The sequence below is a fragment of the Trachurus trachurus genome (genome assembly GCF_905171665.1).
Source record: "Trachurus trachurus genome assembly, chromosome: 8".
NCBI lineage: Eukaryota > Metazoa > Chordata > Actinopteri > Carangiformes > Carangidae > Trachurus > Trachurus trachurus.
In genome coordinates, this window is record NC_139905.1 from 26,041,837 (window position 1) to 26,186,015 (window position 144,179).

A 144,179-nucleotide genomic window follows, 5' to 3' on the forward strand; every position below is an offset into this window, starting at 1 on the left:
TGCTCTGTTCAAGCTTTGCATTAAAATGTTTGGTTTTTTTTTCCATCTGTCTTCACGTCTTTATGGCTTGAAATGCTCAAACAAACTGGCCTCAACAGGAGTACATGTGTCTCTACCATGTGTGCTACTTACGCCAGGAGTGCTGGAGCAAATTGTCAAACTGGACACCCCTCACGTTCACATTCAACTTTTATAAACTGAAGTGTTCAGTTTTTCAGCATTCATAAAAAAAATGTATGTTCAACAGTGAAGAAATGTATGCACAACACTGGTTCGTGGATTATTTACAGTTAGCATTTCTGTTAGGGATTGGCATTTCATTAATTGGCCATCATGAAAATCAATGGTCAATTATTAGTTCATTATCAATTTTTAATATTGAATAATACCTATAGCAGAAAAGAAAGAAATGAAGATAATTTTCTTAATGAAATTGCTATTCCATGGATAAATTATAGTCCAACAACAATTCCCTTATAGGCAGTTAAAGTTTTAGCTGTTGCATTAAACAGAACAAAAAGCAGCACCTCTAATGGCAGCAGAACCAGAGGCTCTGAGTTTAACTAGCTGAGCCTGGTCAGATACACACATCAAGTCTTTATAATCAACTATTGGTCATAGATTAATCCTTCCTGCCTAACCACAATTTCAGATATGTGCTAGGGGCCAGACCTGTCAATAAAGTCTTCAAATAATCCTTAAATGGACAAAGCTAATGAAGTGAAGTAACAATTGGGGCAATTTGCTGTTGTCTGACAAAGCCAATAAGAAGTGGTAACTGAGTAGGAAGCAGGACAGTCATTTATAGCAGAGGAGGAAAATGCAGTCATCCAGTTTTGGGGAAAGAAGACATGTGTACCATGAAAACAGTGTTGCTTGATTGAATCAACTGTTACCTGGATTAGAATGTATAATTTGTAAAAGTACACATGTCATTAAAGGTAATGTCTTAAGTTCTAATAATGGTGTTTCTTTCCAGTGAACCTCCCAAAGCCCGGCATCTCTATGAATCCTGTTGGTGTGGTTACCTGGGGTCAGGATGTTGGCATCACCTGTTCCATCTCAACCCAGCATTTAGGTGGAACATTCACTCTGCAGCAGACATCAAGGTCATTCAGAGAGACTCAAACATCAAGCTCCAACTCTGCCACCTTCAACATCCGTCAAGTGAACTTTGACAGAGAAGGATGGTACCATTGTCAGTATCAGACAAGGGTTTCAAGTCGAGACCTCATCTCTCCTCAAAGTGACTCTGTCAGACTCTCAGTCACTGGTAAAAAAAAATACAGTTTCTAATTTCTGTCCCAAGTTACTGAATTTAAATATATGTATGTATCTAATTTTGGATACATTATAAACTGTATAAACCACTTTCATATTGTGGGGATTTTTTTTCAGTGAACCTCCCAAAGCCCAGCATCTCTATGAATCCTGCTGGTGTGGTTACCTGGGGTCAGGATGTTGGCATCACCTGTTCCATCTCAACCCAGCTTTTAGGTGGAACATTCACTCTGCAGCAGACATCAGGATCATTCAAAAAAAACTCAAACATCAAGCTCCAACTCTGCCACCTTCAACATCCATCAAGTGAACTTTGACAGAGAAGGATCTTACCAGTGTCAGTATCAGACAAGGGTTTCAAGTCGAGACTTCATCTCTCCTCAGAGTGACTCTGTCAGACTCTCTGGTAAAGAAACAAATACTGTTTCAGATCCCTGTTTTGTTCACTTGTAGAAATGATCGATTGAAACTACACAAAATGACAAGAACCTTTAATGTATCTAATCTCAGAGACACTATACACTGCTGTAATTTTGTTTTTTCAGTGAAGCTCTCAAAGCCCAGCATCTCCATGAATCCCGTTGGTGTGGTTACCTGGGGTCAGGATGTTGCCATCACCTGTTCCATCTCAACCCAGCATTTAGGTGGAACATTCACTCTGCAGCAGACACCAGGATCATTCAGAGAGAATCAAACATCAAGTTCCAACCCTGCCATCTTCAACATCCGTCAAGTGAACTTTGACAGAGAAGGATCGTACCAGTGTCAGTATCAGACAAGTGTTTCAAGTCGACACCTCACTTCTCTAAGTGACTCTGTCAGACTCTCGGTTGCTGGTAAGACAAGTAGATACATATTCCAAACTTTTCATTGAATGATCAATACTAGAAAGCATACAGAGAGTGAATAATTTTGCTATGACCTTTGGTTCATGTTGTTTTCTCTTTGGTGGATATTCCCCTATAATTCTTTCTTTGACTTGTTTTGCAGCTGTGTCTCCTCTTTTCAGAGTATCACAGACTCATATATGTGTGGTTTCCATCCCAACTTTAACATTATGTTGTTACCGTTGTTACCAGTGCCCCTGCAGCAGCCCAACATCTCCCTGACATCTCCTGATGGAGGGCTGGTCTGGAGTCCTGAAGCTGCACAGGTCACAAAGGGTTACAGCTTCATCATCACCTGCTCTATTTCCTCCCACTATCCTGGTGGTGTTTTCTCTCTCATCTTCTCTGGTTCCAACACCACTGTCACCAAGCCTGCAGTCAACCACTCAGCCTCCTTTGAGTTCCCTGCAGCTGAGTATGAACACCAGGGCAACTACAGCTGTGTGTATGAAGTCACACTGTCCTCAAGGACATTCAGATCTACAGAGACAACAACAATAAGTGTTGTTAATAAATGTAAGGGGCCAGAATTTCAACACTTCAAGCTTCTTCTTCTTCTTTTTTATCAGTTAAGTTTTTTTTTTAGAATCTGGAGCAAGAGAGCTATAAAGAAAGTAAAATGTAGAGTTGAAGTCAAACTTATTTTCAGTGTAAACTTCACCTGTGTTACGTAAGTTCACAACTTATTTTTAGGAACATGAATGTTTAACTGAATTTGGGAATTTGTAATGGCCAGTTAATGCTTTCCTCACCATTTTTCTTCAAACATACAGTAATGGACATTATGACCAAACAATTCACATTTCACAGTAAGATGTTTTTGACTTCCGGTGTAGCGACTAATGGAGTAGGACGTGCCTCTCTGAGCTCCTGCAGCAACTTTCGCAAATTCTATCTTAGGCACACTTTTGTATCTTTTTCCCGTCTTTTTTCGGTGTGTGTTTCCCCCACCACCATAATCTCAACTCAACGCCGACTTCTTTTCGATCAAAATGCCTCCAAAAGCCAAACCAGCTACACAACCACCGCGGCCTACCCCGCCCGCTGCAACCCCGCCTCGAAGTGGCTCCCCCTCCTGCTCAAACGCAGCCGCGGGCGGCGGCAGCACCCCCCCTCGCCCCGACTTTAAGGCCGAGCTGCTCTCGTCACTCCGCGTTGAGATGGCGGCTATTTTCAAAACCGAGCTTCAAGCGGCCTTGACCGAGAATTTGTCAAACATCAAGACTGAGCTACGGGCAGTGAAGTCGGAGTTATCTGACAGTATTACAAACATCCAGTCTGAGGTGTGCGCTCTGAAGGGCACCGTTGGAGAAATGGAAACATCGCTTTCCTCCTGCACTGACGACATCACTACCTTACAAGCTAAAGTGGAGCATCTGTCAACAGAGCTGACAAGATTGGACAATAAATGCGAGGATTTGGAGGCGAGATCTCGGCGCAATAATATACGGTTGGTGGGAATACCTGAGGATTTTTCCACCTCTTCTACTGCTATGGCTATTTCCTCTCTGCTCAAGGAGGCACTGAAGCTCGAGAAGGAGCCTCTCGTTGACCGCGCTCATCGCACTCTCCAGCCAAAGCCGAAACCTGGTGAGCGCCCCCGCCCCATAGTCGCTCGTCTACACTATCATGTGGACTGTGTAGACATACTGCGCCGAGCCAGGGCTCAGCAACGGATCAAGATTGGAGACATGAGCTTCTCTATCTTCCCCGACCACACTCCGAGGACGGCTCGTGCCCGAGCCGCCTTTAATGATGTCCGGCGCCAGCTCCGTGACATACCGGGGATACGTTTTGGGCTGCTCTACCCGGCGCGCCTCCGGGTTACACACAACGGCGCAGAGAAGGAGTTTAAATCACCAGAAGAAGCCAGTGCATTCATCAGGTCGCTGGACGCGTAAGGGAAATAAGATAACGTACACAACACTGATGTAGTGACTCTTCACAATTAATATTGACAGTAACTATTTTTTCAATTCATATGGACGTGTTTCACGTCTTCACGGGCTGTGTCCCGTTTTCTTTTTTTTTCCCCCTTTCTTTTCTCACTCGTCAGTGGTTTTCAGTTTAACTTGGACTTGATTAGTGCCTTGTTTACCAAATGTTGCTAGGTTTGCAGGAGCTCAAACCGAAGCCTGACTGTTACTATTAGTCTTAAAGCCGTAAGCATTTGTTTTAGGGATCCAACTCCTTGTGGAGTTAGCACTGGGTTCTCCATCGTTTGGGGATGGGGTCATGGTAAGTGCTACGGGGTGGGTGGGGGGGTGGGGGGTGGGGGCTGTGTTCTACAAGTGTTTTTGTGTCTTTTTTTTTTTCTTCCTTCCTCTCTTTTTTTCTCTCTCTTTATTCCTCTTTTGTTACCTTTGGGGGTCCACATTCAGTTTATTTCTATGTCTAAGAACTTAAAAAATGGCCTCAAATCCTAGTACTTCTGCTATCCCACATATTGGGTCTTCTGTGAGATTTTTGAGCTGGAATATTAAAGGCATGGGGAGTCCAATTAAGAGATCTAGGATACTTGCACATTTGAAGCGTCTTAAAGCTGATCTAGTGTTTCTACAGGAAACCCACATGCGCACCAAAGACCAGGTCAGACTTAAATGTCCTTGGGTTTCTGAGGTATTTCACTCAAATTTCAATTCTAAAGCCAGGGGGGTTGCTATTTTAATTGGTAAGTCAATTCAGTTCTCAGCTTCTAAGGTTATATCAGACAAAAATGGCAGATACTTAATTGTTTCAGGTACATTATTCCATGTTCCCATTTTATTAGTTAACATATATGCCCCCAATTTTGATGACCCGCATTTTATGAATAAGCTTTTTGAATGTCTTCCCTCATTGAATAACAATCTCCTTATAATTGGTGGGGACATGAATTGTGTAATCAATCCCAATTTAGATCGCTCTAACCCGCGAACTCTGACCCCATCATTAATGTCGAGGTCTCTTTCTGATTTCATGTCCAAAAATGGTTGCATTGATCCTTGGAGATTTTACAACCCTAACACCAAGGAATATTCCTTCTTTTCAAAGATGCATCAGTCTTTCTCTCGGATTGATTATTATTTTATTGATTCTAAACTAATTCCCAATGTACTTACTGTTAATTACCACCCTATTGTTATTTCTGACCATGCCCCTCTTTCTTTAGACATTCAGTTTTCATCACAACCCCGGTACCCAACACCTTGGAGGTTCAATACATTACTTCTTTCAGATGATAAGTTTAATAAATTCATTGCAGCTAAAATTGATGATTTTATCGCTATAAATAAAAATGACACGGACCCAGTCTCATGCTCACTGCTCTGGGAATCGTTAAAAGCATACCTACGGGGACAAATAATCTCGTACTCTGCCCATTTGAACAAGTCCCGTAAAGCCAAATTGCAAGAACTCTCTATTAATATCACTAAATTAGACCAACAACTTGCTACCTGCCCCTCTCCCAGTTTACTTAAACAACGTGTTGAGCTGCAGACTGAATTTGATTTTATCACCACTAATGATGCAGAGCGGCTTCTCTTACGATCACGTGCCACATATTATGAACATGGTGATAAGGCAAGCCGGCTTCTAGCTCATCAGCTACGTCGCCAGGCAGCCTCACGTATGATTCCCCAGGTAAAAGATTCTTCAGGCATATTGCATAGAGATCCCACCACCATTAATTCTGTTTTTCACTCATTCTATTCCTCTTTATATAAGTCTGAATCTCCACCCGACACTACTGAAATGAACTCATTCCTAGATAACCTCAATTTCCCTGTGATAAACCCAGATTCTGCTAAAGAACTTGACTCGCCGTTAACGGTAGAAGAAATTATTCTTGCTATGAGAAACATGCAAAATAACAAAGCTCCTGGCCCGGACGGATTCCCAGTTGAGTTTTTTAAAAAATTTCAGGATAAACTGTCCCCATTACTGCATGCTGTATATAAGGAATCGCTACAACATGGTACTCTCCCTCCTACTTTAAGACAAGCCTCCATAAGTCTCCTCTTAAAAAAAGATAAGGATCCGGTTCTCTGCAGCTCCTACAGACCTCTCTCTTTAATAAATGTGGATGCTAAAATCCTTGCGAAAGCTTTGGCCTATCGCCTAGAAAATATTGTACCAACTATTGTTTCACCTGAGCAGACTGGATTTGTTAAGGGGCGGCAGCTGTTCTTTAATGTCCGTACTCTCCTAAATATTATCTACTCTAAAACTAACACAGTAACACCTGAAGTAGTGATCTCGGTTGACGCTGAAAAAGCATTCGACAGGGTTGAATGGGACTATTTATTCACTGTACTAAAGAAATTTGGGCTGGGAAATGTGTTCATTTCGTGGATACGTCTCCTCTATACATCTCCACAAGCTAGCATCTCCACCAATAACATTCAATCCGGTTTTTTCACTCTAGCCCGTGGCACCAGGCAGGGGTGTCCTCTATCTCCCCTACTGTTTGCACTAGCTATAGAGCCCTTGTCAATCTTTCTGAGGTCCTCTTCTATTTTTACTGGAATTTCACGATTGGGCACAGAATTTAAGTTGTCTCTTTATGCTGATGATTTATTGCTGTATGTTTCGGATCCTGTTCTTTCCATCCCAACAATTTTATCTACTTTTCAGAGATTTGGATCATTTTCAGGCTACAAAGTAAATATCTCTAAAACTGAATGCTACCCTGTCAATGCTTCAGCATCACAGCTCAAACAGTCTGATATTCCTTTTAAATTTAGCTTGTCTGGCTTTAAGTATCTAGGGATCAATGTAACCAGAACGCTAAACTCTCTTTTTTCTGCTAATTTCCTGCCTTTAATGTCTAAAATTAAATCTGACCTCCAAAGATGGGGAAGCTTACCTCTCTCATTAATCGGAAGAATTAATGCAGTCAAAATGAACATTTTGCCCAAATTTCTATTTTTGTTTCACTGTCTCCCACTTTTCCTCCCAAAGCAGTTCTTTAAAACAATTGATCAAACTATTTCTCACTTCCTATGGTGTGGAAAGGCACCCAGGATCCGCAAATCCACACTTCAGAGATGTAAATTCAATGGTGGATTGTCACTTCCAAATTTTCAATTGTATTATTGGGCAGCACATATCCACAAGATTTCATTTTGGTTCAAATCAGTGGATCTGCCATGGTGTGATCTAGAGGCGCAGTCATGTGTTTCATCCTCCCTAACTGCTTTACTTACCTCTTCTATTCCATCCAACCCCTCTGGCTTTACAAATAACCAAGTGGTTCGCTCCACACTTAAAATTTGGTATCAATTCAGAAGGCACTTCAAATTTAAGTCAGCATCTACCTTCGCTCCTTTATTGAGAAATCATTTATTTAAACCTGCATTTACAGATTCATCCTTTTTTGCATGGCATAATAAGGGCCTGAAATGTTTTAAAGATCTTTACAAGGATGGTATTTTTCGCAGCTTTTCAGATCTCTCAGGAGAATTTAATCTCCCACCCTCTCATCTCTTTCGTTACTTTCAAGTTAGACACTGTGCTAATGCTTTATTTCCAGTTTTTCCCTCTTTACCACCAAGTCTACAGTGGGAGGAGCTTCTAACCCACGATCCACTTCAGAAGTCACTCATCTCTAAAGTTTATAATGAAATTCTGTCTTTTGATTGCTCACCAGTTACCAAAGTCAAGACTAATTGGGAACAAGAACTGGGTCTACATCTGGGAGATGACTGGTGGGACACTGCTCTTAAGAAAATTTACACTAGCTCAGCCTGCGCTCGTCTCACACTTATACAGTTTAAAGTATTGTTTAGAGTCCATTATTCCAAAACTCGACTGTCACAAATCTATCCCAGTACCACCGACAATTGCGACAAATGCCATGCTTCATCTTGCAACTTAACTCATATGTTTTACTCTTGTTCGTCACTTTCTCGTTTCTGGCAGAATTATTTTGATACCATGTCAAAAATATTTTCAATGACCATAAAAGTCTCTCCCCATGTCGCCATATTCGGGCTCCCAGAAGACCACAACCGGTTTACCTCTAACCAATTAGATATTTTAGCCTTTACTTCCTTACTGGCAAGACGCCAGCTTCTTCTTCACTGGAAGTCAACTAAAGCTCCATCTAGCACTCAGTGGCTCAATGACACCATGTCTTTTCTAAAGCTGGAGAAGATCAGATATTCAGTGAAAGGTAACTCTGATAAATTTTATAACAAGTGGCTTCCCTTTTTAACATTCTTTCGCTCTCTTCAGGCTATGCCTCCTGATTGATGGACCCCAACCTCCTTTCTTTCTCTTTCTTCTTATCTTTATCATTATTATTATTTATTTGTTTATTTTATTTTATATATTTTATTTATTTATTTATTTATTTTTTCTCTCCTGTATTTTGGCTTCCCTTGTATTTTTGTTTACACCCTGTAGCTTAAACACTTATTCACTCATCACATACAAGAATCCTCAGTTATTTATTTATTATTATTATTATTTTTATTTTTTTTTATTTGTACATTGTTTGTTTGTCGCCCGGTCATGTTCCTGTTGGGCCACAAATACAAAATAAGAAAACCTCCTAGGAGGCAGAATGTATGTCTTGCTCTTCATTCTTCATGATGCACAGTATTTCTACTGTATCAATATGTTTACATTTTCAATTGTGATGCAGATGTGTTGTGATACTCAATGTAATTATAACATTGGTTTCTGTTTGAATTGTGCCTTACCTCCTAATAAAAATATTAACCAAAAAAAAAAGATGTTTTTCTCTATGTTCAGTTGCAAGCTGATTTTTTAATTTAGTTTTGGAGTAGTGGTTTCACTCTTGCCGAGCTGCCTTATACTGTAGGTTTTGTCAAGATACAACTTGTGGGGTCTAGACGTTTGTAGAGGTTTGTCTTGACTCCTCCCAGAAATATCACTACCCATATTTTAACAAGGCTCCAAAGGCTGTTTGCTAGAGTTAGATTTTCATACCGGACAATGATACAGAACATTAAAACTGATGGGACCTTACTGTACCTGTTCAGAAGCATCTTAACATGGTTAAAGCCGTGTCCTCATTTTTATACCTAAATCCATTCCTGCATATCACACCATAAGGGACATACTCTGAACAACAAACAGTAACCATAAGTGTTTTTTCTTCCAGTCAATCTGTCACTGCTGGTCTCGTCAGTAGCTGGGAGCCTTGTGCTGCTGCTGCTGCTGGTCTTGGTGGTGATCTGTCTGGTCCACAAGAGAAGAAAACAGTCTGAACCTGGAGTCACCACCCTGAACGAATGTCTGTACTCACCTTGACACACTGCACATTACATGAAACTGTTGCTATTTGTTAAATCTAGTTTATCTATTTTCAAGACAAATGTTTTTTTTGTGTGTTTTTCTTTTCATCTACCCATCATATTCTTTTTTTTTATTTGGAAGGATTATCTGGTAAGATTTTGGGTGCTAAAGGTCAAAGGTCAAACTAACCTCACAAAACACATTTTTCACCCTGGTAAAAATGACATAACAGTTACTTTTTGAGGGAGTTTCTTCAAATTTGTTAACAATCCATCAACAATCAATTGATTAGATAATTGTTCTCCAAAGGTAAGGCCATGACTTCACAAAACACTATTGAATGTGATCTCTCAAGACCGCTTTGAGGGAATTTAATTATATCTGACTCAAACTTTTATTTAGATAATTTCTAAATTGTGTTCTTGTGAAGCTCAAAGTTGCATCCTTTCATGTCCTGAGGTGAACTAGTTGGTGTGGACCGTGTGGACCGTCCCAATATAGAAAAAGTGTTGTCTGCAGCCTTTTGTTAATCATTGGGTGGCTCTGTGCCTGTAGTGTTTTAATTGATGAGAAAATCATTTTGGCTGCTGTAAAAACATGAGGCTGTATTTTTAGTTATATAGTTGATTCTCATAATGATGACACATTGTATTTTTGTACTTGTGTTCCAGTGGCTGCCAGACATGTCGACTCTGGAAATGATGAGGAGGAGCAGGAACAGCACTACATTTAGTTTGATTGGTGTTTTTTCAGTTCATTTTTAAATCTTTCTGTACTGCTAACAGACTTAAGGGTTCTGAGTAAACGATTCGACAAGATGGTTCCAACGTACAGAAAATATTCTTTTCCCACATTACCCCATACTCTTGGGGGCACAAAATCTGTCAAACTGCCTCTAGTAGAGTGCGTATGGACCTCAGTAACCCAATTAAAATAATTAATGAAGTAGTTGGGAACATGTTAAAGAACGATACTGTGGACGTTACACAGCTGTAACAGAGAGACTCGATCTTGTACTTATAACCACCCAGTCCTATCAAAATGGTCCCACTAGTCTAAGTGGGTTCTCGAGGAGATATTCAGGATGATTCTTATTGTCTTATTTTGTGAAGTTTGAAGTCGATGTTTTAGGTTCATTGTAAGGCCATGGTACCATGAGCCACAGGCATAATCAAAATATGGCTGGATTAAAGTGCCTGCCAGAGTCAACATGGTTTATTTATTTATTTATTAGTTTATTTCACAGGGACAGTGCACCACTAATCAATAGAGTTAAAAGAAAAACTGTAAGTGGGCCAGAGTTAGCCAACAAGGCTAGTTTTCATCCGTTGTCCCTGGCCAGATGTTAAAGGCAACCTAAAAGCCCAAAAAAAAGGGGCATATCAGAAATCTTGATATCAACAACATGCCTACCTTGATCAGAATGTCTACACTATAATGTACGCAGATGACGTAGTGATCCTCAGGGAGGCAAAAACTATCCCTGAAGGCTCAGCTTCCCTCACATTACTGCATCCTGTCTCTTGCTCAACACCAAGAAAACCTCATGCATTATGTTCAGAAAACGCCATATGCAAATAACTAATTCTAATGTGTTTGTAAATGGTGTGGAACTTGACATAGTTAACAATTTTAAATACCTTGGTGTCACTCTTGATTCCTGCCTAACATTCAAGAAGCATGTCAGCATCCTCTCCAATACCACCAAATTTCACCTGCAGAATTTTAAGCAAATCAGAAACAACCTGACGGATACAGCAGCCCGAATGTTTCTATTTTCAATAATCCTCTCTCGAATCGAATACTGCCTCACAAGTTGGTCCTTCACAGGTATAACTACCCTCAAGTCAGCCGAGTCACTTTACAATAAAGCCCTAAAAGTATTTGACAAAAAGCCAACAAGACACCACATCTGCAACGTTCTGCACAAACACAAACTTCTGAGTTTCAATAACATAGTTGATTTTAAACAAGCCTGACTGGTACACAAAACCCTACACGATCTGGCCCCCCACCCTTGAAAGAATTTATAAAATGCACCGATTGCCAACCCTCTGCTAAGGTTACAAGAGAAGTAGTTAGAGGAGACTATGCTATCCCCTACAGAGGCACCTTTGGTCAGGCTGCTCAATCCGTCATGGGTGGTAGGCTATGGAATAGCCTGCCGCTCACAGTCAGAGAGTGCACTACTCACATCATTTTCAAAAAGCACTTAAAAAACTGGTTGTTATCAACCCAGACCTGCACTCACTATTAAAAATATAAGCTTTATTATTATTATTATTATTATTATTATTATTATTATTATTATTATTATTATTATTATTATTATTATTATTATTGTTATTATTATTATTATTATTATTATAGCTAACCTAGACACAATAGCAATATGAGTAATATGTCATCACTTTAATGTTTATACTCACTACAATTATCACCTGTATTATGGTATAGCTTCTAGCCATATATAGCAGTGCAAATGATTAATTAATATTTTTAGCCCTATTATTGTAACATAGCTTCTATTAGAATTGACTTCCAGAATCATTCTAAGCACTTTAGTGATTGTAAACATTTTATCTCGTACTCGAGACACGGTTGCACTTTTACATTATTGTAGTACTATTGTATTGTTATTTTAAGAATTGAACTGTAAACTGAATGCTGCTATTTTATGGATTTTATAACATGTTTTTATTGTAATATGAATTGTATTGTACTCCAGGGAACATCTGTAAATGGGACAACAGATGGAAATAATAAAATTGAATTGAATACTCTGGCCAAAAAACTGACTCTTTGATTCACTTTCTCCTTTCACACTTTTTCCTTTCACATTCTGAGCCTGATCTAACACACAACCCAAATAACTCACTGAATATTTGGCATCCTCCAAAACCAAGGAAATGCTGATTGACTTCCGCAGGAAAAGAACAGACTCTGCCCCTGTCCACATCAGAGGAGATGTAGTGGAGCGGGTCAGTGACTTTAAGTTCCTCGGAACACACATTTCCTGTGACCTCACCTGGTCCACCAACACCTCTGCTCTGGTGAAGAAAGGACAACAGCGCCTGTACTTTTTAAGAACAATGTGGAAAGCCAATCTGCCTCAGAAACTGCTCCAGACATTCTACACCTGTGCCATACAAAGCATCATTACATACAACATCATAGTGTGGTTCAACAGTTGTACTGCAGCTGACAGAAAAGCCCTGGACAGAGTCAGGAAGTCAGCCCAGAAAATTACACACACACAACTGCCGTCACTCTCTGACATACACCACACCAGATGCCAACAACGAGCACAAAACATAATCCAGGACAGTTTCCACCCAGGCCACTCCCTGTTCACACTGCTGCCCTCCGGGAGGCGTTACAGACCAACACGGTCCCACACATCCAGACTGACCAACAGCTTCTACCCCAGCGCCATCAGGCAACTGAACTCTTGCACATAGACTGCCACATGCTCCCACACTGACACTGACAACACTGACTGCACTTTAAAAATTGACTGCTGCACTTTAGAAACTGTGCAATATTGAATTTTATTGTCCTATTGTTGTTGATTGTGTGTATGTCTTTTGTATATTTATTGATGTTTTTAACCACATGGAGGTTTGCATTTAAATTTCGTTTATACCTTGGTATGAATGACAATAAAGGAATTCAATTCAATTCAATTCAATTCAATTCAATTCAATTCAATTCAATTCAATTCAATTTCAGTGTCTCCAAATGAGACCTTCAAAGTAGATGTTTTTTTTTTTTTTTATCTTGATTCAGTTTTCACTAGGTGAAGTGATAACCTATTGTCAGACATCCACTTGCTAACATTCATGAGTTCAGCACTAAGTATGCTGTCGACTATGTTTTTATGTTCTGCATATAGAAACAGTTCACAAGAGCATACAGACTTCAGGTTGTTTAGGATTTAGGATTTACAAAAGCCTGACTGAAACTCATAAAGTAAATTATGTAAATCTATAGGTACTTGTCAATCTGCTCACAGATGATCTTTTCAATTACCTTAGACAAACTACTCAAAATAGAGACAGGTCTATAATTTTCATGGTTGAGTTTGCTCCCTTTTTATATAGTGGGATCACTAGACCTATTTACAATGTGAGTGATGCATGGTGTTATAGACTCAGCGGCATCTCTTACGAATTTTGGAGGGAGATTGTCCAATCCTGTGGCTTTTGAAATATCAAGTCTCTGGAGCTTCTCAAGAACAAGTTCTTCTGAAACCTTTTGGAAGGCGAAGGAATTTGCCTGGACACCTAGTTTGTAATAATAATCATGGACATGGTCTTTACCATATTGACCAGTCTGGCTAGGCAGTTTTTCCACCAATTTTCTGGCAACAGAAACAAAATGGTTATTAAAACAATCTGCCACTAGCTCCTTCTCCGAAGTAATATTATTTCCGAGATTGAGGGTTATATTAGTGTTTTTTTGTTCCACTCCAATGCTCGCTTGAGCATGCATACAGTACAGTGCTTTTTGATTCTATGTTTCTGTTTTCTTGTCCGTTTACTGCTCTGGACTTGTTACTTTTGTATCAGTTCTTTCTGCTTACTGAGGTGAGATTCCTTTATAAACCTCTCTGTTTTCTTGTTGTTGTTGTTGTTGTTGTTGTTGTTTTTTATATCACACAATCTTGTATGTTGTTTACTTGTTTATATTATTGTGTAAATTAATTTTAAAAAATTGCTCATTGGGCATTTCCTCAAAGATAGGACCCATTGCACTGGACATAACATGCCACCACATTTTCAGAGATTTTATGTTTCTATATTTTGCTACAAAGGAGCAATTATTTATTAATAATTATATTTATAATTAATTAATTATCTCATGCAACTTCCAGTTCCACACTGACAGGGGTCAGCATCTCATCATTTCCCTCCATCCAGTATTGTTTTTCCTAATGTTCTTAAATTTATTACGGTCCAAGCCCTGAGTTCAAGTCCATGGCACCAAAGGTGCAAGGGATCTGTTGTTTTTGCTGACACATTGTCCTTGATTTTAAAGGCCTTACAATACTTTTAAAAAGCTGGCTCCATGGCAACCCCAAACATAGGACCATATTGGCATAAAAGCCCTTGGACCCTTTAGTGACACCATAAATAATTTAATCTATATCATAAAATACTGAGCAACTGCCAATCTCCCAAATGTCTAATACGCCATTAAGGTCACAGGCCAGTGGATACTCACACTCTAATAGTCAAATAGCATCAGTCAGCAAGAGCGTGTCAAAAAATAAAATTTGGGGCATGTGGTTAGGGTGGGTTACACACTAATACCCTAGACTTGGTGCAATTGTGTGATCCTTACGATGCAAGTACGGTCGGTGGCAAGGAAAGAGGAAGTTAAAACACTCTGTATGTCAGGCAAGCATGTTCAATATTTAGCACTGTCCCCTATATATTCTGCTGCATTAGAACTTCCTTAAACTACGACTCAAGTCCTTTCTGCTGATTCTTAATGCAAAACAGCCATATGAACTGTCTTATCAGTCCTGTAAATTAGCCCTAGACATTGCCTGGCAGTGCTGTGGCTGTGCTATGTACAACTAAAGATTTTGTTAGAGAATGGAAATGTTACGTTGAGAACATAGAACTGCTTGGCATTGCATGTGATTATGAGTGGCTTACAGTCATAACACTGTTGTGGTGATTAGGTTAATGGGATCATTTGTATTTCAGTGCCTCTGTGGTTGGACAAACAATGAGTGTATTTTTGGTCAGGTAAATGATAGAAGATGTACACAACACATGCTTGTTGCAAACATGTTTCTAAATTAGACTACTTAAAGCAGAAGTGAGTGATCCGGTCGTTTTCGCTAATGCTGCGTTCCAGGCAGGCTTTTGAAATCGTAAATTACAGCTTCAAGTCACAACTTACGACTTTGTAGCGTTCCACGCAACCCACTCGTGTTTTTCCGACCTGTTTTACCGGTGAAAGTCACTATAACGGCCACTCGTAACTTCCGACCAGTGAACTCGTACCAGATCGAACTGGTACCACTTCACGGTCGGAAAAATACGAGTTTCCTTGAACGCACCATAACAGTCCTCGTCGCTACGTCACCACATTCACGGCGTTCCTTGGCTGCACACACAGCCCTGCATGCCGTTCTCTCTCCTCATTGGATAAAAACTGTAGGATACGATAAATGTTTTCTCTTCGGCTCAGAGCAGAGCAGAGGGACTGAGAGACCCGTGTTTCAGTCCAAACACTCTATGTAAGTGATTGCTGTCGGAAGATATAACTATTTAAGACTTATATTAACACAAATATATCACTCACTTCTGCTTTAACATTATCTGTCAGCATTATCAACTTTTCTCATGTTCAATATGGCGTATTGAACATGGATCAGTTCTGAGACCAACTGTATTTTGTTCATAAATACTTGCCCTTATAAACATAATTTATAGAATTAATGTTTCCTGTCCAGTCATTTCTATGCTGACAATTCACAGTTGTACCTGCTAGTCTAATCCACTGACACCAACATGTTGAGCTGTCTGAACGCCTGTCTGTGGGAGGTTAAAAGATGGATGTCAAACTTATTTTTAAATCAACCCAAACAAAATTGATATCCTGTTTATTGGGTCCCAGCCCATGATAAAACAAATTCTGCTGTCTGCTGGTTCCCTGTCAATCCAGATCAAGCCTGTTTCAAATAATCTTGGTGTCTTTTAATTTTCTAAATGATTTTTAAGTTTAAACACCACAACACTTCTACAATAATGTACAATCATCAACATGAAACTTTTACAATAATACCATCCCTTTAGCTTTGTAAAAAAAAAAAAAAAACGTAGAGAGAGAATGTTAAAATGTAAAGTCAGATGTCTGCATAAGAGTAAAACCCAAGGCTATACTGTATGTCCTGTGGTTTTAAACAAAACGTGTCGGAGTGAAAAACATAGAGCTCTAGGTGTGAAATGCTAGCCCACAAATTCCTCTTCATTTGCTTTCTGCTGTATACTTACAGTAAAAGTAAAAAGGTTCATGTCACTGCCACCACACAGCTGTGCAGCCTCTCTGTGTTAACACCCTCCAGAGCCCAGGCGAGCCTCTGGGTCACCTGTGCTGACCAAAATGTTGAAACATCTACCTGGACTGGTTTTTGGTGAGTAATTGATTGTGTTAGATAATCTCTATGTTTCACTTTTTATGTATTGATCCGTTCATAAGGACAGACAGCACAGATTCAATTTTGCACTTTTTTTTATGTAAAGGGATACAGACAGTTACAAGTTGAGTAATTCAGTGTAATGTATTTTTTTTTCATGTATGTCCATGGACTTGCAGGAATGGACAGGAACTGAAGTTCATCACTTCATATGATACAGATGTGCCATGTTAAAAAAGAGTACTACTTTATAAAACATTTTAGAATCTGCAGTGTATTTTCACTGGAGTGGAAGAAAGCATGACTATTTAACTAGAAAGAGAAACATGAAATAATAGTTGAACATTTCATAGAGAGAAGGAAATCAAATTCTTGAAGTAATTTTTATAAATGTTGGGTACTACCAGGGAAATCCTACTGGGCTTACGTACATACAGCTGGCTAGTGGACCAGCAAAACATTTTGATACTGTTTTACATGAAACTACATTTTAATGATATTTCCAAAACAAATAAAGTTAGTGTTAATATATTTGTGACTATAAGTTAATATAAGTCATATTATTATTTGTGTCAGTATTGTTATTTAAAGCAGAAGTGAGTGATATATTTGTGTTAATAAGTCTTAAATAGTTATATCTTCCGACAGCAATCACTTACATAGAGTGTTTGGACTGAAACACGGGTCTGTCAGTCACTCTGCTCTGCTCTGAGCCGAAGAGAAAACATTTATCGTATCCTACAGTTTTTATCCAATGAGGAGAGAGAACAGCATGCAGGGCTGTGTGTGCAGCCAAGGAACGCCGTGAATGTGGTGACGTAGCGACAAGGACTGTTATGGTGCGTTCAAGGAAACTCGTATTTTTCCGACCGTGAAGTGGTACCAGTTCGATCTGGTACGAGTTCACCGGTCGGAAGTTACGAGTGGCCGTTATAGTGACTTTCACCGGTAAAACAGGTCGGAAAAACACGAGTGGGTTGCCTGGAACGCTACAAAGTCGTAAGTTGTGACTTGAAGCTGTAATTTACGATTTCAAAAGCCTGCCTGGAACGCAGCATTAGCGAAAACGACCGGACCACTCACTTCTGCTTTAATTGCCTCTCTGGGAAATTGAATTTTGTTGTTAAGAAACACTTACTTTAAGGATGTCTTTAGCTATGATCAAATTATTCAGAAGAACTGTTGCTGTTCTGAAAATACATAAAACAGGAACTACATGTAGCTTACTGTACTTCAAAAAAATTCTGAATGTGTGATGTGCTTTTTGCCCACAGTCTCTTTACTCTTGAACTCATCTTCACCTGCTGCAGGTCAGTTCATTCTCCTGTGTGATATGTACAATTAAATATGGTACATTGTGTCTTACATTCATTACTTTGAATTTAAGTGTTTCATTCAGCAGTTAGTCAGAGCCTCCATGCGGCACAAATTTAATGATGAACATGAAATGGGAATAAAAGCTTAATCTTGTGAACTACTGTATGTCTCATGTACCTCAGGCTCTCAGGTCAGACTGGCTGGATCTGGATCGACTCAGTGCTCTGGAAGAGTTGAAATCTATCACAGCAACACCTGGGGGACAGTCTGTGATGACAACTGGGACTCAAATGATGCCATGGTGGTGTGCAGACAGCTCAACTGTGGTACAGCACAGCGTGCCCCTCTGGAAGCCCACTTTGGTCAAGGAACTGGGACCATCTGGCTTGATGATGTGGCCTGTTCAGGAAGTGAAAGGTCTCTAAGTGAGTGTCGGCACAACGGATTTGGTTCACACAACTGTGGACATGGTGAGGACGCTGGTGTCGTCTGTTCAGGTGAGGAGAAACTCAGTCTGAACTTATTCAGCTCCTTTTCAGCCATGCTCTGTTCAAGGGCTGCATTCAAATGTTTGTTTGTTTTTTTCCATCTGTCTTCACAGCTTTATTCATAAATGGCTTGAAATGCTCAAACAAACTGGCCTCAATAGGACTACATGTGTCTCTACCATCTGTGCTACTTACACCAGGATAATTGTCAAACTGAACATCCCTCACGTTCACATTCAACTTTTATAAACTGAAGTGTTCAGTTTTTCAGCATTCATAAAAAATGTATGTTCAACAGTGAAGAAATGTATACACAACACTGGTTTGTGGCTTATTTACACTTAACATTTCTGTTAGGGACACTGACACTGACATTGACATTTCCTTAATTGGCCATCATGAAAATCAATGGTCATATTATTATTTCATTATTAATTTTTAACCTATAGCAGAAAATAAAAAAATGAAGATAATTTTTTAATGAAATTTCAAGGATGAATTATAGTCCAACATCAATTCCCTCAAAGGCAGTTAAAAATTAGCTGTTGTAGTATCAAACAGAACAAAAAGCAGCACCTCTATGGCAGCAGAACCAGAGGCTCTGAGTTTCACTAGCTGAGCCTGGTCAGATACACACATTAAATCTTTATAATCAACTATTGATCATAGATGAATCCTGCCTAACCACAATTTCAAATATGTAACTGGGGGCCAGACCTGTCAATACAGTTTTCAAATAATCCTTAAATGGACGAAGCTAATGAAGTGAAGTAATGATTGGGGCAATTTGCTGTTGTCTGACAAAGTCACAAGTAACTGCTGTATTCTGAGAGAGTAGGATAATCATTTAAATGCAGTCATCCAGTTTTGGGAAAATAAGACATGTGTACCATGAAAACAGTGTTGAGCGATTGAATCAACCTTTCAAAAAAGAAAAAATCTAGAGGATGTGATGCCATTGACTCACAAACAAGCGAAATTTACTGTTACCTGGTTTAGAATTGATCATTTGTAAAAGTATTATGACATTAAAGGTAATGTCTTCAGTTCTAATAATGGTGTTTCTTTCCAGCGGACCTCCCAAAGCCCAGCATCTCCATGAATCGTGTTGGTGTGGTCACCTGGGGTCAGGATATTGGCATCACCTGTTCCATCTCAACTCAGCATTTAGGTGGAACATTCACTCTGCAGCAGACATCAGGATCATTCAGAAAGACTCTAATGTCAAGCTCCAACTCTGTCACCTTCAACATTCATCAAGTGAACTTTGACAGAGAAGGATCTTACCATTGTCAGTATCAGACAAGGGTTTCAAGTCGAGACTTCAGCTCTCCTCAAAGTGACTCTGTCAGACTCTCTGTAACTGGTAAAAATAAAATACAGTTTCTAATTTCTGTCCCAAGTTAATTAATTAAAATATACAGATGTATCTCATTTTGGATACATGATAAACTGTATAAACCGCTTTTGTATTGTGGGGATTTTTTTCAGTGAAGCTCCCAAAGCCCAGCATCTCTATGAATCCTGTTGGTGTGGTTACCTGGGGTCAGGATGTTGCCATCACCTGTTCCATCTCAACTCAGCATTTAGGTGGAACATTCACTCTGCAGCAGACATCAGGATCATTCAGAGAGTCTCAAAAATCAAGCTCCAACTCTGCCACCTTCAACATCCGTCAAGTGAACTTTAATAATGAGGGATCGTACCAGTGTCAGTATCAGACAAGGGTTTCAAATCGAGATTTCAGCTCTCCTCAGAGTGACTCTGTCAGACTCTCTGGTAAAGAAACAAATACTGTTTCAGATCCCTGTTTTCATCACTTGTAGAAATGATCAATTGAAACTACACAAAATGATAAGAAACTTTAATGTATCTCATCTCAGAGACACTATACACTGCTATAATTTTGTTTTTTCAGTGAAGCTTCCAAAGCCCAGCATCTCCACAAAGCCTGTTGGTGTGGTCACCTGGGGTCAGGATGTTGGCATCACCTGTTCCATCTCAACTCAGCTTTTAGGTGGAACATTCACTCTGCAGCAGACATCAGGATCATTCAGAAAGACTCAAACATCAAGCTCCAACTCTGCCACCTTCAACATCCGTCAAGTGAACTTTGACAGAGAAGGATCTTACCAGTGTCAGTATCAGACAAGTGTTTCAAGTCGACACCTCACTTCTCTAAGTGACTCTGTCACACTCTCAGTTGCTGGTAAGACAAGTAAATACATATTCCAACTTTTCATTGAATGATCAATACTAGAAAGCATACAGAGAGTGAATAATTTGACCTTTGGTTCATGGTGTTTACTCTTTGGTGGATAGTCCCCTATAATTCTTTCTTGACTTGTTTTGCAGCTGTGTCTCCTCTTTTCAGAGTACAGACTCATATATGTGTGTTTTCCATCCCTAACTTTAACATTATGTTGTTACCTTTGTTACCAGTGCCCCTGCAGCAGCCCAACATCTCCCTGACATCTCCTGATGGAGGGCTGGTCTGGAGTCCTGAAGCTGCACAGGTCACAAAGGGTTACAGCTTCATCATCACCTGCTTCATTTCCTCCCACTATCCTGGTGGTGTTTTCTCTCTCATCTTCTCTGGTTCCAACACCACTGTCACCAAGCCTGCAGCCAACCACTCAGCCTCCTTTGAGTTCCCTGCAGCTGAGTATGAACACCAGGGCAACTACAGCTGTGTGTATGAAGTCACATTGTCCTCAAGGACATTCAGATCTACAGAGACAACAACAATAAGTGTTGTTATTAAATGTAAGTGGCCAGAAATTAAACACTTCAAGCTTTTTTCTTTTCTTTTCTTTTTTTACCAGTTAAGTTGGGGTTTTTTTAGAATCTGGAGAGCTATAAAGGAAGTAAAATGTAGAGTTGAAGTCAAACTTATTTTCAGAGTAAACTTCACCTGTGTTAAGTTCACAACTTCTTCTTAGGAACATGAATTTGGGAATTTGTAATGGCCACTCCAATACTTTGACTTAATTGGGATTAATCCATTTAGCAGTTAATGCTTTCCTCACCATTTTTCTTCAAACATACAGTACTATGGACATTATGACCAAACAATTAACATTTCACAGTAAGATGTTTTTCTCTATGTTCAGTTGCAAGCTGAGTTTTTTTATTTGGTTTTGGAGTAGTCGTTTCACTCTTGCCGAGCTGCCTTATACTGTAGGTTTTGTCAAGATACAACTTGTGGGGTCTAGACCTTTGTAGAGGTTTGTCTTTACTCCTCCCAGAAATATCACTAACCACATGTTACTGTAACAAGGCTCCAAAGTCAGATTTTCATACCGGGCAATGATGCAGAACATTAAAACTGATTCAATGAACTTACTGTACCTGTTCAGAAGCATCTTAACATGGGTAAAGCCGTGTCCTCATTTTTATACCTAAATCCATTCCTGCATATCACACCATATGAAAAGGTTATTGGTTCTATACATTCAATAAGGGAAATATGCTCTGAACAACAAACAGTAACCATAAGTGTTTTTTCTTCCAGTCAATCTGTCACTGCTGGTCTCGTCAGTAACTGGGAGCCTTGTGCTGCTGCTGCTGCTGCTGCTGGTCTTGGTGGTGATCTGTCTGGTCCACAAGAGAAGAAAACACTCTGAACCTGGAGTCACCACCCTGAACGAATGTCTGTACTCACCCTGACACACTGCACATTACATGAAACTGTTGCTATTTGTTAAATCTATTTTCAAGACAAATCTATTTTTTTTGTCCACCCATTACATTCTTTTTTTATTTGAAAGGATTATCTGGTAAGATTTTGGGTGCTAAAGGTCAAAGGTCAAACTAACTTCACAAAACACAGTTTTCTCCCTGGTGAAAATGACATAGGCTACAGTATATCAGTTACTTTTTTAATGAGTTTCTTCAAATTTGATAAAAAGATTTTCACTGGATGTTAACAATCCATCAACAATGAATTGATTAGATTATTGTTCTCCAAAGGTAAGGCCATGACTTCACAAAACCCTATTAAATGTGATCTCTCAAGACCGCTTTGAGGGAATTTAATTATATCTGACTCAAACTTTTATTTAGATAATTTCTAAGTGTTCTTGTGAAGCTCAAAGTTGCATTCTTTCAGGTCCTGAGGTGAACTACTAGTCGGTGTGAACCATTGTCCCAATATAGAAAAAGGGTTGTGTCTGCAGCCTTTTGTTAATCTATGGGTGGCTCTTTGCCTGTAGTGTTTTAATATATGATGATAAAATCATTTTGGCTGCTTGGTTGAGGTGTAATTACATGAGGCTGTATTTTTAGTTAGATTGTTGATTCTCATAATGATGACACATTGTATTTTTGTGCTTGTGTTCCAGTGGCTGCCAGGCATGTCGACTCTGGCAATGATGAGGAGGAGGAGGAGCAGTACTACATGAACTTTGAACCAGGGGAGTGCGAGAAGAGAGATGAGCAGCAAACAAGTGAGATGGAAGTACAGGACAGTGATCAAGATAATGATGAAGACAAAGAGGAGAGTGAAGAAGATGGTGACTATGAGAACACAGAAGGCCTTTGTCATGTTGGAGACCAGGCAACCTATTCTTTAGCAGAGTCTGACAGAGGGGAGGACATGTACGACAATGATGATTACTCCTGTGTCCCCTGTGCTGAAGATGATCTGGACATTTATGGAGATCTAGAAGAAGAAGAAGATATTTATGCAAATATTTAGTTTTTTCTGCTGAACATTTTCACTGACCCACTCCAAAGATTTGAATCATTTTCTTTTATTACAAATAGTCAACAATACACAAAACATACTTTTGAATATCAAATCTGGAAAATGCAACAACAACAACAACAAAAAGGTTACAGCATGTGTAACAAATCAGAGCTTGGACAAATACAACAAATTTTGGGTGGTAGGCAAACAGTTCCAGAAAGAGCTAAGAAAGTGAACAGCATTCAACCCTTAGAAAATCATTTGAATTCATGTCATCTGCCACATATTTAAGAATTTCCTGTTGGTATATATTTGGCAGCAAACTTTATCTTCAGTGAATTTTTCTTTGTGTGCTACTTCCTGAAGCCGAACACCATGACTGCAAAAAATAGATATGATTTCTAAATATCATAAGCATGCTGTCTGTCTGCTTCTCTCTTCCTTTTATTTACTGTAACCTGGTAAATATTTAGTCTGCTATAGGTAATTTAATTAATGTACTTAATACTCTCACTGTGTAAAATATGATATCTATCACTCTATGTATTCTATGTGAGTTATTGGAGGTTAGGGTTAGGCTCCCCTCTGTGAAGGTATGCCAATGCTGTTCCTCTTTTTTATTGTATTTTAGCCTTTGTGAAACATTTAAGATATAGATAGATAGATAGATAGATAGATAGATAGATAGATAGATAGATAGATAGATAGATAGATAGATAGATAGATAGATAGATAATAGTGGCCGTTATAGTGACTTTCACAGGTAAAACAGGTCGGAAAAACACGAGTGGGTTGCCTGGAACGCTACAAAGTCGTAAGTCGTGACTTGAAGCTGTAATTTACGGTTTCAAAAGCCTGCCTGGAACGCAGCATTAGCCAAAACGACCGGATCGCTTACTTCTGCTTTAACTTTTGGTGAATTTAGGAGAAATCTAGCAACAAAAGAGACAAAATGAAGTAAAATAACCACCTTAATGTGGATGTTCTACCATTTCTTTTGACTTTTCTGAGAGAATACATGTTAAGGAAGAAAAATAGCCCAAAATCACAAAATTGATCAGTGCATGAAAAAACAGTGTTTTTGCCTGTAGTGTCTCCCCTTTGAGTTTTGGGTACGACCTGCATTTTGCTGTTTATGGACCACATTAATGGTGTCACCCATGTCAGCTGTTGCACACAATTGCTTCTTTACCAGAGTAGCTGTGTAAATAGCCCAAAGCCTCATGATGGTTTGGCCCCTTTGGCTAATATATGTGTGTATGTGATTTGTTGTATGTGAACAGTATGTTGAATGATGATACTGATGGAGGCTACAAGCCGACAGCTGTTAATCTGACAATAAAGCTGTTGTTTTATACGACAAGTGTTGACCGTCTTTTTTGTCAAGTTGCTACATACTGTAGAAGTGCAGGAAATAAAATGGTAACAAGTTTAATTTTGGAAGGGCCTGGAAATGAAGTAGCCTACACTGAAAGAATAGCCTATATTATGAGTTACCTGTTTTGCTTTTTCAAACACTCATTGCCGTCCCCTTACAAGGCATTTAATCTGGTGAAAAAGACAGAAAACCAAGGGTAGGTAAATGCAAAGTCCAAGGCCGCATGATAACTATGAATTCTAAATAATTGGAATAATAACTACGTAACTCAGTGGTTCCCAACCCATTTTTGGCTTGTGATTTTGACATCAAGATGCATCAGCGCAGATATTTTTATATGCCGCATTTTATTTGAACTGGATTTATATTCAGGAAAGTGAAAGAATAGCCCACTGTGCATTTTTGCCTCTCCCGGCATGCACTGTTTCATTATTAGCTACCTATTATGTTTTATGTTGTAATCTTTTAAATTGTGCAAAATAAAAATAAAAAAAATAAAAACTAATAAAAAAAGGGTGCACAGGTGAACAGGAACAGGAGGGAATGATTGGGGACACAGGAGACTGATGGGGTGGACAGTAGGGGAGCCCTAGTATCACGAGTCATCCATTTCTCATTACATTTGTACATTTGCTGTGAGGTGGGTTTAGGTGCAGATTGTCCTTTGACCACTAGATGTCCCCCGCCCGCCTCATCATGACAGCTGCTGGTCCAACCGTAGCCAGGGATTCTGTTGTTGTCTGTAACACACAGACACACACACAGGCAGAAGCACACCGAGCGTATTGGCCACGCCCCTCTCGTGAATAATTCATCAGCCACCGTCGCCCGGAGGAGACTCGTGCCACCAGAGCTCTTCAGACGTCAGCTCGTGCTCACCGGGGGGAAGGAAAATAATGGCCATAACACCATCATCTCGTCTATTGATAAAGAGATACTAATATCCCGTAATGAATGGGGAATTGGGAAGAGTGGGAATCCGCCGCACCCTCACTGACTCCGCTGGTTTCTACCGGGGATTTACGAAGGAGGACTCACCGAGGGTTTGATATTAACCCGACCGTAACCGACCTATTATCTGCCGGTCTGACATTCTGCTCATCGCCGGTGATTTGAAGGAAAACAGGTAGGATAATGTATGTCCCGTGTGTTAATGTGTGTGTGTCGGTGTGTCTGTATGTGTGTGTGCGTGCGCGTGCGTGTGTGTGAATGTAAGTGAGGGAAGTGGAGATAGATATTGTAGTAAGATGGCTGGTGTGTGTGTGTATGCGTGGTGTGTAGGTGTGTGTGCGCGCACTGTGCACGCACGCTCCCCTCTCCTGCCAGCACAGCCATAATATCAAAGAAATTAATAACACACATGTATTAATATTAATGATGTTAATCTTTTCAAATGATGATTTCAGATTATTGCTTCATAATTGTCAATGGATGGTAATGGTTTTGATCTGATAATGATTTAAGATGCTGAATTCCCTCTTTCTGAATTGCTGCAGAAATATTTCAATGATGGTATAAAACAACACTTTATAATCACCCCTATTACAGAAACACATTTACATTTCATCTTGATGATATTACATTCTATATTGTATAATACCAACAATGGCTGACATAGCTTTTGATCATGGGTTATATATTATATACTTATATAGCCTACTTAAATAGTAGCACAGGTTCTGGGCTGGAATAGATTAACCTAGTGTGTGTGTGTGTGTGTGTGTGTGTGTGTGTGTGTGTGTGTGTGTGTGTGTGTGTGTGTGTGTGTGTATGAAAATGATAGTATGTTTCCTTACATCTCTCGCCTTCTCATCCCTCCCACATTTTGTGCACATTTGAAATTCCTGTTTGTTGTAGTGGATGTCTGTTTGTGCCAACTGGTGATTAACAGTTGCTTTGGCAAGAAACAGAAATCCTTTGTGGGGACATGACAGAATTACCTCTCACAACATTTTCTCATCTATCTATCTATCTATCTATCTATCTATCTATCTATCTATCTATCTATCTATCTATCTATCTATCTATCTATCTATCTATCTATCTATCTATCTATCTATCTATCATACACTGGATCCATGAAAATTCCGACAATCTTACCAAAGGTCAGTCGTCCTCTATCAGCCAAACTGCTAAACTATCAGCTCTTGTCCTCATGTCTAATTATCATTGTTTGGCATACAAAGACTACGGTTGATGTTGTGGGTCCGCTGGCCGAGGAGTTGGATGATTAGGGAGCGTCGGAGGAGGTCTGCTGAGGGTGGGAGGTAAATAAGACACACAGCTTAGAGATTTTCTGCTCATAGTGAACATCTTAAAAATGTCTCTTTCACTTGGAGGTTGTATAAAGCAGAAAGAGACAAAGGGGTTCAGAACCCTTGCAGGTCACATTTTCCTGCCAATGTTGAAGACTCTCAAAGAAAAATATTATATCAATACAACGTGAAAGCAAAAACAATACTCTTAATAATATCAAAACGCTTAGCCTTAATCAGATCTTCTATGTGAAATTGCACTCATATGTTACCATACGAGTTAGACAAAAGGACTGACCAAAAAAGTGTCACGTTGCCTCCCTCTTTATCTCTTTCGTTCATAACTGATTACAGTAGTCAGATGACAAATACATTCAATGGGCTGTTCGCGCTTAACTCACAATGCAAGATCTACTTACAACAAGCCGCTTCATTCCAAACAGATGGTCAGTGTGGTCGATATATTATGCAGATTTTTGGCAAGGCAAATCAAATTTAATAGTAAATTAATTCTACAAACAATGACAAGTTCCTACCTTAACAGGAAAATGTGGCTTTATTTGACATTTCCAAAGGCTTTTGAGCTATCAGTGATCGTTCTGATCATCCCTGATAACCGATGTAATTGTCAATTGGCACAACCCCAATATGACAATCTGACGTCTCGGCTGGGCAATGACCCAAGGATGTTCCGGTCACGTGGTATGTCCTTGAAGCCACAGTAACTGATATATTTTGATATTCCAGTTATTTCCTAAAGTAAAAATACTGATGATATGTTCTACTGCTCAACACAATGTGGGAAAGGGTAGGACTGTTGGTATCTGAGTATTCAAGGGACTGTGCTCCACTAGGGGCTACAGCCAGAGTTTGTGTGTGTGTGTGTGGGGGGGAGGGGGGCGGGGCAGAACTTGTGATGGCTAAAGCAACCCAAGGTGTTGGAGTCTACAGGAAGAACTGATGAAGTGAGGAAGACTAATATCTTTGGCCTTTCCCTTCAGTCCAGAGTGTGGGCCTTCAGCCTTTCTGCATGGTTCTCCACCACCTCTACCTAAGGTCTTGGTGGTGTTCCTCCTGACCTTTCTGGTATTGTGGGTGAAGTTGACCACAGCAAGGAGTTGGACCAAGTTTAATGTTATCCAGTTTGATACCAGTGGATTGTTGGGGTAGATAGAAGATTGTGCAGGGGCAGATGGTCTTGGGGGTGGGGCAACAATGGCCAGAGCCCAGATGGCATGACCTGCAACCAGTGAATGGCGATTGGGTCCAGAGTGAGGAGGCCACGCCTCCAGAACCCTGTCTATCCATCACAAACAACAGCAGTCGTGCCTGCAACGTAGATTCCAGGAAGTGCTCTTACTTCCTTAACTTCCTTAATTCCTTGTCCATTTGCGCTAGTTGTGAATTTCTATGGAAGGACCCTTGTCTGTTCTCCTGAAGTGAAGTCCAGCTCTTGATGGGAACCCTTTTACTTTGGATGTCCTATCTGTTTGGGCACTGGGAAGTAAGACACCGGTTTGGCCACTGACTTGTTCAGATATAGTCCTCTGAATATTATCAGGCTTTGCCAGTGGAAACTGCTGGACTGCTGGAATAGAGAAAGTACTCCACTGGGGTATTTTCAACTTACGGGTCAAGAAGCCACCTCTGACCATACACACAGCCAGAGGCCAAGACTCAGTTACTCTGCCTGCTTCCACCTCCTGTATGGTCTGTCTGTCCCGTGGCCAACCAGGCCTGTTTCCTTGTCTTCCTCTCCCTCTTCCTATTTTGCCAAAGTAAGGCATCTGAAAATACTTTAAGATTAGTTCTAAAAGCATGTTTGATATTTGGATAAAGCTGAAAAGAATCACAAATCACTGCAATAACATGCATGGACAAGTCCACTGTGTGTTCACCACACACATAAACACAAATGTAGTTTCCTGTGACCAAGGGAGCATGAAAATCCCTGTACATACAGTAGCTTTTCTTTTAATGTCTTAAAGATCTTTTGGCTTCCTACAAAACACTATGATAACTGCAAGACTTAGCACAATGAAACACAGGAACATGTTGGAGGAAGCAGTGCAGGAATTGCCTTGTTACTTTAATACAGTATATTAAGTAGACATGTAAATATCCACAAACAAGTAAGCATTAATTTTTTATAGATACAAATTTATTAAATTTACACTGTGGTGTCACAAAAACTATCATGAAAACACCTGAAAACATGTTACACCTGATGTTGCCACCTCAGGACAAACTGTTGCAGTGGTTTCTTTCGTTTTTCCCGAAACCTCTGGGTGTGTTTGTGCAGAACCAGAGCATCTAACTATAAAGTTGGGTCTTTGTCACATTTGTCTCCTCTCTTTGGCTTCTCTTCCTAGACAGTGGTGGTGCAGTTGGGTGTAATCTCATGTTAATCTTCTTAACCCTGTAGTTCATAGTCTGGGTTTAACACTACTCTGATTAAAAGCCCCCCAACCATGTCAGTCATTAGTTTAATAAGATCACTCCCACAGCATTACTGCTGCTAATTAAAAATGAGACAAACCTTTGCAGTGATATTGCTAAATATTTTTTCAGATCCTTTTTTTGTTTGTTTGTTTTTCAGGATTCAGTCTTTACATTCAAATCCTAAAATGAATCTATTTATAAATACATTTTTCAAGATTTACCTTCATCTTGGGTGAAAATAAGTGTTAGGATTATATCACAATGTAGTCTGATAACCTACAGAACATAATCCTGCAGGCCTAGTGCACAGTGCCTGTATGTGAGTGCAGTTACTCATCTAGACTTCCTGTGGGAAGAACCTGTCTTGGAAATGGGCAGTGTATGATTTAATGCGCCAGTATCATTTTCCATATAGCAAGGATGAGTGAGTGTGAACCACCTGACTGGTGTCCTTGATGATCTTTGGAGCTTTCTATATTACAGTGGCTGATGTACCTATAGTATATAGTGCCCATAGTACTGTGCGTGCCAATGGTTTTGTGTCCTTTAGCTATTTGCAGTCCTGAGCAGTTGCCATTGCAGATAAAGATTGTAAACAGATAAAAAAGACACAAGAAACCATCAGATGCAGCGTCAAATCAGTGCACTGGACTTTGCAGTGACAGATGCAAATAGAGGAAACAGGAAGCTAATGAATCGACTGGAAATCCATAACCAGTGTTTTATAAAGCTAATTTATTTATTTAAAAGTACATTGTGTAGGAATTACTCCCATCTAGCGTTGCGGTTGTATATTGCAAGCAACTCAATCATATTTTTCATGCTGCATTCACGTGAAATTGGGCAGACAGCAGACGGATGACAGCTGCTGCATGTTACGGCATAAACAAGCCTCTATGTAAACAAGTGGTGCGTCAACACGAGGCAAAGCAATACACGTGACAATGTGTTGTCATGGCGATGTCGTATTGTTTACCTGACCCACGTTTTTCCTGCTTTCTCTCGACTTCTGTGACTAAAATGACATCTGGTTTTAAATTTAAATTGCATTGCATCACATTCTATGGTGATGTTGTGGCTACAGTTGATGACAAAATATCACAAAGAGCACCTTTTTATCCAACACAGTCAACCATAGCATCTATAGTACACTACTCTTATATTACGGCATCACAACAGAAAAATCTATCTATAGAAAAATCTATCTAAAAATCTACAAAATGACCCAACAGTCAACACACAAGCAGCTGAAGTAGCTAAAATGAAACTGAACATTAATAAGATATTGTCTCAGACGCTTTGCATCGTCACCTCCACCAAGGGTCTGATATTTTCATCAGTGGCTGTTTGTTGGTTTAGTTTGTCAGCAGGATTATGCAAAAAAAAAAAAAAAAAAAATACTGAACTGATTTGCATCAACCTCTGTGTGAGGGTGTGGGAGTGGGGGAGAGGGAGAAACCCATCAAATGTTGGTTGTGGGTCATTCAAGTTCAAAGAAAGCATCCAGGAAAAATTGTATCACTATCCTTTGAGAGAGCAGGACATGTTTTCCTCAACTTCCAGGGAATTCATGTCGGATCCCTATGTGGAAAAAAAGAAAAAGAAAGAAAATCTGGTGGTGTATTTTAGATTGATGAGTTCTGATGATCCAGAAAATAACTTGAAATCAGGTCATTGAGTTGTATTGTGGAGAGTTTTTGAGAGTCCTATCAGTTGTTGCCAACAGCAGCATCTAGGAATGCTTACATCAGTATTTAATTCAACAAGCAGCTAATCCAATGACACAATATCAGTTGCAACATAGCAATGAGACAATTCCTACGTGTGCAGAGCGTGTGAACAGTACATTGCTGACGCCCCACACCACTTCCTTTTCCCTTTTATCTCTCCATTAGAAGAGCTAGACAGATGTGTAGGATTAGTTGGCCTTGGAGGAGATCAGTGCTCTTCTTAGTGTCACTCGTGCATTACATTGGACATGTGTTTGTGTTTTTCACATTCCATCACCTTGACTAATTACAAGTTTTAGTAGAACAACTGGACAATGCAGAAGCAGCAGAATTAAGGTCAGTAGTTGTCTTTCATTATTGGATCATTTTGTTGAAAGAGTTGCATTGTGTCTGTTTGATCAAAAAGCATTTGAAATTAGCCCAGAAAACCCATCTTAATAACATTACACTGCTAACAATTTTCTCCCTGTCGTCCTCTGACAACAGATTCAGATGTACTGTACGACCATGACTTGTGTTTTTCTTTGACCTTTTCATGGAATCTAGGGCAGCTCCTGACCAAAGAGCCTTTTCTAGTGGACTAGTAGTTGTTAGTTCAAGCCATTAGTCAACTATCGGTTGCACATTTATCATATTGAGTTAATTAGCTGAATTCATTGGGAAGATACCAGAAAAAGCCTTGAGGTCAGGCCTGAGAGAGAAAATAGGCAACACTGAGTGACATTAAAGAACAATTTAAACATGAATAATGAACCCTTAACATATAAAGTGTAAATTTAATTGTAATTGTATAAATAATGAAGTGATCCACCTGTTAACAACAGAAAGCAGTGATGATTAGTGTCTGAAACCAGCAAGGAGAAGGCTTCTTAATGATAGATAGTGTTAGCTTGTCACCTTGTCCAGATACTGTGATCCCACACTTTGGATTTCCTGCTGAACAAACCAGTTTATAATTAACATAACAGACTATCCTGTGTTTTTTTTTAATGAGATTCACTATTTGTATCAGGAGTTATTGCTGCTGTTCACTACTACGTCTTTTGTTTATAATTTCATTACCTTATTTGCTCTTTTAGTTGAACCCAAAACGCTGTTACTTTATTATCCAATAACCACGTGGACCAGCTGTGTGAAGACGTCTGTCAGTGACTGACCGAGTGTTGCCGGTCTCTGTGGAGTTTGAGTTTCTTTTCTTTTTCCCCTTGCAACCAACCGACCAGGCAAAACTCAGTTGACTGAGCTTCTTTTCATCGATTAACATTTGGAGGACAAGGTGCAAAACATGCGCATGAGCTTGATGAAGCATAAATTCATTTAGGCTACTGCCGCTCAATACCATCACATCCTGTGAGTGTGCCCTTCTCTGTTGAAGGCCACCACAACCACATATCAGTTCATGTGGTGGTCCAGACTCAGGCTATCACTTTTTTAAAGGGATAGTTCAACATTTTGGCAAATTGGCCCATTGCCATAATCCCTATAGTTTTAGCAGTAGGTTTGTTACCTTTAATTGTCGGTGCAAGCTATTTTTAGAACGGCGGAGCAGAGCCACGAGCTGCTCAGAACTACACTACGGAGGTCAATGGAATTTCTTGGTTTCCCTCATTAAACTCATCAAATACACAATCCAACAACTCTAAAACGCTCTTGTGGACAAGTCGAGTTGTTTTCCAGGTAAATGCAGAGACTGCTTTGTGAAAAACGGTCCCCGACGGGAACACACATCAGCGGTTTTGCATGAATTTACCTCTAAAACAACTCTGTCTCGTAATGTTCCGTTATTATCTCATAGCGTGGTGAATGTGCAGGTCACAACTTGTCCACCAGAGCGTTTTGGAGTTGTTGGATTGTGTATTTGATGAGTTCGATGAGGGAAACCAAGAAATCCCATGAGCCTCCGTAGTATAGCTCTGAGCAGCCTGCGGCTCTCCTCCGCCGTTCTAAAAATAGCTTGCACCGACAATTAAAAGTAATGAACCCACTGCTAAAACTATAGGGATTATGGCACTGCACTAACAGTGACTAGAGAAGCTCTAATGGGACCATTTGGTTTACAAAATCCGTAAATCCCCGATAATTTTCATCAAAGCGAAATCCCAACTTTCAAATGAATCATGTTGCTGACATGCTTCCTTGTAGTTGAGTCCTCAAATCACAGACGCTTCCTCTCATGTCACTGAGAGCCACTAGTGTGAAGACGGCTCATTAAGCTTTAAATCACTTCAAAGAGTGTGCGAGTGAAAATCGTTTACAGCATGAAGAAAGGGTAAAAGGTGAGCATATCAGTTAGCCCTTTGTTTGTTTGTTTATCTACAGGAAGCTCTTTCTTGAGGCCACACACACGTGCACACACACACTCACTTCTCTTCCTGTATGTGGGCAAACTGGGGGAGTCCTGAGCGATTGCAGGAAGTCGGGACTGGCTTCTCTGGGGAAGAGAGATAAGAGTCTAGTGGAGTGTGCACGTGTGAGTGTGAGTGTTTGTGTGGGTAGAGTTGAAGGCAACACCATCTGTACTCCACTATGGCTAATAACAAAATACACATACACACACAGCCAAGCGGACCAGTCTGGTACTCTGGGTTCAGTGTGTGTAGGTGTGTTTAAAAAAAAAAAAAATTCTGTGAGTGATACTGATGATGTCCTCTGCTCACAGGAAGCTGTGACTGTTTGTGTGGTTAAAATGGGAAATCCCTCTGAGGTGTTGGAGAAAAGCGGGAAAAATCAGTCAGTGTGGATCATCTGAGAGCCGTCATGGGAAACTACTGTACTAAACACACAGACAAATAGTAGAGTTTACCCAGCAACAGGTAGAGCAGGTATGATTATTTGAATTGAATTTGCATCAGCAAAGTTTAAACTGTGAACTCTGAGCAGAGCTGCAGGAACCAGTAATTTGCATTTAAGTAGCATTGTCGCCTCACAAGGAAATGTGAGGTAGTTTCAATCCCCTCCACACTGCTCTTCATGCTGTGGTTCCCTCCATAGACCAACAAGACTAAGACATGCACTGCAACCCTGATAGTGAACATGCTGTACCCTTGCGGCACCCATGTCTAAACCAAATTAAGTATTTTCCGTAGGTGAGCATCACCTATTACGGAAGTAGGGGTGGGAGAAAAAATCGATTCACATAAATATCGCAATATCTTTTTTGACGATTTTTAAATCGTCTAACCAACAAATTAATTCACATTACTAACTATTACCTTTACCTACTTTCTTTGAAGAGGTGATTGAAAACATTAAAACTAACTTTTGCATGTAATCTTTATTAAGATTAAAATTATTAATTAATGAGCTATATATTAATATATATATATATATATATATATATATATATATATATATATATATATATATATATATATATATATATATATATATATATATATAATATAGTAATATAATATATTCAAATGAGTGTTTAGATAATTATGTATGTAATGACAATTGCAACCTAATTACATATGTCAGCTGCTTTCACTACAATGTGTGGCAGTAGGTCGTCCATCTGTGCGTGTGCATGTGTGACCTGGCTTTAGACTTCTGTATAATGTGAACGCAGTGTATAGGGTTTAATCCTTTTAACTTGTCGTCACACATACATAAACAAGGATTACAAATATAGGACTAATACAGAGTAGTAGGCTATAGGACCATGTCAGTGTTCACTCTTCCTGAGCTGATTTGTATGAAATTAACAAGTCTAGGTCAACACGGAACTCCTAGAGTAGATGTAATACATGGACAGATGACTCAAGTGTATGTTATAGTTGTATTTTATGTGCAATAAGGAGAAAGTAAAGGAGCCCTGTATTAATGTGAGGGTTGAGCTTGTGGAGTCAACAGGTTGCTGTGCAGAGCAGCGACTGGCAGCTTGGTTCCAGCAGCAGGCTGAGCACTTCATGTAGGATTACATCAAGTTATTGTTCTGTATCTGTCATGTTGCTCTCAGATTTGGACAAAAGCTTTTCTGTGTTTGTGTGTCTAAGACAAAAAGTTAGAGGAGGTCAGATGGAGCAGTAACTGACAACAGATGGCATGTGTGTGTGTGTGTGTGTGTGTGTGTGTGTGTGTGTGTGTGTGTGTGTGTGTGTGTGTGTGTGTGTTGGTGCGGGGGGGTTCTATCTTTGTGAGGACCAGTCTGAGTTATGGACCTAAGGCTGGACAGTTTGACTGTTCCTTACAAAGTCATTTGTGATGGTTCATGCATCATGTCAACGAGCAGCCTTACGCAGATAGAAGTACAAGAAGAAAGGGAGAGAGGCATGTAAAACACCACACTTACCTCTGTTCCTCTCTTTCACACATATGGGCCGACACACACATGAATGAGCTTCTCACCATGTCAGCGCTGACTCACAGTTACTGGCGACAGACCGCTGTGAGTAACTCACTAGATTCCTCATTTCCCACATCTCTCCTCAAATTTTTGTCTACTGTTGGTTTTTTCTCTTCATAAAATGATGCAAGGGAGCAAAAGTTCATTTTCCATTTGCTGCACTTTTGACAGTACAGTTACAGTATTGCTGTTACAATGGCTTTTACTATTGACATCTATGATACATGAATTCAAATGTATTTTTGGAATTTATTTCAGAATACACAACCATTAAACTGTACATCAGACCTGGTGTTGGTGCTGAGCAAAGGTCTGATTCTCACTCACTAACTTCTGTTTACTACTTAGATACTAGATTTCCTGTGGGACGGGTGCATTTAGATGAGGAGATCATAAAAGTCCTGAGCAATGAAAGAAAAATAAATATTAGCCAAATAAAATGTATATGAACCAGTTTCAACAGCAATACTGCCATTATGTAATTAAACTAACTCTTTTATACCAACATGGACATCACAGTTACGGGACATGAGTAGAAGCTGTGTTTTAATCCACACCATGCCTTAATGCTACTTTTATGCATTATCCTTTTTTAAACCAGTGATAACTTTGAGTTTGCCAAAACAGTTTAACCATTAACTTAGTACTAGTGAACTGTATGAATTCACGTTTTAAAGGGTCAGATACAGAATAGCACGTTTTACTGTGTAAGTTATGGTAAACAAATCGTAAAAGCAACAGTCTTCTTCTTTGGAGTTCACTGTATTTTGATTTGTAATTTATTGTAGTTTGGAAAAGAATATCACAATACATTAAATGACTCAATATTTATGACAGTCAGTAACTGAAATGACTCAGATGAGAGTCATTTTACTTTATACAGTAATTTGTACATTTTATAGTATCAGAAATCTGCTGTTAGCCTGGCCTGACATCCTGTCTGATGCAGGTGTAATGTAACTATGTACTATACTGTGTATACTTTTTCTCTTCCCAAATACATTTCAGTGCACTTTTGTACAGATTGTAACAAGACTGCAAACATAGAAACTAAATTAAAGGTATAATGTGTAGGAATTCCCCCCATCTAGCGGTGCAGTTGCATATCTGAACGTATTCTTGATGTTGCATTCACGTGAAATTGGGCAGACGTCAGACAGACAACAGACGCTGCATGTAACAGGATAAACAAGCGTCTATGTAAACAAGTGGTCCGCCAGCACGAGGCAAAACAATACAGGCGTGACAATATGTTGTCATGGTGATGTCGTATTGTGCTGTCTTTCTCTCGTAGAGTAAAATGACATCCGGTTGGTTTGCCGACGGCGTCATTCTGGTTCCTGACTGCACCTGAATGCAACATCAGTGCCTCCGTCCTTCCTCACACTACACAGTGGTGACAGTTTTAACAGGCGCTACCTGGAAAACTTTCTCCCCGTGCCGACAGCTCCGCTGAGTTTCTGTGGTTACCTACAGTCACGCTGCCACTGAACGTAAATGCAACATGGCAGCCTCGGTTCGGTGCGTCGCCCACTTATGTATTTGTAACGACTTGTAACAACTCAACTTTCATTTGTATGCGGGTGTGATTCGAATTCAGTGAAATATGTATGAAAGCAATATTTGATTTTTGCTAATAAAAAGCCAAATAAGTTACATACTGGGGCTTTAATGTTCTAAAATCACCACTGTTGTGTCCTAAAATGACAAGGATCTTACTTCAAGCAAAAAACATTCAGTTTGTCTGTGAAGATGCTGCACATTTCCATCCACGTGATCTGAACCTTTGAAGCCAAAAGTAAACATAGTTCAGTTCACACAGTCTGCTGAGCTGACATGGTGATGAGACAAGTGTGAAAACGACTGAAAACCTGAAACCTATTATCTGTGTCTGTCTGAGCCAGATTTTCTCAGCCTCTGTCGAATTTACATAAAAACACAACATTTGTCTTTTCTGGACACACGCAGTTGATCATTTTATACATGTGCTGCAAGTTGAGTCAAGAGTGTGTGTGTGTGTGTGTGTGTGTGTGTGTGTGTGTGTGTGTGTGTGTGTGTGTGTGTGTGTGTGTGTGTGTGTGTGTGTGTGTGTGTGTGTGTGTGTGTGTGTGTGTGTGTGTGTGTGTGTGTGCACTGTTGTACCTATCAAAGAGGGGACATCGGCGTCGTTACACATTCACCAACAGGGGACCAAGCAGCCAACAGGGGACTTTTTTTAGGTCCCCTCTTGGACATGCTTTAAATCAACTAAAAATCATGTGAAAAACCTTCTGGTTAATTTTTTTAACTTTAGCCAAGAGGGGACCTGAGTGTGTGTGTGTGTAAAATACCATATTCAGCAGTGCCCCGGCAGGCTGGAGCAGGGTTTTTAACGACTCATTCACACACGTCGTTTCTTACACTCCTCCATAGTGTGAACGACTTGCAGCCCCGGCAGCCTTTCAGACTGTAGAGAGGCTATCAAACAGGCTCCTTAGTGAACAAACCAGTACCTTGAAACATAATTTGTTATTCTTTGTAACAAAATATAAAGGTTCTGTTTTCATGGATGTCTTAAGTTTAAACTCAACACTGTATTAGGTATAATAGACATTTTAAAATATTGAAAAAATTGATCACCCATAACAACATTTTAAATAAAATGGTAATTTAGATCATTTCTGTTGAATTCTGATTAAACATTAAAAATAATTGACCTTGCTATTGTTGCTTGTCCAGTTTTTTTAAGCACAGGGTTTCAATTTTACAATATACATGTGTTCTCAATCTGTATAGGAATTATTAGTTGACTTACATTGCAGAAAAAGGTCCACACTTGGTTTATATGGAATGACAGGGGTCCACTGTTGGTTGGTGCATAATGACACACGACCCCACTTAGTTAGCATGGAGTGACATACACACTCCATCATGTGAGTGTGAAGTGATAGTTTTTAAGAGAAAACTTTCATCAAAACTTAACACAAAAATGTATAATGAGTAGCACCAATAATGTTGTAATTATTTTTAAAATGTAGGATGTACTACTGCAACACACATTTCTACAGTCTATTAATTTTTTAAGAGAGGGTTTTAGGATTTAGGGTAATCTTAATGTACTTGCATCATAAATCTGTATTCATAAGGATGTATTTTATTTACTGTTTTCTATTACAGAAAACTCAATGGCAACCTATGATGATATATTATGTAGAAGTAAACCATCAAAGAGTAACTGATATTAAAGTATTGGCACGGCAATTTGTTATCTTTGGGGAAAATACAGAGGGTTTGGGAGATCATCAGTTTGTCAGAGATACAAGGGATAATTCATTGAGAGGATTAATCTCACAAAGTCCCTATGTTAAACTATTGCCAGACGCATTTCTACAGTCTATTAATTTTTCACTGTACTGGTGTTTTATACTGCATTATTGTCATGGGGAAACACAGTTTGACATGGCCTGATGGCTCAGAGCCACAAAAAGTTACTTTTTGGCCACGTACATCTCATATAGATAAAGCCCTGTTGGGGGCACCTATTGTCAGACTTTTACTTTTTAAATGCATGTGATTTCAATTAATTTTAATGTATTTGCGTCATAAATCTGTATAGGAATTATTTGTTGATTTACGTTTTAGAAAAAGGTCCACACTTGGTTTATATAGAATGACAGGGGTCCACTGTTGGTTGGTGCATAATGATACAAGTGCCCACTTAGTTAGCATTGAGTGAAATACACACTCCATCATGTATGAATAAGAAAGAAATAAGCAAAAGTGATCATCCGTAAGATACATTTTTCATCAAAACTTAACACAAACATTTCTAATAAAGTAGCACCAATAATGTTTTCATTATTTTTAAATGTAGGGTGTACTACTGCAACACACATATCTACAGTCTATTATTTTTTCCCCTACAAGAGTTTTATACTCCTTGACTGCATTGTTGTTATAGGAAAAATATTTGAATTAAAACTCAGGGTTTTAGGTCATTTTAATGTACTTGCATCATGAATCTGTATTTATGAGGATGTATTTTATTTACTGTTTTACATTACAGAAAAAGGTCCACACTTGGTTTATATGGAATGACAGGGGTCCACTGTTGGTTGGTGCGGAGTGACATACACACTCCAGCAAAGCAGAAAGGAGAGAAATTGCTGAGTTTTAAGATACATTTTAAATCTAAATTTAATACAAACATTTGTAACTATTAATACACACAAACACATGCAAACACACATATTTCAACTTAAGTAGCACTGGTAAAGTTGTAATTATAGTTTTGTTTTTAAACATGGGGTTAGGGTTAGTTACTGTGAAAACTCAATGGCAACCTTCCATGATACTTAAGGGAATATTTCAGTTATTGACATTTATGGCTCAACAATAAAACATGTATGGGAAAATAAAAGAGGAGCTGGGGGGTCATCAGTTTGTCTGAGATACAAGGGATAATTCTTCTAGAGGATGGATTAACCTCAAAAGCTCAAAACTTTCATCAAAACTTAAAACGGTAATGTCGTGTTTTTTTATGTGGGGTGTACTGTGAAAACTCAATGGCAACCTACGATGATATATTATGTACAAGTAAACCATCAAAGAGGTACTGATATACAACAATTTGATATGGGAAAATACAGAGGGAATGGGGGATCATCAGTTTGTCAGAGATACAAGGGATAATTCATTGAGAGGATCCCTATGTTAAACTATTGCCACACACATTCACACAGTCAAAATGTTTCAGTTCTAGATTGGACTATTGCAATGCACTTTATGTTGGCGTCTCCCAGTCTTCGCTCAGTCGCCTCCAACTTGTCCAAAACGCTGCTGCCCGTCTTTTAACTAACACTAATAGACGTGAGCACATTACTCCTGTTTTTAACTCCCTTCACTGGCTCCCTGTCCCTTACAGAATTGATTTTAAACTTTTAATGTTTGTTTTTAAAGCACTTAACGGCCTGGCCCCACTGTATTTATCTGAGCTACTTTATTAGAAATGTTTGTGTTAAGTTTTGATGAAAAATTTCTCTTAAGGATGATCACTTTTGCTTATTTCTTTCTTATTCATACATGATGGAGTGTGCATTTCACTCCACTTACTTACATTCAAAACAGACTGACTGAAACATGGGTACATGCAATATATAGAGTCACAGAGCATTTTTATGAGCTACCATTCTCTGCCAGAAATGTTGTCTGGGAACAACATCTTACTTAACATGGCACAAGAAATTAGGATTCATCAGATTGCCAAATATACAAGGGATAAGGCATTGTGTGGATGGAATAACCCCAAATAGCTCAATGTTGAACTGCTGCAACACAAATAAAAAAAGTTGACAGTGGTGTGGACCGTGTCTGAGGAATATAGTTCTTGCTGTGTCCTAATTGTCCTTTACAAGGCTTTGTAAGGCTTTGCATGTGTTTTTATATTTATGCGTTCCTTTATTTCCCTTGATTTTCTAAATACCTTTTAATGAGTAGTTTAACAGGGTTTTTTGGGGGGTTATTCCGTCCACACACTAACATATTCCCTGTATCCATGACAATCTGATGAATCCGAATTTCTTATTCCATGTTAATTGTTGTTCTCAGACAGCATTACTACTAGCAGACAATGGTGGCTCGTATAAAGGCCCTGTCACCGAATATTATAACAGGTAATTACACACCTTCACAAAACTCATCAAAGAACTGACAATTCTTTAGACAAAATGGAATATTGCTGGTACACCCACTCTTTACAGTTGCCACAGAAGTTGAATCACCAAAGGCCATAGGTGCGTAGGTAGCACATGGCCAACCTAAGACCTGGGAATACCTGTGTCTCAGTCGGTCTGATTTGGATATAAGATGTTGGCTGAAAGAAGGTAGAAACTCTGAAGCCCAACCTGAAAATACCTAACGACCATCGTCAGCTACGACAAACCATCCCCCACACTGCCCACACTCAAGGACTGACACAGGTAATCTGGCACTCACTCCGCTCTCACTCCATTCACTCACTTCTCAGATCCCAGTTCAACAACTCCACCTTAAAGTTAGGACCTGTGAAATACATGAGTGCTGGTGACTTAACTACTTCAATGTCGAGGAATGTTTTGTGCCCACATCATAGACTGAAACCCCATTAAAAATGTTCAACTCTACTTAGAAAACTGTGTGTAAATGTAATGAAGTCACATTGCTTACTACAACATGCACAAGGTTATACCTAGATAATAAGGAATATACACACTTGTGTTTAGCTGGGTACTGAAACGAAAGAAAATCATTAGGAAACAACCAAATTAGATAACAAATGAATTACTTAAAAATATAAATAAATTAGATAACGTTTTACCATCTTCTGAACACAATTAATTGAATTTGTTTATAATCCACTTCAGATGCTATGAATAAGGTAATATGGGATTGTTGAATGTACAATCCACACATCCTGAAAGCAACCAGACCCATTTCTGCTGAGCACCAGTGTGAACTGAATACAGCTTTTATTGTGTACTTCCCACTTAATATAAACTCTCTGACCCTGTGCCAATCCTGTACCTTTTGACAACTTTAAATTAGGTTTCAATTCATACACCAATTTCATCTATAGATGTGTATGACTATGTGATACAGTGTGTAATATACAGAAGGAAAAAGAACACAAATTTAGTTTTAGTTTTAACTTTTGTTGTGGACCAAAAATATGCAGACAGGTATACATGAACTCCAGTAGAGCTAATAGTTTGGTAAGTAAAAATGTGTGTTGCAGTAGTTCAACAGTGGGTATTTTGGAGTTATTCCATCCACTATAGCTGATTTATCCCCTGTATCTCTGGAAATCTGATAAATCCTAATTTCAGAAACATTTCTACTGGCACACCATGGTTGACCATATAAAGGCTGACAAAATATTATACTGATCACAAGGCATCACACACCTTTACAAAACTCATCAAAGACTTGACAGGGTGGATTATTGCTGGGACACCCACTCTTTACAGTTGCTACAGAAGTCCATAGGTGTGTAGCACATGGCCAACCTAGGACTGGGGAATTCCACTGTCTGTTAGTCTGATTTGGATATAAGATCTTGGCTGAGGGATGCTAGTCTTTTCCAGGTTGCCCTTCAGAGTTGCTAACGACCATCGTCAGCTACAAGAAACCATCCCCCACACTGCCGACAGTCAAGGACTGACACAAGTTGTCAGGCACAGATTTAAAGCCCTCACTCACTTCTCAGCCAGTTCCACATTTAGAGTGGAGAGTGGAGGTAGAGTTAAGCCTACCACACACATAAAGATAATCGGGCTGATTTTGCCCCCATCTTCCCCCTTCCGACCAAAGACAAAAATCGGCCGATTATCCTAAGGTTTTAAGATTATTTTATGAGACTCTCTTGTAGTGTGTGGTGTGTTAAGAGTCAAAATTCTCACAACAATCGCCTCAGAAAACGTTCGGCGCTGAATTGATAATCGTAAATATTAAACATGTTCAATATTTACAAATCAAAAGTCATCTTGCATGTGGAAAGCTGGTGTTGTGCTGAGAAGTGCCAAGCTCTGCATGCTGCTCGCAGCAAGCCACTTCTCGACACAACACCGGTAATCCCACAGAGAGCCACGGTGCAGCCCTGGCATTACATGAGGTTCACACAGACATTCACGCATACACGGGAGATTTCCTGATAGCCGATAGCAAAGACGGTAGCGATCATAGCCAGCAACAGCCAGCAATAGAGCAGCCATGTTTAAATGATCATGTGACCGCCGCTCACAGCCGCTTTACTGCTCGGCCTCCGAAGCCACAGACACACACAGATGGTATCGTTGTAAAGGCTGAAGTGTCCCGCTTTCATTTAAAAAAATTACATCGCTCTCATTGTCCATTCCGGAAATAGACCCGAAAGAGTAGCTACAACAATACTGATCTCTTTTACCCCTTTCCCACTGGCCAAAAAACCCGTTTAAACCCGCTAACAATCGGCTTTTGGTGGCAGTGGGAAAGGCGCACCGAGCAGCGTCGACCCGCGTCGACGCGGGTCAAACGACTCGGCAAGCGATGCGGGTTAAAATCGCCTTTAATCGGCTCGGCTCCGAACAGCTTGCAGTGGGAACGCCAGACCCGCGTCAACCCGCTAATTTACGTGATGACACTGAACGTTACGTGACGCTACGTCATCGCGCCGGTCGCGTCTCATATCACGTACCAAAACAAAGCTCTGCTCCGCTCTGCTCTCATCCGAGACTGGGATCAAAACATCAGAGAACACTGACCAAAAACGATAGAAAAAACGAAAAGAAAAGAAGCGACAGTCTGTTTAACTGACGTGTTGTGCCGCGGACGTCCGTCATCCGGCCGCAGCAGACTCTCTGTCCTCCGCGGTCCTGGTGCTCAGGTCAGCCAGCCAGAGAGTCTGCCTCGGCGGACGGACACTCCGTGGCGGGCGGCTGTGGCATGACTGTGTGTGTCTCTTGCACCGCGGATGAGAGCGGGGCGACTGGTTTATGCTCTGTCTGATCCCTCAGCGGGGGGTCAGACTCGGCTCATTTTGGTCAATGGGAAAGGGGCCAAATGCCGATTGTTAGCGGGTCGACCCGCGTTTAAAAAACCCGCGTCAACCCGCTAATTTTAGTGGGAAAACGGCTTTTCTGAGTTTTCTGACCGGAGGGTCACGACTCTGAAAAATCTTAATGTGTGTGGTGTGTTGTGTTTGGAATATCACAGCACACCACACACAATACGATCAAAACTGTTCAATCACAGATTTTTTATCTTCACGTGTGGGGTCTTTCACAGATAAAAAATTGGTTGAAATTTAGAGAATCTTTATGTGTGTACCAGGATTTAGGATCTGTGAAATACATGAGTGTTGATGACTTCACTACTTCAATGTAGAGGAATGCTTTTGTGTCCACATCATGGACTGAAGTCTATGGGTGGGAATTGAGAACCGGTTCCTCTTCAGAACTGGTTCCCACGTGATCATTTCCTTGGGATTGTGTGCGTGCCTGCTTAATGATTCCGCTTATCGATTTTGCTTTTTTTCCTTTGCAAATGTGCATGTTTCTAACCCAAACAACACATGCCGTGTTCAGGTCAGAACGAAGGCAAACACGGCGTCGAGACAGAAGCGCTCTAAAGTGTCGGGGTAAATGTGATGTGACAAAAAATATTCAGATTTATAAAACACTGCAAGTAAAGTGCCTACAAGGCACATACATAATGTAGATAGTAAGGAATATACACACTTGTTGTTGTGTTTAGCTGGGTACTAAAACATCAAAAAATCATTAGGAAGCAACCCAAATGTGTAACAAATTAATCACTGAATCAGATTGCCATTCTACTATTTGTTTTCAAAATAAATTTGATTAGAATTAGATTTATTGTGTACCTCCCACTTAACTCATTGAGTGCCATTGACGTACATACTGTATACGTCAAACGCAGTTTTCTGCGGCTGGTAAATGGGGACGCTGTCGCCCACACTGTGAGTAATTTTGGGGTTTCTGGGATGTGTAGAACGAATGAGACTGTAGATCAGAGCAAGAAGTGAAATAGAAGGAGAAGACGAGTGCGATCGCTACACAGAGATAAAAAAAAAGTTGGAAAAAGTTTCTATTTCTAGAGAAAAACGACGGGCAGAGCCTGGAACAAGTGTAACGTGGAGCTGTGATGAAACATTTCTCTTACGGATGATCACTTTTGCTTATTTCTTTCTTATTCATACATGATGTGTATGTCACTCCATGCTAACTAAGTGGGCACTTAGTGGGTATCATTATGCACCAACCAAGAGTGGACCCCTGTCATTCCATATAAACCAAGTGTGGACCTTTTTTTTCTGCAATGTAAAACAATAAGTAAAATATTAATATAGATTTAGAATGCAAGTAGGCTACATTAAAATTGATTGAAACCATGTGCTATTAAAAAGTAGAAGAGTGACAATAGGTGGCCACCACAGAGCTTCATCTATATGGGACATTAGGTGACTACAGAATAACACTTTGTGGCTCTGGGCCATCAGACCATGTTGAATCCTGAGTTTAGTTATTTAAAGTAGTTTTCCCATGACAACAATGCAGTCAAGGAGTATGAAACTTCATTAAGTCAAAAACTTGACAGACTGTAGAAAGGTGTGTTGCAGTGGTATATTACTTAGTGAGGTTAATCCATCCTCTAGAAGAATTAGCCCTTGTATCTCAGACAAACTGATGACCCCCCAGCGCCTCCTTTATTTTCCCCTACATGTTTTATTGTTGAGCCATAAATGTCAATAACTGAAATATTCCCTTAAGTATCTTGATAGGTTGCCATTGAGTTTTCACAGTACATTCCATGTTTTAAAAAAACTACAATGACAACTTCACCAGTGCTACTTTAGTTTAAATATGTGTGTTTGCATGTGTTTGTGTGTATTAATAGTTACAAATGTTTGTATTAAAGCAGATATCAGCTTCACGGCCGTTTCGGCTAATGCTGCGTTCAAGGCAGGCTTTTGAAACCGTAAGTTACAGCTTCAAGTCACAACTACGACTTGGTAGCGTTCCAGGTAACCCGTAGCTCGTGTTTTTACCATCCTGTTGTCTGTGAAAGTTCCCTATAACGGCCACTCGTAACTTCCGACCCGTGAACTCGTACCAGATCGAACTGGTATGACTTCACAGGAAGGAAAAACACAAAGTACGAGTTTCTTTGAACGCACCATGAGTTAGCAGCCCCCGCCCTTGTCAGGCATCAATTGGTCCTCGTGCTACGTCACCACATTCACGCGCATCCCTTGGCTGCACACACAGCCCTTCATGCCGTTCTCTCTCCTCATTGGATAACACTTGTATCCCACAAGGAAAATTTTCTCCTCGGGTTACAGCAGAGCAGAGTGACGGAGAGACTCGTGTTTAGGCTGAAACACTTCATGTAAGTGATTGCTGACGGAAAATAGGACTATTTAGGACTTATATTAACAAAAACATTCCACTGATATCTGCTTTAAATTTAGATTAAAAATGTATCTTAAAACTTAGCAATTTATCTCATTTCTGCTTATCCACCCATGCTGGAGTGTGTGTGTCACTCCGTACCAACCAACAGTGGACCTCTGTCATTCCATATAAACCAAGTGTGGACCTTTTTCTGTAATGTAAAACAGTAAATAAAATACATCCTCATAAATACAGATTCATGATGCAAGTACATTAAAATGACCTAAAACCCTTAGTTTTAATTCAAATATTTTTTCCTATAACAAAAATGCAGTCAAGGAGTATAAAACTCTTGTAGGGGAAAAATTAATAAACTGTAGAAATGTGTGTTGCAGTAGTACACCTTACATTTAAAAATAATGAAAACATTATTGGTGCTACTTTATTAGAAATGTTTGTGTTAAGTTTTGATGAAAAAAAAATATCTTAAGAATGATCACTTTTGCTTATTTCTTTCATATTCATACATGATGGAGTGTGTATGTCACTCCATGCTAACTAAGTGGGAACCTGTGTCATTATGTACCAGCCAACAGTGGACCCCTGTCATTCCATATGAACCAAGTGTGGACCTTTTTTCTGCAATGCGAAACAATAAATAAAATGCATTCCTATTTCCTATTAATTGGTTGAAACCAAATGTCTAGAGCATTTTGACTATTTAAAATTGAGATGATAGTAGATCCCCTCTTGGACTGCTAAGAATGACAGAGGCAACGCATTTATGGATGAGTAAAGACGGACGAGCAAATTATCTTTGTTAAGAAAAAAGAATTAATCTATATTAAAGCCGGTTTAAAGTAAATGTTGTTGCTTATACTGCAGAACTTGATATTAGTGCATGCAGTCATGTTACTTCTGAACTGCATGCAATTCAATAAAAAATATTCACTCTCAAATGTGGCCATGATTGTATATTTATATACAATTTGTACTACAGAGACTTTAAAATAAGTAATGATAACTCTAAAGTTATATTATCCATTTTTGAAAGAAACTGAGAAAGTCATTGTTGTGAACAAGGACTCATTAGGTGAATGAATGGGTCGTTAGGTGAATGAATGGGTGCAGACAGCTCCACTGCAGTATGTGGAGGTCCACTCTTTGATAGGTAAATGTCGCTCAGAGATCCAAGTCCCCTCTTGGCAATTTCTTTAAAAATAATTAAAAGTCACATTTTCAGTAATATTATGGTAAAAGACCTTAAAAGTCAATTTTATATTCCATGTTTGTTTTTTCAAAATAAGTGTAAACATAAGACCCCTCTTGGCAGCTTGGCCCGACAGGTCCCCTGTTCCCCCTATTGGTGTGTATGTGTGTGTGTGTGTGTGTGTGTGTGTGTGTGTGTGTGTCTGGATGCTTGTCATTAAGGATTAGCACACTGACACACATTGCGTATGCGAGGCTAAGCTAGCCACTGCTGTGTGTACCTCACATCTTGGGAATAAGACGACATCTGGCAGCTGTGATTCAGAGTGTTTGTGGGACTGTTCCTCAGACGAGGATTATACTTATTCCTAGACTGTGTACATACTTTTATGATATCTGCTGCTGAGTCTGCTCATCATACCAGGAATGAGTATTTAGGCCTATTCTGTTAAAATAATTTTGATTCTGCGTATTTCTTCAAGAATTAGCGACAGAAGGTCAAAACACATTGCAGCCAAATGGTGTTCATCTGATTTTGTATGTTTCCTCCCCCGCGCCGGTTGAGTGTAGGCACAGTGCAGCACATGTCATTGTGCCACTGTCCTATTTCCAGCATCGCCGCCCCTGAAAAAAAGAAGAAGAAGAAGAGAAAAAAAAGAAGAGTTTTTTCCCAGAGAAAGGGGCATTTCTGTTCATCCGGCTCTGGTAGCAGCTCAACTTCCCTCTCCTCACCTCTTCCTGTGTCTGTTACTGCCTCTCATGTGTGTGTACATTGCATGAGGGGAGACCTTCTAAAGGGATAACGAGGAGTTTCTACTTGGTTATAAAAAAAAGTCTCACGTTAATGTGGATGAATCTACTTTACCCACACTTGTTAATGGCTCCATTTTCGATAAATAAATCGTTTTGTCTCTATCGTTATTTTGTTATTTTAATTAGTGGCGGAAACACTGGGCGAGCCGACCAGTGTTTCCTTACTTTCGGTTTCCCGGACGCTGCCCAGCGGGTCATGATAATAACGCCGCCAAATCGCCGTTTATGGTCGGAACTACGACGGTATCTGATCGTCTTCGAACCTCTGACATTCTTGGCAAAACATGTTTGTTTTACTGTGTTTGCGGAGACCTGTGTTGCATTCCCTCTCTGTCTTACACTAATCCTCCACACACATCATTCTCTGAGGCAGAAAAATTAGAAGCACCAAAAACTGCAGTTCCCCTAATGACCACTAGAGTGTGGCTGTCTCTATTGACTCCCATGTTAAAATGTCCAAATGTACAGCAGACATGAACGTGAATTGTGTCAACATTTTGGCAAAATAGTTTTAGGAGTAGCTTAATTGTCGGTGCAAGCTGTTTTTAGATCAGTGGGGCAGAGACGCAAGCTGCTCAGCTAACGCAACGGAGGCGCACGGTAGCCTATTTCCACGTTTCCCTCATCAAACTAAATGTACAATCCAACAACTCCAAAACACTCTTGTGGACAAGTTGTGACCTGCACATTCGCCACACTATGAAAAAATAACGAATAATTAACATTACAACACATGAAGCAAATACTCTGAACTACTTTCACTTTTAAAGTCACTGAGCCGAGCAGCCGTGTCAGAGTTCCGGCTACGCCGGCCTTGAAAACAACTCCGTCTTGTAACGTTTCATTCTCATCTCATAGCATGGCGAATGTGCAGGTTACAACTTGTCCACGAGAGCGTTTTTGGAGTTGTTGGATTGTGTATTTGATGAGGGAAAGGTGAAAATACTGCCCGCCGTGCAGAGCTCACGTCTCTGCCCCGCCGACCTAAAAACAGCTTGCACCGACAATTGAAATTGAAATATCCCTTTAAGGCTCAAAGTGCTGCAAAACTGAGGGGCGGGCGTGGCTGCTTTGGATGACAGGTGGGTGAGCATATTCATGCAACAATCTGACATGCATTGAAGTCTTGGCTTCATACATACACCCCACCTCTTTGCCTATTTTTGGAATTTGCTGTCAGTTGCTACCAAGATGGCGACAGCAGCAGCAGTTCACCGAAAACTGAAATCTAACTTTAAACCAAATCTTGGATCCAGCAGTATTACACTGTAACCATTGTTCCAGTAGCTGATGATGATTGCTGCTCTTTTTATTTCATTTTTTAAAAATGTAATTACTAGTAGGCAGCTATTTACTGTGCACTTGTTTGTTGAGCTCCACAGGGGCGTGCCCTGTCCCCTGTATACCTGCTGTACTACAGAGGTTCTCTGATGACTCTGCAGGTGTTGGAAGCTGCAACTCAAGATTAGCAAAACAACAAAAGGAGCTGGTGGACCCCTGTTATTTATCTATTTATCAAAGGGGAGGTAATGGCAATAGTACAGGGATATAAATAGTCCACTCTTGACAGCAATCAGGACTGAACCAGGAACTCTTCAGGTCTCTGCAGGAAGGGCCAGAATGGGAACTTTTTCCTGCTCCAGGCCCATGCGGTGTCCTGTGCCACTCTCCACACTGTCCTTCACACTGTCCCAGATGTCCTTAGCAAGCGGTCCGATTGCTGCCGGGAAGAAGAAGAAGCTGTTGACTTAATCTGCATCAGGGTGTAGTACCGATACTCTCTCTGGCCCGGCCGTTTTACACGGCTTGTTCAAGGCAGGAATGTTGCACCTTTGTTTTAAGTCGCCATCGCGTGCACAAGATACAAACAAGGACCGGGGCGTTGTTGTTTCATCCTCAAGCCGTCAGCAGATGTAGTCGCACAGCTGGATCAGTGTCCGTGTGAAAGAGAGGGCCCGTGCCGACGTGCTGTTGTGTTGTGTTGTGTTGTGTCGTGACTCTGTTATAAATATCTGCTGGATTACTGAGTGATTTAGTTACACCACTGGTCATCAGAGTGTTCCTGAGTTTTCTCATTAGCCACTGCCTACAGACCATTGTTTCCTCGCGATTCCACAATAGTTCACAATAAAATCCATGATTTTGCACATTGACCATAGACAGCTCAGCCATATTCTAGGTTTTGGCCCATCCTAATGATTTCTTGCACTTCATTTTGTCACACAGAGTGGACAGAGTGGATTACATCATCCAGTATCAAAGACAGTTTCATGATCCTTGCATGTTCTCTCATCTATTTTATCTGAAATCCCACATCAGACATTTACTACAAGGTCCTCTGGAGGACACAGAGCAGACTTGGGCAGGAGAGAGGCAATAAACATGCTGCTATAATCACCAGTGGTCAACAGAGGGCGACAGAGGTCAGTGCTGACTTCTGCAGTGGCAGCGGTGTGTTTTCACTGATCAATTTTCATTATCCCTTCCAGAGTATGTTAGGCTCAGTCGCCGACCGGGTTACATACACATGCCGAGGCCTCTCTGTGTCTTAAACTCACTGTCTTTGTCACAGTAACACACAGAGACACAAAAAGAGTTTTTTTTCTCTACACACTTATCTCAGTGATTTGACTCTCTCTGTTAGTAGAATAGCAATTTTCTGCTCCGTTGACCAGTGAGTAATTAACTTGATTACAGAGAGGGAGACAGATATGAAGTTTCTATTCTGTGAATTTAGTCTTTGCAGAAGTTTCCATGGTCAGTCAGGTGAAAGAATATTTGTCAATTTTACAACAAAATTAAATTTAGATTCAAGAAACTTTTGGAATAAAAAGAAACACTTCAAACTAAAATATTAGATTGTTGATTTGGATTTCTTAAATATATTTTCATGTTTGCTGCATTGATTTAGATCTGACCAGACCTAAGCTACAGAAACCTTTATTTCCCTACAGGGATTAATAAAGTAGGCTTTCTTTGACTTTTGTTTTTGATCTGCTCCCAAATCTAAACCCAAACAAAGTCTTAAAAGTCCCTACAACAATGCTGTGCAACAGGATGACAATAGCCTACATACAATCTACATATGATATGACTCATTGGTTTACATTGCAGTCCACAAACTAATATTGTCTAGTAGACCTACTTTATCTAAAGTCAGTTTAGTTTGGTATCAGATGATATTATCAGTATTTATCATAGCTCAATATTTATTTCACACTTAATTCACAACATGAAATTAAATGTTGCTCGCCTTTGGGATTTGCCTGTGACTGTTTACCAGTAACATTGTGTTGATGTAGGCTACCGAATAGATATTAATTTGTGTGTTATGTTAACATCTCCCTCAGTAGATGTGAAAGTGACTCAGTCTACAGGCTATCTGTTTACTGCTGTAACATGTTGCCTCAGCTCACATTTTCTCTCTACACCATGGGTTTGTGTCACATATGTTCGATGTCAAAAAGCTTCATAGCTGATTCTAAGATGGTTGATGGTTGTTCTCAGTTGTTATAAGGTGGAGATGTGTCTGATGGAGTGTGAAGGCTGCAACAGTCACATGGAAGCTGTGTTTCTAATTAAATCACCTTCTGCTCAGTTGCTTTTACAGTATAGGCCAAGTGATCAGCACATGTTAAGTCCTGTGGCCAGCACACACCACACCACACACCAGCACCAACCGGGTTATATTTTCTAATGCACATTTTCGCTAATGGATCGCTCGGCAACAGCAGACGGTTGCCTAGCAACAAGATTACAAGACATCAAGTTGGGTGTGTTCAAAAGTCACACTATAGCAAGAAAACAAGGCGAGGCGAGAGGGTATGTGTGTGTGTGTGCGCGTGTGTGTGTGTAATAATTCTCCTGCCAGTCAGACAAATGAGATACTGTCAGCCATTAGAACATTTTGCCCTTATTCCAAAGACAATTTTCGCACTTGGTGTCTCGTTTTCAATATCCAGTTTTAATTTTTTGAAATTGCTGAAGGTTGTTAATTGTATAGTTTTCCATTTGAGGAAATTTACTTGGATCACACTGCCTGTTTCTTATGTCAAATATGAAGCTACTGCCAGTAAAGCTTATCTGAGTGCAGTGAATGGGGAGCAGCTAGCTTGGCTTTGTTTCAAAGATTCCTTCTAGCATCTCCAAAGCTCCCTATTATTTCTTTTGCTGAAATGAAACAGATCTGGGGCTTTGAATACAGACTGCTAATGAAACCTAATATTTAATAGGCCCTGCTGCTGAATTATTGAGCTTACCACCAGACCCCCTGCTAATCTCTTCTTGAGGCTACATTAGCATCACACACTTGAATCGCAAACCAAACTGAGTTGGGGCTAAGTGTTTAGCCATGTGGGTCATGTTGACAGCAGGTTTTGACAATGAAGAAGACGAATACACATGTACATGGCTTTAAGATTTAGTTAAATAAACAATACCAAAAATATAGCACATTAGTTAAAGGGCTGATGCAGCAGCAAACACTTTTAGCACTGTGTAGCAGAGAGCTGTGGGGCTACACAGAAACACCACATGAACTTCACATGTGAAAAACCACATGTGAAGTTCATGTGTTTTTTTTGCACATGGGAATCATGTTATAATTTGCACATGAGAAACATGTGGCTTTGGCCCAATTTTATGTGAATCACATGTGAATTCCCATGTGAACCTATTTTCCACATGTGGTAACATTTTTAAACATGTGTTCTACATGGTAACATGTGATCACGTGTTACCATGTAGAGCAGATGTGTAACATTTCTCATGTGCAAATTATAACATGATTCCCATGTGCAACATTTTTCACATGTGAAAACAAAAATCACATGTGAAGTTCATGTGTTTTTTTTGGGCTGTGCTGTACACCTGTATTAATGTGACAGGGTGTAAAGGGAATTAAGTTATAATAGTTCACTGACTCTGTCTCTTTCTTTCCCTAGGGGGTGTTGACAGGAAGTCTGTGTGTGACCTGTTGTCCTGAGGAATCATGTTCCGAAACAGCCTGAAGATGCTGCTGGGAGGCAAGGGCCGGAAGAACAACAGTGGTCGGTACCTCAGTGTTATGTCATTATGTGTTTCATGCGCTTGTGTTAGAAGTTCCATAAAATTGTATCTAGATTTTTATTTTTTACAGTCTCTGTTTTGAGCTGGCAGTTTGAAGGGATGTTTTTGTCTGGTAGTTTCCATGGTTTCATACAGCGACTTTGTTCAAGTCTCCAACGCCTCCCTGTCTTTCTCGACAGGTGGCGGTGGCATCGAGCCAGAGGGGTCAGAGGTCAGGATGACGGAGGGATTCACTCGTTCACTTCCCTCCTCTCCCCTCCTCAACCTTCGACTGGGCAAAAGAACCGGTAGGGACTAAGATCTGCTTTACCTTTATCTACCTCTAGTGTGACTTTTGTAGTATAAACAAAGTATCCGGGTGAACTGTTGCTACATGGCCGCCACTCGCTGGCTGCGTGCCAGCGTTGAACCTGATTGGAGCACCGGGTTGCTGTGACAACCGTATAGCGTTTGCAGTCACTCATTCTCATAAACACGGAACATGTTGTATGGCTGTGGCTGTGTTTAAACCAGTGCAATGTGTAGACTGGATTTATTGCTCAGACTGGATCGGGCCTCTGCAGCTTTATGTGGCCTGAAAATATATTTTCCTCAAAGCTGCGGTTCTGCAGAGTTTTAGGTCCAAGTCTGAACAGCTTCAGTGGTGTGAAAACTGTCCAGACTGTCCAACCACACATACACAGCTTGAATAGGAGGCTCTCTCAGTCTGCCACCAAGCAGATGGACGTTTAGAGGGTCTTAATGCATCCTGTGAGGGGCAGCCCCCCCTCCTGTGCCTGCTACAGTATCACTGACCCGGATCACTGTGTTGAAAGAAAGTCAGGTTGGTTTTCTGAAGACACAATCCCCATATTGATGTGTTAACTGAAAGGGACTGACAAGGGGAGAAAACAGCCAGCACACACAAAATATCCCTCTGATGATTCTTTAATTCAAAGATTTATCCTTTTATTACATTTTTTTGGGTGAGTGCTCGCTTCTCCCTCCTGTGTTAACTGAAAGGGAACAATGCATTTCCTATCAGTTTTGTCTTATTCCTTTTTTTGTGAACATCAGTGTACATCCTTGACTAAACAAACTTCAAACACCTTTAAAATGTGAATAAGTTTGAATATAACTTCCTGTAATGTCAATCAGGAAAGACTCATTAAAAAAGGTTATCAAGATAGTGATTTTAAGTGAAAAAGATGAAGTCATACGTGAAAATTCTTTGGTGAATAGTCCCTATATAGTCGAGTCACGCCATAACACACAGGAATATCCCCCCAACAGAGTCCAGGTTCTGGTTGAAAGGAGGGAGAGAATGGAGGAGAAACCAGAACCAGCATCAGATTAATTTGTCTTTTTTCTCCCCTGTCTCTCGTACGCGCAGACACAGCTGCGACCTGTTATGCTGTGTCTGGCGGCAGCGAGGGGGTTGACCTTTGACCCTACATTTGATCGTCCCTAGGTGCCTCAGCGAGAGAGAAAATGCAGAAATGTAACCCAACCCCCTTTGCCAGCCTCTCTCCTCTCCCTCGGTGCTCCTCCTCTTCCTCCTCCTCGGGGTTGATTTGACACACTTCTTCTAAACATTACCATGTGGAGTCTCTCTCCAGAGTCTCTGTGTGTGTGTCTCTCTCACTCACTTTTTCTGTCAAAACAAAAAAATTAACTTTTCACTTCAGTGCAGCCGCATACACACAAGTTCACGTATCAGTTTCTCCGCTGCTTTCCCTCTTCTCTGTTTTAGCCTTCTGAATCTCCGTCATTTATGCTCTAGAAAATGCAGTAACCACATACTTGGTCAAAACTGAGCAAAACTGACCCAACATTTTGATGTCTGTTTTACAAGATAAATTACTGTGTCATAGAAATCTATCATTTTCGTGGAAACCCTCAACCCTCAGTAACTCAAAAAATGAGCTAAAAACCAATAACAGCAGACTGTGTGGCTATTACTAATCAGATTAAAGCTAGCCATTGATAGAACTCTAGCAAGAACAAATAGTGTTGGTACTTAGTACCTACTGTTACTTGTAATTGAAAATGTTCTATTTTGATTAACTGTTTTTTATTCAACATAACATAAAATGAGGCAGTAGCTAAATCAAATCATGATGCTATAAACTCACAAAGCTAACTAGCTTAGCAGACTCCAGTTTTGCTCCTGGGACTCTAGGGTTTGGTGATGCTTAGTTTGTTAGTGGCAATGAAAAGTACCAAAAAAAAAGCACTTCTTCAAATGACCACTTGATACTGACTCCAAATATGTGTCACATGAGTCCCATGTTAAAATGCCCAGCTTAAAAATATGTTTTCAACCCAGTGTGACCCTCCTCTTTGCCCATTTGAGTTGTGAGATGATGAACAGTGGAGACACCTCACGGCCTGAGCTGTCACAAAACCTCCATCGATCTTAAAGCAGAAGTGAGTGATCCGGTTTTCGCTAATGCTGCGTTCCAGGCAGGCTTTTGAAATCGTAAATTACAGCTTCAAGTCACAACTTACGACTTTGTAGCGTTCCAGGCAACCCACTCGTGTTTTTCCGACCTGTTTTACCGGTGAAAGTCACTATAACGGCCACTCGTAACTTCCGACCGGTGAACTCGTACCAGATCGAACTGGTACCACTTCACGGTCGGAAAAATACGAGTTTCCTTGAACGCACCATAACAGTCCTCGTCGCTACGTCACCACATTCACGGCGTTCCTTGGCTGCACACACAGCCCTGCATGCCGTTCTCTCTCCTCATTGGATAAAAACTGTAGGATACGATAAATGTTTTCTCTTCGGCTCAGAGCAGAGCAGAGGGACTGAGAGACCCGTGTTTCAGTCCAAACACTCTATGTAAGTGATTGCTGTCGGAAGATATAACTATTTAAGACTTATATTAACACAAATATATCACTCACTTCTGCTTTAATTTACAGCCCGTGTTTTAATAGTTAAACCTTCAACTGGCAGAAACAAGCTGTGAAGACAATGTATTTCCTTTTAATTTGTTCAAGAATCTTGTGTATTTACACACAGCCTACAGTAGCTAGTTACAGACAAATATTAGCGTTGATTTGAAGTCCTGCTTCTGGCCAACTGGTGAATGTAAGTTAGTAGGCCTAATGTTAACAAAATTGGCATCACTCTCAAACTCAAACTTTGTCTCCGGCAGTGGTGGAGCTACTGTCTGTCTGCTGTTTGGTTGTACATGTGTTATGTGCGTGTAACTGTAAACTGTTCTAGTTTAATTGTAGAGTTTATCTGAATTTATCATATTGATTTCAATATGAATAATTTAGTAGCAGAGGTATCATGTTAGTTCAGTGTTTAATCCCTAGCTGTTGATTTTTAATAATTCTCTTTTTCTTTAACTAGTTCAAATGTACAAGAAAGCTGAAATTATATTGTTTTGGTCGTCAATGCAATTTCCTCCTAGTGTACAGTAAGTGAGTGCAGACATTTCTAGCCTACAAACCTTAATCCTTTTTTTTTTTATATCAATTTGATGCTCATTCACTAACTTGTATTTGGGTGTACAGACCACTCCAGATCCCTAAATCTAAACCCTAATCCCGTCTCTCCCTGGTGTCTTTTTACTGAAAGGGTTACTGTTTCGATCAAAAACAAATTCAGATTTTCAAAAGGGATTGCTGAAAAATGAACATTTAATCACGTTCAACAACATCTAGTGGAAGATAATCCTCTCTAGACTTGAGATTTAAACATCAGCCAAACATCTAAACATCATTCAACTGATGTGTGACTCTGTCTCTTTATCCAGCACTTTTCTTTCTGCATTTTTCACATTTTTGGGGCTAAAGTGGATTATAGTTTTTTTCGTCACTGTGATTTGTCGTTCTCCTCTGATCCTGGAAAAGAGGAGTTTCTCCTTAATTGCAGTCTGTCTTTGCTCTGTCAGCCTTCCTCTAAGTCCTTCTTTTCTTCTGTCACAAGACAGAAAACTGAACTGCCTTTCTAAACTTTGCCTGCACTTTTTCGACATGCACTCTCTCTCTCTCTCGGCTCACCTCCTCCAGCAGTCCTTCCCTGTCTCTCCTGTATGTGTGTGTGTGTTGTTTTTTTAGAGGGGGGTTGGATGAGGGAGGAGGAGGAGGAGGAGGAGGGAGGAGGAGGAGGTTTTGATTTGCAGTGCAGTCAGACGAGGGAGGTCGCCTTTCTGACCAGATATGGAGGCTCAGCAGTTGGAAGAAAAAACTCTTCCAACACTTGGAAAAACTTTACTTGAATTGAATTTCTGAGCAGAGATTGGACGTCAACTAAGAGAAGATCTGCTCTTCCCACTTCATGCTGTAGTTGCTGTTGCGTGTCTTTGCTGAGCTTTGAGGAGGATCTACCTGTGAATGAAAAGGAGTGCTTTTCTTTTTTTTGTGCTGAACAGGACAACAGCCAGTGGAATACACTGTCCAGATCTGCTGTGTGAGCCGGGGGGGGGGAAGGTTTTACTGCCTGCCCGAAGAAACTAAGTAAACCTTTCCTGAACATAAGAAGAGTTTGGCTGTGACCACAGAGTTCATAACGTTTTTACCGTCCTGCAGTCATTCTCCTTCTTTTCCTCGAGTCTCTTCTTTCTGTTTTTATCTCTTCATTCCTACCTCCTTCATCTTTTTCGTCCCTCTCTCTCTCTCTTTTGTGTACTCTGGAGAAGGAGGAGCTCAGGACCAAAGAGAAGCGGACTGGGCAGTGATGTTATAATGTGCGTTGAGCACGAGCAGCGCGATGGCAATTGACTCACCAGACTCCGCCCTCTACGTGGAAGCGCTCTGAACCAATCAGAACCCCCCCTAGCTAGCTATGGACTGCACGGCGACTATTTTGAAACCATGCATCTGCTCCAGAACCAAGTGGTGCCGGCACGAGCGGTCCTCCTCCTCCCGTCGCCCATGGAGACTGCTGCACGGCTGCGGCTGCGGCTGCGGCCGGGGCGTCATGGAAATGGACGATGTCGTGAGCCACACCTCCTCCCTCCTGCGGCGCTTGCTGATTTACATCTGCTGTTGTTTGTCCCGAGAGGACAGCCCGGAGCTGTGCCGGGATTGGGTGGCTCATCCCGTCAGTGGAGGAGAGGGAGGAGGAAGAGGAAGGGGAGAGGAGGAAGGTGAGAGCGAAGGAGTCTATCCGTGTCACAGGGTTTCAGCCGGCTGTCAGGTTTCTACAAGGGGAGATATGATGATTTGTGGCCATGATTGGTGACGTCCTCTGGTAGACTGTGTCTGACTTGGTTCCATTAGCATGTAGGTGTACTCAGTCATTTAGTATTGCATCTTCATGAAGTTAGGAGGACTCAGCAGACACATTTGAAAAGACAAAATCATAGCAACAGAGGCCATAACATCCTGACTGTAGTCTATAGTATGGGAATGTATGAATGCTCCTCATTGTAACAGGTTAGAATTGTCATTACACCTCATATCCACACTTTTAATGGCCACTGTTTCAAACATCCAAACATTATTTTAAGTTTGCAATTGTAACACATACCTCCTGTGGAAAATGTGGAGTTTCAGGCTGTGTACTCATATATACACATATTCACATACAGAATATTTATCCATCATAACCAACAACAAACCAATGTCATGCTGTTGGTGAACTAAACTAGGGTTAGAACTGACAAAGAGGGCTGAGTGGTATTGAATATTGAATGCTGTTTTGATGCACAACAGTTACTCTCAGTCAGATGGTGAGATCCATGATGATGCCTGAGATGACTTTGTGACATCGGTGCCTTGAAGTCTTGAAGTCTCTAACCTTTTCTGTCAGGAATCTCCACCAACCATTAAAGCCCCAGTGTGTAACTTATTTGGCTTTTTATTAGCAAAAATCAAATATTGCTTTCATAAATACGTATTTCACTGTCGAAGTTGAATCACACCCGCATACAAATGAAAGCTTTCTCGTACCTTAGAATGAGTTGTTACAAGTCGTTACAAATACATAAGTGGGCGACGCACCGAACCGAGGCGGCCATGTTGCATCGCCATTTTTTACGCTCAGTGGCAGCGTGACCGTAGGTAACCACGGAAACTCAGCGGAGCTGTCGGCTCGGGGAGAAAGTTTTCCAGGTAGCGCCTGTTAAAACTGTCACCACTGTGTAGTGTGAGGAAGGACGGAGGCACTGATGTTGCATTCAGGTGCAGTCAGGCAGACGGCCGTCGGCAAACCAACCGGATGTCATTTTACTCGACGAGAGACAGGCGGTAAAACGTGGGTCAGGTAAACAATACGACATCACCATGACAACATATTGTCACGCCTGTATTGTTTTGCCTCGTGCTGGCGGACCACTTGTTTACATAGACGCTTGTTTATGCTGTTACATGCAGCGTCTGTCTGACATCTGCCCGATTTCACGTGAATGCAGCATCAAGAATACGTTCCGATATGCAACCGCACCGCTAGATGGGGGTAATTCCTACACATTATACCTTTAACCATAGGGGGACAACTAACTAACTAACTGAAAAAGACCCACATTGAATCTTAGTGAAATGAGCAAACAATGCAATGTTTATTTTCTCTACATGACCATAGTCTATTCATTCTTTCTCTGGTCATCCTCACCCCCCCTTGCAGTGGCTGCATGCCCCCAGGGGTCCCGTTTCCCAGTTCGAGTAACTCGTAGTGAATCTAATGATATCATCTATGAGGAGATACAAGACGGATCACTGGTCTCCCCTCTCTCTCTTTGTGTTTGTTGACAGGACATCAACTCTAGTTAAGTGCTCTCGGGGCTTGGGGAGTTGATGGAACATAGTTCAGTTTCTGTACTTTCATGCTGGGGACTTTTGTCTTCACAGGGATGAATGAATAGTGCAGTGTTGCTTAAAGCATCTGGTAGCTTTGCATACATAGGCCTACTCATATTTCTGATCTTATCAGTGCAGCCCTCGATTTCACCGGACCTGTTCTAAACAGCTCATCAGTATTAAAGTGAATGCAGTTGTTTTTCTTAACTGATCCGTCAAACTGTACTAGCTTCAGCTCTATTTGAGTAGAGCTGTGGCAAACATTTACTGGCAGCCTAATGGAGGAGACACAAATGATCTGAGGAGAGAAATAGTCACGTTTGTCAGGTCGCTCAGTCGTTTTCATTACAGCTCACAGTGCAAATCATTAAACACATAATTATTCATTTCTGTTTTTGCACAATTTCAAACATCTACACACCAATTTATTTTGCCTTGACAAGTGAATCATTCAGTTATTATGACTTCATATAAACATCTCTATTATAACCAGAATGAGCTGACTTAGATTTAGCCCTGATATTAAAGAGACCCTGAGAGGAGTCTCATATTAATGTGGATGAATCTACGTTACCACTTGTTAATGGTCCATTTTCGATAAATATATTGTTTTGTCTTTATAGTTATTTTGATATTATTATTTAGTGGTCGACTCGCCCAGCATTTCCTAGTTTCCTGGTTTCCCGGACGCTGCCCGGCGAGTCATGGGAATAACACCACCGGATCGCTAGTTGGCATCGTTTATGGTCGGAACTACGACAGTATCTGATTGTCTTCCAACCTTCCATCCATCTTGATTAATGAGAACATTCTTGGCAAAAACTTTCGCCTTCGTCCGTGTGCGCCGGTCCAAAAATTTTAACCATGCGCGTGGAGGCTCATGGGAAATGTAGTGTGAAATCACTTCCGCTTTCCGAAAGTCTTCGTAGTCACTTCCTACTGCAAAAAAGCCCCATAATGTGCTGTTCAGTGTCACACTACACCTAACCTTGTCATTTGTCACTTTCAGTCCAACATCAAAGTCAACACTGTCCTATCAATCAAAGCAGCTTTTAACATAGAAGATGATTGATACCTTTTCATAGTTTGACTTGTGTGGCCTTCATGGTCGCAAAGGGATTTCTGAGTATGCTTGATTTTGGGTGAAGGTGATTCAGGCAGACGGCTTATTTCCAGAGCTGCGGATGAAACAAATGACCCGTCTGGTCTGGTTGATATTGCTGTCCTTGACGACAATCATTATTTCATTTTATATATTGATCCATCAACTTACCACCGCAACAGAAGAGCCGCACTCCTCCAAGGTTGAGAGATAACCTGTGTACATAAACGTGAAATGTAGGCTCAGCAGACATCAGGGGACTTTGTCCTTGTCTGAAATACAACATAAATCTCTGATAGCTGTGAGAAAGTGCTGCTTCCCAGACACAAGCTTTGTTATTCCTGCTTTAAAGTCTTTTAGTTGATCTAAAGAAATGCTGAAATTAAAGCCGACACCAAATCCCAACACTAAACGTGAGTTATATTCAAAATGCAAATACATTTTGCACATGTTACTAGTTTTGCTTACTGTCCCCTGAACCTTCCTCTGTTCCCTGTGAGGTTTTTTCTATGTCGGCGTAAAGCCTTTTAGCATGATCATTCTTTAAGACTCAGTGTGTTGACTTGCATGTTTGTTAATGTGACTCACTGATCAACAAGGTTTAATGGAGTGTTTGGACACAAAACTGATGACTCGACATGTCTTATATCACATATGGCTACATTGTTTGGAACAGAAGTATCAGTTCTCGTGACATCCCTACAGTATATTTCTTTGTCACATACCAATTAGGGTTAAAACCCTTGTTATGCTGCTTTATGCTCCTCCGATGTTCTCTTCCTCACTCGACTTATAATAGTCTGGGAATAACTAGACTTGAGTTTAGCATGAGAACAATTCATGAATGGGGATAATGGCTCATAATCTTTCCTTGAAGACATTCATAGTGTTTTACTTGGGAAAGAAGAAGAGAAGTGATAAAAGAAGAGAGAGCTGTAAAACCCTGTTTACGCTCTCATCTTCCCACATCTGGGCAAATCGCTGTGTGAGGCTGCTCTCAGTGTAGTGCTGTTGGTTCACACACATTGTCAGATGCAGCCCCTGCCCCCCCCCCCCCCCCCCCCCCCCCCCCCCCCTCTGATCCCAGCATCGGAAAAGTGTGGGGGCAGGGGGCTTCACACACTGTTCAACCATCCAGTCAGCACTTCAGGGGAGTCATATAGAGGCATAATGTTGTGATGACTCAGCTGGTGGTTAATGTGCAGAGGTTGTGTCTATGATTTGTATCTATCTACACCTACAGAGACGAGGAAGAAAAGGGAAAATATAAAAGGAGGAAGGGAGGACCTTTCTTCCCTTCTTCCTTTTATATTTCCTCTTTTCTTCCTTGTCTCTAGGTAGAGAGAGGAGAAAAAGAGGAAATGAAGGAAAGAAATGAATATGGGGGGAAAAGCCAGTCATGACAAAAGAAAGGAAATTATGAGAAGAAAGAGAATGAAAGGACAAAGAAAACAAAGAAATTAGGAGATGAAGACAGAACGAAAGGATAACAAAGGATGCATGGTGAGAAAAGGGGAAGAAATGGTGGAAGGAAGAATGAAAGATGAGAGAGGGAGGACTGAAGGCATGGAAGAGGGACAGACACAGGGACTCTGAAGTTACTACTTAATGATACAGAAATGGAAAAGACTGCTCGTTCTGTATCTGATCTTTCCATTTTACTTTTCTTCGTCTAAAAGCGACTCGCACACCCTGTCATTGGCTGACCACACATACACGCATGTCTGTGCACACACACACTCGCACACAGTTTCCCCAGTTTGCTTTGTGTTTAGTTGGTTTTATTTTCAGTCTGCGATTCTTCTCTAGTATTTAGTCCGCAATTTATAGCCATAATTACAGTCTGTCAGAGAAAGAAACGGAGTATGAGCTTTCATGCTGTGGCTTACATTCTTGTGTGTGTGCGTGTGTATGTGCTCTACATGTGTGTGTCTGCTCCTCTCCTCTTGGCATATTTGGGTCATGAAAGTGAATATATTAATATGGACAATATTGTTTTTCACATGCACAGTCTTCCCACTGGGCTCCGTGTTCAAGCCTTTTGGGTGAATGTGTTTTAAGTACTCTTGTGATGTGTTCTATTTTCATACCTTCCTCTGATTGGAGAGATTTATAGCCATCTTACTTTCCTGACTGGACAAAATATCATTTTCACAGCATGTGGAGGAGGGGCTACAGGTCAGCAGGACAATGGAGAGGCCGAGAGAACAGTATTTGTTGGCCGGCTTCCTCGGCCGTTCCAGTGGTCAGTCCCTGTCTCTGTCAGTCTGTCTCCACCACTGCAAATTGGATTTATGGACGTGACCATGTTGTTATTTAACAGCAAGACTTTCCTGGATGGTGATGTATTTGTAAAGCTGATATTGGAGCAGGCAGCAACCTCCAGGGTCTGAAAAGTAAAAGTCAACACAGAGGAGCCAAAACCTGTAGTTTCCCTAACGACCACCAGAGTCTGGCTCTAAAAGCAAGTCAGTCTCCATAGACTCCCATGTTAAAACGTTACAGCAGAAATAAAAGAAACATGTTAACAACCTGGAACAAAATCAGGTGTAGTTCCTACAGCAAATTTCTTTCTTCAATACAACTGTGCAATTTTTATAGGCCAACAAACCTGTTTACACAGTATTGTATAAAAGCTTAAAGGGATAGTTCAACATTTTGGCAGATTGGCCCATTACCATAATCCCTATAGTTTTAAGAATAGGTTTGTTAGGTGCAAGCTGTTTTTAGAACAGCGGAGCAGAACCGCAAGCTGCTCAGAGCTACGCTACGGAGGCTAATGGGATTTCTTGGTTTCCCTCATCAAACTCATCAAATACACAATCCAACAACTCCAAAACGCTCTGGTGGACAAGTTGTGACCTGCACATTCACCACGCTATGAGATAATAATGAAACGTTACGGGACGGAGTTGTTTTCGAGGGAAATGAGACTGCTTGCCGAAAAACTGCCCCAGACGGTAACGCGCATCAGCGGTTTTGCATGAATTTACCTCGAAAACAACTGTCTCGTAACGTTTCATTATTATCTCATAGCGTGGTGAATGTGCAGGTCACAACTTGTCCACCAGAGCGTTTTGGAGTTGTTGGATTGTGTATTTGATGAGTTTGATGAGGGAAACCAAGAAATCCCATGAGCCTCCGTAGCGTAGCTCTGAGCAGCTTGCGGCTCTGCTCCGCTGTTTTCTCACACCAACAATAAAAGGTAACGAACCTACTCCTAAAACTATGGATTGTGGCAATGAGCCAATTTGCCAAAATGTTGAACTATCCCTTTAAGGTTCTGCATAACTGAGGGTGTGGCCTCTTTGTTAGACACTGGCATACACCAAAGTCTTGACTCCACACACACACACCCTCTTCAACCATTTCTGGATTAGCTGGGAGTTAGGTGGAGACACTGTCAAGATGGTGATGGTAGAGCAGCTCACCCTGAACCTCAGAGCTGCTCTACAGAAACCTCCTCCCGCCATGTCCATTTGAGGACACAGTCCATGCATTAAAGGGATAGGCTACTTTATTGATTTGTTTCTAAAACTGTCTCAAGATAGATATGAAGCTACCACCAGCAGTGAGTCAGCTGTTTTCACCTTTTTACCTGAAACTTGTCAGTGACTAATCAAAAATGTGACGGACCTGTGTTGACCTTTCCTCCACTTTGTACCAGATGAGGAGTTAGGACCGCCCCCCTCAGTAGACGAGGCTGCTGATGCTCTGATGACCAGGTTGGGCTTCCTGCTGGGGGACAAGGTCATTACTGGAGACCCAGGGTCCCCTTACCCTGCCCAGGATGATGGACAGGTAAACTACCCACTCTATACCCTGCCACCATGTTGTGTCAGCATTGAATTCGACCACTACTACTGTATACTGCACTCAACTCAAACCATTGTTATTAAATGTTACTTCAACATTCATTGTCACAATAACTGGATTGTTTAAAGATATTATTTCATTATAGAAATACTGTTTTTATCACATACTAGCATTTCCCCACATGTCCTATTACAGTAGCTAAACCACTGCTATCAGATCTAGCTAATTAGCTGTTAGATTGGGTTTACAGATTGTTGTGGTATTTGTAAATCAACCAATTAGTGGCTGTTGCTATAAATAAACACAAACAGTAATTGAAACACTTGAGGTTTAAAACATTTGCCTAACACGCTACAAAGCTAGTTAACTATGCTGTCTGTGAGCTTGGTTTATTGCTAAGCATCAAAGTGAAGCCAGTGTTTTAGTGTTACTGTAGCTATCTTACAACTCTGAGCTATTAAAGGGATAGTTCACCCAAAATTAAAATTTCACTCATTATCTACTCACCCTCATGTGGACTAAGGGCTGGGAGAAGTTTCAGAGTCCTCCGTGGCTTCTCTGAGTTACAGGGGATCTCGGCATAGCAGTGCATGTCCATATAACGGTTGCAAATAGATACCAACTGTCTTCGTAACAAAAAGAGACACACCAAAAAACATCCAAATACCTCCATGCTGCTCGTATGTAATGTCCGTCTTGTATTGAAGCCCCGAAATGTGAAATTGTCCCAAGAAAAATTAAATAAGTCTATATTTCAAGCTTGTTTTGTAGCGGAAGCTTCTCGAAGCTTCTCTTCCGGGTTCGTCAAATTTGGACGGACCAGGGTCTGTTCTCTTCCCAGTTCGTCCAAATTTGAAATTTCAATTTTGGGTGAACTATCCCTTTAAATCCCCTATTAGACCTTTTACTAAACTTAGAAACACCACAATGTACAAATACTCTTACAAGGAAGATAATATTTCAATTCTGCACTAGAAATTTTACTCAAGTACTGTAAAGTTTTTTCAAATGTTAAATGCAATCGAATATTTTGATTTATATTACATATTTTGGAATTTAAAATCAACTTGTTGATTTCTATCTATCTATCTATCTATCTATCTATCTATCTATCTATCTATCTATCTATCTATCTATCTATCTATCTATCTATCTGTTGGCACTGCCAAGAAAGTTACATTTCCACCAATATGTCTGACAGTAGGAGAACTGTACAAAAAAACAATTTGCACCAAGCGTGGTGTTGGATAAGGGAGTGGAGAATAATCTTGAAATTCAGGGTGGATCCAAATTTTATTCTTTTTTATTTTTATCTGAAGCCTGGTGAATGTTTGGCCCCGAACGGAGGAGGTCTGTGCCCTCTGAGTGGTGTTATTCTCTTTTATTCTTGATGTCTCATCTCATAATTATACAGCAGAAAGTAGAGGATACAGTCTGTTGTCTTCCCCACAGAGGATCTCTCCGTCCTCCAGTCTGGCCAGCAGCAGCACCTCCCCCTGCTCCACGCTACAGCGCCCTGCTGGAGAAGAGGGCAACAACAACAACAAGCATGCCTCCTCCTCCTCCGCACAAGCCTCTGTCACCTCTCCCACCTCAACACTGGAAAGCAGAGACAGCGGCATCATAGGTGAGATGCAGCAGATACACTCACTTAAAAAAAAAAAAATCCCTACACTGCAAAGCTATTAACCTTTTCCCGCCCCTCATCCCACCTCTTTCCTTTCAGCCACCTTGACCAGCTACTCCGCAGAGTCGGCTGCAGAGCAGGACAGCAGCGCCAAATACACTGGCGATGGTTACCATGGGAGCAGCCTCAACCTCTGGCAGCAGGGGGGCAGAACAGTGGTGGCCTCCACCTCCTCTTCCTGCATGGTAGCGACAGGACATCCGAATGACGGATCTCTGTACAGGGTGGATGACAACATGGCCGCCTCCACGTACAGCCTCAACAAACTCCACCCTGGCGCTGCTCGCTCGTCAGGCTCCACCCACTCCATACCGCTCTACCTCATGCCCCGCCCTAATTCAGTAGCAGGTAAAATGGCAAATGAATGATAGATGATATGATGATGATGATATATGAAATGTGTGTGTGTATGATGTGTACAGTATGTGTGTGTGGATCAAGCTGTTTCCAGTCCAGCAGTGCACTCCCACACACTCTTTCCTGTCAGGAAGGAAACACATCATTCGTTCTCAGCTACAGTGAGCTCACTGCTGATAGTCAGCAAACAAAGACAAAGTGATGGCTTCCATGATAATTATGTGTTTGCTCTGGGTGTAAAACAGGACTTTTCCACCACAGCAGTTCAGGTTAACAACTTTTGAATTTGTACAGATATTAAATCCTTTTAGACTTTTGTGGAAAATATATGTGTTTCTGCAGTGCTTCAGTTTTAAAACCTTCATATTTGACATTTTTCCTGTTTTTTTTATTGTCTCTCTGTAGCCACTAGCTCCGCCCACCTTGAAGACCTGGCCTACCTGGACGATCAGCAGAGACACGTCCCTTCGAGGACATCGCTCAGAATGCCCAGACAGACTTCTGGGAGCTGTCAGGACCACAGAGGTACAGTAAACACACACCCATATCTGATTTGCTTTTGACAGTGTGAACAGCACAAGTCGCATTGAATCTGACATTTTCAAATCAGAATTAAGCCACTTTTAAATGTGGTACCGAATCGGATACGTAACGGATTTTTTTTTAATGCGACCGCAATCTGAACAGCCAGGTCGCATTTAAAGCGACTTTGACATAATTATGATCCGTGCTGCATTATTAAGTAATGTATGTATGTGTATGTATGTAAATGAATGACAAATAAAGTTGATCGGAAAAAAAAAAGTGTGCCACAGGCGGGAGCCAGGAACAGAATCAAAACATGGATATCAGATCAAGGTTGATAGCGTAGTGGGGAGAGATGCTACTCTAGCAAACAGGAGACCAAGGTTCAAAGCCAATGTGAATTTCTTTTCTTTTTTTTAGCATTAAGCCATAAAGTCCTACAATGACGGTTGCCGTTGCCATGTTCGCTTCCGTAAACACCGTTGTGGCGTGATGTCATCAATGATCAACTGCGCATGCGGGTCACTTCAGGAGCGTGAGCTGTTCACACAGCGATCCGTAGACAGGCCACATTTAAAGACGTAATGTGAACAGCCAAACAAAAAATCGGATTTGAGCAATAAATTGGAATTGTACATTACGACCTGCAGTGTGAACGTAGCCAAACTCTCAAACTGTAAACTCTATCACCACGTCACTCATCCTCTCTCTCTCTCCACAGTTCGTTTCACCCCCTCTCTCAACCTGAAGCCCCTCCACTTTGAGATTCCTGGCCTCTCGTCCGATTGGCTGTTCACTGGCAGGGAGTGGCTCTTTCAGGAAGTGGAGGCCTGTCTCTCCAGGGACGACCCAGCGACCAGCCAGGGCGTGGTCATCATCGGCAACATGGGTTTCGGCAAGACCGCCATCATCGCCCGTCTGGTCGCGCTCAGTTGTCACGGAAACCGAATGTGGCCAACGGCTGCTGGGAGCCAAACCATTCCCAAACGTAAGTGGAAACTTTGCTAATCAGACATTTAGTGAGCTTTATCTCTCGAGACCTTCTCACCTCAATGAACTGAAAAATGTTGAGTTTAATTTGAGAACAATCTCAAAAGTTCACACAAAGAGACTAAATCCAGGGATGGGAGATAATATTTTCATTAGAACATGGAGGTGCTCTGAGTGGATTCCTCCAATACTCTTACACAAAGACTGTGTGCTTGTTTCCCATTGTTCATCTAAGTCATCAAATTCTGTGAAACCTAAACCATCATGCAGTGAATTAAAGGGGAATTTCCATTTTTCTTTACAATCTGGACCTTATTTCTAGCATAAAATACGATCATTTTCTCACCCAGATAACTTAGATCCAGCAGAGAGCCGCCTATATCAGCAGCGGAATACATCCTCTAAATAACACATTATCCACCGCAAAACTCGTTAATTTCACCAATATTTTCTTATGATACGCTAGTGCTAGTCCCCTCTGAGTCCGGGGTTAGCTGTTATCAACATCCAGGGGCTGTAGGTTGACCTACTAACCTCTGACCTGGATGATGTCATCTCCGAGCGCTGCGCGGCATTCGGTTCCATTTTAAACTAAAACTTTCTGACAATTCGGAAACACGCAGAAATGAACCATAGTATTAGCAGTAGCAACTTTCAGGTAAACAAGCCGTGCCGTGATGATTGTCATATCAAATACAGAGGGATCACTGTATGACAATATATATATATATTTTTTTTTTATCGTGGGCAACGTACTTGTATTTACACACAGTTTGAGACTTACCATTTTTTGACCAAACAGTATCAAACGCAAATCGTGTTTTATTATAAGCCAAACTTAATCAGCAAGGGGAATGAAATTCATGAATTGTATCCATCGCTAACTGTCATACTGTGACATAAACAAATTTAGATAGAGATACATAAAGCAGCCTTCTGTTATACTTTCATACCTGTCCTGAATTTGTTGCTATAATAGTTGAACCTGATAGAAAAGTGGACATTGTAGGTTTTTGGCAGTAGCTCTGCTCATATCGCATGACCCCCAGTGAGGTATTCCAGCCATGAAGATCAACCTACTCAGTCAGCTAGAAACAGCTGAGTCATCATGCAGAAACTTCTCAAACCAGCTGTGGCAGTCTCCACAAAAACAACAACTGCATGGAAACAGAGAGTCAGTGTGCGTGTGTTTACATCTGTGCTGACATTTCTGTCATCTGCACCCTCGCTGCAGATGTAGCGCCTGTTTCTTTCTCCAACGATTCCTTGGGAAGAGGAGGAGGAAGAGGGGACGAAGGAGGAGGTGGGAGCTGTCCAGGAACTCCAGAGATGAGGAGGAGGCAGAAGGAGGCGCTGAGGAAGCTCGCAGGACAGGTAGTGTGTCCCCACTTTACTGAATGTAGACACACTGCACCGCATGGTTGAGAATCAAAGAGTACAGTTTTTAGGTGTCTGTTGTTTTATCTGTACAAAGCAAAAATGAAAAACAGCATGCACATCCAAAAACCCATGTCGGGTGGGTGCTGGACCAACGTAAGCAAAGCAGGAAACAAAAAGAAGAAGGGGTCCGCAACACCATATGGCTCCAGTGCAAAAAATGTATTAAATACTCAACGTTTTGAGCTGGAAGCTCTTCTTTAGATGTTAACAGTAATATACAAGAAGATGCCATATTCAAAAGTCACGTCATACTCACACACCTGCTATGTATCAGCCCCAAACAGTAAACAATCGTCCATTAACACTTATTTGTTTGGTGTATATACAAAAATGTCATTAATACAAAAATATATATACATCTAATAGGAGTTTATGGAGTAGTTCAGGCTATATAGGCCGTCATAGCACACAACAAATTAGAGGCGTTTGTCTTTAAATATAGAAATGTAAAAAGGGAATAATGCTATATCTTCAAGTGGAGGGTACAGTACTGATACTGACTTGAAGATATAGCATTATTCCCTTTTTACATTTCTATATTTAAAGGTTGACTATGTAGAATTACAAGAAAAACAACAGAAAAAGAATTCCAGCAGTCGATTGCCAGACCGTTGCTAGGTAAAACGGGCCGTTGCTCCATAAGTCATCAGCTCTCCCAGCTGTAGTAGCTCAGTGAGTAACCCAGAGGAACACCCGTCTGTCTTCGCAGGTCGTCTCATATCACTTCTGTCAGGCCGACAACTGTCACACCTGTCTGGTCCCGGAGTTCGTCCACAACATGGCCGCCATGCTCAGCGACGCCCCCCAGCTGCTGGCCTACAGGGAGCTGCTGCACCGGTCGCCCCAGCTGCAGAGCGTGCTCAGCCTGCGCTCCTGCATCCAGGACCCCAGTTCGGCCCTGCAGAGAGGAATACTGGAGCCGCTGGACGCTCTCTACAAAGGTGACCACAGCTGCCTGCTTCCGTTCTGCTAAAGTCACGGGACAGTTTTTTTTTTTTCAAATATCCTTTTATTGAGAACAAGGTACAAAGAGACAGTAATATAAAAAGACAATATTTTTGATTTTTCTCAGAACACATATACAAACAAACACCCCCCACCCAACCCATCCCCCCCTACAACATCCAGTGCATCCCATTTTAAGGGAATTAAATAAGTTAATAAATAAATAAAGGTTATGATCTTGACAGGTAAAGGTATCATTCAACATGTATGAAGAAATTAACAGAAAGAAAAGAAAAAAGTGGAAGTAGGTAATTTGACAGTCAAGTTTGAGAATAAATGAGGAGGCCGTGTTTGCTGTGCAACATCATGCATCACCCTTCAGGATATAGTACCAGTGGATTCATGAGTTATCTGGGAGAGTTTTAAGCTTGTTTATGAAAGACATTACTGGGCTCCAGGTGGAATAAAATAGGTTTTTCGACCCTCTAAGTGTGTATTTGATCTTTTCAAGACTTAAATGGAGCATAAGGTCACTCATCCATAAGGAGGTGCTGGGTGGTTTGGGGGATTTCCAGTGCAACAAAATCCTTCGGCGGGCAAGCAAAGTAGCAAATGCTATGTCCTTATGCTTATTCATAATATGTTGGTCAGCTGGAACTATACCGAAGATGGCAGAGTAGGCGTTAGGTTGCACATTTAATGATAGTGCTTGTGAAAGAATTCTAAAGACTGCTGACCAATAATCCAAAAGGGAAGAACATGACCAGAACATGTGTGTTAATGTTGCCGAGGCAACATGACATCTGCTACAATACGGGACAGTTTTTAATCCGTGGTGGTTTACGTTGTTGTGTTTTTTTTTCCAGAGAGGAAGTTGCATGTGGAAAAGGCGGGGCTTATTGTGCTGATTGACGGCTTGAACGAAGCAGAATTCCACCGGCCGGACTACGGCGACACACTGACTTCCTTCCTGTCCAGAAACATCCAGAAATTCCCATCCTGGTTGAAGGTTATCACCACTGTCAGGACCGGTCAGCAGGTACACACACACACACACACGCACACACACAAGGTCTTGTCACTTTCTGATAGCGACTCTCAGTAGACGTAAACTTGTATAACAAAATCAACAGCAGCTGGAGCTCTTTTCAAGTGACAGTCTCCCCCACCCATCGCAGCAGGGAACCGACAGCAGTGACTGAAACTTAGAAGTAATCCCTTTAAAGCTGCTACTTGAATAAAATAAAAAATGATGTTGCCCTCAGCAGCAGCAATTCTCACCAAACCCCTTTCAAAAATCTGACAATTTACGGCTCCCTTTCTCCACAACAACAACAGAAAAAACACATCATGTCAGGTTTTTGTTATTCAAATGAAAAAAATGAACCACAAAAAGAAAAGTCTTTGTTTGTCAGTTTGGAAGTCAGTAGTAAAGTAACAAAGCCAAAGAGCTCATCAACTCAAGGTGAGGTCAGATTAGTTAACAGTTACATCCATTTTTACTTCCTTCATTGGAGTTGGTTTGAGATGCCATCAGACAAAATACAAAAAAATGCATCAAATAATTTTAAAAAGCAACTAATGGAACAAATAAATAAAAATGAGTTTTGTCATTGCAAACAAAAGCAGGGAATCATAACAAAATAATAATAAAAAAAGATCTACCAGTTCATAGATGGGTTCTTCTCTACCATGCAATGTTTTCTTTCAATTAAAGATCTTTTTAAGGTCAACCATAAAAACACTAAATTAATCCGACTAATGAAGGTGGAAATTTCCAAGAGGGAAGAAAGTTTTGATGAATCATAACAAAAGTTTCCAGTTTTACAAACCGCAAAACCAGGCCACAGATTCCTGAAGTTTAATGAGTTAAGAGAAGTGAGTGAAGATAAGCAGCAAGATCTCTCCACAGAAGTATGAAGTCAGATATTTATAGAATAGGTTCACCACAGTTTTCTTTCCTCATTGTTATAAAACGAGCTGTTTGGACAGATTGAGTTCAGGTTTGTTTGATATAATATTGGACATATGATATCTGTGGCTCTTTATTGGATTTGGAAAACTTAACACTGCAGTTAATGTAACTTAAGGTTGAAGTATTGCAAAACATATTTCTGTATTGAGCATGTAAACTAAACAGTCAAACAGGGTCACGTTGGAACAAAATAAGTCTTATTTTTTTCTTCAAATTCAGTGAGACACTTCATCAAGTACATGTTTGAGTGGGTTCTTATTCTAAAATGAGTCAGCTAGAAGATTAAAGAGTCATCCAGACACTCGGTAAGCTCTCCACTCCTGATGAGATCTGTCAGGAACTGTTTTTTTCACACAGTTGACGGTTGCTAGCTTGAAACAAGAAGTACGCTTTGTTCTGCCTGTGTATGGATAAAAATGTAGAGAGAATTTAGATGTTGAATCTAAACTATAAGGGCTCAGGGAGTGATCAGCACAGGCTGCGTATGTTTAAATCACATGGAAGAAAGGGTTAAGGCAGTTTTGATAAACATCTGTCTGCAGATGAAAATATACCAATGGTGCTGCCAAACCACAGAGGGCAAAACACAGATTGGGAGCAGCTTCGCTGTGAAAACTTGGACTGGCCTTAAAAAAAAAAAATGTTTTTCTGTCTTTTTATCCGATCAGGAAACCACTCGTTCTCTACCGTTTCACCGTATCTCGCTAGACAAGATGGAAGAGAACAACGCCATAGACCAGGACCTGCAGGTAATACACACACAACACACAACCTGTCTGTCTGCTCATCAACTCAAGCTGAGTTCACATTAGTTAAGAGCTAATACACCCATTTTAAATGTATATTATGTGTTATATATTATATAAAGTGTATATATCATATAATGTGTATATAATGGGTTATATATCATATAATTTGTATATAATGTTATATATTATATAATGTATATAATGTGTTATATGTTATATAATGTGTATATGTATAATGTCTGTTCTTGCTCAGGGTTACCTGATGCAGCGTATCCACAGCAGCGGCGAGATCCAGAGCAACGTGTCGCTGAGCAATGGTCGCCTTGACAACACGGCGCTCGGCAAACTGATCAGCCACCTGAAGAGCCTGAGCAGAGGCTCCTACCTCTACCTGAAGCTGACCCTGGACCTGATAGAGAGAGGATACCTGGTCCTGAAGAGCTCCAGCTTCAAGGTCAAACAACTAATTAACACAATTAATTAGATATTAATTTCATGTTAAATTCAGACGAATGAATGCTCATTTAGTGAGGTTACTCATTTAATCATCTATAGACAGTTTCAATACAGTTTAAATGCCTAACTGTCATATACAGGTGCATCTGAATAAATAAGAATATCATGGAAAAGTCAATTCCTAGTAGTTCAAGTCAAATTGCCCCAACCAAATATTGTGTGCATATAGATATGTATTATATATATTTCAGAGGGTCATAATCCTTACAATTAAAATAAATTAAATAAATAAAGACATGAAATGTTTCATTCTGTGTGTAATGGATCTACAGTAATGTAATAGTTTTACTTTTTTGAATTGAATTACTGACATAAATACACTTTTCCATGATATCCTTACGTTGAGATGCACCTGTATGTATGTATGTATATATATATATTCATGTGACTGTGTGTGTGTGTGTGTGTGTAGGTGGTCCCTGTGAGTCTAGCAGAGGTCTACCTGCTGCAGCTCAACATGAGGTTTCCCACCCAGTCGTCTTTTGAGCGAGTCCTGCCTCTGCTCAACATCACTGTGGCTTCACTGCACCCACTGACGGAGCAGCAGGTAGGTTACAACCTCACCGGCAGCTTACAGCTACAGTAACAGTGAAGACTGTGACAGCCGCACTTAGGCTGTATCTCTGTCTCAAGGGTGAAGACTTTGTTAGGATTTAAGTTAGAATTATTGTTAAAGTTAGGTTAAGCGCCTAAATGCATTGTCCCATTGAGTCATTATGTCATCGGTCAGAGTTTGTTATACATTTTATTCATGATCAAACCTTTACCCTAAGTTTTTAGTGGTATAATATTGTATAGTGCAGTGCAGACTTCTGTATCTGTATGGTTGCCTGGCTGCACCAACTGCCACCTGCATCACCTTCTTTCCCCTGCACTCCCTGCCCATGAGCCAGTGCTGTGCATATACTTCAGCATCATTAGTTGGCATCTTTTACAACAGTTAGTTCATATACTACACCACTCTGCCATCCAGTACTCCCATTAAGCTGGCCTGCTCTCCCTGCAGTTCCTGTATAAGACCCAGCCTCCCCACCACAAGCTGCCTTCATCAGCTCTTTTTCACTGACCGATTCCATTTCCATGTTTTCACATATTCCGTGTTGCACGTCTGCCCGTTTTTCTATGGAGTTTTTCCTCAGTCGATGCGAGGGTCTATGGGTAGAGGATGTTGGTATGATGCCATGTAAAGCCCTTTGAGACAAACTGTTGTAGAAATTGGCTATACAAATAAAATTGCCTTCCTTTACATTCTTATTCAGATGAAAATAAGGAAGGAAGGAGGAAAATGACCCATCAACATATTAGGAACATTAAAAATAAAAGTGCAGACCTCCAAGGCCAGTGTCAGACAACACCAACCAGACTTCAGAGAAAAGAGTCATTGTAAAGAAGACCTGGGGGTGAATGACTTCTCCTCTGGCCCGTCACCATCCCTCCACTATGTTTGGTGCAAATTAGTACCGTGCTTAGAGATAAACAGTGACAACATGAGCTCCTTTGGCCGAGGCACCGAAACACCGAACTTGAAATGTGTCCGCTCTCTGTCCCTCCCGCAGCTGTTCGAGGTGGTGAACGCGGGCGCCCTGGCCGGAGGAGCGCTGCAGTGGGCAGAGTTCGCGCAGCGGCTGGAGCAGCTCTCGTCGTTCCTGCTGCGGCGAAGCGACGGCAGCTGGATGCTGAACCACGCCTCCTTCAGGGAGTGGCTGGTCTGGAGGGAGGAGGGGCAGGACGACAGGTTCCTCTGCGACCCCAGGTACCGTACCGTTAGGCCGCGTGAGGAGAGAGAGTGATAGACGGAGAATGAAAAAGTGATGGTTTTCTACTGAGGTCGTCTGTCTGTCCATCTGTTTCAGGAGTGGTCACACTCTGCTGGCCTTCTGGCTCTGCAGGCAGGGGGGGAAGCTCAGTCGACAGCAGACACTGGAGCTGGGGCATCACATCCTGAAGGCTCATATCTACAAGGTGAGCATGCGCACACAGCAGCACGAGCACAGAAACACAAAGCATCAGGTCTTTGGTGTTGGAGATCATACTCCAAATTTAAAACACAGAGTATGTTGCGGACCACACATTACTGACATTATTGAAAAGCCTCAAACTGATATTGTTTTAAACAGAAACATGAATATGAACAGCCAGCGTACGGTCAATTTTCTTAATAAAAATAAAATGAAATAATAAGAATATAATGAATAAAAACCTTGTTTTTCATTAACTATGAGGTTGCAAAATAAGAATATATCAGATATGAACTTTTGCACTTTGATGGACCATACATACATATTTAAAGGGATAGTTCAACATTTTGGCAAATTGGGAGTAGGTGCGTTGCCTTTAATTGTCGGTGTAAGCTATTTTTAGAACGCTACGGACGCTATGCTACGGAGGCTAATGGGATTTCTTCGTTTCCACTAATCAAATACACAATCCAACAACTCCACAACGCTCTCATGGACAGGTTGTGACCTGCACATTCACCACGCTATGCGATAATAACGGAACGGAAGGTAAATTCATGCAAAATCGTTAATGCACGTTCCCGTCGGGGGCAGTTTTTTGGCCAGTAGTCTCTTCATTTGCCTCGAAAACAACTCCGTCTTGTAACGTTCTGAGCAACTTTGGGCTCTGCTCCGCTGTTCTAAAAATAGCTTGCACCATCAATTAAAGGTAACAAACCTACTCCTTAGACTATAGGGATTATTGCAATGGGTCAATTTGCCAAAATGTTGAACTATCCCTTTAAATTTCTGTGGATATAATATATTATATATATGTATATACAGTGGTGTGCGGTCAGGGGTAGCAGGGCCAGCACTGCTAGCCCTGTCAAAAATGAAATAATTATTATTTTTTATAATTGAAAAGTGATTCTGAAATGTGTCTGGAGTCAATTACTTGTTCAGTATGCAACTTTATCCAGAAAACGATTGGTTTTGTGGAACTCAAATTTCCTATGTCCTATAAACGCATCACAGCTCCGTTCCTCGGCTGGGGCCAGCAGTAGTTGCATTGCTAGCCTTTGGTCGAAGCTGGACGCTGCTATTGGGTTAAAACGTTGAGTGACAGTATCATCAGCCAATCAGATTTTGATGTGTTATTGACAGAACGCCCTAGGGCCAGCGGAGTTTCTAGTGCTGGCCTTGGTGTTGTCATGAAATTAGCCTGACTGATTGGCCCATGGGCAGCTGCGTGATGACGCACGTAGTCTGTTATTCTGGAAAGCTGATGGCGGGTGATTTAACAGCAAGATTTTGTGATACGACTGCGGACCTTTGCAGAAAAAAATTGATTTTTTGCAAGACAGACGCCTAAAATGGATGCTAACTACAAACCAACAAGCTTTGTGTGGCATAAGGTGGGAAACTATGGTACGACTGGTTGACAGCTAGCTCGGAGCACAACAAGCTGTTCTGATGGACATGTCCACTCTTCAGTACAAGCCGTGGTGATGGGTGAGTGCTAGTTTTTTTTTTAAAACTTTCTCAGATTGGCGCTGCATACTGTTGGGCTAATAGGCTACTGTATGCTTTTGGTGTTGCTTCTGGGTCAAAAACTCTCTCTCTCTCTCTCTCTCTCTCTCTCTCTCTCTCTCTCTGTGGGTGTGTCTCAACCATTAAGAGATTGTTAATTTTTAATTTTTGTGGGCACGCTCTTTGGCATGGGTCTGTTACAGAAATTGATTTTATTTTTGAAGTGATTAAGAAGTTGGGCAGTAGGTGCTGTTTTTCATGTTTTGTGTCATATGGTGCATAAAGTGGTGAGTGATCTAAGGGAAGATGATCAGATGGCGATGCTGCACAGTGGTGTCTTGATGCGTTGTGGTTGTTCAGCGGTCGTTGGTGTTGATTAAGTAGTGTTGCACAATAGTGGCCTTGCATTTTTTACATTTAATTTTTTTTATTTTTTGGGGGGGAGGGGGGGGGGTTGAGGGTGTTACTGCTGGCCCTGACTGAAAGGCCACCGCACGCTACTGTGTATATAGTAGTGTGAGTAGTATGAGCACTATTACGGTGGGCCATTGTTCTTGCGGGCTACATAAAATTGTATCGCGAGCCGGAGCTGGCCCCAGGGCCTTGAGTTTGACTTGTGTTTTGCAAAGCAACACAACCTGAACACACAAAAAAGTCCTACCTCTCCTCCTAACAGAACACCTGTACAGCACACCTACTGTAACAGTCGCCACAGCTCCATTGAGTTGTAGTAAGAGCTTCTCTAGAGTATAAACCAGCTGTGAACAACAGCTGGAAGAGCTGGCTCACAGATAACTGCAGACACTTCTTCTTGTATCACTTTTCTTCATTGATGTTGAACATTACACATGATTTTTCCAGAGTGGTTTGGATTGGAAAACCTTTGGAAAAGTGGTTTGGAAATATCTTTTGAAGTAACAGCTTCTTTTTCCCTCTCTCTCCTCACCCACCCAGCCTCTCAGCCATGAACTGACAGCCAGCAGTAATGATGGTTTACAACATGATGGATTACTTAAACATATAAACAGTTGAAGAATTTAGGGCACAAGGTGCTGATTCCAAAAATGAAACCGGTATTTTCTTTTTTTTAAGTGCCTTTTTATTAGACCGTGTATGTACTGTACTGTAAGCCTTTCAATCACAGTACAGGAAGAGTGAAACAACTTACTGTCACAAGCCCTGTTTGTATTCACACCTCCACATGCAGTTACTGTAAATAGTCGTAACTTCGTACAGCTGTCAGGATTTATTAACTTTCTCAGTCTCCGGGAGCCAAACACATTGGATCAATTATAATCTTTCACAGACACTGCTGCTTTAATCGCTGTGAGCGTTATTGTTTCGAAGCTGATTTACGCTCATCTACTGTACTACTGAAGACACTGCAAATTATATACAGTTTGAGCGTCATTGCTGCGCATTCAATCCAAGTGTTTAATTAGCGGGCGATGACAAACCACCACAGTGACAGAAAAGTGACACCATGTAGATCTAAGACATCTGTTCTCTGCAGCAATAGAAGTATCATCGGCAGCAAGAGTCACAAGTGTTCTGAATTAAATGTCCCATGTGGCTGATGTAATGTTATTTATGGCATCATAAGGCTGTTAAAGGGATAGTTCAACATTTTGGCAAATTGGCCCATTGCCATAATCCCTGTAGTCATAGCAGTAGGTTTGTTACCTTTACCTTTAAAACAACTTTGTCTCATAGCGTTCCATTATTATCTCATAGCGTGGTGAATGTGCAAGTCACAACTTGTCCACCACAGTGTTTTGGAGTAGTTGGATTGTGTATTTGATGAGTTTGATGAGGGAAACCAAGAAATCCCATTAGCCTCCATAGCGTAGCTCTGAGCAGCTCACGGCTCTGCTCTTCCATTCTGAAAATAGCTTGCACCGACAATTAAAGGTAACGAACCTACTCCTAGACTACAATTTGCCAAAATGTTGAACTATCCCTTTAATACCGATGTACAGTAGCTGCTCCAGGCTACTACTTTATATATAAGGTAGTTTAGTTAAGTCCCAAAGAGTCCCAATAGAAATCTAGGTGGTTGTATATTTTTATTTTGTTCTTATCTTCGATTTCTTTTTTTTACTAGACTTCGACTGAGACTTTATTTATCCCAGAAGGGAAATTTGTTTCCACTCGACTGTAGCCTACATACAAATACAAATAAACACATTGAGCAGCAACACAATTAGCACACAAAAGTAGACATATCACAAACAATGTATGGCACAAACATTGACTGTGGCGGACATGGTGACAGACAAGAAAGAGGAGAAGAATGCCAAGGGGCTGTATTGTTTCGGGTGGCTATGGCTGCAAGGATTCAACTCTTTCCCATGCGAGCCTTTTTCTGAATTTAAGTGTCCAATACCTACGAACTGAGGGCAGTGGGATGAGCTATCGATTTAGTGGGTGTGTAATTGTCCTGTTGTATTGAGACTGCAAAGTGTCATATGGATGTATTGTTTAGTTCTGTGAGGTCTGGTGTGGGAAGACTTATGATTTTGGAGGCAAGAAGCATGGCATAGAAGGAGAAACTGGCTAATATGGAGTTGGAGAAAGTGGATTCTTGGTTTAAATGCAAGAAAATTATCACTTAACATCAAGAAAACAAATTACATAGTATTTCATTCCTTTAAAAATAAAAGTAACACCGACCATATCCTTCTCAATATGAATGGGAAAAGCATTGACAGAGTAAAATCAACCAAATTTCTTGGTGTCCACAATTCATTAATTTTAAGCATCACATCGATGTATATCAAAATATACCGGTTTATTTTTCAAACTAAGTAGTTATCTTCCACTATCTGCTCTCTTTACTCTGCATAGATCCCTCATTGAACCACATTATCAACTACTGTAACATAATATGGTGTAGATAGAATGTTGTGGTGTGGGTGACAATGTTGTCGGTTGTTTGTGTCCCCTATCTATAAGCACTTTTTGCTTCTTTGGGGTTCCCTTTCATGTACATCTGTTGCAAGTGCTTGTGTAACATGTTTTTCTTTCTTAGTACATGAATAAAACATCTGAATTTGAATCTGAATCATATGGAGCAGTAGGGGAGGGTTGGTTGAATGATGCTCTTATAGAGGAGTAACAGTAGGTGGGGGGTGAGTTTTCTGATGGCTGACAGCCGTTGTTGTTGGGTTTGTTTTTTTAATGTCTGTGATGTGGTGATCAAAGCTGTGTTCACCGTCCAGAGTTATTCCAAGATGTTTAAAACTGTCCACTGCCTCCACTGCTACAACTGAACTAATAAATAACTCTCCTTGTTGTTCATTTGGATTTAAAGGAGACATATTCTGCCCCCTGTCCACAAATTAAAATAGCTCCCCGGTGTCTTAAAGACATATCTGTGACATGCTTTGGTCAAAAATACCCCAAGGATCAAACATCACAGCTCTTTTCATCCTCTCTAAACAGCCCTGTTCAGAACGGCTGGTTTCAGTGCCTGTCCCTTTAAATGCAAATGAGCCACTACTTGCCCCGCCCCCACCACAGACAACTGAGGGAACAACTCATAAAACCACGTGGATTTCAACCCAGGGAGCCTGAACATTAGAGATTTTTTTTGTCAATTCTCACATTTTGGGGGCCGGAAGGCAAGACAAACACCCAAATATACACTGCTCAAAAAAATAAAAGGAACACTTAAACAACACATTGTAACTCCAAGTATATCACACCTGTGTGATATCAACCCGGGATGATAATTTTGATTTACATTGATCATTTTTATGTTATTTTGTTCTCAACACACTCTACTATATATTGAATAACGATTTTAAACTGCAATATTTCATAAATTGAGATCTAAGATGTGTTGTTTAAGTGTTCCCTTTATTTTTTTGAGCAGTGTATGTTAAAGAGCCTTCAAAAAGTGATATTTCCATAATATGTCCCCTTTAAAGACAAACTGCTGGTCAAATGTCAATTATAGTCCAAGTCTGAATGGTGGAAATATATTCTTTAGCTTATTGTGTGTAAACAAAATGACTTTTAATAGCCATAGCTACAATGGATTGTGCTACAGTGTGTTTCCAAACAACTGTGAAGTAGCAGAGGAGTGCTGCTGGTCAGTGCAGCATCATGACAACAGTCTGAAAACAACCTATTTGTTTCTGTTCTGTCTGCAGGGTCTCAGTAAGAAGCTCGGGGTTTCCTCCTCAGTTCTGCAGGGACTGTGGTTGTCCTACAGCACAGAGAACCTGAGCCCTGTTCTGGCATCGTTGCGTAACCTCTACACCCCCAACATCAAGGTAACAAACACACACACATACAGACATGTACAGTACTTGTTAATGCAGATGGGCTGACACCTCCCTCTCTCCCCGTCCAGGTGAGCAGGTTGCTGATAATGGGCGGGTCTGATGTGGATTACCGTAGCGATGTCCTAAACAACGCCCCCCTGCTGTGTGTCCACGCCCACCTGGGCCACAAAGATGCTGTGGGGCTGCTGCTGGACCATGGAGCTCAGGTACAAACTGCACATTTACTGTATATTCATGATTCAGGACACGAGGGTTGTTCGGTATACCGGTACTAAATTGGTACCGGGGTACTGAGGCATTTAAAAAGGTACTATACTGCGCTTGGATGAGACCAGTACGAACGTTTGTGTTTCATTCTATAAACTACTTATAATTATATATATATTATAATATAATAATAATTTCTCCAAAAAATTACAACTGGTCAAAATAACAAAAAAAAGATGCAGTGTTTTCAGACCACAAATAATGCAAATAAAACAAGTTGATATTCATTTTTAAACAGACCACTAATGTTTTAATTTAGGAAGAGTTCAGATTAATATCGATGGAAATTTCAATTTTAATCCTGCAGCAGCAGTGATTGTTTATTGATTTACTGATTATTTACTGATATGTTATAGTTCTAAGATTTTCTATTAAAATAAAGTCAATAATGACATTTTTTGTGTTCTCTTTTTATTTGGAAAAGTACCGAAAAGTATCGAAAAACATGTTGGTACCGATACCGGTACCAAAATGTTGGTATCGTGACAACACTACAGGACACATGGAGCTACTGTGGAGCTGGAGGTTGAACTAATTGTGTGTGTGTGTTGTGTTTACAGGTGGACATTCAGTCACGTGACGGTTTGACCGCACTGGGATTCGCTGCGGCAGCTGGACATCTGGACATTGTGGCCATGCTGAGCCAGCACAAAGCTAAGGTAAGGCCTTGCAGCTTCACCTGTCCCTAATATGTGTGTGTAGATGTGCTGTGATGTCACTTAGCGGAGTGAAACCGTGGTGGTGGGGCACAGACCAAAACAATAAAACTACATGATTGTCTCATGTTTATATGAACCAAACATTCCCCCGCGCCTCGACTTCCTGTAATTGTGAGACCAATCGAGTGCAGCCCCATCACTTTCTGTCTCTCCGTCTCGTCGTGTTCTCAGGTGGGACATGTGGACAGCTCGGGTCAGTGCGTGTTGGTGCACGCCGTGCAGCGGGGCCACCTCAAGGTGCTGCACTTCCTCCTGAAGCAGGCGGACTGGAGCTGCACCTCCTGCTGCAGCCAGAAGGGGGCGAGCAAGAGCCAGGCAGTGCAGCAAGCTCTGACCGCAGCAGCCAGCATGGGCCACTCAGAGGTCACCTACACACACTTACACACACACGTGACACACCTATTCAAATACTGTGTGTTTGAATATGTTTGTAATATTCCTATTTCATGCATGTGTGTGTAGATCGTGTCGTACCTACTGGATCTTCCAGAAGAGGAGGAGGAGGAGGAGAGACCGGACGTCAACACAGTGGACAGTCTCTGGGGAGAGACAGGTACTGCAAAACCTGTCTCTGAAACTGCACAACATCCACTGTTCTAGTCTTTGTTATCTGGTGCTACAGGGGTTCTTTAGTAGTTGAACTAGTTTAAAGGAATAGTTCAACATTTTCGCAAACTGGCCCATTGCCATAATCCCTATAGTTTTAGCAGTAGGTTTGTTACCTTTATTTGTTGGTGCAAGCTATTTTTAGAACGGCGGAGCAGAGCCGCGAGCTGCTCAGAGCTATGCTACGGAGGCTAATGGGATTCTTGGTTTCCCTCATCAAACTCATCAAATACACAGGTAAATGCAGAGACTGCTTGCTGAAAAACTGCCTCCGACGGGGACGCGCATCTGCGGTTTTGCATGAATTTACCTCTAAAACAACTCTGTCTCGTAATAATCCGTTATTATCTCATAGCTTAGTGAATGTGCAGGTCACAACTTGTCCACCAGAGCGTTTGAGTCGTTGGATTGTGTATTTGATGAGTTTGATTAGGAAAAACAAGAAATCCCATGAGCCTCCGTAGCGTAGCTCTGAGCAGCTCACGGCTCTGCTCCACCGTTCTAAAAATAGCTTGCACCGACAGTTAAAGGTAACAAACCTACTCCTAAAACTATAGGGATTATGGCAATGGGCCAATTATGTATGTATACAATTACATTTATGGATGAGGATTACATAACAGGATTTCACACAAAAAAGCTATAAGTATGTGGTTTGCAGTGTAAAGCAACACCATGTAGTTTCTGAACACGGATAGCCTAAATATCGGACCGGTGTTGTAGAATTTTATAACTCCTCACCAGAATCTTACTCCCCTAATCAGAGTTAGAAGGGGAGTCAGATTTTGTTCAACATTAATCTCAAGCCCGGTCTCCCTGCTCTTCTCACGAGCACCCTGTGCGGGGACTCAAAGCCGGCCAGTCTCCCCTCCAGAGGGGATTACTGACTAGGCTTGTATCCAATCACTTTCTCGTTTTTTTTCTCTTTGCCTCCTCCAACAAAACCCTCTTTGCTTTCCTCCGACATCGGCTCCGTCAACAAGTTCAGGTACTGTGCTTCCCCTGGGAAGCTTGTAAAGCCTGTCGCACTCTTCACCTTCACAGCAGATAGAGGGAAGGGCTGAGTTCCTACCCGCTCAGCCTGCAGCGGCGGCACGATTCATCCTATTAACCGTTTTCCTACCACTTGAATGAGTTTAGAAACATTATTTTAAGGTCAAGAAACTACATAGTGTTGCTTTAAATGTGTACTAATCTATTTAGAGTGACCAGTCACGAGTGTTACTGTCTCTAAATGCAACATGTGCAGCTGAAAAGTCTGAAAATACCAAAAAAAACTTCTACAGTGCAGGTCCTACTGCCGATGCTCCACTCAAAACCGACTGATATGAATCACATCTGTTAATGAAGGGCAGAAGCACTGACATCATGTTCTCTGACTCTTTGTTGTCATTTTGGCTGCATTAGCTCAACTGCAAGAACCACAATACAGTGAATAAGTGAGTCTGTGAACAGTAAGCCGTTGTTGTGCTGCACACCACTGACCTCTAGTGGAGGAAACTGTGCACTACAGCACAAAATCACCACACGACAACCTCAGTTTACCAGGGGCCAGTGCCACAAGCTATAGTATGGGCCACACCCAGGTTTTGAAATGACTATAAAAAATGAAAATAATCCTAAAAATGAATCCATGAAATAAAAAACATAAACCTTATTTGGTAACCCTTCAATTTACAGGCTGCTAATTACATGATAATGCCAAGAAAAAACAAGTAATTGCGTCATAATGTCTGGAAATAGCCTAGAAATAACAGTCAGTTTCATTGTAAAGTTGAGAAATATAGACAAGAAATAATGATTGATTTCGTAGCAATAGGCCAGAAATAACGGTCAATTGCAAAGACTTGGTGGAGAAAAATTCTGGCCTTTGTAATCTTTTGAAAAACATTACATTACTATGAAATTGATCGTTATTTCTAGGTTATTTCTAGACATTATGATGCAATTACTTGTTATTTTTTGGCTATTTCTTGACATTATTACATAATGGCTGGTAAATTAAAGGGTTACTCATAATTTTTGCTAAATTCTAAATTATTTCTAAACTGACTAAACCCAGCACCCAAACTCGACCAGAAAATCATCTGTCCAGTATCTTACATCTTACACATGTCTGTCTGTCTGTCTGTCTGTCTGTCTGTCTGTCTGTCTGTCTGTCTGTCTGTGTGTGTGTGTGTCTCAGCTCTGTCAGCAGCAGCAGGAGGCGGCCGTCTGTCTGTGTGCAGGCTGTTGTTGGATCAGGGGGCGGCTGTGGATCAAAGCAACAGGCGAGGCGTGGCTCCGCTGTTCAGCGCTGTGAGACGGGGCCACTGGCAGGTACGCTACAACGCACAAAACACACACACAGTCAACAAATTATTTAAACTCCTGCTGTAGAGATGTTGAGTGTGTGTCTCTCTGCAGGTGGTGGAGTTGTTACTGAATCACGGCGTGGAGGTGAACATGGTCGACCAGCAGGGCCGAACCGCTCTGATGACGGCAGCCTCAGAGGGACACATGCCCACCGCCCAGCTGCTGCTGGACCATGGTAACTGACTTTACCATAGCAACAGAAGCAATAGCAGCTGGAACAGTAGAATAAAACCATCAGTCGTCTTCATTTTCACTCCAGAAGATCAAAAACACTTCAACATTATTATTTTTTTATAATTAGTAGATTAAATAAATGTAGTGATGGGTGGATATGACGGTAGGCACTCTGTATTACTCTACTCTCATTCTCTCCATCCTTTTCCTCTCCCTCCTTCTCTCTCTGCTGCTCCGTCTCACTCAGTTGTAACATTAGCCCTGCATACCAGCTGGTATCTAAACAGATGCAATATTGCACTGATGTATGATACAGTCACACAGACAAAATCATGCCAAGGGGAACTGAAATTCATTTTTTGCAGCTACCTCTCTGTATGCTGCAGTTGGTACATATGCTGTCAGTCCTGCTATTTGATCTGTTCTGAACTGAATTTGCTGTTCACATAATCTCAACACTTCTTATGTTTGCCTAAATTTAGAAGCATGTCTTGTGAATTTTATTATATCTGGTGCACAATCACTCACTTGGACTCAAGAATAAAGTGATTAGTATTGTACACTTTCTGGTGAAGTATCACATGATAGATCAATGGATTGTGCAGTATTAACAATAAGATCTAAAGCACGGGTCTTCAGCGTGTTTCAGACCAAGGACTCCCAAATTCCAATCCAATCCAATTCAATCCATTTTATTTATTAAGCACAATTGAAAGTAACACAATGGTTTTCAAAGTGCTGTACAGTAAAATAAAAACCATAAAACATACAAAAAAGCAAAAGAAAAAAAAAAGAAAAATGAATTCTAAAATGGACGGGTAGCCAGTGGAGTGAAGCTAAAATCGGTGAAATGTGCTCAAATTTTCTTGTGCAAGTTAAAAGACGTGCAGCTGCGTTCTGTACTAGTTGAAGACATGCAATGGAGGACCCACTAACCCCCATATAAAGTGCATTGCAGTAATCCAGCCAACTGGTCACAAAGGCGTGGAATGGATTACTGTTTCAAAGTGCTGTCTGTGCAGAAAGGGTTTTAGTTTTGCCAGATGCCTTAACTGGAAAAAGCTTGTTTTCACGAGATTGATAGAGAGATGAAGCAGGGAACCCCTAGTTTAAATATGTATAAAATTGTGTATTATATTAAACTACACCTAGTAGCCTACCATGTATAAACGTACCCTGGATTAAATACTCAGCTATTCAATTAATACACAGGTTTGTTTATTCATGGTCGTGCCACTGCCATTTATAAACTTAACTGATCAATGTCTTTCAATTGAATGATAATCATGCATACAAGCTATTCAAATTGACGTTTTTATTCTAAGCATAAATGTGGAAACAAACAAAATTATATAATCAACCAAAGGTTTCATGACCCCCCTGCAGCACCTCTGCGGACCCCCTATGGGTCACGGACCCCCTGTTGAAGACCTCTGATCTGAAGGATTCATTGACATAGTGTAACCAGTTGGGGTCCTCTCTCTCTCTCTGTCTCTCCAGGGGCCTCACTGGATCAGTCTGACAGGGAGGGGTTGACGGCGCTGAGCTGGGCGTGTCTGAAAGGCCAGCTCCTATTGGTCAGAGAGCTGGTGGAAAGAGGCGCCACCACGACCCACGCCGACCGCAGCGGGCGGACGCCCCTGGACCTGGCTGCATTCCGCGGTGACCCGGAAGTGGTGAGTGAAACTGATTTCACAGAATGTGCATCTGTCTCTGCTCTACGGGACCTGTCCTGCAGAGTCCACTCATGTCCATACGGCAAGACAGACGTGTGTGTGTGTGTGTATGTGTGTGTTAGGTGCAGTTCTTGGTGGAACACGGTGCATCGGTGGAGCATGTGGACTGCAGCGGGATGCGTCCTCTGGACAGAGCGGTCGGCTGCAGAAACACCTCGGCTGTCATCGCTCTGCTCAAACAGGGAGCCTTGATAGGTATGATTTATTCTTTATAGACTTACCCTCTTTCTGTCTACTGTCCCTCATCAACCCAAACTAATGACTTAAAGGGATACTTCACCCAAAATCATCAATAATTCTCCAATTTTCTACTCACCGTCATGCCAACGAAGGGTTTGGAGAACTTGCGGAGAACTTTCGGAGTCCTTTCGGAGTCATCAAAATGCTTTTGGAGTTCCAGGGGGGGGTCCGGCTGGCAACGGATTTTCATATAATGGCGGCGGATAGAGCTCACTTTTGAATCGTCCAAAACACACACTATGAAACATCTAAATACCTCCATACTGCTCGTCTGTACTAACCCAAGTGTCCTGAAGCCGCCACATGAGAAAGTTGTTTGGAAAAAATTAAGCTATTGAACTAATTGAGCTACTACTACAACAAGGCTAAAAACAGAGATCAAATTAATTTGATGCTTGGGCAAGTATGGACGAGCAGTATGGAACTCCAAAAGCGTTTTGATGACTCTGAAAGTTCTCCAAACCCTTCCTTGGCATGACGGTGAGTAGAAAATTAGTGACTTATCGATTCTGAGTGAAGTATCCCTTTAATCAAAAAAAATGTGGGTCTCAAAGATCTTAGCAATTTATAAGCTCCAAATATTCCACAGTTTGTTTTTTTCTTCCAACCTCTGCAACAGACTCCAGTGATCAAGTGTCTTTATTTGTAAAATAAAATGTCCGGTACAGGCGGTAGGCAGGCTAACACCAAGCTAACAAATGTGATAAAGGGGTAAAGCTGAATGTGGTTCCAGGAAATGAGCAAAATTATTAAGTAAAAAAAACAACAACACTAGGAGTGATGGCTGGAACGTTTGACACACGGGACAAAGACAAACGGGCTCAGAGGAAGGAGGGAAACAGGGACAGGAAGTAAAAGGGTCTGCAAGCGGGGGACATAAAACAGGAAACACAAAATAAAACAGGAAATAATGAAAACATATGAAACAAAGAACACAGGACCTTAAGACACAACAACCTTTCTTTGGTTTTGTGTCACTAATGCACCGTATGTAACTGAAAGGTCATTTAAGGCCATTCAAACTCTTTGAACAAAGACTTTCACCACCAGAAAATCATTCTCTCTTATAACAACAAGGAAATGCTGTTTTTATCCTGAATAAGTGTCAATAAATGTGTCGGTCAATCTGATTCAAAACAAAGACACAGGTGTTTTTGTGACAAAATCAATCAACACGTTTTGACCACTCTATAAACTTTGTTTTTCTCTGTGGACGTAAGATTATTTTGGGATTATTGTGATTTACTTGCAATAAACAACATATTGATTTGTTTTTGTACCAGTGCAAAGTAAATTGGATTAACACATTATATCCGGACTCAATATTTTTCCATATTCATTTGAGACTCAAGACAGACATACTGTACAGTCACTTTCGTCTTATGTTTCATCACTTGACACCGCAGGTTTGATAGTAGGATTGTTGTTCACTCAGGTTGGCTGGGCAGTCAGCTATGAGAAGAGTCCTGATTGTTCCTTCTTCCATTTAAGAATAGGACAGGACAGAATAGGGGACTTTGCTCATAGGAAACAGTTATTTATAGCCTTCCAAAGATCTGAGCCTCAGCGCAGTCCTGTCTCCGTCTTTCTCATGGCTTTTGTTCTAATGCATTGTGAGATCTTCTTTAGACAGGTGTGTGTGTGTGTCTTTCCAAATCATCACCATCATCAGCTAAACTGACCACAGGTCCAATCCAATGAAGGTTGTTAAGGCGAAAGGGGTCTTTTTTTTATTTTAGTAGAAGGTGGTAACTTAATTTGTTAAATACAAATTGTTAAATACATAAAGAGTGTTGCTTGCTCAAAAACTGTCCCTGAAGGCAACGCTCATCAGCGGTTTTGCATGAATTTACCTCGAAAACGACTTTGTCTCGTAACGTTCCATTATTATCTCATAGCGTGGTGAATGTGCAGGTCACAACTTGTCCATGAGAGTGTTTTTGAGTTGTTGGATTGTGTATTTGATGAGTTTGAAGAGGGAAACCAAGAAATCCCATTAGCCTCTGTAGCTTAGCTCTGAGCAGCTCGCGGCTCTGCTCTGCTGTTCTAAAAATAGCTTGCACTGACAAAAAAAGGTAACGAACCTACTACTATGACTATAGGGATTATGGCAATGGGCCAGTTTGCCAAAATGTTGAACTATCCCTTTAAATGTCCAGACTGTCTGACACATTTGATGTCCATGTTAACGTAGCATGTTAGCATGCTAACCTATGCTCATCATCCCTATAGTCACAAAGTGAGATGAAAGGTTCTTGGGAAAGAGGTAGAGACAGACAAATAGGAGTGAACACACACAGGCCAGTACTGTAAGTAAGGTCATAAAACATGCTAATAATGATCTGTGTGCGTGTGTGTGTAGGACCAGCCACCTGGGCCATGGCAACCTCTAAGCCAGACATCCTAATGGTCCTGCTCAGTAAAATGATCCAAGAGGGAGACAAACTATACAAGGTAACATACACAGACACATGCAAATTCAATCACAAACCAGACACACACATTTATTGGAGATTGTAAGGATTTTCACTCTGTGTATGTGTGTGTGTAGCAAGGTAAAGTGAGGGAGGCGGCTCACTCCTATCAGTCAGCACTCCAGAAGTTCCCAGGAGACGAGCTGAAGACGTTCAGACAGCTGAGGGTGTGTGTGCTGCTCAACCTGTCACGCTGCCGCCGCAAGATGAATGTGAGTCTCTTTTATATCTCACGTACATACGTTTTATCCCTCATGTGATACTTGTTCTTTTATTTTTGAATCATTCTCTCACCATCTGTCTACAAACTCTCACTGATATCTTCATGATTTCTTTTTCTTCCTTTCAGGATTTCAGTCTTGCTGAGGAGTTTGCGACCAAAGCACTAGAGCTAAAAGCAAAATCCTACGAGGCCTTTTATGCCAGAGCCCGGGCAAAACGCAGCCGCAGGTAATTATAGCAACAGAAGGACGAGTGGTTGAACAGAATAAACCTGCACCACCAAATCCTGATCTGTCCCATGTATGATATGTTAGTCTAAATTTATATAAAGGTGCAAAATCACCACCAATACCAATACTAATAGAAAAAGTGTTTTCTATTAGTTTATATATGTTATATATTGAATTGCTCCAATTTCTTATTGGCTTCATATACATGTTTTACATTTCTTATGTTTCTAACATGCAGTTTGTTTCATTTATGAAGGTTCATATTATTACAATTTTGCATAATGCTGGTGATTGGAAACAGATAATGCTGAAGAGACTAGGCCTCATTTCACTTGTATAAATAGATAAGGTGTGTATATGTACCGTACTGTAATGCATTTAATTGCTGTTGCTAGTAGTATCTGTAAGAGATATTTTTTGGCTCTTCCTTCCATACCTCTTGGTAATAGACCTAGTAGGGCCACCATTGGGTCCATTGTAATATTTCCACCAAATATTTTATTAAGTGTTCCAGAATGCTTCCAGTTTTGGGCATAGCCAGAGTATGTGGGTCTGATTACCAATGTGTGGGCCACAGTTTCTCCAGCATTTATTTGAGTATGTAGTGCTAAATAATTTAGGTCACTTTGATCGTTTAATCTGACATGGTGACCATTGTGAAAGACAAAGGAATTGTGTAGTCTGATCCTGGCCTTTGAGTACTGGGTGAGCACAGGGTGTTGACTCACTGGAGCAGCTACAGCAGATACAGTCAGAGTGGGATTTCAAGCCTGGTTCTAACATTGAGGTTTGTGTGGCTGTCTCTCTGTGTAACCTTCTGAACCCGCCTCTCTGTCTCTTCTTCTGCTCTGTCACCTTTCAGACAGTTCCACGCTGCCCTGGAGGACCTGATCGAGGCCAGTCGCCTGTGTCCATCCAACCGGGAGATCCAGCGTTTGCTCTCCCGGGTCAAGGAGGAGTGTCGACAGGTCGCTCAACAACAACAACAACCACAACCACAACAACAAGACTCTCCCCCTCCCTCATCACACCATGTTTATCAACAGAACCTGTCCATGAACGAGGCCTGGTGCAGAGATCAGGGTTCTCTCCAGCTGCAGGAGAGGGAGGGGCTTACCAACGAGGAGGACGACGAGGGGGAGGAAGTGGAGGGGTGTTACGGGGAACTGGATCCTCCGCCGCACTTGTCCTCCTTCCACCCTCCACCTGCCGTTCAAAGTCTAGACACCCACGGCCGCAATGTGGTGCCGTCATCCTCCTCCATCTCCCCCACTCACTTGTATCATCAGATCTCAAGTCCCATTCACTCCCCCTCTTCCTCTTCACCCAGTCACTCCGCTCATCCTCCTCCTCCCCCTCCCTCCTCTTCCTCCTATCACCACTTCAGCCCTCCTCCCTCCCCGATGCAGCATCAGCAGCAAGCCAGCCCCATATCAGAAGGAGGTCTGCACCACTATCCACAGTCCATCTCGGCCTTGCTGCACTCGGACCAGAAACAGCATTACCTCCCCGACCAGAGGTCCTTCCAGAAGCAAGCCCCCGTTCAAAGCCAGTGGCTCCAACCGGCCAAAGCCCAGGTCGTCAGAACCAATCAGCCGAGCTCCTCGTCCCACTCCAGCGTGGTTTTAGGAAGTTCTGCGTACTCGCAGTTTGCCAATCTGCCCCAAGAGCTCGCCGAACTGGGGGAAGGACTTTGCTCCAATCCCTTAGACGTGAGGCCCGGCCTGCAGGTCCAGGCCGGTCTGACTCCTGGAGCTCAGTATCTAGCAGAGGATGTGGACGTCGACTTGCTTTGCCAGTCGAGATCTTCATCATCCGCCTACGGAAGGGGAGCGGGAGGGGAGCGGCCGGGGAAAAGCCGATTCGTCCCGGCCCATCAGTTCACTCGGAACCAATCCAAAGCGGCGTACTACCCGATGGAGGTCACGGAGGCCACGATGGAACCCCCCGACAGCCTGCCTCCGCTGCACGACTACCAGTACCACCACCAGGGCGGGTTGCGACGCCCGCTCAGCGCCCACCCGACTCCGTCCTCCGCCCCCGCCTCCAGGCCGCTCATCCAGGGCGTCAGCGTCCGTTTCTCCAGCAGCAGCGGCAGCCTCGCCGGCGGCCAGCCCGCCAACCACTGCTCAAGCTTCAGGACCTCGGCCTCCACCCAACACATGGACTTCCACTCGGATATGGCCTCCGTCGGGGGCGGGGTCACCGGTTACCACGACGATCTCTTCCTGATCTCCTCCCCCCAGTCGGAAATAAACATGGCGGGAGGCGGGACTTACCCCGGAGAGGTGGGAAGGGCGTCCCGGAGCACCCCGTTCATGGGCGTCACCGACAAGAAAGTGAGGGTGCACCAACAGTACCCGCAGCAAGCTCCATCCGGTTCCTCCTCCTCGTCGTGTCTCAGCCCCTCTCGGTCCTGGGCCGTGTCTTCGGTGGACACCGTGGTCACGTCGCCGAGCAAGACCCCGACCAATCAAGGGGGTTTCGGTCAGCCGCAGCCCTCCTCCATCGCCTACCACAACCGTAGCAACAACAACGCCCACAACGGGCACCTCCTCAACGACAACCTGCTGGACTGCTACGAGGTGCCGCCGGGCTGTCAGGGCGAAGGCGGCAAGAACCCTTCTTACGTGGATATGAAGCTCGCCCGATCGCTGCCGGTGATTCACAGCTGCTCCGACAGACCAGCGGATAGGAAGACGGGGCCTACCTCGCCTGTCAAACCAAAAAGACCCTTTGTTGAGTCCAATGTATAGAGAAAGTCTAAATGCCAGACACAAGGGAGGTTAATAATGTAGAGTGTTTAAAAAGGGATCGGCGCGCCCGTATGATCCATAATTAACCAAGGCTGCGGAATTATTACGGTAATATACGGTTTGAGATGTAATTTGTTTGAGATTCAGAGGGGATGCAATAATAGCTATTGACTGTACAAATTCTATTAGTACACGTAAAAGGTGGTTGAAGGAGTTTGTTTGTGTACTTGGACACACAAATTGAGCCTAAGAGAAAAGGATGTTTTCACCAATCGCTGGGTGAATGGGGAATGTCTATCAGATTGTCGGTTTCAGAAAGCCAAGCACTTCGTGTGAAGCATACCCACTCCTTTAATGTGCAGAGACGTTAAATATTAACTACAATATGGAAAACACAAACAACCTGTTTCAGGTCAGGTATGTCAGAGACAGGACAGAATCAAGGATGAAGGGGAAAAAAAAAAGATAAAAACTGTACATTTTTGAAGAACTTCGTCTTTTCGTCTTGAAGCAAGTGGCAGCTCTTGACTTCACAAAGCACAACAAAGAAGAGGAAGACCGGGGAAATATGAATCAACAAAAAAGATGTCACTGAAGAATCCCCTCTTCCTCCCCTGCTCATCTCTAGCTTACAGTGCATTTCAGAACCGATGTTTGGATGCCCATGTTACACTGCTGTAGAGTTATTCTGCCAAGTTGATGTATGCAACAGAAGGGACAAAAAAAAAAAATCACCACTAGTAGCTTTGTGTGCTGTTGACGCCTTTAATGAAAAAATTCATTTCAATGTCTGAAGCGCTTAAATGACACTTAAATGACTGGAAACCTGGATACGTCCAGGCTCTGTAGTCTGTGCTGAGCAAGATTGCAGGTCAGTGAGCCGGTCCTAAGCCATAGTTTGAGAAACTAGGATGATGCTCTCATTGATTGAGCACTGACTTGCTGTTTATAAAACAAAAGTAAGTGATATTTATCTTGTTTTTTTAAGTTATGTCTGTGTTAATCTGTGTAAATGTTGTTTCTTTTTCAAAACTGTGTATTCCTTTTGAATTTGCCTTTTTACCTTTTTGAGGGATTTCACTGCAGCAACATGAAGTTCAGCTTCGCACAGTTCTGGGTTTATATCTGTTCCTGCCTCTGGCATCACTCACCAATGAACCACCTGGAAAAAATGCCTTTTAATATTTTTGGATGTATTTACTTCAGGTAGATCTTTTTTTATTTAATGTTTTTGTTTGTTTTTTTCTATGAAGGCCTTTTGTATTCTGTAGTCCTATTGGTTCTTATTGTTATAAACCATATGGTTCCCAAACCAAACACAATGCTCACATGTCCCATTAGTTTAATAGTTTGCTCCTCCTGCTGCCAGTAATCCAATAAAAAAAGACAATTAGCCATTCACTAAGCCCCTCCCCTCTGAACAGTGATTGTCCAGTCTCAGCTTAGCAACTAAGCAAGGTCTGTATTTCTCCGCCTTGTTGAGGTGGTGTGCATGGAGCTGTAATAAACTCAATCTTCTACATTTAAAGACTTTTCATGTCGTTTTGTTTTAGTCTTTTCAGAATCAAAAAAACACAAAATCTAAAAAGTAAGACATGTGTTTGTGCTTATCTTCTCTGATCTAAGCTACATTAAACGCTGCACTAGCTATCATTAGCATGGCTACACACATGCCAACAGTAGTAAAGGCCAAGGAGCTTATCATTAGCCCACATTAGTTTGTTGGTCCTCAGGAAACAAAAGCTTGTCACCCCAGCAAATCCACTTGTGTCGGGCTTCATGATGTCATGAGTTTAGGCTAACATATGCTACTCTACTCTGAAATCCAGACATTATGTTAGCTGAGATAACATTAGGATACTTTTGTGAAAACTAAATTTGTCCTCACTACAAGTCTTGTAATGCTTAAAGTGACAAAGAAATGTTAGAAAATATGAGAAATTTAAAGCTAAGACAAAGTTATGTTGAATGAAATATCAGTATGTTGTGCATACACACGCCATAGGATATAGCTTATAAGAAGAAAGCTCTTTGTTTACATGTAGATTTGCTGTATGTGATAAATCTAACTAGTAAGGAAGCTAAATGTTGGCCTCAGTTCTTTAGTGTCATGAATCAAGTGCAATTAAGCACACACTTTAAAAGATTAAAATTGTATCAGAAATATTCAAAAGATGGAATCAAGCTCTCTTAGCCAAAACCAAGAAGCCTGCATAAGTGTAGTGGACATTCTTCATTGGGACATTTTTGCAGTTCCCATAATATGATATGAGCCCTTTAAGATTTAATTTTCACTTAAGTCTATGTCAAGAACGAGAGCCAATAAAACATTGACATACTGGTGTCTGCGGTGTTTTGATTCATTCACAATAACTTGTGCATTAATTCAGCTCCCTGTAGCCTTTATGGAGCTCTTTTCATTCACCATCTTTCTTTCTTTCTTTCTTTCTTTGTGTTGCATTAAAGTCAGTTGCAATGGAACTTTAGGTTCAGTTTCAGAAGCTCAGTACAAGTACATTTATGGATTCAACACACTAAGCTACTTGTTCATTTGTTCATCACAGAGGTATAAAAATATAATTGAATATCTGCTGTGGGAACAGGAAACTAGAAACAGCAACAAGTGGAGGTAAATACACAATCTAACACTTAGTTTTCAGAGGATATGGCCTAAAGCTTTATTTATGTCTTTATTTATTTATCTGTTTTGTGCACATGAATGATGTCTGTTTCTTGTACATATCTTTTTTTATGTTTCCAATGAATCAGTAACTTGGTTTCTAAGTTGCTGGTGCTGTAACCTATATGACCTCTGACCTCTGTCATTCTTTCTGACCACTGCCCCTTTTTCTTACTGCTCAGGAGTCTCCAGCTGTGAGAAGATGTGGTAAAACTTCATCACTCTGGTTCACGAGGCATTTTCACAGTCCGACTGTGATGCTGGCCAGGTACAATGTAAAAGCTCTCGACTTATCATTAGTGTTGCTTTAACTCTTCTATGAGCCAGATGACAGATGTTTTGTTGTGCTGTAAATTATGTAAATTCAAGTCCCTCCCCCCAGGCTTAAAACACAGTGCTGAGGTCAGTGTCATCCCTGCTGTGGGCTTTGCTTTTCTACTGTGTGTAAGGATCATATTTAAAACACATTGACTGTTACATCAAATATCCAACATTTAAAATGTGTTTTCAATCAGCTCATGTGAAATTACTGATTGCTGAGGTAACATTACAGAGAGAAATAAAGCTGAATGAAAGGCAGATGTGTGAGCGTGTCTCTTTGGGAAGTGGAGGCGGTTACTTTCATTTTTTCAACACAATGTATTGTACTCCAATAAATCACTCATTCATTTCATCTGAGCACAAATGACTGAGACTCCACAGCAACTGAGTCTTTTGTCACAAAAAAGTAACATAATAACATTATTTTATACACTATTAAAAGAAAAAAGCCAAAATGTGGATTAAAAAAGAAAGACAGCAGCACCCGTAACACAAAAAATGATCATCTTTAAAAAAAAAAAAAAAAAAAGACATAAATAAGCATAAGCATGAACTGTCACGTTTGAGTTTACTGTTTTTATTTAGTTTTTTACTTTTCTTTACGTCTTCTTGCCTGTTGTTTCTGCATATCTCACACCTGTGTCTCGTTTTGTAATTAACCCCTTAGTGTGCATGTTCCTTCCTGCATTTGTCAGTTTGTTTTGTTGGTTTCATTTGTTCACCCTCCATAGTGTTTGTCATGGTGAATCCAATATTCTCTTTAAACGACCAAAAGGTCATTTCTGTTCTCCTGTTCCCTTTGCTCAGTCTGTCCTCTGTGCCTCTGTCTTCAGCCTCCTCTGTCTGCTTTTAAGTCCATTTATTATTTACGATGTTTTCAGACCTGTCCACCACTTTAGTTTATACCGTCACTTCTCCATTCAGGTATCACTTTTTTGCATTATGGAACTTGTGACCACCCTGCCTGCTCCTTTGTACCATATTATATAAGTTTTTATCCTATATTGGGTGGTTGTACACACATTTTGTTATTTTTCTAGTTTGTATCTAAAATCCTAACCTGCAAAAAAACTCAAATATCCCCTTATGAAATGCAACATAATAGTGTATTGAAGTGTAAAGTAGCATGAAGTGAAAATAGCACTGTGAAATAGTGCCTATACAGTGATTGAATTGACTGAAATTACATAACATCGGTTAAATTATTTTTTGTTAAATCGGCTGGTTGGGTCTGTGGTTTTTCACTCAGTGGCACACATTCACATGTAGCAATTTCCTACATGATTGAAATTGTTACAGCAGAAAGTGTCTGCCATACCGCTCCTGTTTTTCCTGCAGCTCCACCCAGGCCCTGATTGGTGCTGCTAGACCTGTTGCACCTCAGCCTGGCTCCTGATTGGTTCCCAAATGTATGTTAAATGAACTCTCTATTGCTTTAGCAGTGTCTTTGTGTAGGTATTTTGGGGGTCACTGGTGGACCCTTGGGTCAACAAAGTTGTGGCATAACAAAATAATAGGTCCCCACACCAGAGACCAACATTAACATTCAGAACCAGAGTACTGTACTGTATATCGGAGTGAAAGAAGTCAACCGGACTCAAACAATGCGGCAGTTTCACACACATAGTTTTATTTAATTCAGGTTGTCTATAATTAGTTAAAGACAAACAACACCCACTAATGTAAATTGGCCACCTTCCTGTAAAAGCTCTGCGTTAGGCACTGGGGCTGATTCCTGAAGTCAAAGCAAAAAGCAAAAAATACTGGAGCTACATTTCTTAAAATTTGGTTCAACACATTCAAAGATATGACTTCAACATATTTAAGTACTGTAAACATGTATCAACAAGCCATAAAACACAGATTTACACTGAACAAAATACAAACAGTTTACTACTGGACACATTTTTGTTAATACATTATCTTTTTAACCTGAACTAACTTCTCCCAACTTGGATACAGACAGTGTAGGACAGAAGACTTCAGAGGGGTGTATGTGATTTAGCAGTGTAAGTCATTTTGATAAAGGTAAAACTTCTATTAGAGTTCTTGTTATTATAATAATCATTTGTATTGGCAGCATCATCCATCAGTATAATGGCAAAGGGAAGGTTCTGACATCTTTTTCTTTTGTCCTCATCAAAATATAAATCAAATTATTTATTCATTTTTAATTATGTTCAGGAAATAATAAAAGCAGCTAGTGCAATATAAAGCTGGCACCTGAGAAGTCCAGGGTGAAGTGTTGGTACATTGTTGGACTTTCAGTGTGTACAGCTGCCCGGGGCACAGTGAAATACTGTATGACTTAACTTTGAGCACAGAAATGTTGAACATACACAGGAAACATAATTATATACATAGCAGCAGAAAATATGCAGCGTTGATTAGGACGTATCTGGTCGTGCAATTAAATAACAGGAGCAGACGACTGAATTACTCAATTCAAACACCAAACACCTCATTCAAAACAATTAAAGTGAAACCGGGAGAGTGTGATTCTTGATACAGTAGTTTAACACGAGAAGACATATCACTCCGATTATTATAGTGGGGATAAAAGCGCATGTGATTGGACATGTTGAACCTGACAACAACAAGTTCAATGCTGACATCAGCTTCCTCACTGAATTACCGTTAATTAGCGGCGGCTGATGATGTGATGTTTAATTTTAGAAAGCGATGATGAGCGCCGGTTTAAAGTGAGAAGCTGCGATGTGGATGTTTTGCACGGTGCTAATGAGCGAGAGATGAAGAGATAACAAGAGAGAGGGAGGAGAGATGACAGAGCGGATAACAGATTTACTCTGCATCAGAACAAAGTGAATCTGTCACTTTCTTTTACACTTACATTTGTCACTTACATTGTTGCACCCAAATCACTTTTTGCTGTCACACACTTTGGAGTTCAGCAAAGAAAGCATCAGAATCTAATGTTTTGGTTTTTAATATTTCAGCAGATAAACAGCAATTATTAGGAGAAGCTCTGATATCAGGTAGCCTATCTATAATGCAGTGGTTTCAACCTGTGGGCCGTGATCATACGTCAAGCCAGTCATTTTCTATTTTATTTTTTTTAAATAAATTAGTAAAAATCAAAATGCTTTACAATAAAAAACTTTTTTTTAAATTGAAAAACGTAATCACAGCCACAGAACCAAACCCCTGTCAAACAAAAAGTAATGTTATGGGGGTTGGATGTGGACACTTTGAGATTTGGAAGTTGGAAAGGATCCACTGATCTGCGTGTTCTGTTACCTGACATGATAAAATATTGGGTGAAAGGGATAGTTCAACATTTTGGCAAATTGGCCCATTGCCATAATCCCTATAGTTTTAGCAGTAGGTTCGTTACCTTTGATTGTCGGTGCAAGCTATTTTTAGAACAGCGGAGCAGAGCTGTGAGCTGCTCAGAGCTAGGCTATGGAAGCTAATGGGATTTCTTGGTTTCCCTCATCAAACTCATCAAATACACAATCCAACAACTCCAAAACGCTCTGGTGGACAAGTTGTGACCTGCACATTCACCACGCTATGAGATAATAACGGAACGTCACAAGACAGAGTTGTTTTCGAGGCAAATGCAGAGACTGCTTGCCAAAAATCTGCCCCCGACGGGAACGTGCATCAGTGGTTTTGCATGAATTTACCTCAAAAACAACTCTGTCTCAAAACGTATCTCATAGCGTGGTGAATGTGCTAGCCTCCGTAGTGTAGCTCTGAGCAGCTCGCGGCTCTTCTCCACCGTTCTTAAAACAGCTTGCACCGACAATTAAAGGTAATGAACCTACTCCTAAAACTATAAAATAAAATAAATAAATAAAATGTTGAACTATCCCTTTAAGGTTAGGGTTATTTTCAAATGAACTTTGTTAAATATGGCCCTCGGTCTTTCCCCATGACAACTGAGGGGAGGGGGAACCTACCCACTGGTTATGTTGTGTTGTGTTTCAGATCAAGACTGGGTCTAAAGTTGTGTTCAGTTGAGGGGCTGGACTAAAGCCGTTGATACTGTGAAGGTCAGTTTGCACATTCAGATCTATCAGGACAATCAGTTTCTGAGCTGTCTGAGACACACTTACACTGCATTGGCATCCATTACGTACACAGTTGCTGTAGGTGTAATGCAAGAGACTTTCGCCCCTCAAACACCTGACTACAGGTCACACACTGCAGCAGCTGTGGAGATGCTACATGTTCCTACTGCATGCCATACAACATGATTATTCTCTATTAAACTGTAAATGCTACAACTGATCTGGTGTGAAGTAATTCTCAAATGAAACTAATATATGATTTTGTTAAGGAGTTAAAGAGACAGTGTCCATGTCCACAAAGAACTACTGTAAATCCACAATTTTGATTTTCTTTTTTGTCTTTTCTGACCACGTTCATGGCGATATGTATTTGAACTGATGACTCTGTAACTAGGCATTAACAGACTGGCAGCACAGACAGTCGGTAGGCACGACGCTGCTTGTATCGGAGGTGTGAGAGCGGAGGTCAGGGCCTGGTGGGCGACCCCCCCTCAATCAGGGTCTTGAAGTGGACGGACAGAGCCTCTTCCTCTGGGTTGGGCGGGCGCCTGTAGTCCTCCCTGGTGATCAGGTAGCCCAGCAGCACCCCGAAACACACCAGCACGATCCCCAAGATGTTGGCCAGCATCCCCTCCCTGTCAAACTCGGAGTAGGTGTCCCTGGAGCAGGAGACACAGACAGGAGGAGGTAGAGACAGACATGTGATGATGAGTGGAGTAGATGAATGGAGACATAATAATAATACTAATAATGGACTAATAATGGATTTATTATTTATATACAGCTCTGGAAAAAACTAAGAGACCACTTCAAAATGTTCAGTTCCTCTGGTTGTACTATTCATAGGTATGTGTTTGAGTAAAATGAACACTTTTGTTTCATTCTATAACCTACTGACAAAATTTCTCCCAAATTGGAAATAAAAATATTGTCATTTAGAGCATTTATTTGCAGAAAATGGCAACAGGTCAAAATAACAAAAAAAGTCTGGTGTTTTCAGACCTTGTATAATGCAAAGAAAACAAGTTCATATTCATTTTAAAACAACACAACACTACTTTTTTAAACTTAGGAAGAGTTTAGAAATCAAAATTGGTGGAATAATCCCAATTTTTAATCGCAGCAGTGTTTTTTTTTATTTATTTATAATCTTTCTTCCTCATTAAATATGATTTGGTTCAGGTGATCAGCTAAGTAGAGTGACACTGGAATCGATGGCTGCCATACATGTAGAGAAGCTGATTTATTAAGAACATTTTGGAGTGGTCTCTTTATTTTTTCCAGAGCTGTATTTATAGATACATTCAGACAGGCCTACATGAGGTTGAAGAGGACTTTCTCCGTGATGCCCAGCAGGCTGGTCCCTATGGCCATAATCAGCAGCATCAGACCACAGAACACGTGGATGGGGAGATACAAGGCTCGTAACCATGCCGATGCAACGGGAAACAGGAAGAACAGCAAGCCCATCACCCACTAAGAGAAACGAGAGAAGTTATAAAAACTTGATGTAGCAGAGTGAAGCACATGGAGGTGAGACACTTCAGGTAATATCAGACCAAACATCTGAATAAAGAGGAAAACATGATCTCAGACAAAACCTTCAAATTATGCAAATTCAAAATTGGCGTGGGAAATATTTTAACATGTATGGAGGAAGATATTTTACTGCCTTTTGAGTTTGGATTTGAGTTTGAGTTTATTTTAATCAGCAACACTTACCACTATCAGAAAAAGAAAGGTCACATAAGGCTGACCGGAAGGGTTAAGGCTGAAGCTAACTACCATATAAATGCCCTAACTAAACTTTAAACCATATATGTAAATATGTATACGATACCTATAGGGCATAGGCTACACAAAAATGCATACGACACACCTTTGGGATATGGGACATGCGTAATCTATGCTAGTGTGCATGTGTACCTGGATGCAGAACAGCACTAAGGTCGCCATGCCACACCAGCTGTGTAGGGAGTACATGTCTGGGATGTTTCTTGCTTTGTGGAAGTCAAACACAGCTGCAAAACCTGTACACACATAAACACACAGTCAGTTACACACAGGCATAAGGACACAACTGGAGTCTTACTATCATTATTATTAGCTTCCCTGTTTTCCTCACCTACGATGCTGATGATGAGGGCGAGCAGGTGAATGACACCATGAAGCACTTTTACGTTCCTCTTCGCTTCGTTACGAAATACTCTGAAAACCAGGATGGCTGGAGACACAGGAAGAGAGAGAGAAGAAGAAGAAGAAGAGGGGACGGGGGACATTTTAATCGAATTGTTTTTCTTCAGAATATGCAGAGTCTGTACTGAGTTTGTGATAAACAGTTTGCAAACTTCTCAAAACAACTGAGACAGTTACCTTATCAATAACCGATCAAATCATCCTTCAAATCAGACAAACAACGTCTCGCAGAGAGCAGAGAAAACAAATCAAAATTGAAAAAATAGAGTAGAGATGTGGAAAATAAGTGATGTTGATCACCAACAAAGTCAGCCTGGGAATAACTATTTAACCAATAATGAGGAAATATCAACAGAAACAACCACAGTCTGTAGTGAGCATACTAGTAAAATGTAAAACATTAACTAACATTTGCACATATCTAAGCGCACTAATAATGAAGGAAATGCTAATGAAATATGAAGAACTTTGATGAAAAACTCTATGAGGCCATAAATGAACCTGCATGATCACATTATCAAACCATCAAAGTATGTAGAAAATAAATAGCAGCCATGTTGACAATGGAACATCTGGGCAAGATGTTTTAAACCTGAATTAAATAATGCAGGATTGATCCTTGATATACATATGTCTACAAATTTAAGTGATGATTGTTGCACAGAAGCTGCAGAGATGTGCTGATAATGGTCAGCATAATGTGGGCTACAAGCTGAGTCTCCAGCTCTAACCAGATTTGGGAACACAATTGCTAATTGTGTTCACTTCAAATCCTTTTCTTTTGGCCATCTGAGCCAGCTGCTTTGTAGCGTGTCCACTAAGCAGCTTCACAAGGGAGCATGTAGTGTGAGTTACACTGTAAAAAAGAGAAAGAGAACAAGTTTTAGCTCTGAATTATTGTGAATACAGATTAAAGAGAAACGGATGTGAATGTATCCAGCATCAGTGTGGACATGGCCCAAGGCCACCAAAGCAGAAATCACAGTGAATCAGCATTGTGTGTGTGTGTGTGTGCATGTGTGTGTGTGTGTGTGTGTGTGTGTGTGTGTGTGTGTGTGTCTGTGTGTGTGTGTGTGTGTGTGTGTGTGTGTGTGTGTGTGTGTGTGTGTGTGTGTGTGTGTGTGTGTGTGTGTGTGTGTGTGTGTGTGTGTGTGTGTGAGAGAGACCCCCCAGGGTGTTTCCATCTAATGCCCAGCTGACCTTTGCTTTTATTGCTCTAATGTAATCTTATGCTGTAAACAGACAGCTGAACCAGTTGAACTAATGTGGTTACTCTCATTAGCAGACGTACCCAGGGCTGAAAACCAGGAGGAGTAACAACAGCTTCATCTTACTTTGTCTTTATTTGTGACACCACAGCCGTCACCTGGATGTGCCACAGTGTGAGGAGGCAGTAGTAATGTCGTGTCATGGACAAGTTGGCGTTGTCGCAAAAAAAACAAAAAAAAACCTCAACTTCACTTATATTATTTTTTGGGTTTTTTTTGCCTATAATTGACAGGAATTGGGGAGGCAGAGAGAGGGGGAATGACACGCAGCAAAGGGCCACCGGAGGAGTCGAACTGGGGCCAGCTGCAGCAAGGACTACAGCCTCTGTATATTGGGCGCCTGCTTAACCCCGTGAGCTAAACAGCGCCCCTTACTTAACCTTTTGATCAGCCAAAAGGTGTGCATAGTGTGCATAGCTGCCAGATGGAGCAGGGCCACCGGATGGAGCAGGACCGCCGGGTGGAGCAGGGCCGCCGGATGGAGCAGGACCACCCTGCTCCATCCGGTGGCCCTGCTCCACCTGGCGGCCCTGCTCCATCTTTCTTTCTTTTTTGTGTCATTGTCGTGTGAGCTACTGGACTAATTTGAATTTCCCTCCTAGGGATGAATAAAGTATTCTCTACTCTCTACTCTACTCTACTCTAACCCCGTGAGCTAAACAGCGCCCCTTACTTAGCCTTTTGATCAGCCAAAAGGTGTCTCATAACGTTCCATTATTATCTCACAGTGTGGTGAACAACTTGTTCACGAGAGCATTTTGGAGTTGTTGGATTGTGTGTTTGATGAGTTTGATGAGAGAAACCAAGAAATCCCATTAGCCTCCGTAGCGTAGCTCTGAGCAGCTCGCGGCTCTGCTCCGCCGTTCTAAAAATAGCTTGCACCTACAATTAAATGTAACAAACCTACTCCTAAAACTATAGGGATTATGGCAATGGGCCAATTTGCCAAAATGTTGAACTATCCCTTTAAGATAGTAGCTAATTATTCTATACATTTATTATGGTTATAATATGGTTAGATTAGGGACATGTGACTAGGGTAGACAGGAAGCTGATGTGGTGAAGTGTTGAAGCATGAAACTGAGTAAAAGCTGCAACAAAGTTTGTCTCCATCTAGCTGTTTTATTCTTTTTATCCAGAAGAGATTTATACCACCATGTGACGACCCTCTCATGGACTTGGAGGCTGATCCTGGCAGCCAATTGAGGGTCGTCAGCTGATTCTCTTCACCTGGGCTCCATGCTATAAAAGCTGGGCCACGTGCTCCAACTCTCTCTCCCTTTCACTTGCTGACATCTTTGTTGGTTTTGGTTTTGTACCTTCACAGACTACTCATCCATGCTTTGTATTCATGGTATGTTATGGCAATCTGCAAAACCCACTGCAGTCACATGGTGTGTAGACGTTCCTCTGTTTGGGTTCTCTTTGATATCCTTGATTGTTCATTAAAGCAGAAGTAAGCGATCTGGTTGTTTTGGCTAACTTCTTGTCAGCCGATGGAGTTAGCAGTCCCCGCCCTCGTCCCTACGTCACCACATTCACGCGCATCCCTTGGCAGCACACACAGAGAGGACCGCCCCTTTATGCCGTTCTCTCTCCTCATTGGATAAAGGTTGTAAGATACAAGGAAAGTTTTCTCCTCGGCTTACAGCAGAGCAGAGTGACTGACAGACCCGTGTTTCGGACCAAACACTCTATATAAGTGATTGCTGTCGGAAGATACAACTATTTAAGACTTATATTAACACAAACATTCCGCTTACTTCTACTTTAATCATGTTTGCACCGCAGTGGTAAAAAGCTAAAATTTACCCACTAAAATATGTTCTTTTTGTAAGAACATGACTCCATTAGACACGAGGAGTTAATCATTAGATGATCTGCCAGGCTGAGAAACAAGTCTAGCGCTTACTGGACATAACAGTGCTATGTTATGTGCTTCCTCCATTTTTCTGGTCAGGCATTTAATAACAAACCACTCCTCCATTCAAACACTTCACACAACTGTGGAGGGTTCACTTTAAAGAGTCTCATTTGACTTGTAAAAAGGCAGAGGGTTTGATGCCGCTCAGTTTGCTGACAGAGGGGTTTTTTCTGAGACTTTGGTTTAACTCCCTGATGAGCCGATCTGTCAGAGCGTCACTGGAAATCTCACCAAAAACCATGGTGGCACATTCAGTGGTCAAAATCAGTCTCCTCTCTGGGTGCGGGTGGGGGGGGGGTTGATGGCTGTCTGGGTAGCGTTAGCGTAATGCATCCGATCAGCAGCACAGTGCTTGAGGCTAAGACACACAAGCGCACACACACACACACACTATCAGGCTGACTGAAATACAGCATCCACATTTTTACTGGCCTATTTTCCCATTTCACTCAATTTGCAGAATATTATCCAAAAATAACCGTAACCATGACGACAAACTTGATGTAAGAGCAGCCGGGTTAAGATATCGCTGGAGTCAGCCATGTTGGGGGGGGGGGGCAGATGGAAAAGCTTCACTTCCAGGCTCCATTCCGTTTTAAGCCAAGCTGGTGCTGTGGCTCTAGAGATGGTAGCCTAATATTTGGTCTGTTCTTTGGCCCAGATGAACTGTCCCAAGAAACATTGGAGGGGTTGGCAAAATATTTGGTACAAATGGTGTGGAGATTTTTAGACAGCAGAGAGTATACACGGACAAAACTGCTTTAGTAAGTGTTGACAGATATCATGGATATAAACAAAACCATGATGACATCAGTGATGTTTTTTGTCATGTCCTAATTTGAAGTTGTGGAGCTCATTTTTTCTAGAATACACTGTTTTCACTTGTTGGTCTTTGGTCTCCCTCTTCTTCTTTTCCCTTCAGGTGCCCAGGTCATTGCAATGTTGCAGTCATTATTTTGGTCCTGCCTTAGTATGTGACCAATCATCTTCCATCTTCTCCTCTTCACTTCCTCGCTCAGTGGCCTCATGTCGGCTCTTTCTAATAGTTCTTCTGTACTAATGTGGTCTTGCCATTGGATTTTGAGGATTCTTCTCAAACCAACACTAAGGAACTTTTCAACCTTCATATAATATTTTCATAACTTTTATACATCGACTTACAACAGGTTGAATGACACCTCTGTCATGGCCTGAGGGGGTCTGTATCGCCTTCACTGGCACTAAGCAACTTTGAGGAGCATGGGAAACCGGCTCTCACTTTCTTCACTTTCACTTTTGCGAGTCACAACGAGGAGGGAACAGGCAATGCTGCACCTTTCCGTCGGATTGTGTATGTGTGTTTACTGAGAAATGATCCGCTGGTAACAGAAACTTAGTTTGGACGTCTTCTGTTAATTTCCATGCACCGGGAGATCAGCATGTTTACGGCGCTACGCGCTAGTGCTAATTGGAAATGGAGTCTTCCTTCAGGCAAAACACTACTGCTTTGGGCCACTGGTGCCGCCAAACTCAACCAAAACTGAAAGTTCTTTAGTACTGCTTTAAACACTTGCTGTGAAACACATCGATTGCCTTGTTGTCTCCTTTAATCATTTTCCATGTCTCACATCCATATACTAACACCGGCACCACTAGTGTTTTGTACAGCCTCAGTTTCGTTCTTCTTGTGATGCTCTTGGAGTTCCAGATCTTTTTCAATCTGATGAATGCACCTCTTGCTTTTGAAAGTCTATTTTTCAGGTCCTTCATTCCTCCTCCATCCTTACTTAAAGAGGGATAGCAGTGAGCTATTACTGTATATGAAGCTCATTCTGGAACGAAGGCCCAGATGTCAGGATTTAGGATCAGTATAACTGCAAAACAAGTGTTGTTCACCAAGGATTTCTTCTAAAGAACAGAAATTGTGAGTGTGCAGGAGGAATGGTCTGTGTTTAAATAGGTAGTCTAGTTTCATCATCCCCAGAGAGAAACAGCATCTACTCCACACACACACACACACACACACACACACACACACACACACACACACACACACACACACACACACACTGCACCACATCATCAAGTAGAAAAACAAGAGACCACTTCAGGGATAGATGTAACCTGACAGCTAAATAGAACACAAAACAGAACACAATAAGAATCAGATCCTTTCACTTTGAAGGAACAGTGTGTGTTCAACGTGATCTACACATTGAACACGAGCCCTGACTTACAGTGAGCAGCTTAAACAGCCAGAATCAGGCACTAAAAGTTCAAAGACTCGTCGGTAATGCCAAACGATAGACCAATAAAAGTAATTAAAAACCAGTATGTATACACTGTGACAGAGTAACACCAATAGCAAATATTAGGTTTGTCAAAGCAGCAACATTTCTAGTTCCCATCATCCGGCAATACACAGCTCTGTTCAATTACCTAACAATTCAGTGAATAAATGTTTTTAATGAACTGATTCTAGTGATCAAGGACACTGAAAACAATGGTTTTGCACATCTGACTCTAAAAGAAGCCAAAGAGGAGGGGCGTGTATGTTGCTATGGGTTTTCTGCATGCTGGCTTGTGGCAAGCACACAGGCACTAAGATTAAAATGTGACCCGCTCTGGCGAAATGAGTCGGAAGTCGCAACGTTCTATTTTTAGATAATCAGCTGATAACGTGGAAAATCAATAAAAACTCAAAAAAAATGTTTTTTGCTAATTTCAAAGAAATGACATTCAAAAACAATCTCCCAAAGTTTCATAGTCCAGATAATTGAGGAAAGGCACGTAAATGACGATTAAAGTTGACTTACAACTTTTAACCCTCTAGAGAGGAGCACAACATTAGGCTTAATAACTTCTGAACCTGATAGGGACGAGCTGTAAACTGCATCTGAATCGTCAGATTCTCCGCTTTCCGAGGGTCCTTGAATGGTGCATTTATGACAACAAGGGTAGCCACGTGAAACCACGTAATACGGGGCCAGATGCTCAGCTGAGCGGTAGCAGCGATGCTAAACCGAGCGTTAGCATCGATGCTAAACCGAACGTAGCATGCTAACGCTTGCAGATGTTTTACTAAACATGAAATATCTTCTGAACCGTTTATGATAGAGACGAGCTGTAAACAGCATCTGAATAGTTACATTCTGCTTTCCGAGGGTCATTGAACGGTGCCTCTACAAGGTACGTGTAATCCTTACAGTCTATGGTGTAATCACATGGTAAGGAACAGACGCCAGATTCACGGAAGGCTTTAAACCAGAGACGTTCTAAATTGTTTGAACGCATTTTTCTCAGGTTTTCAATCGAAAGCAGTGAGTGGAAGACCATAATTAAAATCGCCATATCTTAAAAACTATCCAATGTATGACTTTGACTAGGGTATCATTTTAAAGCTTATTTTCTCCTCTTTCCATTGATACCAAAATCTCAATTTTGAAATTTGGGTCACTGCGACTCATTTTGCTGGATCAGGTCACAAATGTGTGAGTTAAAAATGTTCCCCCATGCAGGAGGAATTAGCTGTAGAGACAACTACAGGCTGTAAATATGTTTATATTTTAACATAGGAGTCTATGGGGACTGACTCAATGTGGTCATTTGTGCAGGTGTAGTTCCATACTGACTTCATTGTTCAGCCTCATACTGTCAAGTCACTGTCACAGTGTGAATATATTAGCATGTTGATATTAGCTTCACCTCCGGGTGGCAACAGCCATCCCGACGTCCCTCTGCTCTGCTGTAAGCCGAGGAGAAAACTTTCCTTGTATCCTACAACCTTTATCCAATGAGGAGAGAGAACAGCATAAAGGGGCGGTCCTCTCTGTGTGTGCAGCCAAGGGATGCGCGTGAATGTGGTGACGTAGGGACGAGGGCGGGGACTGCTAACTCCATCGGCTGAAAAGAAGTTAGCCAAAATGACCGGATCGCTTACTTCTGCTTTAATTTTCTATCAAACGTCCCATCATTCTGACAATTTTTGCCTCCTATGGTCGGAATGATGGTATTTTTTTCTTTTTTTAAACATCCTGCCTTTCAGACAATTCCTTCAATAGCCTATTTTTCCCCAAAAGATTTTGCACTGGTTGGGTTTAGGCAGTGAAGAAAGGAGTTGGTTAAGTTTAGTAAAAAGACCAGGTAGAGGCTAGACAGGCAGACTCGTCCCTGTTTGCACTCTGCTGTGTAATTACGCACAACCATGTGGGTATTCCTCTATCAGCATGTCTTAAAGAAGGGAGTCACCTGTTGAGTAACGCACATTTCCTTGTCTGAATGGTGGGACGTTCGCATGTTGGAATAGCGACTTCACCTCCGTGTACAGAGCAGCTAGCATGACTGCAGACACTTAGCATTGTGTCTCCTTGTTTGTCTGTCTGTGTGTGTGTGGTTGTGTTTGTAGTTTGAATTAAAACAACGACTGCAGTGAATGTGGTGGTACAGGACAGACCAGTATAGGTTTCTTAAGGTAACTACAGATTTGGGAAGTTCAGACTGGTTCTATAGTGACGCACCATTGGTCGGTGTCACACTGGGATAGATTTACATTCAGAATCTCAATGATATCAGAATTGGGTTTGTTGTCCAAGTGCTGCATACATACATACAAGGAATTTGATCCCGGTTTGCATAGCTCTCTCATCGTTCACATAGAAGACATACAACAACAACAACTGAACAATAAGTTAAGAATAATACAGAAAAAAAATAGTTAAATAAAATAAGATAAAGTAAAGTGGCCAGATTGTACTGTACTGTCACTGTACAGTCACTGCACCAAGATTATCAATTTAACTGTGGTTATTCCCACACCTACAGGTCAAGACCTCTGAAAGTACTACAAGAAACCAAACAGCTGGCTCACTGAAAAAAAGAAACACTGTATAAAAATCAAACCAACACTTAAATCCTGTAAATTACCTGGCTTTGTGTCAAACAGAGCTTTTTTTGGTTTTTATGTCTGTAATCTCTGTGACTACACCCTCTGACTCTTCCTCTAAATCCCCAATCAACAGATAGAGCTCCTGGAGTGGAAACCACCCGACCTGCGTGGACTCACCATCGCCGTGCAGGAAGACCAGACCCAGCACCATGCACAGAGGGTGCAGGTTGAACTCCTGCCGTGAGCCATCCCAGGCGAAGCCCCCACGGTAGTGACCCAGCCACACGCCGGTCAGAATCACCGACCCCAGACCCAGCACCTGCGACGCCGCGACCAGCCACGCAAACGTGGAGCGAAGTGGACGGGGAGGAGACTCATCCATGATCTGAGAGAGAGAAACAAAGAGCACTGAGTACAGCAGAGGCCCTGGGCTGTATCATCTGTTAAACACAATTAAAATGGATTTGATTATGTTAAGGTAGATAAATCTAGATACGGTAGCTGTGTTCTTTCCCCTTCTGCGATAATGTTAGCTTGATTTCTCTTTTTTTGAATGGACAGAAAACATATCTGACTTTCTTATATTCCAAGATACTGACTAATTTATAAAAGAAATCACCTGTACTGTAGAGTTTTGACCTCCAACTGCTTTCTCTGGCCAAGTGGGCCAAGGACCCACAGCACAATGGGTATCTAAAGCCTGATTGTCCCTATAGATAACATAGATTGATAGATAGATAAATACTTTATTAACCCGAAGGGAATTCATCTGTCAGCTGCTCCATACATTCAGATAACAATACTAGATAGACTAAAAAGAAGGGAAGAAAAAGAAAGTGTGTTCAAGTTAGCATGTTCTTCCTGTGCCTGAGTCGGTTCTCTCTGGGCTCTCCAGCTTCCTCAAATAAAGATAGTCCAAAGACATGCACAGTAGGTTGACTGGTAAATTGCCCATAGGTTTAAATTTCAGCTTGTGTGTGTGGTTGTTTGTCTCTATATGTCACCCTGTGATGAAGTGGTGACCAATCCAGGGTGTACCCCCCCCACACCTTCACCCAATGTCAGCCAGTGGGATTGCCTCCCACCCTCTGCAAACCCTTACAGTTGAATGGTGGAGCCAACGGGTGGTTGGATGGATATTGAATTGGAGTGTCCAAGTCAACACAGAAGAGCCAAGAAGGGTGACTTGACTTAGCTTCTATACTGGCAGACAGTCACATCCTACATTATAGCTGCTTAGGTTGGCCAGGATGTAAACCAATGATTGGACAGAAAATCTGGATTTGAGGGTCCAAACACACATACGTAAAAAATACCAACAGTGAGTCAAATCCAGCAGCATTTACATGATGGCATCTTTAATCACACTGTAACTGTTCAGGCCCACAGGATCAACCAGCTCTCGTGAGACCTCATAGTCTGGTGGAGGTGTCAGAGAGGAGGAAGCTGCTCAGGCTGATGAGCATCGTGGTCAGCACCTATCACCCCCTCACGTGCTCTGAATGAAAACGGCATTAGATGTGACACCATGGCACCAAAGTGCAACACTGCACACTCCTGTTTGTTCCTGTTTGCAGTGTGATGAACCCTTTACTTCTTACTTTTTCTCTTTTCCATTCACTCATCAGACAATCTTGTTTCTGACGTTTGTTGTAGATACATTTCTTCTGAACAGTAGATTTACAAAGTGTGTAGCCTTTATTCTAATATACATGCCAAGCTTAATGTTTAACAGATTTATTTTTCTGTAATACAGCAAAGTTGAAGCATTAATCACTTATACCACAGCATAAGAAATATAGAATATAAGTATATTAACCTAAAAAGTTAATTTTACTTCTGTCAAACATTATTAAGAAAACACAAGTAAATAGCCTACTAAATTCTCCAGATGCTCCAGATCAAACAAAAATCACACCATCATCATTTATATACAGTGGTCAGATGCGGATGCGCCGACAGGCAGTTGGAGAGCTACAGGTGGAGAGATGGCCTCCTACCCTGTAATGTCATTATGAATAGGGAGCAAGCAAAAGAAAAAGAAAAGTCAAAACAAGAGGAGGCTCGTGCTTCACTTGGGTATGTTGCAGCTTACCCAAGTGAAGCACGAGCCTCCCAAAAATCTCTGTGGCATAAACACCTCAGCTGCTGCTCATAAGACAGAAAAGAGGATTTTTCAGTCTAGATGTGGACTGGAGATGAAAGGCACACATTGTTGAAAGAGGCTGTTAATAGTTTTTTGTAGGACATTCATGCTGAAGTAACTTTTAGGCTATTTTTAAACGAAAACATCTTTTGTTGAAATTAATAGTACCTATTTGTGACTCAGATTTATTTATGTATTTTAGTTTGAAGCTATGTTTTATTTGATTCATTCCTATTAATAGAGGTTGTCAACTTAAATGGCATATACTTATACAATCAATTTGTAACTATTATACGTTTGGGATTGGGGGGGGGGGGGGGGGGGATCATTTTGGGGGGCCCAATAAAATTCTGCTTAGGGCCCCAATTTGACCAGGGGCGGCCCTGTTAATGTCCAACATAGTGATTTGTTGTGGTGTATTTTACATGTAGAATACTTTCAAATCTAAGTAGCCTTTATTGTGGAATAACACTACCATTACCACAGTTAACACGTTGTTAGTTGTACATTTAGCCTTTATATAAGAGGGGAAATGTAGGAAGTAGAGTACTGAGAGTGAAATGACAGAATAGCGCATCTAATTGCCTATAACAATTAATGATTGTTATTTGGGCACGAAAATGCTACTTTCACAACTTTAACTTCTTTGACTAATGGGTTCATATTTCACCAAAACAGCTGCGCAGCACGGAGCTATTAAATACACCTCTGCACTGTTTATGACATTTTCTATGAACCGAGGGAACACACTATGTAAACATGTCGATGAGGAATCATAGCAGGAAGTGTCGCGCCGAGCTGACGGGAGTTAACATGATGAGGGCAGCAGCAGCAGACAGCTCTCCTGACCGCTCGCTTCATTATCGCAGCTGGAAGCCATTTATTATAACCCCGGCAAAGTTAATGTTCACTGAAACATCTCTACTGCCGTCACCACACACACTCAATCACACACACACTCTGCCACAAGTACAGTGCAGGGATGTTTCTTAGAATTAAAGGCTGCAGCGGCGGCAGTGAATTGTCAGTCACCTGTTACCTGGCGCTGTGTTAGGATTTATCACGACTCTCACACTATTTGACCTCAGTTATTATAGACTAGGCTATCGTATCATCAGGGCTCTAGAGTCGTCGTGACTCTAACATGACAGAGGCAGGTTGCACCATGGGGAAAAATAAACAGAGATCATTAACAAAAAGCTGGTGGTGAATACTTACTGCGCTGCAGCCTCCGCTCTGCCGAGGAAGTCCTGGAGTCTGGACTTAGAGATCCGCCTTCTCCTTCCCTCTGCCTCACCGTGCGTGTGCGTGTGACTGATGTGTGTGCGTGAGAGTGGGTGTGTGTGTTTTGGAAGCACTTCAAAGCCCAGCCCATGGGACAACAATATTACACTACTGAGTGAATACTACTGCAAATACTGTAGGATACTACCTTTATTATAATCATAAGGCCTGTTATTATTAGTAATAATGTTATTATTATTGGCCTGCTGTTATATTATATCCTCCTCTTTTAAATTATATTCTTACTGTTATAATGAACAGGAAGTAAACTGAATTGAATTTGACTCGTGGTTTAAGGCTAACGTCACAGTAACATCAGGGGAAGGGTGGGGGAGGTTTGGGAAGAGGGGGGTGACGTGGATTGATGACTAACAGCTCCAGTGTAAAGGTTTGTTGCCTTGACAACAGTGGAGAAGGGGGATGGAGGAGGGAGGAGAGGGAGATGTGCAGAGGAGGAAGAGGAGGAGGAGGAGGAGGAGATGGGAGTGTCAGTGAATCACAGCAGTTCATTAGAGGAGACGCAGGCAAATTGGAACAGTTAGAACCTGCACCTATACAGCATAATACAACACCTAATGACTGCTACTACTGCTGCCACTTACACTGGCCTACATCATGTGCCATTTTGGATGAAGCGCCCCTCATGTTATCATGTTGTCACCTGCGGTTCTAATGATCATGCAGCTCCACCATCAGCTCAGACAATGTGTTTCACACCCACAGTCTCCAGAGTGTCATTTACACACGGATCACACATAAAATAGCCTATACCTTCATGAATTATTGAACTCCATCCACACAGCTGGATCTAACACAGCTACAGTGTTTAACCCATTTAAAGTTCATCAAGTGAGATTTGATCAGACGACTCTTACACTTCATACAAATTGTAGTCGTATTTAAAGGGATAGTTCAACATTTTGGCAAATTGGCCCATTGCCATAATCGCTATAGTCATAGTAGTAGGTTCGTTACGTTTATTTGTCGGTGTAAGCTATTTTTAGAACGGAGGAGCAGAGCGGCAGGCTGCTCAGAGCTACGCTATGGAGGCTAAAGGAATTTCTTGGTTTCCCTCATCAAACTCATCAAATACAAAATCCCCAAATCCCAAAACTCCAAAACGCTGTCGTCGACAAGTTGTGACCTGCACTATCACCACGCTATGAGATAATAATGGAACGTTATGAAACAGAGCCGTTTTCGAGGTAAATACAGGGTAAATACTGAGTCTGCTTGCTGAAAAACTGTCCCTGAACGCAACGCGCATCAGCGATTTTGCATGAATTTACCTCTAAAACAACTCTGTCTCGTAACGTTCCATTATTATCTCATGGCGTGGTGATTGTGCAGCTCACAACTTGTCCACGACAGCCTTTTGGAGTTGGAGGTTGTGTATTTGATGAGGAAAACCAAGAAATTCCCTTAGCCTCCATAGCATAGCCCTGAGCAGCCTGCCGCTCTGCTCCGCCGTTCTAAAAATAGCTTGCACCGACAATTAAAGGTAACAAACCTACTGCTATGACTATAGGGATTATGGCAATGGGCCAATTTGCCAAAATGTTGAACTATCCCTTTAAGCAAACCGATACATATTATTAAACAACATGCTATGCTGTCTCTTTAGAAATGGTTTGCACATGTGTCTATAACAGAAATGTATTTATTTCATTTGTCTCCAAAACAACTGTGCACATAGGTTTTGTTTCTCGGCATATTGTACAATAGCTCAACAGGCTTATTAAAGGGATAGTTCAACATTTTGGCAAAATGGCAAAACTTCAGCCCCAGTCTTGACCTGAAACTGTGTTTTTCACAGGTTAACACAACCAGTGGGTACATTCCCCCTCTCCCCAGTTGTCATGGGGAAAGACCGAGGGCCATTTTCAACAAAGTTCATTTGAAAATAACCCTAACCTTAAAGGGATAATTCAACATTTTGGCAAATTTGGCCATTTGCCATAATCCCTATAGTTTTAGGACAACTCCAAAACGCTCTGGTGGACAAGTTGTGACCTGCACATTCACCACGCTATGAGATAATAACGGAACGTTACGAGACTGAGTTGTTTTCGAGGCAAATGCAGAGACTGCTTGCCGAAAAACTTCCCCCAACAGGAAGGCACATCAGAGGAAACAACTCTGTCTCGTAATGTTATTATCTCATAGCGTGGTGAATGTGCAGGTCACAACTTGTGTTTTGGAGTTGTTGGATTGTGTATTTGATGAGTTTGATGAGGGAAATATGTGATATGTGTGATGTAGCACTGAGCAGCTTGCGGCTCTGTTCCACCATTCTAAAAATAGCTTGCACCGACAATTAAAGGTAACGAACCTACTGCTAAAACTATAGGGATTATGGCAATGGGCCAATTTGCCAAAATGTTGAACTATCCCTTTACTATGTGACATTAATGATAAAGGGTAAGAGCAACAGCCATCAAATAACTTTAGAGGAGTAAACATGTTTTCAATTAAAATATGACATCATGAAAGTACAGAAACATTAAAAATGCAAATATTTAACCTAAACATCGTGGCAAAGAACATTTTCTGATCTTAACTTTCACTGCATGATAATGATACAGTAAGTGAATCATTCAGTAACTGTCAGTGAAAGTCAATGCACCACCCTTCCTATCCTCTAGAGGGCACTGCAGCCTTGCACAGCGTAGCCCATGCTCCTAATGATGACAGCATAATAGTAGGACAGCAGGATCAGTGGTGCTCACCCCGTGGTCTGGGGACCTGGTGTGGGACTTCAGGTCTCAGACTGCAACACAGGAAGATACAGAAGAGTCAGACCTTCCTCTAACAGCTGAAGAGGTAAAGATGCAGTTTTAATACATTTCTGAAACTTGGCTGAGATTGGATATTAGAAGATTTTTTTGTGTGGGCTTTAGTTAAAAAGTCATGTAGAATAGGAGGTGTGTGTGTGTGCGTGCATGTGTGCGTGTCAAATCAGTTATCAAGGCTATCTTCATTAATGTCAGAAAGTAGTCATATGTGTGTGTGTGTGTGTGTGCGTGCGCTGTTTGTGTGTGTGTGTTTTTTTTCTGTCTGACATTTCTGATTTCTCCGGTGACTCACAGGAGTCTGACTCATCGCTGCTCCTTTTGCTGTGTGTTTGTGTGAATGTGCATGTGTGTGTGTGTGTGTGTGTGTATGCAAGCTACATATCGACATGTTATCCATCCATCTCTTCTCATCCTTGTCCCTTCCTCTCTCTCTCGTCATCTTTTTTATTGTCTAATAACTTTTAATGGCACCAGTGGGCCCACTCCCCCACCTTCACCCCATTTTAATGACAGAGTGTCTGTCCCTGCTTCACAATGACTAGACACATTTCTACCTGTGTAGGTTTGAACTTGTGATGTTTCTATTAGGCTGAGATTTTTGCATCCACCCACTGGTGCAGCATGAGGTCCCAATCAAAGAAACATTGATTTCAGGCAGAACCATAGATGATGAGTCATTTCGATATTGGCCATATGTGATTTGAAATGTTTATTAATCTTTATATCGCATCACCAGCTGAACCTTAAAAACCATAGTTTACTTGGGTCTCTACTGTTGATTTGCAGTTGAGAAATTTCTCATTTTCAAAGAAATGCGCTTCTTTGCTTTCTTACCAAGCCTTAGTTAGATGTGCATAGCAAAATCAATCTGACCTGAATTTGGGCCATATGCTTTTATTTCATTATGGCCCAGTAGGCCATGGAGCCATTCCTAGCTGAAATAGAGGTGAGGGCGGGATACACTCTGGACAGATCACCACATTGCTCACATTCACACCGAGAGGCAATTTAGAGTCTCTAATCCATTTATAGTGTGCATGTCTTTGGACTGAAGGAGGAAGCTGGAGAACAGGAAGAACATATAAACTTCACCCTGAAAGGCCAAAGTCCTGGGAATCGATGCCATTGTGGAGCAGTGTCGCCTCACAGCAAGAATTAGCACTGTGCTGCCCTCAGTTCATTACATGTCAAGTACAACTAATGCATACTTATCTATAATACATTTAATTTTATAATATTGTTATGACAGTATCTTTCAGCATAGTCTGATTGTATCGGATTTCAAACAATATAAAAAATACATAGTTGTTGGGAAATATGTCAGTTTGCAAAAAACCTTGTTGTAACACATATACAAACCTTTTGTTCAGGCCCTAAGGAGCCTTATGTAAGTTTCCCTATTGATAAATACGTGTTACGATGTGTAGGCTATATTTGTTTAGTCGTATCTGTCATCAACTGAAAATGTTGTATAGCACCATTAGGTCCTTTCTTCTACTGAAGTTGGTGGACTAACCAGCTAGCCCACTTTCTGAAAGCAGCTCACAGCAACCCTTCAGTCTGCCCCGAAGATGTAGTGCTGTTCAGTGGACATATCGTAACCTCTTATGTTGTAAATCAAGGTTGTTTTTAGAACCTAAAGAATGAGTTATTGGCCACAGGGCTAGGGGAACAAGTTATAGTCACTGCAGAATTTAAAGGGGAACTAGGCAAGTTTGGTCGGTTTTCCGCTGTTTTGCTAACCCTCCTCCTGGTCATGTGCATTTGTTTTCAACAAAGCCAGCAAAAAAAGCAATCCATGGAGTGGTGGATAACGTCATATGTGTTACAATGTAACAATATATTATCTGTCATAAACAAGAGGTTATGAGTTACGGGGTGCATTTGTGTTGCCGTGTGCTGCCAAGACGAGAGCTTGGACACCGGGTCGGAGGCTCTGATCTTGTAAGGTTGGTTTTCGGTCAAGAGATGCTAGGTGGAAGGCAGAGAGCCTCCACTCTCCCTGGAACAAGTTAGTCATTTATTTAACCATCACAATTACTCCTGTTTAGTTAAAGCAGAAGTAAGCGATCCGGTCGTTTTGGCTAATGCTGCGTTCCAGGCAGGCTTTTGAAACCGTAAATTACAGCTTCAAGTCACAACTTACGATTTTGTAGCGTTCCAGGCAACCCACTCGTGTTTTTCCGACCTGTTTTACCTGTGAAAGTGCACTATAACTGCCACTCGTAACTTCCGACCCGTGAAGTCGTACCAGATCGAACTGGTACGACTTCACAGGTCGGAAAAACACGAGTTACGAGTTTCCTTGAACGCACCATAACAGTCCTCGTCCCTACGTCACCACATTCACGGCGTCCCTTGGCTGCACACACAGCCCTGCATGCCGTTCTCTCTCCTCATTGGATAAAAACTGTAGGATACGATAAATGTTTTCTCCTCGGCTCAGAGCAGAGCAGAGTGACTGACAGACCTGTGTTTCGGTCCAAACACTCTATGTAAGTGATTGCTGTCGGAAGATATAACTATTTAAGACTTATATTAACACAAATATATCACTTACTTCTGCTTTAAGGTAAAAATGTAGCACAGTTAAGCAAAACATTTTGCATAGTTCCTCTTTAACCTGTTTGTTGCTGAGCTTTGTACTGAAAGCAGCACTGTAGAGAGAGAACCAGAAACAGAGAGGATTTGGGCCAGAAAACCAAAACAAAGAGCCGAAAGATGCTAAAACGCCAGAGAACTGAAGGACCTTCAGATCTACTGATAATTCGCAATGGGTTTGTCAATACAAGCAGGTTGTCTCCAATGCAGGGCGAATAGCTGAGTGATCATTGTATTGATAGAAACACATTGATTATAAGCACTTCAGTGAACGTGTGGCTTTTCAGCTTCAAACAGGATCGAACACAGGTTAATAATGGTTTTATTTCCAGCAGAACACAGTGTGCATGTGTAACATTATTCATTTAATCACTATGGAGCAATGCACAAGCAGTCCAGGGTAGGAAGTAGAAAAGGAGACGGCTGTGCAGAGATGGATTTAGAGGGTAATGAGATGCAAAGGGAGGGATGACCTTTCACTTTCACTTATGTCAACCGGTCAATAGCCTTCTGTTCCAAAGACCCGTACCAATCGGTGAAGTCCTTTAAAAATACCCACGAGGCACCTGTGGAGTAGTCTGACTGAGGACAACGTCTCCATGGCAACAACATCATTACCAGAATAGCTCTTTTTCTCTCTATTTCGGTCTCTCACTCTTTCTGTCCTTTCATTCCACCTCCTGCTTTCTGTTTTCTGGCTCATTTTCCTGTGCAGAACATTTCTTTTTCTCTGCGTTTCCTGTTTCATTTCCTTTATCTTTCCCCCCATCCTTCAACCCCTTACCTCACTCCGTCATATTTTCTCCAACCTCCCTGTTTAGTCACACTCTCTTATCTTACCTCCTTTTCTATTCCATCAAGCCATCTTTCCTCTCTGTATTCAAGAGAACATCCATGTGCGTCTGTGTGAGCCCTTCTCCTTCCTCTGACCCTGTCACAATGCCCTTACCAAGGTTAGCTGTGATGCCAGGTATGACACTGACCGATTAAATCATCTCTGCCTCATTGTGGACACATTTTGCTTTACTTCTAACAGCGTCCCTTACTGCAGCATCCGCTCCTGCCCTCAAATCTTATACTTCATATATGTACAAATGTCTGCATTTGGTATTTTGTAGGTAAATATGAAGGCAAACATTTTATTAATTCAATTCATTTTATGGAAAAACCCACATCCCATCATCATGCTTCTGTCCTTGGAGCTCGTTTCTCTCTTACTGTATGTGGTGCACATGGTTGTAGCCTGATTTGTTCACATGTTCACAAGTAAGATTCACGCTTCGTTTGAGCTTTGGAAATGCTAAAGTGGTGTGACAGAAAAAAGGAACAGGATCATTAAGACATGGAAATCTAGCATCAGTTCTGATCCTTTACCTCAGTAAGTTATTCCAGAATGATTATGAAAATTCATAGGAAACATTAAGGCTATATGTTCAGTAGCTTTACATCAGTAAATGGGAAAACAGAGGGCAACAGGCCTCTCAGTTTGACTCAGCCAGATCATTGTTGGCTGAACTGTCACTACCAGATTTTGTTAGCTATAGTTAGCTGGTGTGATCTAATGCTTACAATGTAACACCACTTGTATATTGCAGGGTCCATACAGTTTGTACCGTGATCTTAATACTGACTCTTTTTTGATTGGTTATTGAATCCATTAAAAAAAATCCAAACATTAAAAAGCCATCATATTTTCACAAAGCCCAGGGTGATGGATGTCTAGAATATACAATTTTTTAAATCTAATTTTTAATAACATTAAAATATAAAAGGGATAGTTCAACATTTTGGCAAATTGGCCCATTGCCATGATCCTATAGGTTTGTTACTTTTAATTGTCAGTGCAAGCTATTTTTAGAACGGTGGAGCAGAGCCGCAAGCTGCTCAGAGCTATGCTACGGAGGCTAATGGGATTTCTTGGTTTCCCTCATCAAACTCATCAAATACACAATCCAACAACTCCAAAACGCTCTGGTGGACAAGTTGTGACCTGCACATTCACCACGCTATGAGATAATAACACAACGTTACGAGACAGAGTTGTTTTCAAGGCAAATGCAGAGACTGCTTGCCGAAAAACTGGCGGGAACGCGCATCAGCGGTTTTGCATGAATTTACCTCGATAACAACTCTGTCTCGAAACGTTTCGTTATTATCTCATAGCGTGGTGAATGTGCAGGTCACAACTTGTCCACAAGAACATTTTGGAGTTGTTGGATTGTGTATTTGGTAAGTTTGATGGGGGAACCCAAGAAATCCCATTAGCCTCCATAGTGTAGCTCTGAGCAGCCTGCGGCTCTGCTCCGCCGTTCTGAAAATAGCTTGCACCGACAATTAAAGGTAACGAGCCTACTCCTAAAACCATAGGGATTATGGCAATGGGCCAATTTGCCAAAATGTTTTAAGGACCTTATCTTGTCAGTTGATATTGATCACTAGTGGTATTCTTACATCTACATCACCAAAAAACAATCATCATAATGTGGATCTTCCTATGAAGCTTTTGCTAAAGGCATTGATTCACTCTGAGGTGTCTGTCTGCTCACAGTTGTAAAAAGTGCATATTTGAGCTGTGGCCTCTGTCAGCTGTAGTCTGCTCATTCTCCTCTGACCTCTCTTATCAACAAGGTGTTTCCGTCCACAGAGCTCGGCTCACTGGATGTTTTTTTTTATGTTGTTGTTCTTTTTGCCTCTATTCAGACTCAAAGCTGTGGAAGACTGTTGTGAGTGAGTCTCTAGAGACTAGTTTCACAGATACTCAAAGCAGCTCCTGCGGAACCAACAATCTTGAATTTCCCATTTTGATCTTCAACGTGAACATTAACTGCAGTTGATTGTATGCACCAGCTGCTACAACACAATCATAGTAGGCTATTTCAGATTTTGATTCATCATAATTTATCAATCAGACATAACTTCCAGCTACCTGAGCTGGAAATACAGTTACCCGACTCGGTGCACGTACATTTTGTCTGGATTAGGCTACTGATGAATGAGGTGAAAGCCCAATAGCAAAACTGACTGGATTGTGCTTGTTTCGAAAAATATTTCAGATTTTGATTCATAATTTATAATAATAATTTATAAATCAGACATATTTTTTTCCAGCTACCTGGGCTGCAAATACAGTTACCACTTGAGAAGCAGGTAAATAAATAAATATGGATATGATATAGCCTCAGATCAGCACCAAGTGTTGATTTGCTTTTATTATAATAAAATCAATAACACACATTGACAGCATGATAGACATGGACATTATGTAAAAAAATAAAATAAAAAAAAATTCAGTACAGTTTGTGGACACACTGGAGTTTGGTACAAAGAAAAAAATTTGTTCATATGGAAAGTGTATGATTTCTTTGTTTATAGTTATTTTTTTTATTGGGAGGTCATTAATGAGTTTGTTCCTTCCTTTCCCGTCGGTGTTTTTTAGCTACAAATCATTTGGCAGACCATCTAGCCCAGTTTAATTTCAAAAAGTATTGATTAAGGGGCAAAGAAAATTAAGTTTTCTTCATCCTGCTCCTTCCCTGGCATGTGTTAAGTGTAATCTCATCTTGTCTATACATGTATGAATAGGAAAATGTCCATGCATTGAACAAATAAAAAATATAATGCTACTGTATGAAAAAATAAATGATTCCCTGTTGATAGTTTCTGCACTGCGCACCACTGCACAGCTGATCAGGACCGGTCTGTAAGTCTTTCAGTGTGCACTTCTCCTCTTTAGCAGTTAGCAACGACAAACTTCAGCTAATCGACTCTGCTGTATACCGAGGCTCCATATGTGAAGGACACATGTAAAAGTACGGTAAAGCAGGCGAAAGGAACACAAAGCAAACTGTACATCTGTCTGCCTTTTCCTGTCTTTCTATCTCTGCCTGGTCTGTCCGCCTCCGTTGGTTTCTATTGAGTCTATTTTTAGCCCCAGCAGACTGGTCACGTGGCAGGAGGAGGACGTCAATAATGTTGTTGTTGGTGGTGGGAGAGAGAGCGAGAGAGAGAGAGGGAGAGGGAGAGAGGCAGACTGTAAATATGGAGGAGGTGAAGCGGTAGGAGGTGAGACCCGTCCCTCTTATTAAATTAGACGGTTTTCATGCTAAAATAAAAGAACACGGAGTGAGAGAGAGAGAGAGAGAGAGGGGGACACACCGAGCCTCGGCGGAAACCAAAGCCGGGGGAAGGAAGCGACCTCTGCGAAAAATACGGCGTTCCAGGAGGAGCCGCCGACATCCACGGTACCGTGAGGTTTATGGGAGAGAGTGAGAGACAGGGGGGAGAGAGTGCGTGTGTGTGTGTGTGTGTGTGTGTGTGTGTGTGTGTGCGTGACCGTCCGAGAAAGGATTTACCTACCGACAGGCACTTTCTGGAAGGTTTTTATTTTTATTTTTTATTTTTTTACTGAACGCTGGTCGAGCAGTGAGAGAGGAGGTGATTTTTTTTGTGCTTGGCTAAGCGGTCGCCTTCACTCACTTCCACCGCGTAGTTGACACAGCAGCTAACTTTGAAGTTACCGTTTTGCTATATAGTAGTAACGTTAGCTAGCTACACGACGCGAGATGACACCTGACAGCCACGGCGCTGCCACACAGGTAACACTAACACAAAACACACACACATAGTAGGCTACCACTACCTACCTGCCCTCACCCACCCAGCCAGCAGCCGCCTTTTTAGCTGTGAGTTAACTTCACAGCTAACACGACTGACAAGCAGCAGCAGCAGCAGCAGCAGCAGCAGCAGCCCTCCTCCTCTCTGCTGTAAGAGACAAGCCCCGGGCTAACAAGGCTGTAGTTAACTCTGCACACTGATGGTTAGTGGATGACTACTTGTTGGTGAACAACATGCAATCAAAACCACTAATAACACAACAGTTGACTGGGAGCAGGTATGTGCCAGAGGTCACTCCCTTGTGAGTGTGAAGAGCGACTATAAACAAATGTAGTCCTATGATGTTGTGTCTTATGTCCCATCTTCACCCAGTCCAATAAGTGAGGTTCCTAATTAGAAATGTGTGTAGCCTACATTACTCCTACATAGTTCATGTTTTTGAAGGTGTGTCACATTTTCCTCTTCTGGAAATAGTCAGGGTGCATGATTGGCTACATTTGATCATTTGGGTGCTCAGTATGAAACGGCAATTATGACAAAACATTGTGTCATGTTATGACATTTCAAAAGCAACCATGTTCGGCACATTGCATTTATCTGGATTGCTGAAGAATGAGGTGAAGCCTAATAACGAAACAGACTTGATTATGCTTGTTTCTGAAAAAGTGCCAAAACAGTTGAAAAAAACAGTTGAAGTACAAGTAGGCTACACTGCATTGATCAGGCTTGGTTCAAGGGGATGACTGCAAGTTTTTAAGTTCATTCGATATACTGTAGTTATCAATTTGTATAGTAATCTAATCTAATTATCAATTGAAAATCGAGCATTGTTACGTCATTGGGTGCCTAGAGTTTGCTACATTACCAGTTATTTAAAAAGAGTCATTAGACGACACTAATAAACATGCTGGACAGATCTGGTACTTAAAGCCCAAATAGCCCAGTGAAAACCAGCTAGAGGCTAATGCAAATTGTTATGTCAGTAAAAACAGAAACAGAAATAGAAACAGAAATAGAAATACTGCTAGGCCTACATCATCCGGGGTGAGCACTGTTTAGGACTGAAACTAAGTGTTCACTTTCATTATTGATTGTTAAATTGAGTCATCTTTTTGGTCAATAAAAATTGTGATAAAATGCTCATCCCAGCTTCCTTACCTTCAAATGTCCTGAGCCCAGAACCTTAAATCTGTTCTACACTGAACAAAGAAAAGCAGAAAATCATCACAATTAAGACGTTGTATCTTCGGCATGTTTATCAGTTTTGCCTTAAAAAAGATTTAATCATAAAGCATTCGTCTGAGAAGTTGCTGATTCATTTTCTGTCAAGTGGCAAATTGACATTTTAGCTTGTGCACAGTTTGTTCACCTCAGCTTATCTCTAGCAGCTGGACCACCGGATCCTGTGGTTTTGTAAAAAAGAAAAAAGGGAGATGGGACATGTAATTGCAAACACAGTGATGTCACTTGTTTAAAGAAGAGTTTTTTTCTTTCTTCCTCGAAAGTTTAGCTTTTGTTTTGCAAAGTCCAGCCACCTCCAGTTCCCTCTGCGGACCAATGCGGTGCTACACGCCTTTTCTGGCTTTTTCAGAGCAAATGTCACTCCACATAAACAGTACAAGCTGCTGGTTGCTGTCCATGTTTGTTTTGGTACAAGAACACATGACAGGTTGGCCTTCTCATGGGGATTTGCAGGGTCATGTACCACCAGAACTCCAGAGCTTACTGACTGTTTGTTCAGTATGTTTAATGAATGCTTTATTTTTGACTGACACACTGAAAGAACATCAAACTTCTTTGCACACGGTTGGAAACTGTAGTTGTGGGGTTTTCTTTTTGGTCCAGACTTTGTAGTATTCACCTCTTCTTCTTCAGGTTTTTTCCTGAGCTGTCTTGATGGTGATTATCAGTGTGTGGCTGCTGTGGTAGTTTAATGTGTGGTGGTTGTGTTGCAGTTGGTAGTGTGGCACTTGCATGTACAGGCTAACTTAGGGAGTAGACAGATGACAACGTGATGCGGATCTCAATCTATACTCATTTATTTACCATTTGCTTCAAGTATTTATTAAGTAATCTACATATTGTTATCCTTAATGTGAAATGAACTGACTGCAGCGGACCGGCTCTTTGTGACATCATGTTTCAGTTTTCCCTTGTTAAAAATGAAATATTTAATTAACTTTAATTAAAATTTCAATTTAGAGAAAATCTAAACATGTAGAGTTTAAACTATGCAAGTCCGGTCGCTTTTCCGCTGTTTTGCTAACCCTCCTCCCGGTCATGTGCATTTGTTTTCAACGAAGCAGGCGAGAAAGCAATCCATGGAGCGGTGGATAACGTTAGGCTATATATCATAACAATGTTACATATTTGTGTGGTCTGTCATAAACAAGAGATCACAGGTTACGGAACGCATAGTTTTTCCTCAGTCGATGTGAGGGTCTAAGGACAGAGGATGTTGTTACGATGCCATGTAAAGCCCTTTGAGACAAACTGTTTGTAAAAACGGGCTATACAAATAAAATTGCCTTGCCTTGCCATTTGTGTCACGGTGCCACAGAGACGAGAGCTGAGACACCGGGTCGGAGGCTCTGATCTTGCAAGGTTGGTTTTTTCAGCCAAGAGATGCTAGGTGGAAGGCTGAGAGCTTCCATTCTCCCAAGTTTATTTAACCATCACTATTACTTACTAATTAAAGCCCCAGTATCTAACTTATTTGGCTTTTTATGAGCAAAAATCAAATATTGCTTTCATAAATATTTCACTTAAGTTGAATCACACCCGCATACAAATGAAAGCTTTCTCGTACCTTAGAATGAGTTGTTACAAGTCGTTACAAATACATAAGGGGGGGGGGGGGCGCACCGAACCGAGGCTGCCATGTTGCATCGTCATTTTTTACGTTCAGTGGCAGCGTGACCGTAGGGAACCACGGAAACTCACCGGAGCTGTCGGCTTGGGGAGAAAGTTTTCCAGGTAGCGCCTGTTAAAACTGTCACCACTGTGTAGTGTGAGGAAGGACGGGGGCACTGGTGTTGCATTCAGGTGCAGTCAGGCAGACGGCCGTCGGCAAACCAACCGGATTTCATTTTACTTGACGAGAGAAAGACGGTAAAACGTGGGTCAGGTAAACAATACGACATCACCATGACAACATATTGTCACACCTGTATTGTTTTGCCTCGTGCTGGCGGACCACTTGTTTACATAGACGTTTGTTTATCCTGTTACATGCAGCGTCTGTTGTCTGTCTGACGTCTGCCTGATTTCACATGAATGCAACATCAAGAATACGTTCAGATATGCAACTGCACCGCTAGATGGGGGTAATCTCATAGGTAAACATGTAGCATAGTTAAGGTAAAGATCCTAGTTCCTCTTTAAAATTCTCCTCTCACCTGCTGTTACCTCTGAGTAGCTGAACTCATATTAGTTTGCTTTAGAGAAAACGTATGAAATGCTCCGTGGTGTAAAGTGTTGCTTTAAAGTCCTGTCGCATTTCCGTGCATTAGCATGGACTCTTTCATATATCCTTGAAGACTCCGGTTGCAGTGGGTGTCTTTTTTTTTTTTTTTTTAATTCTCGGCTCTTCGTAGCAGGCTGTGAGTCCTGCTTACGGCAAATAAAAAAATCTTTCTCTATTAGATATTCACACTTTGATGATGACATATTGATTTATTTTGAACTACTTAGCGGAATATCAACCTGTTCTGTGCCGTGATCAGTAGCGTTAGGAACCCCTCTCCGCCGCCCTCAGACTCAGGTCTGTGATCTTTTATTTAGTGTTTCGCTGCAGCGGTGTGACACATAGCACAGGTGCTATCAGTAAGCTTGTTTGTACTGTATATATATCTGTTTATGTGCATTTTCAACTGGCGCATAAAAAGAAAACTGCATGTAAAAACAGCTAATTTAAGGTGGAAAGAGTTGGTGTGGGAATAACAGCAAATAATTCATGACACACATGAATGCTGTGACTGTGACCGCCACTGAGGAGATGATTAAAACAGAAATGCCATATTTCCATATTTTCCACCATGTTTTGTACACGCTTTTCCACCCTCTGAGGTTTGATGGGCACTCTTTATATTACATAATCTCCTTGTGGCCCTCTTCTTCTGCAGCGCTTTAATGAGGCGCTGCTGGAGAGTTAGCGCCACCAGCTGTTTATCTCTGTCGGCTCATCCTCTTTTTTTCCCCCCATAAGGGTGCTGAATGGATTCACATATTGTTTTGCTGATTGTTTTAGGGAAATACAGTTATTTGCCACATCTAGATGGAAATTCATCAGCTTGAATATGTTTTTGTCTGACACCAAAGAAATGGAGATGTGTTGTGTAAAAATACAAAAAAAAGTATTGAATTTTGATTAGTTTTATACTCTTTCATTGTCACAGACCGCTTTAATGACGGTATGCATTCTGGGATATAAATCCAGGTGTAAAGACATCTCCTTTTCTTGGTTGGTTTTGCATATTTGCAGATGTTCAGTGTTGATTTCGGTAGGTGGCATTTAATCAGTGATTCATTTAAAAAGGCAGCGATGATGAATCACAGCAAACGGGTCAAGATGATCTCATATTTCTTATAGCCGTTGTTTCACAGCATTCTGGCTCTCCTCACCATCTAATCCTTTAATGCTCCTTTGTCCTTCCGCATTTAAATTTATATTTAAGTTTCCTTCCTCCCTTCCTTCCTCGCGGTGCATAAATTGCTCTTTGTTACGTCACACAGTCCAAGACATAAGATCCACTGTGAAGTAAAAGTTGACCGGCTCCATGCCATGGAATGCTTTACATTCAGTCGGTGCGTTCAGTTATAGACGAGGACCCTGCACAAAAACAGAGAGAGGCTTTTTTTAGCCCCCATCACAGTGCTTGAAGTGTTGCTTTTTTAGTATTTCTTTGTGCGAAGCGCAGCTACAGATACAGTACACACAGTACACACTGGTTCAGATGGAGGTTGTTACAGTAATCCTATGGAAATCTATGCAACTAGCAGGACAGAGATACCCATTTGATTTGGCTCAGACTGCTGAAGCTTCATATAAGCTTTGGCTGAACTTGAATGCATTGGCAAAAGATTAGGGATTTTGTCTCCCCATTTATGGTGAGGGATTACTTCACAGCCAGTATGGAAGGAGGAGGAAGAGGAGGAGGAGGGAGGGGGTGATTACAGCCACTGATCACTCTGAAAACATATGAATAGCATGAGGATGTTGTACCTGTATGTAACCTCCATCTGGAAATGAACCAGTGCAAGCAGCAGCAGCAGCAGCATGCTTAACTTTATAACCAGGAGCTAACTACAGGTTACCGTCCTAACTAATCATTTAGATCAGGGGTCTTCAGGCAGAGGACCCCCAAACTGATGGAGAGATGAAGCAGGGACCCCCTACTATATAGGCTATAATGTATAAAACTGTGTGTTTTATATTAAGCTGAGCCATGTAGAAACATACCTTGTTATTGTGCATTCAATAATAAGCTATTCAAATAATACACAAGTTCATTTTCATGTATTTATTTTATTTTTAATTAATTGCAGGATTGCACAATCATTGATTCATATTCCTTTTCTTTTTGACATTGGAGCGATCCCACAAAATGTATGTATTTTAGATTTAGATTTAGATTTTTAGATTTTAGATAAACTTTATTGTCCACAAAAGGGGAAATTTGTCTTGGGCAAGAGTGCATAGAACCATATAGCAACATACAATAAGTACAGTGACAGACATACGGGCAATAGACATAAGTACAGTGACAGACATACGGGCAATAGACATAAAGACAAAGCAGCATTGCACAGCATCAGAACCATATCAGTCAGCATTACCGGTTCTAAAAAAGAGGTGGTAAGTAAAAAAGGACAGAAGCTTGACTTGGTAAAAAATAAATAATAGAATTTAAAAGATCATAAGATCCAAGGAGAATTGCAAAAGTAAAAACTCGAGTTAACTACGCTTCCTCCAATTTGGAGGCCACCAGCCTAAGGTTGATGCTGTGTGAATGGGGACTGGCTGTTTTTTCAAAAGAGCTGTGAAATTTTGTTGTGAAAAAGTTCATGGGGGACAAAGACAGTAAAATAGAGAAATGAGCATAGAATAAACAAAAATATATGTACACAATACATGTTTATATATATATATATATATATATATATATATATATATATATATATATATATATATATATATATATATATATATATATATATATATATATATATATATATAATAAACATGTACAGGTATAGTGAGTAGGGGGTTTATTAATAGACCTTGTAAATTGATACCAACCAGTTTCCACAAGGTCTGTCAATTGTGTGATAATAAAGCAGACAAATTACTCAAATTGAAGTTTTTTATTTTAAACATAAATCTGGAAATAAAAAATAATAATAAAAAAATTGTCTAACCAACCAAAAATCTCTTGTTGAAAAACCTCTGATTAAAAGACAGAAATCACAATTTTCCAAACCCTGAGACAATGTCATTAGACATTAGTTCAACAGTTCATATTTCAACAATTATTTTTCACATTGTACTCTTGCTCCCACATATTGGTGGATCCCAGACTTCTGCCGTCTTCCTACCAGCTCAGCTAATTGATTCTGACCTTGTTTGAGTTGCGGCAGCTACAGTTAACTTAGTATCCATATAATTACGTGTGGATATACAGAGAATAATCACCATCATTGTTTACAACGTGCTGCTCTGGTCCGGTCTGCTCTCACAGAGTTATTTTCATCTGAAAGACAGATATCAGCAGCCAGCCGCCCCCCTCAGGAGCTGACGGAACAAAATGAAAGCAAGAGGATTGGACTTTAATACGTTAGGCAGACAGAAGCAGGACTCTGAGTGAATGATGGTGTTGCTTTGTAACTGCTAGTTGTTTTTAACATGTTAGCCATATCAGATGTTTTTTTTTTTTTTTTAATGGGGGGCAAAAGCTTTGTTTTTTGCACTTGAATGTAATTTTCCGATCGATGCAGAAAGTCCTCAGGGTCAGCAGGTCACCTCTTGTGCGTTTCCCCACCCTGATTTACAAGGAAACCTCAAGAAACCATCGTTTAATCTGAAGCTGGTCAGGATTGTTCAGATTTCATTCATTTCAAATCTCAATGGACTATTTTAAAAGATAGAAAAGTTGCAGATCCTCACATCTTAGATAGGATTTTTGTCATAATTGTTGAAAAAATGATTGAAAATATGAATTGATTATCAAAATATTGCAGGTGTGATCCTGATATATGAGAGGCAGAATGTAGACTTTACGTCAGAATAGGTTTGCTGCTCGTCTCCTTTCTCCTTGAGTCTCTTCTGTACAAGGAGAGAGAGAGAGGACACATTCATGGTTGAACAATTCTACAGAACACGTGTGTGTGTCTATTTGTGAGAGTGTGTGTCAGAGCGAGGGAGAAAAAGAGACTATAAACAAATATTGTAGGAGAGTTTCTATGGATCCATCTCTCTCTCTCTCTCTCTTTCTCACTTGCTCACACTTGCTGTTTGTTTAGGGAAGAGGTGCTCAGGTGAACCGTTACCACGGCAGCCAGCTCCCTGGTTGCCAGGCAGCACTTCCTGCTCCTCTCCAGAATGGGAGGGCCCAGGTATTTTAGGAAATGATGGTGTGAAGAAGGGGAGGAGGAGGAGGAGGCAGAAAGGAGAGAGAGAGAGGGAGAGATTTTTATTTCTTGCTGCTTTGGGAACATGGAGCCACAGCGAGGTGGTGACTGGTTGTGTTGTATAATCAGACATGTGTGTGTTTGTGCTGATACAGTAGTTGGTGAAAGCGTTGTCAGATTTAAAATGTCCTGCTGTTTGTCTGATGAGGGCGACACGCTGGAGCAGCTGATTCTCACTGTGAGGGCTCTCAGCTCTCAGCGAGAAGGTTCTGGGATCGATTCCCGGGCCCCGGGGCCGTTCTTCTCTTCTCTCCGGGTCTGTCCAGCTTCCTCCCACCAGTCCAGGTGTGAGTGTTGTTTGTCTCCATGTGACGGACTGAGGACGTGTCAGGTCCATGTCTTCTCCCCACAATACTTTATACTTGCACATTAGGGATGTCACGATTACATGTTTGCACAATGAATGAAACGCTGGTTTCATTAATTGAAACGCCACAATTAATTAATCGTAAACATTCCTGAAAACCGTCACTTTCTAAAAAAGGTTATGTCGGAATTGGAACCGTAAAGACAGATCAGCGCAACTTGCACGGAACGAAAACAAACGTAACATTGAATTGGTAGGAACTTAAATATTACTGTGTCATTTGTAGGATAATTAAAAGAAAACAAAAAAAAAGAAAAGAAGAAAAGATTAAAATACATTTAAACATTTGGTATAGATGACAAATAATCACTGAAATAATTCAAACATTAATACAGTAAGTGTTCCTATATTATATCCGATATATCCTATATATATTACATATATATTATATTATATACACAATATTGTATAATTAGTAATGTAATTATATCTTGACTATATTTGATTTTTACACATTCACAGTCTTGTGAAATGAATGAATGCATAATAATGGTGATAATCGTAATACCGTGATGATTATTCCTCTGACAATAATCTTACCAAGAAAACCCATAATCGTGTCATCCCTACTTCCACACTGTTTCTCAGATGCTGTGGTGTCATGGTGACTGTCACCACAGGACAGCTCCAGGGAGCCAGGGACTGCAGAGTGGGGAGTGGGGTGGGGTGGAGTGGGGGGGTTTCAGAGGCCGGCCGTCGAAGTCAGAAACATCGCACTTCCTGTCGCACGGGCGAGCTCACAACAATAGCCGTGTCTCAGTTGAGCGGCTGCATCCTTGGAAAGCTGCATCTGATGAGCGATTGCCTCACAGCGAGGCCGCGCCGCTCGGGGGAAAAACGCTTCCTCCTCCTCCTCCTCCAGCGCGGTTGGGAAACACGTCCTCTGGTTTTTTTTTTTTTTTTGTTCCCTGCAGGATCAAACGGGTGAATTCCCGGGACAATCACAACAGCATCCAGAGGATACAGGGGAATTCTCTGCTGACTAATCTCACGTCTCACTTCTTTTTTAGTTTGGGCCTCTGTGGTCCGTCTGTGTCCACCACGTCCCACCGATGATGCAGGGTGATTTGGGACATGGCTAATTACTGGTCTTGCTGTGTGCATCTGTTGTGTGGAGTTTTTTTTTATTTCTAAGATATGAATGTCAGTATATCAGATATGGCATTTCTACGTGGTCGGCACCACTGTTGTTAAAAAGAGTAGTTCATTTAACCACTGCTCTTTGTATCAAGGTCATGGCCAGGAAACGTATAAGTTGTTTGTATATGAAACAATGAATTCTTATTTTCTGGCTGCAAGTGGTCGTGTTGGTAACCTGGATACTGTTCAGCTACCATCTATAACAAGAAACACCTAATAATCCACATTTTGATGCAATGATAAAGGCAAAGTATCTGGTTACAATTTCCCTTTTTTCCTCCTTTGTCACCTGCAGGCTGACCATTTTCTCTACTTGGAGAAAGATAGCAGTGGGAACTGGGGACAGAAACACAATCCTGTCTGTGTTTTGTTGGGGTTGTGTTGTGGCAGACGCACTTCGTTTTTGTGCTAAATGTCATTTCTGGCAGAGGATTGATGGAAATCTTTATCGTCCCCAAAGGGGTAATTTATATTATAACAGTCAAACACATGATAATCACTGAATAAGGAAGTAAAAAAAATCAATAAATAAAGATACAAAAAATACAATTAACACATTACTGTAAGAATTGAACAGAATGCATTTCTACAGCTGATTTAAAGTGTAGAAGTGTAACTGAGGCTTACAGAAAAACAATTAAATCACCACTGTTGAGCATGTTACTTTTAAAAAGGAATTAGTTATAGTTGCTAGTTACTTTCTCCAATACATTATAAAAATAACTAATTACCAGAAAAAATACAGAAACTATTACGTTACTTTTTTAAATAAAATGCTCAAATATGTCAAATTACTATGTCAAACCTCTCCCGTTTATCTGGAACTAACCAACTCACTCAGTATCCCTCCGCACAGGCAGGTTTAAAAAAAAAAAAAAAGGCTTTTTTCCCACTAGCTGATGGACTGAAAAAAAGTGTGCTGTACACTTTAACAGGTGTATTATTTTGTGACGGGACTTCTTGAGTCAAGTAACGGCGCATTTTATTGTCAGTAACGGTAACAGCGTTATAACGGGGGGAAAAGTAGTGCCGTTAGTAACGCCGTTATTCCCCTCACTGACAATATATTGACTGACAATAGTCAGTTAAAGCAAGTGAACAAAATTGTTTACTGTCACAACACTTGCCAGTTGCATAGAGAACCATAGAGCCAAGCCAGGAAGGCAGAATGAACATTAAAGAAGTAGATTTTTACCTTTTAGTCTTTTGTAGACAAACTCCTATTTATCAGATGAACACCTCACCTCCCTCCAGTATCGCGGCCTGTAAACCTTCCTATCCACCCATGTGGCGGTGTGTATTTGCGACAATTAAAAAAGAAAAGAAAGAAATCTGAAGTAGTGGCGGCAAGGATTTAGGAATGGCGGCCTGCCGCTCCTAAATGAATGTAGAGGAAACACTGGGATGTAAATCTGAGTGAAGCCCTGCGTGTGTTTGGTGTTGTGTGCAGAGAGCAGTTACTGTAGTCCTGGTAATGAAGAGAGTTTAAAGTAAGATGCTTCAGTTCACCTTGCTTGCATTGTTGCTGGGTTGTTGTGTGTTATCCACTCACTATGCATCCATATCATCCAATGAGCTTGTTCATCTCCCCTCCAGACGGGAGACGCTCCACGTCCCCGGGCCCGGTCTCCTCTGTGCCAGGCCTTGGCACACCCAGGTCCCACTCCCTGCCACCTGGCTCTCTACTCGCTGCACCTGACCCCAGTGTCTCTCCCTGTAGGTGTTTGTGTGTGTGTGTGTGTGTGTGTGGGGGGGGGGGCTACAGGTTGGCAGCTGTATGTGATTTCCTTGGACTGTGTCGGTCTGACCCAGCAGACACTTGCTGCTCACCTCATTTTCACATTGTGAGCAGCAATTAGGCTGCTGCCAGGAGCTGAAGTGTTCTGCCCCCTTGGCCGACAAGAGGTGATCACATCTTACTGTTTTAGTCACTTCAGGTGGAAGGGACACCTGAGGAAACCAGACGGGGGATTCAAAAGGATTTTGAAATTTGAGCTGGATAAAACACTGCTGAACGAGTAAACACACACACACAGACAGAATATGACCCCGCAAATGCTTTTATGGAGGTAATGCATTGCCTCATTCATTCTCACAAACGCACACACACACACACAGTCTAATATTCATTCAAGACAGCCAGTCAGTCAGACGTTGTGTCATTTCTCTGTTCCCCCCGCTGCTCTCTCTCTCATACTGTACATCAAGAAGTAGACTTTGTCAGTACAAGACCAGTAGGTGGCGCCAGAGCACCAGGCAGCCATATTATGCAATAGAGTACAGCTTGTTTCCTTAATGTAATTTCCTGTTGGTTCAGGACACAACATACAGATGAGTAGTTTAGAAATGTAGACCAAAGAGGCACTGGCACTATTTCACACACTTGTTCCCAAATTGAATCCATTTCAGCTTATACGATGCTAGTGTGTGTGTATATAAGGCAGATTTTATGTTATTTTTATGTTATTTTACTATGTATATATAAGGGTCCCTTAATTAACGTTAGTTAGTACATTATTAAGCATTAATATATAAACCAATGTGTTCATTAATGCTGAGTAAGGCATACATAATGATAACTAATTACATTATTCAACTTTTATTATTACTTAATAATTTAACTAACTTTGAGTAGTGTGTGTATATATATATATATATATATATATATATATATATATATATATATATATATATATATATAATCACAGTAGTGTAAAATAGTAAAATAACATAGAATTCTTAAACTGAATAACAAATTAAGAAACTACCCTCTGTTATTAAAAAAAGGCCACCAAGAGCAGCAACAAATTAAAGTTAGTACCGGTATACCTAGAAATTTAAAACACAGAGAAACATTTGAATGTAAAATAATAAACTTGTTCACAGAGCACTTTTCAGAGATGTATGTACAGTATTACCTGGTACTGAAGCTACTGTGCTATCTGAAATAAATGAAATTAGACTTGAAAGAGTTTCCGTATGACGTGGTCGGTGGCGTGTAGACTGGTCAGAAAACAACCTGAAATGACCAGCAGCTTCTGAGGAGATCGACATGAAAAGGTTGTTTTGTACCTAAAACTTTGACAGATCAAAGAAGTACTAAGTGGAAACATGTACATTATCTCTGGAAGCCTGCCTGCTGGCTCTGCCTGTATATTAGCCTCAGTGTTGTGTTCAGGACTGTGGATGTTTCACTGGAGAAACAAACAGCAGCTTTGAGGTCAGATGGGTCACACTGTAGTTGTGTGTTTCATGAATGTTACTGTGTTTGATGTGTGTGTAGTGTGTGTAGTTCCAGTTTGGGAATCAGTGACAGCTGACTGTTAGATGGGAAATCTGTCTGTGTTGTTATGCTTATAATCTCCAGACACACACACATACACACTCTTATCACCATCCAGCGCAGATCAATACACTGATTAAATCTAGTATTGACACAGTTTGCAGGCGGCTCTCCCTGTTACACCGTCCTCGTCTCTAATTAGGTTTATTCATTAATGTAGCCATCTGCTGTACAGCCACTGTTTTTTGTCGTTGTTGTTATTGTTTGTTTTTTTGAAGATTTTGTGCTGATGTTGCAAAAACCAGTTAAATCACAATGAATACAGCAGTGCTTTTAACTGCAGCATACAGGCAAACAGCATGGCAACGCTAGCTTCCTGTGTTGTAAGTGGATGTTTTTGAACAGTAGCAAAGATGCTACTGGCTGTTTCTCATGTGAATTACCAGACTTGTCTATGCAAGGTGGTGTGTGGGCAAATAGATGGTATGCAAATGCATTTTGAGTGGTGTATGTTGTGTACAAACTGAAGGTGAATTGCACATTTGTATGTGCTGCATGATAAAATATTGTTTGTAAACAGGAAAACGACACTTACAGTGGGCTAACTTTAGAAAGATGGCTGAGGAGGCAGTCACCAGTGTTACGAGCTAAGCCGACCGTATGATAAAGGACAATCAATATAAATTAGAAATCATTAAAGGGATAGTTCAGTTGTTTTGAAGTGGGGGTTGTATAAGGTACAAATGCATCTGCGCGATGCAGCAATACTGAGTGAGTTGGTTAGTTCCTTATAAACTGCTTTTTCCCCCAACCAGCTGATGCACTGTAAATAATCTGTAGCGTACACTTAAACTGTTGTATGTGTTTGAGATAGGGCTATAGGTGGCAAAAGGATAGTGTTAGTTTAGGTCCATTCACAGCTGATTATTGCCTGTGTCTCTGTCCAGCACTAGAGCAGAGAGCTGTCTAGATATTACGGTTATCGGAGCCATTTGTACTTCATAGAGCCCCACTTCAAAAAATCTGAACTATCCCTTTAAAATATATAATATTTCTGCACATACACTGGCTAGATGCTAGATGGTGAAAGTCTATTATAAGAATGCTAGATTGGAAATGTAAGTGACTTGAAATTAATTATAATATATAATTAGATTGGACGCCGCCATAAAAAGCTGGTACATTTACCCCTCCAGAATTGCATTACACTTAAAGGGATAGTTTGCCAACATTTTGGCAAATTGGCCCATTGCCATAATCCCTATAGGAGTAGGTTTGTTACTTTTAATTGTTGGTGCAAGCTGTTTTTAGAGGAGCAGAGCCGCAAGGCACTACGGAGGCTAATGGGATTTCTTGGTTTCCCTCATCAAGCTCATCAAATACACAATCGAACAACTCCAAAATGCTCTGGTGGACAAGAGACAGAGTTGTTTTTGAGGTAAATTCCTGCAAAACCGCTGATGCGCGTTCCCGTCAGGGGCAGTTTTTCGGCAAGCAGTCTCTGCATTTGCCTCTAAAACAACTCTGTCTCGTTCTAAAAATAGCTTACACCGACAATTAAGGGTAATGAACCTATACTCCTAAGACTATAGGGATTATGGCAATCGGCCAATTTGCCAAAAATGTTGAACTATCCCTTTAATGATAAAACAACAACATACAGTGAGGGGACGGTACCAGGAGGCTCATTTCAGTGGAGAAAGGACAAAGCTGCTCACCTTAACATAGATTCTGACACAGTATAGCAGCATCCAGGACAGTGGGAAAATAGGATGGTTTATGATGAACAAAGCTGTTTTTATTTAACTCCATAAATAATGTAATATATTCCTTGGCCTTGACAGTAAAGCAGAGTTTGATTTTTACTGTGTATGTATGAGAAGATAGTATTAAATATTAATGGATCAACCACACTCAGTTTAATTCATGGGGAAAGTAAGGTAGAAAATACAAAGAACTAGAAAGTAATATTATCTTATTTTTTCCTCTTTTGCAGAGGAGCCAACATCGTCTGTCCATCGTCTGTGCTCCGACACATGGCTGACGCAGAGGACCCACTTTAACACACACGTACACGCAGTGGGAGGAGTGGGGTGACACGTCCCGATCTCGACCTTCATGAATTCATCACACGCCTCAGGTGAGTCGCTGTCAATTTCTATCTTCGACTGGTTCCTGGTAGGAGTGTAAGAAAATGTCAACACTGAAATATCGCGATATCGCAAAATACTGGATCGATATTCAAAAACACTGTACCGATTTTTTTTTTTTACATGAAAAATATTCACGTCGGTGGTGAATTTCGATGTTGCATATTAAACTCTGACTGCTGGTTGGCAGCAGTCATTCAGCCACTGATCAGCAATCAGATCTCGTGAGAGTACAGGTCTGTGGCTCATCCCAAGCTCAAGCATTAGCGAACTCGGCACAGTCAAATAAGGAAAAAAAATCACATTAATTGCAATATATCGTATTGCAATACGTATTGTATCGCGATACATATTGTATCGCCAGGTTCTTGCCTATACACACCTTTAGCTCATGGTGGTATAACTGGAGTGCTACAGATGCAGCAGTGTGTGAGTGGCTGGTGTTGATTGTCTATTCTGTGGAAATGCACCACTGTATATTGGTTGGTTTAGCCTGTTTTTTTGCTCAGGGATGGTTTTCTCTGTTGTGTGAGTACACTCTGTCGTGGATGATTGTTGGTCAGTCATTCACATCTATGACAACTGAACACCAGGATATACTTACAAACATGACCATCAGAGGTGAGCCCATCTGTTTCCCCACAGTTCCTATATAAGCAATGCAATTATGAAATTGAATGTGTGAATAAAACCACAGCTAGGCCTGTCACAATTATGACCTAATCGCCTGATCGCAATCATTTCAGCTGACTGCAATAATTCTGTATAACGGCTTAACCCGGCATAACAGCTGGATGAATCTAACAGAAATGCTATTTCCATCACTATTTCCTCGTAATTTGAGGTTTGACTGGTCCTCTTTTAATGACATCATCATGTTGTGCCCCCTTCTTCTGCTGTGTTTTAATGACATGATTGGGGAATTAGTGCCACAAACTGTTTATCTGGAGGAGCTTAATTTCAATTCGCATCTATTGACATTAGCATCATGGATTTATCTGCAAAGCCTAAAGACAAACAGAAGTGCAGTTTTTATTTATATGTTCCAATGTTTAAAGCCAATAAATGGCTCTTCTACTTCATAATGTGTCTATTATTAAATTATGCTTAGTATTATGTTTATTATAGTAGTGGCATAAAATGATCAGAAAAAGACAATAAAGGCAGAATCAATGCATATATTTGTATAAGTGTATAATCACTATAAAATAAAATCTGTTTGGTTTTCATAGCCTTATAATTCTTCTTTTATATAGCAAGGGTCTTGCTTAGAGAGTTTCGCCATCTTGCGCCGCCATGTTTGTACAGAGTGGAAAATCCAGCCAACCAGAGAGCACGTTTCAAGAGTTTCACGTTCATAAATGAACAATATAATTATTTAATAGATAAATAATAGAATCAAAATGCTAGATGTCACTGTTTTCCCCTCATTTTACACATTGGACCTTTAAGTTGTTAATTACAATTATTTGTATGACAATTAATCGTCCACTAAAATGTCGTGACAGTGACAGCCCAAACCACACCAGGCAAAAATGAGTGCATCATGATTTTCAGTAGTGATCCTGACATCTTGACTTTGATATTTAATTTTAACTATTGTGTATATTTTAAGAAGAAAATGAAAATGCACAGAAGAGTTCAGATTTTGAGTTTGATCTATTTTTACGCCTGGCTCCTTCGCACACCTCAAACATGTTCGTGTAAATAAACAGCTAATCACCTGCATTATTAGATTCGGGTCTAAGCATGCTGCATGCTTACTGGCTCACAGGAGCTGATGAGATTTACTCATTTACTCTCTTAGGCCGGGAACACACTGACACTGGCTGCGTTGTCAGAGAGCGGCGGCTGACGTCATGGAGCCGCTGTGCAGCATCACGTACGCTCACAACTCAGGATGCATCCTTTGCTTCCGCTGCCGTCTCTCTGCATAGAGTTCCAACGTGCAGCTCAAGACATACTATAGCCGTTGCAGCTTTGTCATAGACAACAACAGCCGAAGGTGTCGGGCCGGCTCTGTGTTGTTTTGCTGGTGTGATGTCAGCGTGAGATCAACAGGTATTTCCTCTGTCTGTCTCCGCTGGGACTCTCGCGCAGCATGAGAGAGGCTGGATCTCTACATCACACGCTGCAAGTGCAACACGAGAGATGCGTGTCTGCCGCTTGTCTCATGTAGGCTGTGTGTGTGTGTGTGCAGTGTGAAAATCAACACGTTCTGCTGCCGCCACCACACTCACGCCACAGCCAGCGTGTTTGTGGCCTTAGAGTATCTAAATCTGGTATTAAATGACATGGCACTCTTCAGTCCTTAAACCGACTCAGTTTGACCAGAAACTGATCATATTCAATCCCCTGCCCCAAGTTCCGCTGTGGCTGATGGGAGTGTTATTGGTTTTGTCTGATACTGATGAATAAACCTGGTGAAATTGGAGAAATTTTTGTAACCTTTAATTTTGATGGAGAATTAAAGGTGCAGTCATCCTCTGGGGACCATGAACGTCAGTACCATCAAATCATTGTTGTTTAGATGTTATGTCAGTCTGCACCAAAGTGGTGGATTGACCAAAAGGTGACCCAAGAATAGAGGGAATAATGATAAAAAAAAAAAAAAGGCAGGTGGTTTTAAAAAATTCCATACATTTCCTTTAACCTCAGTCTCCATTCTTTACACCACAAGTGGTTCAGGTGGCCCAGTTCCCACATTTTCCTCTTAATTGGCACATATTGGATCTGTAACATAATGTGTAAACTCACGGAATTGGACATTGTCAGATCTGATTCTTATGCATAAACAAATCGGCTAATCGGATATCTACTTTATTAATGCGTCTGTAATCTGAACAGACAGAAAATATATTTCCTGGCATTGCGAGTCGTATGATAGCGTTGATAACTGATACGGCCTCCTGTCAGTCCCTCGGACCCGTCTGAAAACCAAGGGGGACCGGTCCTTTGGGGCAGTGGCCCCGAAGATGTGGAACTTGCTCCCACTGGAGATGAGATTTGCCCAGTCGGCAGACTGTTTCAAAGGTCAACTGAAGACTTTTCTGTTTAAAAGGGCTTTTGGGTGCTAGATACAGTGGGATGTGACTCTCCTCTCATTTAACACTGTTTTTGCCTCGACCCCCTCGGGTCGATCAAGTGCCACTTGATGTTCTCATTTGTTGTTACCTGTACTATTACTATGTAATATGCACAGTACTTTCTTTATTTTATTGCGTATTGTGATGTAGTGTATGATGGTTTTATCTATGATGTGAAGCACTCTGTGTATTCGTACTGAGAAGGGTGCTATACAAATAAAGTACTTACTTACTTACTTACTTACGTAGATAACGTTGATTTTTTTTTTTTAAGCATATTTTGGGGCTTTTTGGCCTTTATTCGATAGCATAGTCGAGAGAGAGACAGGAAATGGGAGGCAGAGAGAGAGGGTATGACATGCAGCAAAGGGCCACCTGAGTCAGGATTCGATACCTCCGCATGGAGCTGGGGATCTGGGGTGCCTGCTCTACCAACTGAGCTAAACGATGCCCCGATAGCATTGATACAGTAACTGATATAGCAGAGATCACACCTGGATACGTCCAGGCCTTAAAAACGTCTCTCCTCTTTCTCCTTCGCCGTACAATGTGACGAATATTCTGTGCACCTCTCATTGATGAAACCAGTGGGATCTACATTAGTTTGTTTGAATGAAAAGTGAAGCTTCATGCGTGAACTGGACAGAAGAGCAGCGCAGCCTCGGGCTCTGTATGTACAGAAATCACCACATTTACATGAATCGAGTGGTCTACCTGTAATTTAATTTAGATAAAAAATACAGCAGAGGAAAATTTGGTGCAACTCTTGTTATTACTTTTTTCTTTTTGGAGAAACACACATTCCAGGACCGCTGACCTGTATCATCAGAACAAGCATGTCCTGTGATTTTCATTTCAGAAATCTCTTCACCACTGACGGGGGTACTCGGCCTGCAAACAATTTCCTCATTAATTTATCAGATTTTTTTATCGGTCCGATAATTATCGTGCATCCTACTTATATGCACTATGTACTGCATTGTGTGTGTGTGTGTAGAAAATCAATGCACTGCACATTAATTAACGGGGTAACAGGACGACACCATTAAGGCAACCTCAGGTATTTTTTCCTGACAACTTTGTCTCAGACTGAATGGCTGACTGACTGCCTGTAATTTAGTTGTCATGGATACAGATATAGTACATGATACACACACAAACACACACGCACGTACACTTACAGACACACACACACACACACACACACACACACACACACACACACACACACACACACACACACACACACACACACACACACACACACACACACACACACACACACACACACACACACACAGACAGCAGTGTGACTCCAGGGTTTGATGCGCCTCAAATAGAAACGCAGAGATGAGTCATCCACTGAGCTACTGCAGTACACACACACACACGCGCACACACACACACACACATACACACGCACACACACCTTTAGCAGATGCAGATGTGTTTAGTATGTGCGACCATGGAGATGTTGCCTGGCCGGTCCCATGACGCTTGGCCAGCTCTCAGTATTTACATTTTCTCTCCTCTATCTATTTAGTCTTTGTGCTCGTGAGTCACACTGAGGCAGCACTAAAATCTGCTGGAGGACACACAGGGAGGTGAGGATGAGGAGGGTGATGAAGAGGATGGAAAGGAGGTGGGATGAAGGTGATGATAAAATGAATCAATGAGGTATTATCACTCCTGGAAAAAAGAAGGACAGCAAACAAAAAGCTGACAGATAGAGAAGAGTCCAAATCATCCACCTTAGTAAATGAGTTGGATTTGTCCTGAGCTCATTCATTGATGCCATTCAAGATTTTTCATTTTTTATTTTTTTTTAATGCATTTCCATCAGATACATAAAGCCTGATTCATTCTGATCCTGGGTTTTTTGTAATCCAGCAGTGGGAGACGTCCCTTTACACCGAGACCTATTCTGTACAGCTACACTTAGGACTGAGCTGCTGAACGGGATAAACAACCGCTATAAATAGCAGCCAGGGGTTTTCAATTAATAATATCCACACTGACAGCAAAGTGAGCAGTGCAGCTTTTGGTTTTAAAAACACAAACCGTTCTGTGATTCTCCCCGAGATATCCCCCACGGTGGAACACGCCTCTGAAACGCTGCCGTCGGATGGAA

General features: G+C 41.2%; 2 protein-coding genes across 2 annotated transcripts; one reads left to right on the forward strand and one right to left on the reverse strand.

Annotated features, from left to right (window-relative positions):
- Positions 1-25,512: 25,512 nt before the first annotated feature.
- On the forward strand, positions 25,513-93,603 carry tanc2a (tetratricopeptide repeat, ankyrin repeat and coiled-coil containing 2a; the record flags this gene model as incomplete). The annotated part of the gene is made up of 29 exons (XM_083977445.1): positions 25,513-25,571; positions 53,093-53,197; positions 53,396-53,503; positions 64,730-64,863; positions 66,331-66,505; positions 66,605-66,913; positions 67,328-67,447; positions 68,169-68,435; positions 69,672-69,811; positions 70,587-70,818; positions 71,689-71,861; positions 73,466-73,546; positions 73,800-74,000; positions 74,475-74,609; positions 75,619-75,815; positions 75,916-76,024; positions 81,690-81,812; positions 81,893-82,030; positions 82,652-82,750; positions 82,982-83,173; positions 83,273-83,363; positions 85,602-85,735; positions 85,823-85,946; positions 87,446-87,621; positions 87,744-87,876; positions 90,284-90,375; positions 90,473-90,607; positions 90,745-90,845; positions 91,710-93,603. Exons 2-29 carry the CDS (start codon positions 53,140-53,142, stop codon positions 93,601-93,603), a joined length of 5,871 nt encoding a protein of 1,956 aa, XP_083833571.1. The 5' UTR covers positions 25,513-25,571; positions 53,093-53,139.
- A 7,495-nt stretch (positions 93,604-101,098) lies between these two features.
- cyb561 (cytochrome b561) lies at positions 101,099-111,278 on the reverse strand. Its single transcript, XM_083977458.1, has 5 exons — positions 111,071-111,278; positions 102,767-102,865; positions 102,568-102,671; positions 101,960-102,117; positions 101,099-101,300 (listed from the first exon to the last, which is right to left on the reverse strand). The coding sequence occupies exons 1-5, from the start codon at positions 111,273-111,275 to the stop codon at positions 101,108-101,110; spliced, it is 759 nt and encodes a 252-aa protein (XP_083833584.1). The 5' UTR covers positions 111,276-111,278; the 3' UTR covers positions 101,099-101,107.
- Positions 111,279-144,179: the final 32,901 nt, after the last annotated feature.

Bases quoted from the DNA above. Each gene is read 5' to 3' on its own strand.
- cyb561 (XM_083977458.1), bottom strand. From the start codon at position 111,275: ATGGATGAGTCTCCTCCCCGTCCACTTCGCTCCACGTTTGCGTGGCTG. The intron at 102,672-102,766 runs GTGAGGAAAACA...ATGTGTGTACAG, and splicing joins CCTCATCATCAGCATCGTAG to GTTTTGCAGCTGTGTTTGAC. The intron at 101,301-101,959 runs GTAGGCCTGTCT...CTCCTGCTCCAG, and splicing joins AAAGTCCTCTTCAACCTCAT to GGACACCTACTCCGAGTTTG.